The sequence below is a fragment of the Equus przewalskii genome, chromosome 1 (assembly GCF_037783145.1).
Source record: "Equus przewalskii isolate Varuska chromosome 1, EquPr2, whole genome shotgun sequence".
NCBI lineage: Eukaryota > Metazoa > Chordata > Mammalia > Perissodactyla > Equidae > Equus > Equus przewalskii.
The window spans coordinates 115,229,554-115,349,930 of record NC_091831.1 but is presented as its reverse complement, the minus strand read 5'-3'; the positions used below and the strand labels follow the sequence as shown (position 1 = coordinate 115,349,930).

The following is a 120,377-nucleotide window of genomic DNA, read 5'->3' as shown; positions in this document are numbered from 1 at the left end:
TTATATGTTGATGGGCACTTAGGTTGTTTCCAGCTCTTGGCTATCGTGAATAATGCCACAATGAACGTAGAGGTGCATGCATCTTTTCACATTCATGTTTTCATGTTCTTTGGATAAATACCCAGAAGTGGAATAGCTGGAGCATATGGTAGTTCTATTCTCAATTTTTTGAGGAATTTCCATACTGTTTTGCATAGTGTCTGTGTCAGTTTACTTCTACATTCCAATATCACAAAGACAAATACATTAATTTAAAAAAGATATGTTTTGTTCAATCAAGGATACTTGAACTTTCAGATCTTAAAGAAGAGTATGTTCTCATAGTTAATTTCCTTTTTAAACATGATAGTCAACTAATAATTAAACAAAAGGAAGAAGGAAAGAGAAATCTGTAATATTTTTAAAACTTTTGCTTTTGTTAGCCAAACATCACATGAATGTGCTTTTACTGCATTTGCTTAACTTTGAAGACTCACTATTTTGTTCACTCTTGCTCTGCAAGTTTATTTTTATTTTTTAAATGTTTTAAGAGTCTTTTATCTCAATTTGATGTTCACTGGTTTAGATTCCTACACAAGGCAATTTGCACTGCCAGGTGGCAGCGTTCCCTAGCTGTCTGTGAGATTTAAGGAGGGGAAGAAACTGGGATTGATCCATAACCTCAACAGCCTTGACCACGTGGGCCTGAGCCAAGACAAAGTGCACACCATCCCCTGAACCAGAAGGAGAAAATCCCACAAGAGACAGGAGCTAGGGTGAATGTCTCTGAATCTCGTTATCTGCTCACTTCAGCACAGACAGCTCAGGAGATGCACACTGAGCAGAACAGGATGAAGGTTAAAAGGTTCTCTGGAGCAATGAGGAGGTAGCAGGTGATCTGTAAGAACAATCCTGACGTTTTCCCTGCGGGGAAGCTCTGCGGCATTAGCACCTGACCAACTCACTTGAGTAACTTTTGTCTAGAACAATTGCTGCAAGTCGGCAAGATCTGTTCTCTTGCATCAATGTGCCCAGGCTGGGAGGCCAGATTTGGTGCCTCATCAGAAACTTTCGCAGAGGTCGAGGGAAGACAAGTGATGCCACAGCCACTCTCACCTGGCCCCTGCCTTGTCGGAGCTACTTGCTATCCCTTAGGGGTGACAAACACTTTCATTTTCTGATTCTTTCACTGCTTTAAAGGGCTCTGTGTGCTGTGTGATTGCAGTCAGCTTAGACTTTCTGACTTACTAATGTTAGGGCTGCCCATCCTGTCCCCACAGTACCTGCCCCCTTCCTCCCAGTGCTCCCCAGGCTCTCGATGCTGAGAGGCAGCATGTGAAGTTGAGAACATTTCACCACGGCCAAAAGGTGGCCAGTTTTGCCACTAACCAGGAAGTGATTTAAGTTTTCTGTGCCTCAGTTTCCCTATCTGTAAAATTATTTGCATTGTGTCCAAAGGAGCTGCTTGAGAGGAGCTTCTATCCTCAATGCCTCCCCCTAAGACTAGGGCTTGGATTTCCCTGGACGTTACTGGAAGGAGTCTCCTCCCTTTCTGGTTTTGTGTTCTGCAGCTGGTAGTGTGAAGATCCCCCAAACCTCTTGGCAGCCCTTAGTGATATGAACAGCAGGCCTGCTCAGGAAGAGACAGACACCAAGGCTACAATGCAGGCTTCTGTGGAGGCAATGGGCTCACTGCACTCTCGGGTTTTGACTCTACTCAAGAGCCAGAATGAAATGACCAGGTTAGCGTGCCTTGCTCCTGGAAGGAACTTCTTTCTAGGAGGGCCCTAGGTTGGCTCGACCCCCAGCCTCTCCTCTAAGTATTGTCTTACAGAAAAAAAAGCTGTGGCTAGCCCTAGCTTCTCCTGGCTGACAGCAGTACCTGCCCAGAGCTCTCCTCTGCTGATGCCCACAGGGAAAGCACCATGCCAGAATACGTAGCTAAACTGCAGTTGCAAGAGGATGGGCCATGCTGACAGTGGAGGCCTGGCCTGCACTGGCAGCACGTACCCCAAGCTGGCGTTCCCCAAGCTGCCAGAGGCTGGTGTGGTCTGTCATCTGCTTTGCACAGTTCCTCTTGGTACTTAGCTATTTTGGCTTAGAAGGTGACTATCTCTATCTGCACTACTCCCCTCCCCTCCTGGCTGGAAATCATTGCCCATACTTTCCCTGTGTCTTCCACTTTACTCTGAACTTCTATCAGCATTGCTAATGTATTTGCCAGCCGCCTATCCTGCCTGCCACCCCCAACCCTGGAATTGTGGTCAGATCATCTGCTTATAGAGTAGTGTTTTCAGACACAGAGGCAGGGAACTTCTTTTAGATTATCTTTCATGATACTTCACACACTCATTTCTACCAAAAGAGTATGTTCTTTCTTCCCATTGACCAAAGTTAAAGGCTTCAATGTGCAAACTTCAAAGGCTTCAATATGATCTAATATCTCTCCAAGGACCCCAGTGCTTTGTCAATACCAAGGCCACAACAAAGGTTTCTGGCGTAATCATCATTTGGGATTTCCGTGTTCTTGTTGACCTCCCGCATGTGCTCCATGGGGCATAGCCCTCTAAGAATTAGACTACCAGGCAGCAACAACTTTATTTCCATGGTGCACTGTACTCTTGGCCTTGCCCCCCTCATCTGCACAAGTCATTGCTGGCCTAGTAATCAGTGCAATCATCTTTCTCCAGGGAACAGCCAGCCACCTGATTTCCAACGTGGCTGTTAGTTTCCTGGTTTTGGAGGGTATTTTCAAGGCTTTCAAAGATTATAGCCATTTGACTCATGGTACCCTTAGGTGGAGAAAAAAAACTATTGAGCAGGAGTTCTGCAACTTTAGGAGGTTTCCGAGACTGCCTTCAGGTTCAATGATTCACTATGAGTAGAAGGACTCACAGAACTTAGCAAAGCTGTTTCACTCATGGTTATGGTTTATTACAGTAAAGCATGCAGATTAAAACGAGCAATGGGAAAAGGCACACAGGGCAGAGCACAGGGGAGACCAGTATGTCGTTTCCATTGTATATATATACCACATCTTCCTTATCTAATCATCGGTTGATGGGCACTTGGGTTGCTTCCACATCTTGGAGAATTGTCAATAATGCTGCAGTGAACATAGGGGTGCATAAGTCTCTTTGAATTGTTGATTTCAAGTTCCTTGGATAAATACCAGTAGTGGGAGAGCTAGGTCAAATGGTATTTCTATTTTTAATTTTTTGAGAAATCTCCATACTGTTTTTCACAGTGGCTGAACCAGTTTGCATTCCCACCAGCAGTGGATGAGGGTTCCCTTTTCCCTGTGACCTCTCCAGCATTTGTTGTTTTTGGTCTTGGTGATTATACTCATTCTAATGGGCGTAAGATAATATCTAAGTGTAGTTTTGATTTGCATTTCCCTGATGATTAGTGATGTTGAGCATCTTTTCATGTGCCTATTGGCCATCTGTAGATCTTCTTTGGAAAAATGTCTGTTCATGTCCTGTGCCCACTTTTTGATGGGGCTGTTTATTTTTTTGTAGTTTAGTTGTGTGAACTCTGTATATATTATGGAGATTAACCCCTTATCTAGTATCTGATTTGCAAATATTTCTCCCAGTTGGTGGGTCGTTTTTTTCATTTTGATCTTAGTTTCCTTTGCCTTCCAGAAGCTCTTTAGTCTGATGAAGTCCCACTTGTTTATTTTTTCTTTTGCTTCCCTTGTCTGAGTAGACATGGTATTTGAAAAGATCCTTTTAAGTCTGATGTCAAAGAGTGTACTGCCTATACTTTCTTCCAGAAGTTTTGTCATTTCAGGTGTTACCTTCAAGTCTTTGATCCATTTTGAATCTATTTTTGTGCATGGGGAAAGACAATGGTCTACTTTCATTCTTTTGCATGTGGCTTTCCAGTTTTCCCAGCACCATTTATTGAAGAGGCTTTCCTTTCTCATTGTATGCTCTTGGCTCCTTTGTCGAAGATTAGCTGTCCATAGATGTGTGGTTTTATTTCTGGGTTTTCAATTCTGTTCCATTGATCTATGTGTCTGTTCTTGTACCAGTACCATGCTGTTTTGATTACTATAGCTTTGTAATATATTTTGAAGTCAGGGATTGTAATGCCACCAGCTTTGTTCTTGTTTCTCGGGATTGCTTTGGCTATGTGGGGTCTTTTGTTGTCCGATGTGAATTTTAAGACTCTATGTTCTATTTCTGTGAAGAATGTCATTGGGATTCTGATTGGGAATCCATTGAATCTGTAGATTGTTTTAGGTACTGTGGACATTTTAACTATTCTTCCAATCCATGTGCATGGAATATCTTTCCATTTCTTTATGTCATTATCAATTTCTTTCAGTAATGTCTTATAGTTTTCTTTGTATAGGTCTTTTACCTCCTTGGTTAAATTTATTCCTAGATATTTATTCTTTTTGTTGCGATTGTAAATGGGACTGTATTCTTGAGTTCTTGTTCTCTTAGTTCATTATTAGAGTATAGAAATGGTACTGATTTTTGTAAGTTGACTTTGTACCCCGCTACTTTGCTGTAGTTGTTGATTATTTCTAATAGTTTTCTGATGGATTCTTTAGGGTTTTCTATATATAAAATCATGTCATCTGCAAACAGTGAGAGTTTTACTTCTTCAGTGCCTATTTTTATTCCTTTAATTCTTTTTCTTGCCTAATTGCTCTGGCCAAAACCTCTAGTGCTATGTTGAATAGGAGTCATGAGAGTGGACACCCTTGTCTTGTTCCTGTTCTCAGTGGGATGACTTTCAATTTTTCCCCATTGAGTATGATGTTGACAGTGGGTTTGTCATATATGGCCTTTATCATGTTGAGGTACTTTCCTTCTATACCCATTTTATTGAGAGTTTTTATCTTGAATGGATGTTGGATCTTGTCAAATGCTTTCTCTGTGTCTGTGGAGATTATGTCGTTTTTATTCCTCATTTTGTTGATGTGGCATATGTATCACGTTGATTGGTTTGCAGATGTTGAATCATCCCTGTGTCCCTGGTATGAATCCCACTTGATCATGGTGTATGATCTTTTTAATGTTGCTATATTTGGTTTGTCAATATTTTGTTGAGGATTTTTTCATCTATGTTCATCAGTGATATTGGCCTGTAATTTTCCTGCTTTATGTTGTCCTTGTCTGGTTTTGGTATCAGAATGATGTTGGTCCCATAGAATGAGTTAGGAAGTGTTCTGTTTTCTATAATTTTTTGGAAGAGTTTGATAAGGATAGGTGTTAAATCTTCTCTGAATGTTTGGTAGAATTCACCAGAGAAGCCATCTGGTCCTGGATTTTTGTTTTTTGGGAGGTTTTTGATTACTGTTTCAATCTCTTTACTTTGATTGGTCTATTCAGATTCTCTATTTCTTCTTGATTCAGTTTTGGGAGGTTGTATAATTCTAAGAATTTATCCATTTCTTCTAGGTTATCCTATTTGTTGGCATATAGCTTTTCATAGTATTCTCTTATAATCCTGGGCATTTATGTTGCATCCCTTGTAAATTCTTCTCTTTCATTTATAATTTTATTTATTTGAGCCTTCTCTCCTTTTTTCTTAGTGAGTCTGGCTAAGGGTTTGTCAATTTTGTGTATCTTCTTAAAGAACCAGCTCTTAGTATCATTGATCCTTTCAACTGTTTTCTTGCTCTCTGCTTCATTTATTTCTGCTCTAATTTTTATTATTTCCCTCCTTCTGCTGAGTTTAGGCTTTGTTTGTTCTTCTTTTTCCATTTCTGTTAGTTGTAGTTTAAGATTGTTTATTTGAGCTTTTTCTTGTTTGTTAATGTGGGCCTGTATTGCTATAAATTGCTTTCTCAGGATTGCTTTTGCTACATCCCACGAGTTAGTATGGTATGTTTTTGTTCTTGTTTGTGTCCAAATATTTTTTGATTTCTCCCTTTATTACTTTGATGACCCATTGGTTGTTCAGAAGCATGTTGTTTAGTCTCCATATTTTTGTTCCTTTCCCACCTTTTTTCTTGTAGTTGATTACTAGTTTCATAGCATTATGGTCAGAAAAGATGGTAGATATGATTTCAATCTTCTTAAATTTATTGAGGTTTGCCTTGGTTCCCAATGTATGGTTTATCCTTGAGAATTTTCCATGTGCAGTTGAGAAGAATGTATACTCTGCTGTTTTTGGATGGAGTGGTCTCTATATATCTATCAAGTTCACCTGGTCTAGTTTTTCATTTAATTCCACTATCTCCTTGTTGACTTTTTGTCTGGATGATCTACCCGTTGATGTAAGTGTGGTGTTGAGGCCCCTACTATTATTGTGTTGTTGGTAATTTCTCCTTGTAGGTTTGTTAATAGTTGCTTTATGTACTTTGATGCTCCTGTATTGGGTGCATAAGTATTTATAAGTGTTATGTCTTCTTGGTGAAGTGTCCCTTTTATCATTATATACTGCCCCTCTATGTCTCTCTTTACCTGTTTTATATTGAAGTCTACTTTGTCTGATATAAGTATGGCAACACCTGCTTTCTTTTGTTTGCCGTTAGCTTGGAGTATCATCTTCCATCCCTTCACTCTGAGCCTACGTTTGTCTTTAGAGCTGAGATGTGTTTCCTGGAGGCAGCATATTATTGAGTCTTGTTCTTTAATCCATCCTGCCACTCTGTGTCTTTTGATTGGAGAGTTCAGTCCATTCACATTTAGAGTGATTATTGATATATGAGGGCTTAATACTGCCATCTTATCACACGTTTTCCAGTTCTTCTGCATATCTTTTGTTTCTTGTCCTGTGTATTTCGGGCTACCTTTGATTAGGTAGTTTTCCATGTTGGTTTTCTTCATTTTCTCCTTGTTTATCACATATGTCTCTGTTCTAATTATTGTTTGTTGGTTACCATTAGGTTCATATAAAAAGTATCGTAGATGAGATAGCCCATTTTCTGATTGCTTCTTATTTCCTTAAACTATACTGATTCCATCCCTTTCCTCTTCCCCTTCTAAGTTACTTTTGTCATATTCCATCTTGTGTTGTAAGTTTATGGTTAAAATGATGAGATGATTTTTATTTTGGTGTTTTCCTTTTCTTTACCCTTGATGTAAAAGTTAAGTGTTTACCAACCTGATCTGATGGAGAGCTGCCATTTTCTGATTATTGCCGACCTATTCATCTCCTTGCTCAGGGCTTTGTAACCCCTTTCCTATTTTTTTTTCCTTTCAGACATGAGGGTCTTCTTGAGGATTTCTTGTGGGGGAGGGGGGCCTTGTGGTGATGAACTCCCTTAGCTTTTGTTTATCTGGGAAAGTTTTTATTTCTCTGTCATATCTGAAGGAGATTTTCTCTAGATAGAGTATTCTTGGCTGAAAGTTTTTGTCTTTCAGGATTTTGAATATATCATTCCACTCGCTACTAGCCTATAAGGTTTCTGCTGAGAAATCCACTGAAAGCCTGATGGGGTTCCTTTGTAAGTTATTTTCTTCTGCCTTGCTGCCCTTAATATTTTTCTTTGTCATTGACTTTTACCAGCTTTACTACTATATTCCTTGCAGTAGGTCTTTTTACATTGACATAGTTGGGAGTTCTGATAGCCTCTTTCACGTGGACTTCCATCTCCTTACCCAGGTTTGGGACATTCTCCACTATTATTTCTTTGTACAAGCTTTCTGCTCCATTCTCCTTCTCTTCCCCCTCTGGAATACTTATGTTGCATTTCCTAACTGAGTCACATATTCCTCTGAAAGTTTCTTCACTTCTTTTTATTCTCAGTCCTCTCTTCTCCCTCTGAAGCATTTCTATAGTATTGTCTTCTAAATTGCTACTTTGGTCTTCCATATTGCCGGTTTTTTTGTTTAGGGAGTCCAGATTTTTCTTTATCTCATCTATTGTTTTTCATTACCAACAATTCTGATTGGTTCTTCTTTATAGTTTCAATCTCTTTTATGAAGAAGCTCCTGAATTTGTTGGTTTGTCCTTCTGTGTTTTCTTGTAACTCATTGAGTTTTTTTATGATGGCTGTTTTGAATTCTTTGTCATTTAGGTTATGGATTTCTGTGTCTTCAGGGTTGGTTTCTGGGTACTTGTCATTTTCCTTCTGGTCTGGAGATTTACTATACTTTCTCAAACTGCTTGATGGTGTGGATTTTTGCCTCCACATGGTGTTAAGACTAGTTACTGCTGCCTCATGCTTCCACTGGGTGGGGTCAGGCACTGTGTATTCTGGGCCCAGCATGGTCCAGCACTCCCCAGCTCCGGCCACTGGCTACTTTTGTCTCTGTGTGATGCTCTGGCTGATGGCAGATCTCAAGCAGTGGCCAGGGGGAGGGGTACTCTCCTTGCCCTATGCTTCTCCCAGCCTCTGCTTCTCACTCTGTGTGGAGCTCTGGGCGATTGCAGGCCTAGAGTGCCAGGCAGGGGAAGGGGTGCTTTCTTACACCTGCACACCTCCCCCAACTGCTGCCTCTTACTCCATATGGTGCTCTGGGCACTCACGGGACTCCACCAGCTGCCACTTCTCTCTCTGCCTGGTGCTCCAAGAGATCCTGCCTTCCATGTCTAAGTCTTCTCTCGATTTCATGGCTGTAGTCTCCATTCAAGAACACAGTCAAATAGACTGTGGAGTGAGTCTCCCCTCAGAGCCAGACCTATATTCATGACTGTTCATGAATTAGAGCAGAAAGGAGGCAGGAGAGTATGAAATGCCTAAATGAACCAAATGGCGCTCTGTGTTCCCTCTAGGTATTCATCACTTGCTGACCATTGCTCTTTCTGTTTCTCCAACCTAGAATATACCCATGGTATCTACCCTTCAAGACCCAGTTTAAAAATTGCTTCTGCTTGAAGCCATCTTAATGTCACTAGGCAGAAGTGAGATTCCACAGAACTTTGTCTATATAGATCTTTTAGAATATCCCACTTTATATGTGGTATTGTGCTCATGTATCTGCAATATCTTCCAAATCCAAGCCAGAGTGCCTTGAGGACAGGTAATCTGATTCACTTCTGTTTTCTCCCTGGCATTTAGCTGAGGTACCTGCACACGGTAGCTTAGCTACTCAGTGATATTGTGTTATTCACAAGACTCAGCTCTGTTCTCTGCAAGACTAGTTATGCCCAGCTTCATTTCCCAGAATCCAGGCATAGAAATACTAATAGCTTCCAATTCTGGTAATGGTAGACTTGAGCATTTGAACCTATCCTTTCAAAATTTTACTAGGAATAGAAGGGGACTTCCTTTACTTGATAAATTTACAGAAAAGAAAGAAAAGGCTAGAGAAAACATCATACTTAATGGTAAAATACTAAGTCTTTACCTTCTGAAATTAGGAAATAGACAAGAATATCTACTACCACCACTTCCATTTAGTATTTTACCAGGATCCTAGCCAGTATATATATACACACAAAAATATATATACATATATAAAATATATAAAGATTTGAATAGAAAAAATAAAATTCCTATATTTGCAGATGTCATGATTATGCTCATAGAATGTCCAGAAGCACTACAGATAAAATATTAAAATTAATAAGAAAGATTAGCAAAGTTTCAGGAAATAAAACCAATTTTATCTCCAGATGCCAGAAAATGTCTATTTTTCAAAATACTACTTATAATAGCATCAAGAAATATCAAGTATCCAGAGATACAGAGAGTAAAAGATGTATAAAACCTGTATAGGGAGAAATATAAAATCTTATTGAGAGAAATGTAAAGAAGATTCCAATAAATGTAAAGAAATGGATTGAAAAACTCCATATTGCAAAGATGTCATTCTCCCCAATCATCCTATAGATTCAATGCAATCCCAGTGAGAATCCCAACAAGGTTATATTGTTTTTAGATTTTTGTTTTTCATTTGACTAGCTGTTTCTACCATTAACATGGAAATGCAAAGGGCCAGGAATAGCCAAGACACTCTTGAAGAACAACAATGTAGGAGAACTGATCTACCAAATGTCAAAACTTATAAACCTTCTTTTAGCAAGTCCCTGTGGTATTTGCAGAAGGATTGACAAATAGATCAATGAATGAAAATAAAGAGCCTAGAAACAGATCCACACATATGTAGATATTTGATTTATGACAAAGATGACACTGCAGAGGAAAGGGGAGAGGTTGGTCTTTTCAATAAATGGAACTGGGCAATAGGGATTTGGTACAGAGAAATCAAATAAAATTAGATCCTTATCTTATAAAATCTACAAAAAGCAACCAAAGTGGATTATAGACTTATATATAAAAGGCAGAATTAGAAAGCTTTTAGTGGAAATACAAGAGAATCTCTTCCTAACTTTGAGAATGTTTGGCCTTTTAAAAAATAAGCCATAAAAGCATTAGTCATCAAGGAAACAGTTGATAAATTAGACTACATTAAAACCAAGGTTTTCTGTCCCTCAGAAGACATCTTGTAGAGAGTGAAAAGGCAAACACCAGAGTGGGAGAACATCTCTTCAATGGAGAAGCATGTACCCAACAAGGAACGAAAATGCAGAACGCAGAGAGAACTATGAATGGACAGGAGCACTCATCCCCGTAGAGTCAAGCTAGCACAGCGCTTTGGAGAATCCTTTCATGTGATCTAGTGAAGCTGGAGATGTACGTTCCCCAGGTGGTGCAGGCACATATGCTGCTGTACACCCACCAGTGTTAACTGCAGAAGTTTTCTTAATAGCCCCAACCTGGAAACAACCCAAATGTCTATCAAACCATAAAGTGGATGAAGAAATTGAGGTGTACTTTTACAATGGAATACTACGTAGTGATTACACCGATGAACCTTTGAAACATAACTTTGAGCAAAAGTAGAAAACTTCTTATTCTACTTATTCAAAGGTCAAGAACAGGCTCCACTGAACCACATGCATGAGGATGTATGCTTAGGTGGTAAAAACAGAAATTAAAATAAGCGGCAATTAGCACAAAAGTCAGCTTGAGGAGGAAGGGTGTTTCGATGTGAAAATGATACACAAAGGGCTTCTGGAGTGCTGGCAGTGTTCTATTTCTTAACCTGTGTGGTGATAAAGTGGGTTTTTACTTTATAATATCGAACTGTACGTTTGCTTTGTGGGAAAAAGAAAACGAAATAGTGGCGTGCTGTAAGGGTTAGTTCCAGGAGCCCTAGAATTGTCCTGATCTCTTTCGCTGAAGCTCTTGCCCAGCACTGACCCCTGGTCAAGGCATGAAACATTCTGATTAATAGTGTTGCACTGTCACCATGGCTCTGAGGCATTTGAAGGAGGTTTGTGCCAGCTTGTCAGCATTGTTTATTGACAACAATAAGATTGATGATTTGTACCTGGTCCTTGTGGGTGCCTAGAGGGCTATCTTTGTGGCTGGTTGTGTAGCAAAAACACGCTTATGAGACCAACAGAGTGTAATAAACCCTAGTCAAGACTTGATTCTGGGTTCCCTATTTCCAGCATGTTCCACACACAAGCAAGTGGTTCCTGATCTGAGAGAATGTGTTGGTTAACGGAAGAGGAACAATTGTGGCTCACACCTTGCATCCCCAGCTCCTTACTGCGAGGCAGCCTGTTCTTACTTTAACGCTGTTGCTTTATGACAGATATCGGCAAGTTTTTCTGTAAAATTCAGATAGCAAATGTGTCGGGCTTGCAAGCCAAAAGGCAATGCCCTCAATTCTTTGAGCAACTGTTCTTATCAAAGGGCTAATGGTCTTTTTTACATTTTACATTTAAAAATGTAAAAGCTGTTCTTAGGTCTTGGACTCTACCAAACAGGCAGTTTGGTGTAGCTATAGCGTAGCCTCTTCCTGGCACAAACTGTAAATTTGTAAGCATTGTGATGGTTAATTTTATGCATCAACTTGGAGAGTGTTTTGGGATGAGTTTAACATTTAAATCCCTGAAATCTGAGTAAAGCAGATGCCCTCCATAATGTGGGTGGGCCTCACCTTATCAGTTGAAGGCCTGAATAAAACAAAAGAATAGCCACCTTGAGTAAGAGAGAATTCTCCAGCAGACTACTTTCAAATTTCATATGCACCACCAACTCTCCTGGGTCTCCAGCCTACCAGCCCACACTGCAGCCCATACTATTATCATTCCATAATAGCACAAGCCAATTCCTTATAACAAATGTCTTCCATTATATATATACATCCTATTGGTTCTGTTCCTCTGTAGAAGCCTGACTAATAGAGACATTTTTGGTCTGGGGAGTCTTCTTTAGCAATTGAAGCCTATCTAACTGTTATCATTAGTACATCTCATAATTGCAAAAGTAGAACTTCTTACTATATATTAAGTGCTTATTTTGTGACTATTAAATTATATAAATTCTCTCATTTAATTCTCACAACAATCCTTGTCCATTTTAGAGCTGAGTCTTGTGAATAACACAATATCACTGAGTAGCTAAGCTACCGTGTGCAGGTACCTCGGCTAAATGCCAGTGAGAGAATAGAAATGAATCAGAATACCTGTCCTCAAGGCACTCTGGCTTGGATTTGGAAGATATTGCAGATACATGAGCACAATACCACATATAAAGTGGGATATTCTAAAAGATCTATATAGACAAAGTTCTGTGGAAGCTCACTTCTGCCTAGTGACATTAGGATGGCTTCAAGCAGAAGCGATTTTTAAACTGGGTCTTGAAGGGTAGATACCATGGGTATATTCTAGGTTGGAGAAACAGAAAGAGCAATGGCCAGCAAGTGATGAATGCCTAGAGGGAACACAAAGTGTCATTTAGTTCATTTAGGCATTTCATACTCTCCTGCCTCCTTTCTGCTCTAATTCATGAACAGTCATGAATATAGGTCTGGCTCTGAGGGGAGACTCACTCCACAGTCTATTTGACTGTGTTCTTGAATGGAGACTGCAGCCAGGAAATCAAGAGAAGTCTCAGGCATGGAAGGCAGCAATGAAAGAATTAGGAAAGATCATCAAGTGTAAGGAAGTGTCGTCAGAGATCAAGGCCAAGATTATCTACACCCTTGTATTCCCAGTTACTATGTACAGGTTTGAAAGCCGGACAGTGAAGAAGCCTGACAGAAAAACATTGATTCATTTGAAATATGACTTTGGAGGAGAGCTTTATGAATACCCAGGACGGTCAGAAAGACAAACAAGTGTGTCCTAGAGTAAATTAAGCCTGAACTATCGCTGGAGGCAAAAATGATAAAAGTAGGCTGTCCTACTTTGGGCACATCATGAGAAGGCAGGATTCTTTGGAAAAGACAGTAATGCTGGGAAAAGTAGAAAGCAGCAGGGAAAGGAGAAGACCAAGTATGAGCTTGATTGACTCCATAAAGAAAGCCATAGGCACGAGTCTACAGGAGCTGAGGAGCGCTGTTGAGGATAGGACGTTGTAGACATCCCTCACTCATCAGGCCACCAGGAGTTGGAGCTGACTTATCAGCATGTAACAAATTGAAATCCTGAGTGCCAGAAAGAGGTATACAAGTCAGGGTTCCCGAGAGAAACAGAACCAATATATGGAAAGAGAGAGAGAGATTGAGATTTATTGGCTTATGCAATTTTGAAGGCTGAGAAGTCCCACGATCTACTGTCTGCAAGTGGGAGACTCAGGAAAGCTGGTGGGGTAGTTCCGTCCAAGCCCAAAGGCAGCAGAAGACTGACGTCTCTGCTCAGCCGTCAGACAGAGAGGGACAAATTCCCCCTCCCTCTGCCTTTTGTTCTGTCAGGCATTCGACAGATTGATGGCGCTCACCTGCATTGCGGAGGGTGATCAGCTTCACGCACGTTGCCAGTTCAAATGCTAACCCAGTAGAGTTGACACATAAAACTACCATAAGGGATCTGGACGGCCAGGAGAGGAATAAGGAATGTTGGTTCATTTTGTGTGTGTGTATGTGTGTGGACGACCAGTACACATTTAGGACCAAATGACATTTTTGTAATATATTCACAAGTCTGCCTCAAGTATCTAAAGAGTTCATTCAAAAAGGGATACTTTAAGAGTTTATTTTCCCCACAGCTTGTGACAAAATCAGCTTTGTGAGTCTTCACCGAATAACTCCTGCAGAACGCCTCCCATCCCCATGTGTTCACGCGACGTGTTTCTCCTGGCTCTGCTTGTGTCTCTGGCTAGCAAAGCCAAGAGACTGACTCATCTTTCTGTTGGTGACCTGAGATTTCCTACAAAATACACACGGAGGGGGAAGTTTGCAAACAGATTTTGCATTTTGAAGTCTAATTGTGATAGAGCAGCAATTCTCAGATCCGCAGGCCGGCACTCAAATCTGACTTACTATTCTGGTGAAAAGCCCCTGGATGAGGTTTTCCCACCATTCACGGCCCACTTCAGATTCAGCCTCCTCTGAGCACAAAGACGGGGCTACTGATGGAGAAGCGCTTCTTGTACTCCTTCTCCTACTACGTTGATTTCATTGAGAACATTTCAAGCATACAGCTAAGAATACAGAATAATGTGCATGGGGACATAATACCTATGTACTTACTATCTCAGTTTTCTCAAATTTTTAACACAGTACCCAATTTAATTGAGTTTTGTTGAAACAAATCAAGTGTTGCAGAGAAATTGAAGTGCCTTGTCCAGCAGTACCTAAAGCCAGTACCCTCTCTTCTTCCCCAAGGGTAAATACTGTGATGAATTTGAGTGTGTCCCCATGCATGTGGTTGTAAACTTTCACTACATATTCATGCATTTATAAACACTGTAAAGCAGTGTATAATAGGCTTTCAAGCTATAATAAATGGAATATTACTAATAAGGCTGCACTTACTTCTCTTTACCTGCCCTCCTCTCTTTTTTCTTTTCTCTTTTCTTTTTCTCTGCTTTTCTATTGGCTTGATAACATTTTCTGTTTTCCTTTTTTAAAAAAATCTTTTTCTTCTTGATTTTTTTTTTGAGGAAGATTAGCCCTGAGCTAACTGCTGCCAATCCTCCTCTTTTTGTTGAGGAAGACTGGCCCTGAGCTAACATCCTTGCCCATCTTTCTCTGCCTTATATGTGGGATGTCTTCCACAGCATGGCATGCCAAGCTGTGCCATGTCCACACCTGGGATCCGAACCGGCGAACCCCAGGCAGCTGAAGTGGAACGTGTGCACTTAACTGCTGCACCACTGGGCTGGCCCTAAAACAAGTCTCTTTTGATTTTGATTAGGAAACTACAGATAATGTTTGTGTCCTTTTAGTACCTACCCTTAATTTTTAAAAATGAATATTTAACTATACTTTAAAACAAAGAAAGACTATATTTCCATTCTTCCCCCAATTATGGATAAGGGATTTGAAAGGATTTGTGGGTATCAATTAGATACCCATTGAATACCTACCTCTTTTTGCTATTCTTGTTTAGAATTTTAGTTTTATCTTTTACACAAAAATATCAGATTTTTCTTTTTTGGTGAGGAAAATTGGCCCTGAGCTAACGTCTGTGCCAGTCTTCCTTTATTTTGTATGTGGGATGCTGCCACTGCATGGCTTGTTGAGTGGTGTGTACGTCTGTGCCCAGGATCGGAACCTGTGAACCCTGGGCAGCCGAAGTGGAGAATGTGAATCTAACCACTACACCACCAGGTTGGCCCCCCAAATATCAGATTTTTAAAGTAGATGTTTAATCAAATCTGACAATACATTTTACCAATGTATTTCATCATTGTTTCTTCCATTTCACGTTTCCATTTGTGTTTAAATATATCCTTAATAGGCTTTTTAATGAGAGTCTATGCATGTAAACAGTCTTTAAATGTTTAAAATGTCTTCATTTTGCCCTTTTTCCCAGAGGACATTATGGCAAAGAATACAATTTTAGGTGGCTACTTTGAATATATCAGTGTTTTCTTTGGACTTGCTGGTAAGAAGTCAGTCTAAACTTCAGTCTAACTGCTCGGGAAATATTTCTTCCGGGGTTACTTTAATATTGCTTCAATTCAGGCAAGTTTTCAAAGAGACAAAAGTAACTTGTGTCTTCATCTCTGACTTCATATTGAACATTTTTTTATCGCTCGATCTCCTTCTCTCTTCTCCTTTGAATTCCAGAGCAGAGTCTCAAGTCTGCCCTCCACAACAATTATTTTACTTTTGGTTCTATCACTTCTACCCCCCGCTCCTTGTGTTGAGGTGGTAACTTCTCTTCAGGTGTGTGTTACAGGTTACTGGCCTCTAACAAATCACCCCAAAATTTCGTGGCGTGAAACAATGACGATTTTATTATGCTTGTGGATTCTGTGAATCAGGAATTTATACAGAGCACATGGGGAGTAACTTGTCCTGGCTCCAACCAGGTTTGGGGTCTCAGCTAGGAACTTTGCATGGCTGAGGGTGACTTGAATGACTTGGCACCAGAATCTTCCATCACATGTCCTGTCCCTGGCTGGGAGACTCAATGGTCATGCTAAAGGAGAAATGCAAATCAAGCTACTTATATGTGGTCTCTCCATGGGGTGTGGGCTTCCTCACAGCACGGCACCCTCAGGATACTCAGGTTTCTTATGTCCCTCTCTGGGCTCCAAGTGTGAGTGTTTCTAGTAAGCGAAGTGAAGCTGCATGGCTTTTTATGATAAAACTTTGGAAACCGCAGAGTATCAATTCCACGATACTATTGGTCAAGATCTGCGCCATATAATATGATGGTTGCTGGTCACATGTGGCTATGAGCACTTGAAATGTGGCTAGTCTGAATTAACACACACGGTAAGTAAAAAACATATTCTGGATTTCAAAGACTTACTATTCAAAAAAGAATGAAAAATATCTCATGAATAATTTTTATATTTGTTACATGTTGGAATAATATTTTGGATATATTTGGTTAAACAAAATATAACATTAATTTCACCTGTTTCTTTTTACTTTTTTAATGTGGCTACTAGCAAATGTAAAATTACACATGTTATTTGCGTTATGTTTATCCTGGACAGCACTGGATGATTTAAGAGGTGGGAACGCAGACTCTCAAAGGCAAGAGGGTCAAAGAATTTGCGGTCATGTTTTGAAACCATCTTGCTGTGTTTTTCATTGACTGCTTAGCATTCCTCGACTCATTTCTTTTTTCATCTTCTTTTTTCCTTTTTCTGTCTGTTTACTTTATCCTTTTATCTTTTCATCTAAATCTGCTCTCTCCCTAGACATTTCTGTTCCAGTTACATAGAGACTCTCTCTTTTGTACTTTTCTGGGGAATGAAAAAAGAATTTTCTTCTGAGAACCACACCTTTCAGAATGTGCTGTGCCCACACCAGTCTACGCCTCCTTTTTTACGTGCTCACTTGTTCTGAGTTTTGCACTCTGTCTAGAAGTAGGAAGGTGGTAGACAGAACCAAACTGCCTTCTTCCCTCCTCATGGGATAACGATACGGAATAGAGAACTGGCTGCCCATTTTCTGGTTTGTTCTTGGACTCTGACGTGTGGACACACAAAAACAAAGAGGCTCAAAGTGCAGGCCTATCTGTGACCATGTTATCGCTATTGTATGAAAGGCCAATGAACAGGGTATGCCATGAGCTGAAGCTGAGTAATTTTTTCCCTATTTAGTTCATCTGCTTTGCAATTTGCTTCAGCTTCTCTTCTCCCATATTCTGGAATTAGGTTATTAGTCAGTCAGTCAATATACATTTTTGCATTTGCCTATGTTTTAATAAAAAATCAAGAGAGCAGCACTGAGAGTTCTAACCAGATGCCATTTTGTACCAGAATTCAGATTATAGTTTTTAATAGACTTTATTTTTTAGCGCAGTTCTAGGTTCACAGCAAAACTGAGTGGAAAGTACAGAGTTCCCATACAGCCTCTGTCCTTCTCCACCCCCTCATGCACAACCTCCCTCCCTGTCAGCATCCCTCACCAGAGTGGTGCATCTGTTACAATTGATGAACCTGTATTGACATATCATTTTCAAAGTCCATAGATTACATTAGGGTTTATTCTTGGTGGTGTACATTCTGAGTTTTGAAAAATTTGTAATAACATGTATCCACCATTACAATATCATACAAAGAAGTTTCTCTGCTCTAAAAAATCTTCTTTTCTCTATCTATTCATTCTTCCCTCCGCCTTACCACCTGGCGACCACTGATCCTTTTACTGTCTCCATACTTTTGCCTTTTCCAGAGCTTCATCTGGTTGGAATCACACAGTATGTAGCTTTTTCAGTTTGGTTTTTTTCACTTAGTAACATGAATTTATGTTTCCTACATGCCTTTTCATGGTTTGATAGCTTATTTCTTTTTAGTGCTGAATAATATTAGATTGTCTGTACTACAGTTTATTTATCCATTCACAAGTTTTGGCAATCATGAATAAAGCTGCTATAAACATTCGTGTGTAGGTTTTTGTATGGACATAAGTTTTCAACTCTTTTGAGTAAATAGCAAAAGTATTTTAGGTATTTTTTCGGTATATTTTTGGGTAGATACCAAAGAGTGCAATTCTGGATTGTAAGGTGAGTATATTCAATTTTATGAGAAACTGACAAACTGTTTTCCAAAGTGGCTGCACCACTTTGCATTCCCACCAACAGTGCAGAAGAGTTTCTGTTGCTCCACAGCCTTGTCAGCATTTGGTGTTGTCAGTGTTTTGGATTTTGGCCATTCCAATAGGTGTGTAGAGGTATTTCATGGTTGTTTTAATTTGCAATTTCCTAATGACATAGGAGCTAAGCATCTTTTCATGTATTTATTTGCCATCTGTATATCTTCTTTGGTGAAGTGTCTCTTCAGGCCTTTTCCCATTTTTTAAATTAGGTTCTTCATGTTCCTTTGTTGAGTTTTAAATCCCTGTTTGTGGCTTGTCTTCTCTTTCTCTTAACATTGTCCTTCACAGAGCAGAAGGTTTAAATTTTAATGAAATCCAGCTTATCAATTATTTCTTTCATTGATCATGCCTTTGGTGTTTTATCTAAAAAGTCATCCCCATAACCAAGGTCATCTAGATTTTCTCTTACTTTATCTTCTACCAGTTTTATAGTTTTGTGTTTTACATTTAGGTCTGACTGATTTTGAGTTAATTTTTGTGAAGAATGTAAGGTCTGTGTCTAGATTAATCTTTTTGCATGTGGATGTCCAGTTTTGTCAGCACCATTTGTTGAAAAGACTCTTTTCTCCATTGTATTGCCTTTGCTCCTTCATCAAAGATCAGTTGACTGTATTTATGTAGGTCTGTTTCTGGGCACTCTATTCAGTTCCGTTAATCCATGTGTCTGTTCTTTCATCAGTACCACACTGTCTTGACTACTGTTGCTTTATAGTAAGTCTTGAAGTTGAGTAGTGTCAGTCCTCTAACATTGCTCTTCTCCTTCATCACTGAGTTGGCTATTCTGGATCTTTTGCTTCTCAAAATAAACTTTAGAATCAGCTTGTCTATTTCCACAGAATAACTTCCTGTGATTTTGATTTGGATTGTGTTGAATCTATAGATAAAATTGCCAAGAACTGACATCTTAACAATATTGAATCATCCTATCCATGAACATGAAATATCTCTCTATTCATTTAGTTCTTTTTCGATTTCTTTCATCAGAGTTTTGTAATTTTCCTCATATAGATCTTATATGTATTTTGTTAGATTTATACCTAAGTATTTCACTTTTTTGGTGCTAATGTAAATGATACTGTTGTTTTTCCTAATGATTGGCACCTGAGCTAATATCTGTTGCCAATCTTCTTCTTCTTCTTCTTCTTCTTCTTCTTCTTCTTCTTCTCCTCCTCCCTCCCCCTCCCCCTTCCCCTTCTCCTTCTCCTTCTTCTCCTCCTCCTTCTCTCCCTCCTCCCCCTTCCCAAAGCCCCCCAGTAATAGTTGTATATTCTAGTTGTAGGTCCTTCTGGTTGTGCTATGTGGGATGCTGCCTCAGCATGGCTTGATGAGTGTGCATAGGCCCGCACCTGGGGTCCGAACCCATGCACCCCAGGCTGCTGAAGTGCAGCACGTGAACTTAACCACTACACCACCAGGCCAGCCCCTCCAGGAGGTTTTTTTTTGTCATTTCTTTTGAATTTTCTACATAGACAATCATGCCATCAGTTAACAAAGATAATTTTATTTCTTCCTTTCCAATTTGTATACCTTTTATTTCCTTTTCTTGTCTTACTGCAGTAGCTAGGAATTTCGGTATGATGTTGAAAAGGAGTGGTGAGAGGGAACATCCTTGCCTTGTTCTTGATCTTAGAGGGAAAACTTTGAGCTTCTCACCATTAAGTATATTATGTTAGCTGGGGGTTTTTTGAAGGTGACAAATTGAGAAGGGTCCCCTCTATTCCTATTTTGCTGAGAGTTGTTATCATGAGTGAATATTGAATTTTGTCAAATACTTTTTCTGTATCTATTGATATAATCATGTGATTTTTCTTGTTTAGCCTGTTTTTGTGATGAGTTACATTAATAGATTTTTGAATGTTGAATAAGCCTTGCATACTCGGGATAAATCCCACTTGGTTGTGAAGTATAATTCTTTTTGTACCTTGTTGGATTTGATTTGCTAATATTTTGTTGAGAATTCTTGCATCAACATTCGTTAGAGATGTTGTTCTGTAGTTTTATTTTCTTGTAATGTCTTTGTCTGGTTTTGATATTAGGATAATGCTGGCCTCATAGAATGAGTTAGGAAGTAGTCCTTCTGCTTCTATCTTCTGGAAGAGATTGTAGAGAATTGGTATAATTTCTTCCTAAAATGTTTGCTAGAATTCACCAGTGAACCCATCTGAGCTTGGTGCTGTCTGTTTTGGAAGGTTAGTAATTATTGATTCAATTTCTTTAATAGATATGGGCCTATTTAGAATGTTTATTTCTTCTTGTGTGAGTTTTGGCAGATTGAGTATTTCAAAGAATTGGCTCATTTCATCTAGGTTATCAATTTGTGGGCTTAGAGTTATTTATAGTATTTCTTTATTATACTTTTAATGGCTGTGGATCTGTAGTGATGTCTCTTCTTTCACTTCTGATACCAGCAATTTGTGTCTTCTCTCTTTTTTTTTCTTAGTTAGCCTAGCTAGAGTCTTATTGATTTTATTCATCTTTTCAAAGAATCAGCCTTTTGTTGATTTCCTGTTTTCAATTTCATTGATTTTTTCTCTAATTTTTATAATTTCTTTTCTTCTGCTTACTTTGGATTTAATTTGCTCTTTTTTCTCCTAGTTTCCTAAGGTGGAAGCTTGGATTATTGATTTTAGATCTTTCTTCTTTTTTAATATATACAATCAATGCTATAAATTTCCCTCTTTTCATTTTTACTTAGTTTGAAACATTTTAAAATTTCTCTTGAGATTTTTTTGTATGTTTTGTGATTTTCCAACTGTCTTTCTGTTATTGATTTCTAGTTTATTTCCGTTGTGATCTAAAAGCAGACATTGTATGATTTCTACCATTTTAAATTTGTTAAAGTGTATTTTATGGCCCAGAACATTGTCTATCTTGGTGAATGTTCATGTGAGCTTGAGAAGAATGTGTAGTCTGCTGTTGTCAGATGAAGTAGTAAATAGATGTCAATTATATCCAGTTGATTGATGGTGCTAGTGAGTTCAACTATGTCTATTACTGATTTTCTGCCTACTGTATGTGTCCATTTCTGACAAAGGGGTGTTGAAGTCTCCAACTATAATAGTGGATTTATCTATTTCTCCTTGCAATTTTATCAGTTTTTGCCTTATGTATTCTGACTTTCTCTTTTTAGGTGCACACACTTTAAGGATTGTTGTCTTCTTGGAGGATTGACCCTTTTATCATTCTGTAATGATAACTTTATCCTTTATCCATGATAACTTTCCTTGCTCTGATATCTATTCTGTCTAAAATTTTAAAAACATGATATATCTTTCCCTATCCCTTTACTTTTAATCTATATGTGTCTTTATATTTAATGTGGTTTCTTGTAGATGACATATAGTTGGATATTGATTTTTGATACACTATAACAATCTCAGCCTTTTAATTGGTGTATTTAGACTGTTAACATTTAAAGTGATTATTGATATGGTTGGATTAATATCTAATGTATTTACTGTTTTCTATTTTTTGCCTCATTCTTTTTTCCTACTTTTGTTTGCTACTTTTTCCCTTGCTTTTTGTGGTTTTAATTGAGCATTTTATATGATTCCATTTTTTCTTGTTTCTGAGCATAGCAGTTATATTTCTTTTTTTATGTTTTATTTTCTTTCTTTATGTAGATCTCAGTTTCTGATCTATAGGATTTTCCCTCTCTCTGAAGAACTTCTTTTAACATTTCTTGCAGGGCAGATATACTGGCAAAAGATTCCCCCAATTTTTGTCTGACAAAGTCTTTTATTTGTTCTTCACTTTTGAAGGTTAATTTTGCAGCATACAGAATTCTAGGTTGGTGGGTTTTTTCCTCTCAAGGTTTTACATATTTCACTCCACTTTCTTCTTATTTGTATGTTATCTGAGAAATCAGATGTAATTCTTATCTTTGCTTCTCAGTAGGTAAGGTTTAAAAAATTTTTTTTACTTCTGGTTTCTTTCAAGTTTTTTTTTAATCTTTGACTTTATGCAGTTTGAATATGTTGTACCTAGGTGTAGGGTTTTTGGGGCACTTATTCTGCTTAGTGTTCTCTGAGCTTCCTGGATCTGTGGTTTGCTATCTGACAGTAATTTTAGCAGAAATTCTCAGTCATTATTGTTTCAAATATTTCCTCCATTCCTTCCTTTCTTTCTTCTCCTTCAGGTATTCTATTACATGTGTAGGAATTGTAGTTGTCCCATAATTCTGGGATACTCTGTTCTATTTTTCTCAGTCTTTTTCCTCTTTGGTTCTCAGTTTTAGAAGTTTCTATTGACATAGCTCACTACTCAAGCTCAGAGATTCTTTCTCAGTCATGTCCACTCTAATAATAAGCCCATCAGATGCATTCTTCATTTCCATTATAGTGTTTTGATTGCTAGAATTTCTTTTTGATTCTTCCTTACAATGTCCATCTCTCTGCTTACATTATCTGTTTGTTCTCATATGTTGTTGTACAGAGTTCATTGACCTCCCCGCCTTCCAAGGACACTGGGCCTGGGCCCTACATGAAGGAATGTGTCTGGGCTCAGGGCCAAAGATGGCCACTTCAGCCCTGCCTCTAAGGCAAAAGTTACAAAGAATATGTCCTGCATCATGTTCCTTGTCTGGGCTGGCCACCCAGACGGGCACCTGACAGGACATTAAAAACATCCCATCCATGGGAACAAAAAAGATAGAAACACTACATCTGTGGGAACACAAAGAAATAACTCAAAGTATCGAAATGTCTAAAACCCTGCGTCAGAACCCAGAGAAACCTTAGGATAAAAGGGAGTCACAGACATAGAGCAATTGGAAGTCTCGCTGAGGAGAAGATGTTTTGCCTCAGACCTGGACAATCGGCACTCCCACACGCCCTACAAATTATTGGGACTTCCCCGGCTGATTGTGCTGTGGATGTTGTAAGTACGGATTTGTTGTTTGCCTTTATCCTTGCTCCTCTTTCTGTCTCCCTTTATCAATAAACTTTGATTGCTTAAACAATCAATTAGCCTTGGCGGTACCTGTCATTCCTTGCCCTTTGCGGCTGCAGACAACAGTTGTCTACCTTTTCCATTAGAGCCCTTAGTGTATTCATAATTGTTGCTTAAATTCATGATCTGATACTTCCAACATTTCTGCCATATCTGTGTCTGGTTCTGATGTTTGTTCTATGTCTTTGAATTGTGTTTTTGCCTTTTGCAATGCCTTGTCATATTTGTTGAAAGGCAGATATGATGTAGCAGACAAAAAGAACTGTGGTGAATAGGGCTTTAGTAACGTGGTGGTAAGGTGTTGGGGGAGGGAAGCATTCTATAGTCCTATGATTAGGTCTCAGTCTTTTAATGAGCCTGTATCCCTGGGCTGTGAACTTCACAGTGCCTTTCTTTTTTTTTCACCACTTTAGGTGATACAGGATGTCTAAAGAGGGCTGGGTTTGGGTATTTCTCTTCCACCAGGTCAGTTGGGCTCTGATAAAAACCCAATAGATTAGCCTCTGGTAAAAAAGTTTCCCCTAAGGGCAGATCTTGTTAAGAAGAACAGAATACCCTGACCTATTTCAAAATGGTTACTTTTTGGGGCCAGCTGGTGGTGCAGCGGTTAAGTGCACTTCCGCTTCGGTGGCCCGGGGTATGCCGGTTCGGATCCCAGGTGCAGACATGGCACTGCTTGGCACGCCATGCTGTGGTACGCGTCCCACATATAAAGTAGAGGAAGATGGGCATGGATGTGAGCTCAGGGCCAGTCTTCCTCAGCAAAAAGAGGAGGATTGGCAGCAGAGGTTAGCTCAGGGTGAATCTTCCTCAAAAAAAAAAAAAAAAACCCCATTACTTTTCTCTTTTCCTGCTGGCAAGAAATCTCTGATAAGGCTGAGTGAGGCAGGCAATAATGTGGAGGCTTCTAGTGGTGTGGCTGCTCATGGGAGTAACACAGCCAGCACAGGGCATGATCAAGCCCCTAACCCAGGGAGGGAATGAGGCTAGTGGGGACTGTCAGGGATTCTGGACTCATTTTAGGTGGACTAGGGATCAAAGCAGTTTGCATTTTCAGTGAGAAACTGCAGCATTGGGCATAAAATTGAAGCAGGAGCCCAACTGTGTGGATTAGGATGATGTGGCTCTTTAGAGAAAAAGGGTACTGGGTAGGGAGAGAAGTGTAGGGAAAACACCACAGCTAGTTGAAACCCCTTTACTCCCTGGATCACCTCTGCTGCATAGACCCTCTGCAACTGAAGGCTGCTGAGTCACCAGAGATTCACAGAGCCTTGCCTTGGTTGTGTTCTCATAGACCCAACTGACACAGGTGAGTGGACCACTGTAACAATACAGGGCAGAAGATACTTTGCTAGAGGTAAAGGGAGAGGAAGGAGACTTGGGAACAAAGCAGAAGGCTCTGACTCAGTCTGGTGGGGTCATAGAGGGCTTCCTGGAACAGGAAATATTTGTATAGGTGATAACTCTATTAGTCGGTGTCCTCCAGAGAAACAGAACCAATACGATGTATACATATAAAGAGATTTACTGTAAGAAATTGGCTCATGTAATTCTGGAGGTGAGCAAGCCCCAAAATCTGCAGAGTGAGTCAGCAAGCTAGAGACCCAGGAGAGCTGATAGTGTAGTTCTAGTCCAAAGGCTAGTAGACTAGAGACCCAAAAAGAGTCAGTGTTTCAAGTGGAGTCCAAAGGCAGGACAAAAGCCAATGTCCCAGTTCAAAGGCAGTCAGGCAGGAGGAAATCTCCTTTACTTGGGGCAAGGTCAGCCTCTTTGTTCTACTCAAGGCATTCAGCTGATTGGACGAAGCCCACCCACATTAGGGATGGCAATTTACCTTACTCGGTCTACTGATTTAAATGTTAATCTCCTCTAAAAACACTGTCACAGACACATCAGAAGAGTATTTGACCAAATGTATGGGTACCCTGTGGCCCAGTCAAGTTGACACATAAAATTCACCATCATATCCACTGCCCTCTGTGCCAAAGACTGAAGGACTTCCCAAATTGGGACTTGCAGGGCCACAACTGGAGAAGTCCTGGCGTGAGTTGCTCACCCTATGTTGCATGAGTCCAAAAAGGCAAGGAAGAGGAGGAAAGAGAAGAGAAATTGAGGCGTGGAACCCACGTAATGTGTTCAGGAGTCATAGGAGTTCAGGGTTAGGGGAAGTGGCAGCAGATAAGAGGAGGAATGGGAGACAGGGCCATGTGTTGAAGGGCCTTGAATTCCATGCCAGGCAACGTGTCCTTTATCCAGCATTTAATGAAGGGTTTTAAGCAAGGGAGAGACACAATCTGATTTGCATTTTAGAAAGGTCTCCAACCTGCCTCCCTATATTGAGCAGAACACTCCTGGTATTCATTACTCAAATGCCAACCTAAATGGGCTCTGGAAAGGCTAAATAAAAATTGCATCTGTGAGAACTGTCAAATGTAATCCTGCTCTTATCCATAGTGACAGCCAAAATCAAGGAGCGTGGATCCAAGCCAGCCTGGCTGGTATGTGCTTTGGTCCCATGGAGTCAGGGCCTCCACCACTCCTTGAGCTCCCTTTACGGCCAATGACCCTCTCTACCCAGAAACTCAGGAGATTTACAAGGTACGTCAGATCAGGAAACTGCTCCCCCTCACTCCATTGTGCTGGGAATGCAATCCAAACACCTTTAGGGATAAAATCCAACACCAAAGCCCTGTAGCCTCTTGTCTTTCTCTCCAGCCTTTCTCTCTATGTTCTAGCCACAGGAGCCTCCTTTCCCTCTGTCAAACATGCCACACTCCAGCCTTAGGGCCTTTGCAACTGTTCTTCCCTTTGCCTGGAGCATTCTGTCCCTACTCTTGGCAGCACTAGTTCCTTCTAATCCTTTAGATCTCAGTTTCAATGTCACTCCCACAAAGAGGCCCTCCCTTACCGCCTCATCCAAGTAAGTCGCTCTGTTATTCTTTATCGTAACATCCGTTTATTTTCTTTCTGGCTTCTTCGACAATCTGTAATCATTTCACCTATTACTGTGTTTAATTATTTCCTGTCCATCTCTCTTACTAAGTTATAGGCACCAGGAAGGCAGGGATATGGACTATCTAGCTCACCTTCAAGTCTCCAATACTTAGAACATTTCCTGGCACATAATAGGCTTTTGATAAATATTTGCTGATTAAATGAGCAATGCACAAATCATGTCTAGGGTCTAGAACTGATGAGAATTACCTAATTATCATTATTGCTAGAATGTCTATTACTGGGCATACTCAAGTGACAGGGAAGCAGGGGAGGGAGTGATAATTACAATACTTCACAATGTTATTGTTTCAATATAATTTTGCACATATTACCTCATTTAACAAGAAATGAACAACACTTCTGGAGACCCATGTTCTCTCTCTAACTTTGTCACCATTTTAAGTATTGGAATTTTCTCCTGTCTTGTAGTCTAGTGGTTAAGATTTGGCCTGCCACAGCTGGATTTGTTTCCTGGTCAGGGAACCACACCACCTGTCAGTTAGTTGTCATACTGTGGCATCTGTGTGTTGCTGTGATGCTAAAAACTATGCCACCAGTATTTCTAATACCGGCAGGGTCACCCATAGTGGACAGGTTTCAGCTGAGCTTCCAGACTAAGACAGACTAGGAAGAAGGACCTGGCCACCCACTTCCAAAAAAAATTGGCCATGAAAACCCTATGGATAGGAATGGAGCATTGTCTGATATAGCACCAGAAGATGAGAGGATGGCTCAAAAAGATGAGTGGGGCTCCTGTCTACTGTATGCAGTGTTGCTAGAAGTTGGAATCAACTCAAGGGCACTAATAAAAAATTTTCTTCCATAAAATGAGGGCGTTGGACCATTTGATATCAAAAGACCCTTTCATTTCTGATCTTTCACCACAATGTAACAAATGTTCATTATTAATAATACCATTTGCTGTGTGGTAAGCAGGTACTATATACAAGCACCTGTCATACACTGCCTCTATTCTTTAGGCCAGCCTGCTAAGGTGAGCATTATAGTACCCCCTTTTCCTAGCTAGCAAACTGAGCTTTAAAGAAGCTAAGTGACTGCCTAGGTCCAAACAGCTTGAAGGTGACAAAAGTTAGACTTAAACTTAGGTCTGTATTATCTCCAAACCCCAAACACTTTTTACTGCACCACGAGGAGTGCCTACTTCGTGGCCTGGGATTTTTATTTTCTTTCTTCACTGGTATATCTCCAGGGTCTAGAATACTCCCTGGCACAAAGTAGGCACTCAATAAGCATTAGTAGAATGAGTGAATGAAATTAAACTCTTAAGTAGCAGTAACTAGTTTTCTAATGGCACAGTGCTCAGTACATGCTCTGGCACATAGCGCTGCTTCACCAATATTTGATATTTGTATAGAAAAGGAGAGAGAAGTACTTTCATTACAGTAGTCCAGGGGAGATGATGGAGGGCCTGAAGGAGGAAGGAAGGATTTCCTCAGGAAGGATTTCCTAGGCCTGAGGTTCTCAACCAGGAGTGATTTGTCTCCAGGGTACATTTGACAATTTCTGGAGACATTTTTGGATATCACGACTGGGGGGTGCAAATAGCATCTAGCTGATACAGGTCAGGGATGCTGCTAAACATCCTACAATGCATAGGACCGTCCCACACAGCAAAGAATTTTCTGCCTTCAAATGATAACAGTGCCAAGATTGAGAAACCCTGTCCTACCCTGATCAGGAAAGATGAAGGATGGAGAAGTTGGTACAGTGTAGAAGAGTTGCTTCAACTTTCTGCCTCCGAGTGTCAGTAATGGCGAAAAGGACAAGTGGAAAAGAAATATGAAGGTTGATGAATGGGAAGATTTTCCTGTCAAATAGGTTTTGGTTTTTAAAAAAATTTATTAAGGTCATATTGGCTTTTTAACACGCTGTAAATTTCAGGTGTAGGTTTTATATTTCAGTTTCTGTATAGATTGCATTGTGTTCACCATCAAAAGTCTAGCTTTTATCTGTCACCATACACACATACATGTGCCCCTTTACCCCTTTCACCCTTCACCCACCTCATTTTTCTCCGGTAATCACTAAGCTGTTCTCCTTAGCTATGTGTTTGTTTGTTTATATTCCACATATGACTGAAATCATACAGTATTTGTGTTTCTATGTCTGACTTATTTTGCTTAGCACAATTCTCCCAAGGTCCATCCATGTTGTTGCAAATGGGACGATTTTGTCTTTTATATGGCTGAGAAGTATTCCATTGTATATATATACACCACATCTTCTTTATCCATTCATCCACTGATGGGCTCTTGGGTTGCTTCCACGTCTTGGCTATTGTGAATAATGCTATGATGAACATAACAATGCATAAATCTCTTTGAATTATCAATTTCATGTTCTTTGGATAAATATCCAGTAGTGGAATAGCTGGATCATAGGGTATTTCTATTTTTAGTTTTTTGAGAAGTCTCCATACTGTTTTCCATAGTGGCCACACCAGTCTGCATTCCCACCAGCAGTGTATGAGGGTTCCCTTTTCTCCACATCCTCTCTAACACTTGTTATTTCGTGTCTTGTTTACCACAGCCAGTCTGATGGATGTGAGATGATATCTCATTGTAGTTTTGACTTGCGTTTCCCTAACAATTAGTGATGTTGAACATCTTTTCATGTGCCCATGTGCCATCTGTATATCTTCTTCAGAAAAACGTCTGTTCATATCCTCTGCCCATTTTTTTTGATTGGATCATTCCTTTTTTTGTTGCTGAGTTTTATGAATTCTTTATATATTTTGGAAATTAACCCCTTGTCAGATGTATGATTTCCAAATGTTTTCTCCTAGTTGGTGGATTTTCTTTTTGTTTTGTTGATGGTTTCCTTTGCTTTGCAGCAGCTTTTTAATCTGATGTAGTCCCACTTTTTTATTTTTTCTTTTGTTTCCCTTGAGCAGACATGGTATTTGAAGGGTACTGCCAAGATTGATCTCAAAGAGTGTACTGCCTATACTTTCTTCTAAGAGTTTTATGGTTCAGGTCTTACATTCAAGTCTGTAATTCATTTTGAGTTAAATTTTGTGTATGGTATAAGATAATGATTTAATTTCATTCTTTTGCATGTGGCTGTCCAGTTTTCCCAACACTGTTTTTGTTTTTCTTTTTTTAGGAAGATTAACCCTGAGTTAACATCTGCCACCAATCTTTCTCTTTTTGCTCAGGAAGATTGGCCCTGCGCTAACATCCGTGCCCTTCTTCCTCTACTTTATATGTGGGATGCCTACCACAGCATGGCTTGACCAGCAGTGTGTAGATCTGCACCTGGGATCCAAACTGGTGAACCTTGGGCTGCTGAAGTGGAACGTGTGAACTTAACCTCTGTGCCACTGGGCCGGCCCCTCCCAACGCCATTTTTTGAAGAGACTTTTCTTCTCCACTGTATGTTCTTAGCTTCTTTGCCAAAGATTAGCTGTCTGTATATGTGTGGTTTTATTTCTGGACTCTCAATTCTGTTCCATTGATCTGTGTGTCTGTTTTCTGCCAGTACCATGCTGTAGTGATAACTATAACTTTGTAGTACAATTTGAATTCAGGGAGCGTGATACTCCAACTTTGTTCTTTTTCATCAGGATCATTTTGGCTATTTGAGGTCTTTCATTGTTCCATATAAGTTTTAGGATTCTTTGTTCTGCTTCCATGAAGAATCTCATCAGGATTCTGACTGGGATTGCATTGAATCTGTAGTTTGCTTTAGGTAATATGGACATTTTAACTATATTTATTCTTCCAATCCATGAACATGGAATATCTTTCCATTTCTTTATGTCTTTTTGATTTCTTTCAATAATGTCTTCTAGTTTTCAGTGTACAGGTCTTTCACCTGTTTGGTTAAATTTATTCGTAGGTATTTTATTCTTTTTGTTGAGATTGTAAATGAGATCGTATTTTTGACTTCTCCTTCTGCTAGTTTGTTATTAGCGTATAGAAATGCAACTGATTTTTGTATCTTAACTTTGTATCCTGTAACTTTACTGTATTTGTTCATTATTTCTAACAGTTATTTGGTGGATTCTTTGGGGTTTTCTATGTATAGCATCATGTCATCTGCAAATAGTGAGAATTTCACTTTTTCCTTTCCAATTTGGATCCCTTTTATTTCTTTTTCTTGCCTATTTGGTACTAATTCAACCAGTACAGTGTTGAATAAGAGTGGTGAGAGTGAGCACCCTTGTTTTGTTCTTGTTATCAGAGGAATGGCTTTCAGTTCTTCTCCATTGAGTATGATGTTGGCTGTGGGTTTGTCAAATATAAGCTTTATTATGTTGAGGTACTTTCCTTCTATACCCATTTTATTTAGAATTTTTCTCATAAATGGAGTTGGATCCTGTCAAATGCTTTCTCTGCATCTATTGAGATGATCGTGTGATTCTTATTCCTCAACTTGTTAATGTGGTGTATCATGTTGACTGATTTGCAGATGTTGAACCATCCCTGCATCCCTCGAATAAATCCCACTTGATCATGGTGTATGATCCTTTTAATGTATTGTATTCAATTTGCTAATATTTTGTTGAGGATTTTTGCATCTATGTTCATCAGTTATATTGGCCTGTAATTTTGGTATTAGGGTAATGTTGACCTTGTAAAATGAATTAGGAAGCCTCTCATCCTCTTCAATTTTTTGGAATAATTTGAGAATGATAGGAATTAAACCTTCTTTGAATGTTTAGTAGAATTTACCAGAGAAACTGTCTGGTCCTAGAGTTTTGTTTTTTTGGGAGGTTTTTTATTACTGTTTCAATCTCTTTGCTTGTGACTGGTCTATTCAGATTCTCTATTTTTTCTTGACTCAGTTTTGAGAGGTTATATGATTCTAAGAATTTATCCAATTTTTCCAGGTTATCCAGTTTGTTGGCATATAGCTTTTCGTAGTATTCTCTTATAATCCTTTGTATTTCTGTGGTATCCATTGTAATTTCTCCTTCTCCATTTCTGATTTTATTTATTTGAGTCTTCTCTCTCTTTTTTTCTTAGTCTGGCTAAGGGTTTATCTTCACAGTTTTGTTTATCTTCAATTTTGTTTATATTCTCAAAGAACCAGCTCTTAGTTTCATTGATCCTTTCTACTGTTTTGTTTTTGTTTTTTTTTTTTTAGTGTCCATTTTGTTTATTTCTACTCTGATTTTTATTATTTTCTTCTTTCTACTGACTTTGGGGTTTGCTTGTTCTTCTTTTTCTAGTTCTTTTAAGTATAAGGTAAGCTTGTTTATTCGAGATTTTTCTTGTTTCTTGAGGTAGGCCTGTATTGCTATAAAGTTCCCTCTTAGTATTGCTTTTGCTGCATCCCATAAGTTTTGTTATGTTGTGATTTCATTTTCATTTGTCTTTAGGTATTTTTTGATTTCCCCATTGTTCCAACAGTTGTTCAGTAGCCTGTTGCTTAGTCTCCATATATTTGTGACTTTCCCAGCTTTTTTCTTTTAGTTGATTTCTAGTTTCATAGCATTGTGGTCAGAAAAGATGCTTGATATGATTTCAATCTTCTTAAATTTATTGAGGCTTGCCTTGTTTCCCAACATGTGGTCTATCTTTGAGAATGTTCTGTATGCACTTGAGAAGAATGGGTATTCTGCTGATTTGGGATGGAATGTTCTCTATATATCTATTAAATCCATCTAGTCTAGTGTTTTATTTAAGGCCACTGTTTCCTTGTTGACTTTCTGTCTGGATGATCTAACCATTAATGTAAGTGGGGTTGCTAAGGTACCCTAGTATTATTATGTTGCTGTCAGTTTCTCCCTTTAGGTCTGTTAATAGTTGCTTTATATACTTTGGTATTCCTGTGTTAGGTGCTTATATATCAATAAGTGTTATGTCTTCTTGGTGGAATGTCCCTTTTGTCAAAATATAATGGCCATCTTTGTCTCTCACTATCTTTTTTATCTTGAGACTGTTTTGTCTGATATAAGTATGGCAACGCCTGGAGTATCATCTTCCACCCCTTCTCTCTGAGCCTGTGTTTGTCATTAGAGCTGAGATGTGTTTCCTGGAGTCCGCGATATTGGGTCTTGTTTTTAATCCATCCAGCTCTGTGGCTTTTGATTGGAGAATCCAATCTGTTTACATTTGCAGTGATTATTGATAGATGAGGGCTTACTACTGCCATTTTACCTTTTAATTTCTAGTTTTTCTGTATTTCCATTGTTACCTCCCTTGTATTTCTGTCTGCCATTTCTTTCTGGTGGTTTTCAGTAATAGTTTTATTAGTTTTGTCTTTACTTATGATTTGTGCCTCTGCTCTGATTTTTTGTTTTGTGGTGACCATGAGGTTTGTATAAAAGATCTCATAGATGAGAAAGTCCATTTTCTGGTCGTCTCTTATTTCCATTAGCCTATACAGCTTCCATCCTTTTCCTCTTCCCTGTCTATGTATTTGTTGTCTCAAATTATTATTTTTTGTGTTGTGAGTTTGTGACCAAATTGAAGTGGTTATAGTTATTTTTGATGTTTTCTTTCCTTTTCTTCTTTATTTTGTAATTGTTTGCTAACTTACTCTGATATAGAGCTGTAATTTTCTGATTTTGTCTGTCTGTTTATCTCCTTGCTCAAAGCTTTGTAAACCATTCCTTTTTGTTTCAGATAGGAGGGCTCCCTTCATTAATTCTTGTAAAGGAGGTCTAGTGGTGATGAACTCTCTCAGTTTTTGTTTGTCTGGGAAAGCTTTTATTACCTGTTGCCATGAGTGCTGCATTCATAGGTATCACTGTTGCTGTTGGGGGCCCAGGTTCTTGTATGCAGCCCCCACTGTTGGTATAGCTGGTGTCTGGGGTGCTGCCACTGGGGTCTGGGTCTCAGGTTCTGCTGTGGTTCCTGAAGCCTCAGGTCGCAGGTGCACCTGCCATTCCTGTGGGAGGAGTAGGGGCTAAGCTGAAAGTGTTGTTGCTAGCCCTGCAGTCTCTGGTCACTGGCACCTGCTTATGTGCTTTTTGAGATCTCGGGTCCGGGCACCCTGCTCCTGCTGGTGAAATCCACAGTTTGGTTGCTGTCCCCACTGCGGGAGAGACCAGCACAACTTCCAGGGGAGGAGGAGGGGATTGGATCATCAGCACCATGATGTGTCCTCAAGCCTCAGAACGTGTGCACCACTGGGAGGGGCAGAGGCTGCAGCCTCTGGTTGTTGGTGCTGGCATGCATGCTGATAGTCTGCTCTGAAACCTCAGATCAGGGGACCTCACCTCTGCCAAGGAAATTCATCTCTTGGATGTAGTCCCCACTGCTGGAAAGACTGGCGCCAATGCCGGGAGAGGGCAATGGGACCAGGTTGCTGGCTCTGCTGTGTCCTGGAGCCTTAGGACGTGTGTGCTACCCACCACCAATGAGGGGGGCAGGGGCCAAGCCACAAGTGCTGTGTTTGCCCTTGCATCCTGTGGTGACTTGTTTGTGTGCCAGTGTGAGGATCCATGTTTAGGATTGCCACTGCAGACGAGAGAGAGGGGGCTGCTTCCCTAGTTCCAGTGCCTCCCAGAGGTCTAGTCCACCCACCTTCAGATGTATAGATGCATGGATCACTCAGGCATTCTGGTGTGCTGTGCAGGGAGTCCTTTGTTGGTTGCTGGATGTCTGACTGGTTGTAACTTAGAGAGGAGAGACAAAGGGAAAGACTCACTCTGCCAAGATGCTGATGTCACTCTGCAAACAATTTGTATCATGGGGTGTCAGGTGGGGATGTTTAATATCATTTTCAAAGAGACGTGGCTATAGATTCAAAACCCATCAATAGATTTTTACACAGTCAGAAAGTCACTTTGGAGGAGACATTCTTCATTAAGAAGATCCTCACTGGCCCTTCTTAATTATGTAATTGGAACAATGAGGAAGGCGAGGACAGGGGAAGAAGGTGATTGCCTTAGCCTGAGTTCCCCAGAAAGCAGACCCTGTGATAAGGGCTTATCAAGAGAAGGTTTATTTTGAGAAGTGATCTCGGGGATCAGGAGAAGGGGAAGGGGAGAGAGCAAAGAAAAGAAGGAAAAGCTGATCAAGACTGCCTTCTAAAATTTGCCCCACCGTGGGCAACTAGCACTCCGTTCCACTGGGATCTTCTCAGAAGCAGGAGAGAACATGCTTCATAGTTTCCCAACCAGATACCACAGAGGGAGCATTTATCTGTTGGCTCCCATTCCCCATTGGTCAAAGGTGACCCATGGATATTAACTTTCTTCCACTTCCAGGTTACACCTGTGGGAATGAATGTTGGGTGGGTACCCACAGGTGGCTCATGCTGAGGCTTTAGGGAAAGCCAAGGCCAGGTGCTGTCAGGTTATACCTGTGCAAAGCTTATAGCTCTCGCAATCATTGGGGTAAAAAGCAGGCCAAGAGGATGGGAGGCAAAGCATAAGAGATTCTGATACAGTCCAATCCTCACACTGCTTCTGCCATAGCGCCTTCATTGTAGAGGACAACCACCCCTTCAGGATTTAATATGGGAGAATTAGCTATAGTTCCTGCTGCACTAACTGGTCCTGAGGTAGTAATTGATGTACATTATCTTTCTCTCTCATCTCCCCTTCCAGAATTCCCATTCCTTGGTCTAGAAGTTTGGCTGGTTGCTTGGCTGGTGGGATGGCCCACACTTTCATCCCTAAGGAGTCTGAACCCTTAATTTCCTTACCATTCTAGATTGGCAGTTGCCACATTTGCCCTTTTACCAAATGGGTGAAGTGAGTGAAAAAGCACTAAGAGCTCTCAGAATGTCCTGGAGTTTCCATACATACTCCTGTCAGACCCCATTCTATAGCAGTAATCTTAGTTTATAGTGTTAAGAGACACTGATCCTTGCCAATGTGGTAACTCTCTTTCTTACTTGTTGGTCTACTGGCATTAGAAGCCCAAAATGACCAGGTGGTAGTCAGAGCTTCCAGTTCAGTGAAAACTTGCTGTATTCCTGGTAGAAGTCCTCCCTTGCTGGGAATCACAATCTATGATCCAGCAGAATTTAGAGTTATGGAGGCAGGAAGTGCAAATTTTGCAAGAAAGTCACTGGGAGTGATGGTGAGAGAGGTCACTGCTACTTCTGCCTTTTGGTTCCTAAACATGCACATTCTAAATAATGGGGTCCCAGGACCAGGATGGCTCCTGGTTCAGTGCACATATTGCTCTCTGGAGGAAAGAGTCTCAATTCTGAAAGTGTTTCCCCCAATTCAGCACTTACTGTAAGTCTTTAATAGGCATTTCATTGTCTCTTAGGCTGGCATCTTCCAGGTGATACAGCATATGGTAGTCATGTCCACACACTTCCTTGTCATAAAATGTATCCCTTGGTTTGAAACAATTTTGTTCAAGATTGTATGCCAATAAGTCTGATATTCTGTAAGTCCTTGCATGTGGCAGCTGGAAGAGGCCAATTGGGCAGGTAAGTCAAAGCTCTATAAGTACTAGGTGACAATTTCAGTAAGACTGAATCACTGTACTGCAAGGGGTCCATTGTAATGATCCTGCCACCTTGGGGCTTGGTTGATCCTCTTAAGGGATAGTGCCATTTCAAAGGCTCATTATCAGCCTCTGCTCGTCTGACCTGGTGACAGGACAGACATTCAGCGGCAACGGTAGTTAGATTCATGTTGGTGAGGGGTGGCTCATGCAGTGGGGTCATTTATAGCATTCATCCTTGCTTCTGTAGGCTTCTATTCATGGGCCCATTGCCCAAGCACTGTGATGGCTGAGGAGAGAAGCTGGCTGCCATCCACAGGATAAAGTATCTTGTCTCAATGGCAGTCAAATGCCTTCTCTGCACTGCATACTATCTGGTGGGCATTAATGTGAGACAACTTCTGCATACTTTGTGCTTCTCCCAAAAGTCCTGCCTCAGGTCTCTTCCTCAGTCTTTCTGATCTTTGATCTCCCAATCTTGCTCCTTCCAGACCCCCAACCAATCAGCCAAGCGATTTGCCACTACCCAGAAGTTTATGTATGTTGTTACTTCAGTTCACTTGTCCTTCTATGCAAAGTTGACTACCAAGTGCAGTGTATACAGATCTGCTCATTGGGAGGATTTCCATTCACAGATATCCTCCAGCACCACTCCTGAGTGGGGCTGTGGGCAGCAGCATTCCTGTTTTAGGTGGCATCAACATAAGCGAGGCAATTCATCTATGAGCCAGGCCCAATTTTTCTTCCTCCATTAGTTAATTAGTTAACCTCCTCCACTCTCTGCCATAGGCCATGCATATAAGTTGAGGAAAAAGTACTGGTATATCAAAGGTAGGAGACTTGGAGGTTTGGGCTTCCCATTGAGGCTACCTCTGAACCTGCTTGGACTCCATTCTGAGTATATGACTTCCATTATGACATTGTGCAGCTGAAAACACCAGCTCATGATTACTCAACTCCAATCTCATAGTCACTTGCAGCCCATGGCCAGGAACTCAGGTATGCTCAGCAGCGTGCCACAGGACGCTTTTCCAATGACAAGTGTTCACTGCTGCAAATAGTATGGCCTTGATCTAGAACTCTAGGGGTTTCAGCCACAACTCTCCTATAAGGCTTGCCTGAGATCCACAGAGCATCCTTACTCACCACAGATTCTCCTAGCCCTATTGGATCTTCCAGTCTTACGGCCTGAGTGATAGGGAGCTTGGTACAAATTGGCATAAACGCAAACTTGGAGCTGCTAGAGAATCCTCTCTCACTCCCGTCCTGCTCAAAACTGGAAGCCTTCCAGCGAGCCTGATAAATGGGTTTGAGTAATATTTCCAAGGGTTGTGTATGCTGCTTTCAAAATCCAAAAAGCATACCAAACCTCTTTCTTTGCAGTGGGGGATGCAAGGTGCAGCAACCTACTTTAGAGGGGATATCTTGGCAAGTCTCAGACCACTGAATGCTTGGGAACTTCACCAGTGTGACCAGTCTCTGAATTTCCATGGATTTTATCTCGCGTATTTTGGCAGCATGTGTTTTAGTAGGACATCTAGAATATGTGCCACTTCCTGCTTATCAGATCCAGTTAGCATAATGTCATCTACATGGTGGATCTTCATGATGTTTTGTGAATGTCAAGACAATCGAGAGCTCTGTGGACTCTACTGAAACAGAAGGCAGGAGTGTTCTCATAGCCTTAGAGCGAGGCAATGAATGTGCACTCCCGTCCTCACGTCAAGGTGAACTGCTTTTTATTTTCTTTACTGATGGGGTTTGAAAAGAACATATTTGCCAGATCAATAATCACATTCCTAGTGCCTGAGGCTGTGTTTATCTCTTCTGGTAAAGATACCATGTCCGGCACAGCCCCTGCAATTGGGGCTCTCATTTGGCTCAGCTTATAGTAGTCTACCATTATTTACTATTTCCATCTAGTTTTTGCAGAAGCCACATGGATAGACTGAATTAATGGAAGCATGATGAGCACCACCACCCTTGCATTCTCGAAATCTTTGAAGGTGGCACTAGTATTTGCCATTCTACCAGGGAAGTGGTATGGCTTCTAATTTGCTATCTTGGTTGCGGGTGAGGGGCTGTTTCAGGGGCTTCTGCTTGCCCTTCCTACTTTAACGTATATTCCTCCACAAATCATGGAATGAATGAGAGGTTCTGCCAGCTACTTGGCATAATTATATACTTGGCAACCAGGAAAATAACTGGAGGGTGGATCTATAGATACAATGGACCCACTGTGAGAGCTTGGGCCAGGGCCCCAACTAAACTCCTAAATCCCCACTCTAACTGGGAAGGGGGGGACTCATGATGACATTTGGGGTTCCATAGCATCAGTGGTAGCCTAGACATCATATATAGAGTCCAAACACAGAGTTACTCTGGTAAATAGCCATAGCTCCCCTTGGAGAAGGATGAGAAAAACCTCTATCTTGCCTTTGATCATGTGATCCTTGCTACATGGGAATCCTGTCACCTCCATTTACTAGGGTCCCTAGTTCTTTGGCAGTATTTTATGCTGTCAATTCAGGCTAAGAGAAGACAGTGGCCACTGAGCTTGTCAAAGATGCTGATACCTCTGTCATCAGTGGATTTTTATTGCCTTCTGTACCTTTCCAGAGAAGTCACCACAGGTGGTGGAGTTTCTGGTCTCCCACTATTACATTCCCACATTCTCACATTCCTACCTCCTTGACCCTTCCAACCCCTCCTCAGTATGCTGCCCAGGCAGAGAAAGTATCTCAGCTTCATTTATTGAAGGCCGTTGTGTCAAAGTTTTGAGCAGACACCCAGCAGCGTGTTCAACTTGTTCTGCATGAACTTTGCGGGATATTGAAGCTAAGGATATTTCTTTGTTGGTAGATAGCTTCTCTCCAAAGCTTGATTCTGTGATTGTTTTTCTCTGAAGCCTGTAACTTGCATTACTAAGAAGGCAACAAAATGTCCCTAACACCTAGAAATCTATTTCCAACTACGTGATGCAACCTGTAGTAAGAAAGGGCCAAGGAGTTACAGTCTGCAGGTACAGAAAAGGGCTTTTCTTGAGAAGCAAAGGTTTATTTCTTAGAATTGGGAGGCACCACTTTGGAACACCCCTTCTCTGTTCAGTATCAGTGCCAAATCTTCCAGCCAACAGCTGTCTTTACAAGTTTCTATAGATAAAACCATTATTTGAAATCAGTGTGGACCTGCATTTTCCAACATAACTCAGCCAGCATGCCCCAGATACAGCCCGGTGAACTGACAGATAACGAGTTGGACTGGGTGAGGAGACCCTAGACTGAATTTTCAAAGTCAAAAGCACTGCTCAGAGTTCATGACAATAGGCCACTCAACCTTAACTTGCTGGACAATTATTTCCCTGTCTGAGCCTTAGTTTCCTGAACTGTAAACTGAGTCCATTGGAAGAGATTTCCTATACATCTCTCTCAGAAATAATATCCTGTGCCCTTTATTGAACATTCAGCCAAATAAAAACACTTTGTCTGAATGTTTTCCCCAACTTTCTATAGATGTCACACATGTATCTTATATTTTCCTTACAATCGGAAGCTTAAACACCTATGGGAAATCATCAAGCATCATGTCATGGGTCCCAAATAGCAGACATTTCCTGTTAAATTAAGTTGGTGATGGAATTTATTATGTCAACTAAACCGATTTCCATGCAATTGCAGTGAAAGTTTTGTCTGGTGTCATAGCTGTCCTCGTGGACGTATACGTATGAAGGAGTGTACCCAGGAAAAAGGAGAAATAAAATTATGAAAGTTGGCAGCAACACCTCAGAAGCAATGATTTGCAAGAGATTCAATCTAAATCATGATTTCCCAAGTCTATCACAATAAATTTCCAGAAACACGTCCTGCCTTTTTAAGGCAGAATGTGTTGACACGAAGATCACACCTTTACCATACCGTGTTTTATGTGAGTCTTTTTGACCCTTCACCTTAAAGCATCCTCTGTGTATTTGTGTTTCAAATTTGAAACCTGAGTGCAGGAGACATGCTGGTTGTTCACAATTGGCAATAGCAAAGGGATTTGCAGGACTCCAGAGCTAATAATTTTGTTTAATCACTTAATGTATGCAGGAAGAAACAGTCTCAGAGAGGTTGGGTAACTCATCCGGGGTCACAGGTTTTGCCCCGGCAGGGACAAAGCAGGAACTAGAACATGTTCAATATCTTTATGCTTCCCAAGAGCTGCCCACTTCTGGCTGGTAAATATGTAAACTTCCTGGGTAGGGGAGGATAATTTAGGCCACTGTGAAAGACAAATTCTTCCCCAAAGAGGCTGGGCAACCTCTCTGAGAAAGAGGAAATACAGCATGCAAGTGGAGGGCTTAATCCTGGGTGGTTCATAGTTCTGAATTTCCTCATTTGAACCCTTTGTCCTTTTTAACAATGACCAGGTTCGGAGAAGGGCAGCACTTGTAGACCCCCGCTCCCCACAGTGCACTAGCAAGTCAATCATTTTGCAACACTGGCAGCTATACTTCGAGCTCTGTGGTTCATCCCATTGGTGACCCATCAAGGAGTGGGATGCATGCAAGATGCTCTGTAGAACCCAACGGAGGAATTACTCTTTCATGGAAATAAGCAAAAATCTTTGATTGAGTCTTTCGATGAACTTCTTGATGGGAGTAATCACCTTCTCAAAATAGACACAGGATGGGAAGAGGGGAAACTTGCCTGGTACCAGTTCGGTTGTGCTGAAGGCATGTTCACTGAGCTTGGATCATGTACTGGACACTGGGAGGACCTGGGAATGGACTTTATGGATTTCCTGTTCCAGCAGGAACCTCACTATCTAGTTAAGATAAAGAGAGATATGCGAGCCTTGAGCAGTGCCTATCCCAGCTCCTTCCAGGGCTGAGGATGCCCTAACGCCAACACTAACACTAACACTAACACTAACTAACACTACTAACAGGAGTGACTGTTCTAAGTGGCAGTTTTGACCCAATTACAGAACGGGCCATATCAGGCTGCTTTCACCTCACGTTATTAAATTTTCAGAGCATATCACTGAGATTCACAGAGACGGACATGAAATGTTTATGGCTGTCCAGCATCCAACTCACCTTCTATTGAAAATAACAACGAGCTTTTACTTCTGTGCCACTGGATACTGTCTTGGGTGTTATTTAATTAGTTCTTGCCCTTCCCTAGTTGAGACATAATGCACGTTAGACTATTTATACACATTCTCCTTGAATGTGAATTATAATGAGAGAAACATGGCTGAAAAAGTTGGGGTCCCGTATCTGTGCTACCAGACATCTGCATGGTTCACGCTGGTTTTCCGGCCTTGCTTTCTCTCCTATAAGAAACACCACAGCCTTCCAATGAATTCTTTTTTCATTTAAGCTAGCCAGATTCAGATTTTGTGATTGCATGCAAAGAGCCCTAACATATCTATTAAGATCCCTTTGTACTGAATCTATGCTTACCAAGCAATCTTCTATTTATATGCACGTCTTTGATCGTTCTATCTCCATTCATCTGGCACACAATAAATGCTCAGTAATTTTTGTTGAATAAACAGTAAGTATGGAGAAGTGACTCTGTGTCAAGACATGTGATGCAGTCAGGACCAAAACTGTGAGAGTGGAGGAAAGAGGACAGGAGGCTGTAAGTGAGAGACAAATCAGAGGAGATGCTAAAGAGGAAGTGTTTGAGCTGAGTTTTGATGGGTAGATACGGTTTAGAGTAGAGTGGACAGGGAGGTTAAGGCATGGGGATAAGAATGAAGATGGCACACATGTAGAGAGGGGGATCCTAGCATGGTTGGAGGAATAGTGTCGCCTCCTTGAACCAATCATCTCAATTTCATAAAGATTTATTACATACCTACTGTATGCTTATGTGTGCTTATGGAGGCACTGTGGATTCAGAGACCAATAAGATCCCGTCAAATTGAGGTGGGATGGAGGAATTACCTGGAGGACATCAATCATGGTAGCTCAATGCAGAACACCCTGAGTGTTCCAAGAGGGGTGCAAGCCATCATTCTGGGGTTCCAAAAGGTTTTAGAGCTTGAGTATGTCCAACTCACGATAAAGTGCCAAGCTTTCCAGCAAGGTTAAGAAAAGTAAGTCATAAATTTCAACAGTGGGCCTGTGTTCAGAGAACAAAGATTGAATCTTTGAGGTTGCTCATGTCAGGATGGGGAATCAACAGAGATACCATGTTGGGTTCCTCACACAGTGGTGGAAAATCCAGTGAGGTTTCAGGACAGGCCTCCCATAGGGGAAGGTGTGACAAGGTCAAGCAGAACAGAGCCAGGGAAAGCACAGGATACATGTGAGGAGCCAAGAGTTGCCATTTGGCTGGAATGGGGACAGGCACACCCAGAAATCAAAAGGCACCTACTGTGAGCGCCATGACTGCCAGGCTGAGGGGTCTGCATTTACAAGGCCAGCAGTGGGGAGCTATGGATATTCTTTGAACAGGTCAGTGGCTTGATCAGACCATATGTCATTTTTAAAAAGGAACAAATGTAACTTGTTACTATGCACCAAAGCATGAAGGAGCCTGCAGATTGCCCAACTTAGGTCATTTGTCTTATCAGCAATTTCCTGGTCACATTTGTCATTAAGATTTGGGGATGGATTTAATTACTTGTTATTTTTCTATCCACGGTACCTAATTTTTCTGAAGTCACAAACCAAAATCAGTAGTAGTAGTGGAAAAATCTTTGCATGGCGGGCCTGGTTTTAGGAAATCGTGTGTTGGATTTGGATCATTGCTGTACCCAAATGGACTGCAAACAGAGGTGACTCAATGCAGATGTGGGCAGCCCAGGTTCCTTGAGGCCAGCTGGATCTTTCCCTCTTCGTTGTTCCAGGGTCTGATGTCTGAGTACACCAACACCATAGGAGAAGCAGCGCTCCCAGAAAGGTCACGGACTATGAAACACACATTTTCATGACAGGCTTCTATGCTGAGAACACAATTAGAGACCTGGAGACTCTCAGGGGATTGAATAAACAAAGAAACCATGGCTTGGCAAGAAAACTTCTCCTTTTTTCTTTTTTTTTGTGGCAAGGTATTTTAAAGAAAATTTTATAGAAAAACTAGCAACACTTATTTTCCCTTCTACTCTATACCTATCAATCCTTGTCCATATGCAGTTATTTTCTTTGTTTCTATGGCAATACATATGATTCCTTTTGCAGTTTTTAAACATGGCATATCATCTTGTTTCTCTTTCAGATATCATACTAATTTTATTTCAGTGGCTGAAGAATGCACTCCCTAAGTGATTGTACCATACTTTTCAGAATCCTTCTCTTAACACTGGGAAATTTTTTCTATCATAGATAAAGCTGCCACAAACATCACTGTGGGCAGCTTTTGGGAAATGTCTCTCTTAGCTTCCTGCTCTGCCTTTTTATAATTCAGTCTTAAAATTCTTAGTTCTGTTCAGAATTTCACAGCTGATACTGAAATTTCCAGCATCTGGCGTGTTTCTTTCTCGACACATCTGGAAAGGAGGGCCTGATTTGTGATAGGACAGACTTCTTGGCCAAAAATCCTGGCCAGCCATTATCAGCTGCCCATTATCAGAAATTCCCAGCTTGCTAGCTCTGTGATCTACTTCCAGGTGTCGTAAGTCTCATCTTAACAGGAGAGAATTGCTTCCCTGATGACGGTGATGTTCTCTGATGGGGTGGTTTACTGGGGAAGAGTAAATTGATGTCCAGGCATCTCATGAAGTTTGATTTTCAAGGGCAAATACAGAGGGAGGCGGGGACCCATTATGGAAAGAACTTGAGACACTGAAGGAAGTCAGAATAGAAAATGGAAAAAATGAGAATAAATCGAACAATATACCCTGGACTGCCACAAATTAACAACAGTGGGACAGACTGGGAGCATGGTGGCCAGCTAATGGGGACATTGTGGGTTTACCTTCTTAGCTCAGAAGGATTCCTAGTCTGTAAGAATGTGCACCCTCAAAAATTCATACAGTAAGAGAGGCCATTAATGTACAACGTGACCCCCTCCACTCAGCATCCTCACCCCTGCCCCCAATCTGGACACAGGGTAGCTTGTGACACTAGCTGACAATGAGCTCTCTCCCAGGGAATTGGAAAATCTCCATCTTCCCAGGAAATTATAAAGTTTCCCTTCAGGCAAACAGCTGCCAGGCACCACATCCACAGCACAGGAAACTCAAACCAGCTTGCCTGGTCTGGTCCACCTGCAGAGGGGGCTGACACGCTCCCAAACGGGCAGGTGCTCTGTCCAAGCTTATTTCGTGGCAGGTGGCTGCTTTTATCTTTTTTTTTAAAGATTGGCACCTGAGCTAACAACTGTTGCCAATCTTGTATTTTTTAATTTTTTTTAAAGATTGGCACCTGAGCTAACAACTTTTGCCAATCTATTTTTTTTTCTTTCTGCTTTTTCTCCCCCCAATTCCCCCAGTACATAGTTGTATATTTTAGTTGTGGGTCCTTCTAGTTGTGGCATATGGGATGCCGCCTCAACATGGCTTGATGAGTGGTGCCATTTCCGCACCCAGGATCCGAACCAGTGAAACCCTGGGCTGCCGCAGCGGAACGCATGAACTTAACCACTTGGCCACAGGGCCAGCCTCTGCTTTTATCTTTTCTGCCTACTCCAGACATAAGCATTTGTGTTGTAAATTTCTTTGGGGGTCCACAGTTCAGCTACATCTCCTCAATAACAACAAGAATTGTAAAACACAGTTTAGGAAAGTGTTAACTTAAGCATCTGTCTATTAAATTACAGATAGGTTCCAGGCACCGCTGAATGGTGAGTCTTACTAACTACCAGTTAATAATCCCTTCTTATCAGTGCACTATTTCTCACCTTGGGGTAGGCTTAGACATCATCTATGGCACTTATAAAATATAACATCCTGAAGACAGGATTCTCCTTCAAAGTTGCAAGGCTACCTGCTGAAATGACTTGCTAGTGTCTGACTTTGGGATGGTAAATGCCACCTGGATGGGCTTCTTCTTCATTAGTTAGAGATCCCCTCCTCAGTCTGCTTCCCTGCACCCTTTCCATTAGGCTGCAGTAATTGTTAGAAATACTCTATTTGCTGCTGCAGGGCCAGAGTTTCCCTATCTCATTTCCACTGCTATATGGGTTACTCTTTCTTCTACATGGCACGGAATTTTTTCCATTTTCAAAAGTATGGAGGAAGTGCACACGGCAGGGCCAACGGGAAGGAAGCCAGGCTTAGAGCACACAGGAGTTGTGATCATCAGGCTATTTGGATTGATGCTCTGGGTTAAAAGCTGGTTCCTGGTAGATATAAATGCACATGGCAAAAATGCTTGCAGGGACTTGAAAATAGCTACTTCTTAAGGAATCTGAACACTGGTTTGGCAGTGCTATTGACACTGTCTATCTGCACTTTCCATGAAGTCACGTTTTACCAAACAAAGATAAACTTTGGTCCAGTCACAGAATTACCATACATTCTGAAGCAGTGTCATCCAAGTTAATGAGGTTTTACTGTAAAGCCAAGTGCAAAAGCAGGGACGGGGGGGGGGGGGAATTAATCATGTGATTCTCCTCAGAGATAAAGGATGAGAAGGCTATGAGTTGTTAATGGGAATCTGGGGGTAGGAAGGCTGACAGCGTTGGTCACACACAGCTGCATTCAAAGTATAAATACAGGATGTCAGATGGAAAGAAACTTAAAGATCATCTTGCTCAGATCCTCCATTTTGCAGGTGAGAAAGTAGAATCAGGGAGGTGAAATGATTTGTCCAAAGTCACACAGAAAAGCTATTAAGAGCCAAAAACAGATGTTACTTAAATAAGATACTTGGGTTTAAACTGGCTTTTAAAAAACACCTGTGTGAAGACTGGTGTTGGTGGCTTCAACGTGATGTGGCCATTTCCCTGCCCCCACCCTGACCATCTACAAACTCCACAGAAATGATAGAAAAGATTTTTTAAGAAGTAGTCATCCTTGTAAAAAATAATGAATACTCTCAGTCTGAAATCTAGGATGGCTCCCTGAAAGGTGAACGCAGTCAGGAAGCCAGTGAGGAAAGCCTAGGAGAGCAGAGGGAAGAGATGGCTGGGGACAGCGGGGGCGAGTGCCGGCACCGAGAGGTGGGAACAGCACTGAGCCTGCCCTTTGCCAGCAGGTGGGAGAGCTGGGGTGGGAGGGAGACAGGGTAACTGATGGCCTGATTGGCTGGGTGGCTGCAGGGAGAGCAGCCAGGGTGACCCCAGACAAACTTTCTCCCCTTTCCTGAAGCAGCAGGAAGCATGTTTTCCTCCAATGGGAAGAATGAGTGTAGGCCCTTGGACTGCAAAGGACAGGAAGAGTCCTAAGAGGACCAGGAGCCCCTGGGAGGACAGGGGACACTCATGGCCAGATAACCAGCTGCCCTAGGAGCCCAGCCAGCTGGCCCAGCCCCACTGAGCCCAGTGCCTACTGCAGGAATTGCTCCTTCATCTTCTCCTAAGTCAGCAGCAGATCCACTAACTGAGAGTCCCAGCTAATAAGACGGGTGCACAACTGGGAGTCAGCCAACATTTGAGGAGAGCCAACCCCATGGAACAGAGACAATACATTCAAACAAAGGAAGAATTTAATGGTAAGGTGACACACCCCACCAAACTGTGACTTTGGATGTAATGGAACTGGTGTTGGTTCACTTCTTCTGCCGTAGGCTGTCATTCTTCCTTTGTGGGGGTGGGGAGCAGTGACGTGAGAGAGGGCAAGACTGAGTAGGAAAAAGGCTGGCAGGGAAGCTGGGAGCTGGAGAATCCCCATGCCTTGGTATTATTCTCATTCTGAGCTGATAAAATGGGCACTAACTAGCAAGGCGACTTCTGGGATAGTTCCTGCTGCCCCGGGAGTCTCAGAAGCCACATGACTCAAAATAGTCTCCTTTGATATTCAAACCAAAGTGGACAACCACTATCAGGTGTGCCAAACTTTGGCTGAGACTTAGATAGACTCGGACTTTGCAGGTGTGCCCTTGTGCTTCTCAGCTGGGCCAGCTGGGCCGGGTTCACTCTGGGCCTTTCGTTTATCGGGCCCTTATGCAATGCTACCTTACGAGAAGGCTTTACTGTATATGTGCAATGGCTTCATAGCCTCCTCTCACTCACAGAGCACGTATAGTTATGATACAAGAAAGAAATTTATAACAAAGATCTTGGAAATAAAAACATAAATGCTAAAATAAAATTTCCAATAAATGAGTTGAATAGCAGGATGAAGAGAATTGAAGAGAGAATTAACGAACTGTAGGATTGAACTGAGGATTTCTTTCAGATCACAGATAAAGGAAAAAAGAGAGAGTTAAAGGAAATATTCAGAGACAGGAAGGATAATCCAGAGATTAAAAAATCCATCTAATGACAGTTTTAGAAGGAGAGAATGGACAGAATGGAGATGGAATAAATACAAGATCTGAGGGGAAAAAAGATAAGACTTTTCTACAACTATAGAAAGACATTAATCCTCAGATTGAAAAGGCTTACCATTTACCAAGTAGGGTGAATTAAAAAACAAACATACAAACAAACCCTGGACAAATTGTAGTGGAATTTCAAAACTTCAACGATACAGGAAGAAAATTTTTAAAAATTTCAGAAAATAAAGACAGAATATTTATGTATGAAGGAGAATCAAATTTACCTCCTCAATACTGGATGAAAGAAGACAGCAGAGGAAAATCTTTAAGGTGCTGAGGGAGTGGGAAAAACTTTTGGTGCTGGAATGTTATATCCAGTGGATTATTATTCTACAGGGAGTATGAAATACAGGCATTTTTATAAGGATTCAAATAAATTTATCACCTATAGAAAGAATAGCTACGAGGTATACTCCAGCAGGAATAAAGAAGATATTAGTAGGAAAAAGAGAATCAAGCATGAATGGAGAATGTATTCACATGTTAATTGTGCAATTAAAAATAACTTTTAAAAGGTAGCTTAAAAAAGAGTTTTAATTATACTGGAAATCTCAGATATAGTGGAAAAGGAAACAACCATACATTCAATGTTCAAAGTCTAGACAATATTTTTACACCATACATAATCAGCTTACAACATTTTGAAAACAATTTTGAGGCTTTCAGTTCACAAAGAACTCAGCCAAAGATAGTATATTGACCATAGGAGGTTATCACCTCTCTTTTATGAAATCCACTAAAACTTTGGTAAGGGAATAAAAGAAAACATGAACTCCGAAGAACAGAGTGAGCATGAGAGGGGAAATCAGCTGAAAAAGAAAAAAACACATTTTTGAAACAGAAAAGAAGTGCGGGATTGGCGAATGATCTAGCCCAGGGAAGAAACCGCTCTCTTGAGATTTGTACGGAGGCAAGAGCTGCTCTACCCAACAAAACCTGGAGAGGCCAGCGCCCAGGGGCACCAAAAGAAGATGGAGAGAGAGGATCAGGAGAGGGCTGAAAATAGAGAGATGGGAGAGCCTCAGAATGGAGACCTGATGATTCTTTCACCCTCTCTCCCGCTCCCCAGCACAGGACACAGGCAGCCAAGTCTCTCCCCAGGCAGGAAATAAGGAATTGTTCGCCAGAGAAATTGAATCAGGCGAGACTTGAGACTCCTGAGACATCAGGTAAAGCGAAGAGGTGGAGGGCAGGAAGGAATTTCACATGGGTTCACTGAAAGGCTGCACACTGACCATCCCTCCGCCTCCCTCCCACTCTGCTTGATCTGAATTTCTACACAAGGACAGATGTAGAAATTCATCTCCATGCATGCAGTCAGGACAGGCTTAGATTCCTAGATGCTCAAAGGCGAGTCTCCTTCTACCCATGACACAGGGTAGGGCCTGCTACTACACACACTTGTAACCTGTGGGAGGTTTCTCTACCTCTATTCACAGGTGGAACAGTTCCCTCTGGGCTCCTGGCTCCACGCAGACAGCTCAAGTACAGACTCCGGCTGGGCTTGAGGCTGTAGCTGAAACCACACCCTTGAGGGAATTGGTACTTTAAGGCAGGGGTCAGCAGACGTTTTCTGTAAGGGGCTCAGGAGTAAATATTTTAGGTTTTGTGAACCAAGAAGCAAAATCAAGGGTAGTATGTAGGTGCTTATATAACCATTTAAATTGTAACCATTTAAAAATGTAAAAATTCTTGCGTCACAAACTACGAAAACAGGCAGAGGGCTGCATCTGACCCAGGGGCCATGGTGTGCCATCCCTCTTCTAAGGCTCATGAAAGCTCAACTCCCTGCTGGCAATCAGTCCTCTTTGTTTCTAGCACGTGGTATTCCTCTTCTTTCCTGATTTTGAGGTTGCCTTTATATTTAAAAAATAATGTTTTGTTATAGCTTATCCAACATTTAATATTTTCAGAACAAGAGGCAGATCTTTCCATATCAGTTTATTTTGCCATCCTGACAAAAGTCCACATAGCACTCTCATAAGGAGAGTAAGATAATGAAATTAAAAAAATCTTGGTGAATATGTAAGCATGAGATGGAGCTAAACAGAAAGTTCTAGTCACTCCTCAGTAAACTACCTACCCCCTTACTCCGTCTATCCTGTGGGCACATATGACTTATTAGCATCCACTAATGAGCAGTAACTGGAAGGAGAGAGAAGAGATGAAATTCAGGTGGAAAGGCCCGAAAATAATCTGGTCTACTGCATAAGTTTGATATGTGGATCAAAGCAAGGAATAGACGGAAAAGTGCCTTGACAACAGAAAGCCCTTGATAGGGTGGAATAGTTTCAGCAGGATAAGTCAGTTTTGTTACTGGAAAGGACTTCTGGTAAAAATACTCGTTACATTTTTTGCTTAACAGGTTTAAACAAAGAGATAGTCTATATCCCAACCTGGTTATATTAGCAGGTAAACTAAAAGGAGATCCTAAAGAAATGTCAGATATCACAGGAAATATTTAGTCTTGGTAAATAAATGCTGCTAGATGTGACTGCAAGTCAAATAGTTTAAGTATTATACAAGCTAACCAGGAACTCTTAAAGCATTTTGTGAAGTGTAATATATTATATAAATTTATGTATTACTATTAATGCAAGCACTTTATTTGAAAATTAAGTAATAATTTTACTAATATATATTACTAATATATGTACATATATACATGTATACATATGTGTACATTTATGTATATACCTGTATGTATATACATATGTATATGTATATACATAAATATATTAGTAACGATATACGTATACATACACATATTTATGTACGTATGTGTATATGTATATGTGTATATATGTGGTTGCCAGGGGTTTGGGGAGGAGGGTTGAATAGATAAAGCACAGAGAAATTTTCTGCATGATACTGTATTGGCAGATGATGTGACGCTACTTGTATTTGTTTCCTGTGACTACTGTAACAAATTACCACTTGGTAGCTTAAAACAACTGGAATTTATTCTGTCAGTGTCTGTAGGCCAGAAATGCAAAATCAGTACTGCTAGGCTGAAATCGAGGTATTGGCAGTGTCACGCTCCCTCCAGAGGTTCCAGGGCAGAATCCACTGCTTGCCTCTTCCAGCTCCTGGTGGCTGCCAGCATTCCTCGACTTGCAGCCATGTCATTCCAATGTCTGCTCCTGGTCACATCACCTTCTCTCTCTGTCTTTAGTGTCTTCCTCGAACTCCCTCTTCATTCTTTTAAAAATTGGCACCTGAGCTAACATCTGTAGATGATCTTTTTTTTCTTCTCCCCAAAGCCCCTTAGTACCTAGTTGTATATTCTAGCTGTAGGTCCTTCTGGCTCTGCTATGTGGGACGCCACCTCACCATGGCTTGATGAGCAGTGCTAGGTCCACGCCTGGGATCTGACTGGCAAAACCCTGGGCCGTGGAAGCAGAGTGTGTAAACTTAACCACTCAGCCCCAGATCTGGCCCCTCTCCCTCTTATAAGGACACTTGTGATTGCATTCAGGGCCCAATGGGAAAATTCAGGGTAATCTGTCATCTGAAGATCCATAATCACATCTTTTTCCATATAAGGTAATATTTGCAAGTTCCAGGGATTAGCACCTGTATATCTTCTGGGGGCATTATTTAGCCTTCCACACCATGCCTTTGTCAAAACCCATAACTTTATGGTATGAAGAGTAAACTTTAATGTACGAAAACTTTTTTTTTTGGAGGAAGACTAGCCCTGAGCTAACATCTGCTGCTAACCCTCCTCTTTTTGCTGAGGAAGGCTGGCCCTGAGCTAACATTCGTGCCCATCTTCCTCTACTTTATATGTGGGACGCCTGCCACAGCATGGCTTGACAAGCTGTGCCATGTCCGCACTCGGGATTTGAACTGGTGAGCCCCAGGCCACTGAGAAGTGGAACGTGCGCACTTAACCACTGTGCCACCAGGCCAGCCCCTAATGTATGAAAATTTTTAAAAATCATTTCGGAAGTCAGGGGATCTTAGGATGGAATGCAGAATATGATAGAAGAGTCTAACTTTATTACAAATATGTAAAATAACCTCACTGAGGGGCATGGAAGAAAAGGGTATTAACCTAAGGAACTTTGGAAATGAATGGAGAGGGATGACTAAAGGCAAAGGGGACTGAACATAAGCACTGTTCTCTACCTGGTAAAGTTGTTTCCCATGATTATGGATTAACGATCTGAAACCACTATACATATAGGATGGAATTGAACATCTAAGTGAATGGATGGCAGGTAGTGGAGGTCACAATTCTCACTGCTGAAGTGGGAGGCTACAGAAAAGCAAGGGGAGATTGCTTGTGTGAACCATGGGTAATGATAAAAGTTGGAGGCACCAGTGTGAACTCATGGTTAGCTTAACATAGATACAAACAGTTACATATAGAAATATTTACAGATTCGTGTATATACACTGGTTATTATACACACATATATTGCCTTGCTCAGTCAGTAACAAGCACATCCAGCACCCAGATCTTGGTTTCTAACACCATTCTCCAACAAAAGGAATCAGGGCTCCTTGGAGAAATGGTTGATTCTAGGGCTGGGGCAAGGAATGTACAAGCATCTTGTAGTGCCAGAAAGTAAGGAAGTGCTAAAAAAAAATACAACAATGAGAGTATGTCAAAGGAACACAGGGGCCAACTGAAAGAGCTGCCTGCGGCCAAAACAATTTGAGCGACGAACTAAACAATGTACCATTGGATTATAACACAAGGTATAAATAAACATCCATGAGTCCATAATGATATAAATAAATGATTGAGTAAATAAGTAAATGAAAGAGAATAGAGATATTTATTTGTCTATTATTTAAAAGGATTCAAAATAATTTATGTAGATACTCCTCCTGCAAGGAGATGGAGCACAATTATTCACCTTTTAAGTGTGGGCTCCACGTGTGACTTCCTTCCAAAGAGTATAGAGTGGGAACAGGGGAAGAAGTAGAGTAACTTTACGATGGAGAAACCGACAAACACGACTTCAGCCAGGTGACTGAGGATAACACAGCAGTGATAAGCTGTGTCAACAGTATGTACCCTTGGTATCATGTGATGAGAATGACACTTTACTTTTGTGGCATTTTTCCCAAAACCCAGAACCCCAGTCTAATTATAAGGAACATACCAGCTAACCCCAATTGAGGGACAGTTTAGAAAATACCTGACCAGTACTCCTCAAACTGTCAAGGTCATTACAAACAAGGGACATCTGAGAAATTGCCACAACCAAGAGGAGCCTGAGGAGACATGACAACTAAATGTAATCTGGTGTCCTGGATGGGATTCTAGAACAGATAAAGGAAATTAGGTAAAAATGATGAGATGGTGGAAATCTGGGTAATGTATGGACTACTTTAGTTAATAATAATGTGTCAGTATCAGTTCATTAGTTGTGATAAATGAACCATATGAATGTAAGATGTTAATGGTAGGGGAAATTGAGTGTAGGGTCTATGGAAACTCTCTGTATTATCGTTCCAAACTTTCTGTGAATCAAACTTCTTTAAAAACAGTTTATTAAAAAATACAGGGCTCAAGGGGTGGGTGTTAGTCCATAGGGCCCCTGTGGTGCCAAGGAGCAGCCCTAGCCCTGGTCTCAGCAAGGAAGCCCTGCCTGCCAACTATAGTCCACACAAGCGCCTGAACACACCCCAGGCTGGAACAAGTACTCACAATACCCCCACAGCCTTCAGCAGACGGAGTGGGGCCAGAAACTCTGCTCCTGCTTCCCCCTAGAGGTAACAGGTGGAAGCTGCATCCTAAGAATACCACAAATGCCCTGACAAAAGGTTAGCTCATCAAGCACCATGAGAAACAGCAGCAACAATTCAGACCAGAAGAAAAATGACGACTCTCCAGAAATCAACCCTGAAGACACAGAAATGTACAACCTAAATGACAGAGAATTCAAAATAGCTGTCATAAGGAAACTCAATGACTTACAAGAAAATACAGAAAGACAATTCAAGGAGTTCAGCAATAAAATTGTTCTCTTCACCAAAGAGATTGAAACTATATTAAAAAAACAAGCAGAAATTCTGCATATGAAAAACCCAATTAATGAAATAAAAATAATCTAGAATCATTAAGAAATAGAAATGATCTTATGGAGGAAAGAATTAGTCTTCTTGAGGATAAAAATGTAGAAATTCTATAGATGGAGGAGGAGACAGAACTAAGATTTTTTTTTTAAAAAAAGGAATTTTTCAAGAAATATCTGACTCAATTAGGAAAAGCAACATAAGGATTATAGGTATTCCAGAGGGAGAAAGGAGCAGAGAGCTTGCTCAAAGAAATAACTGTTGAGAAATCCCAAACCTGGGGATGGTTTCAGATTTACAGATAAATGAAGCTATTCAAATGCTTAACTTTATCAATGCTAGAAGACCTTCTCCAAGGCATGCAATAGTAAAAACGGCAAAAGTTTGTGATAGCAAAACAATATTAGGAGCAGCAAGGCAGAAGAAAATAACCTACAAAGGAAACCTTATCAGGATTTCAGCAGATTTCTCAGCAGAAAACCCTACAGGCTAGAAGAGAATGGAATGATATATTTAAAATACTGAAAGACAAAAACTTTCAGCCAAGAATAATCTATCCAGCGAAACTTTCCTTCAGATATGATGGAGAAATAAAAGCTTTCCCAGATAAACAAAAGCTGAGGGAGTTCATTGCCACTAGACCTCCTCTACAAGAAATAATTAAAGATGCCCTCACACCAGCAACAAAAAGACAAAGGTTTTCATCCAGACAAAAAGTCAACAAGGAAATAGTAGATTTGAAGAAACACTTGATCAGGTAGACTTAATAGATATATATAGAACATTCCATCCAAAAGCAGCAGAATATAGATTCTTCTCAAGTGCACATGGATCATTCTCAAAGATAGACCATATGTTGGGAAACAAGTAAAGTCTCAATAAATTTAAGAAGATTGAAATCATTCCAACCATCTTTTCTGACCACAATGCTATGAAGCTAGAAATCAACCACAAGAAAAAACTGGGAAAGTCAGAAATATGTGGAGACTAAACAACACACTATTGAACAACCATTGCATCATTGAAGAAACTAAGGGGGAAATTAAAAAATACCTGGAGACAAACAAAAATGAAAATACAACATACCAACTCTTATGGGATACAGCAAAAGTGGTCATAAGAGGGAAATTCATAGCAATAGAGGCTGCCTCAACAAGCAAGAAAAATCTCAAATAAATAATCTAAAAGTGCACCTAACAGAGCTAGAAAAAGAAGAATAAACAAAGCCCAAAGTCAGCAGAAGGAGGTAAATAATAAAAATCAGAGCAGAAATAAATGAAATAGAGAATAAAAAAATAGTAGAAAGGATTAATGAAACTAAGGGCTGGTTCTTTGAGAAGATAAACAAAATTGACAAGCCCTTAGCCAGACTCACCAAGACAAAAAAGAGAGAAGGCTCAAATAAATAAAATTAGAAATGAAAGAGGAGAAATTATAACAGATACCACTGAGATACAAAGGCTTATAAGAGAATACTATGAAAAACTATATGCCCACAAATTCGATAACCTAGGAGAAATGGATGAATTCCTAGACTCATACAACCTCCAAAAACTGAATCAAGAAGAAATGGAGAATCTGAACAGACCAATCACAAGTACAGAGATGAAACAGTTATCAAAAACCTTCTAAAAAACAAAAGTCCAGGGCCATATGGCCTCTCTGGAGAATTCCACGAAACATTCAAAAGAGATTTAGTACCTATCCTTCTCAAACTATTCCAAAGAATTGAAGAAGATGGAACACTTCCTTATACATTCTATGAGGCCAAAATTACCCTGATACCAAAACCAGACAAGAACATCACAAGGAAGGAAAACTACAGATCAATATCACTGATGAACTTAGATTCAAAAATCCTCAACAAAATATTGGCAAACTGAATACAGAAATACATTAAAAGGATCATATACCACAATCAAGTGGGATTGATTCCAGGGACACAGGGCTGGTCCAACATCCACAAATCAATCAACATCGTACACCACATTAACGAGTTGAGGAATAAGAAACACACAATCATCTCAACAGATGCAGAGAAAGTATTTGACAAGCTCCAACATCCATTTATGATAAAAACTCTCAATAAAATAGGTATACAAGGAAAGTACCTCAAACATAAGAAAGGCCATATATGACAAACCCTCAGCTAACATCATACTTAATGGTGAAAAACTGAGCACCATCCCCCTGAGAACAGGAACAAGACAAGGGAGCCCACTCTCACCACTCCTATTCAACACAGTACTTGAGGTGTTGCCCAGAGCAATTAGTCAAGAAAAAGAAATAAAAGGAAGCCAATTTGGAAAGGAAGAAGTGAAACTTACACTATTTGCAGATGACATGATTCTATATAGAAAACCCTGAAGAATCCATCAGAACACTATTAGAAATAATCAACAACTACAGCAAAGTTTCAGGGTACAAAATCAATTTTAAAAAATCAATGGCATTCCTATACACTAACAATGAACTAGCAGAAAGAGAAATGAAGAATACGATCGCATTTATAATCACAAAAAAAAGAATAAAATACCTAGGAATAAACTTAACCAAAGAGATGAAAGACCTGTACACTGAAAACTATAAGACATTATTGAAAGAAATTGAAGAGGACATACAGAAATGGAAAGATATTCCATGTTCATGGGTTGGAAGAATACAATAGTTAAAATGTCCATACTACCCAAAGCACTCTACAGATTCATGGCAATCCCAATCAGAATCCCAATGACATTCTTCACAGAAATAGAACAAAGAATCCTAAAATTTATATGGAACAACAAAAGACCCAAAATAGCCAAAGCAGTCCTGAGGAAAAATAACAAAGCTGGAGGCATCACAATCCCTGACTTCAAAACATACTACAAAGCTATAGTAATCAAAACAGCATGGTACTGGCACCAAAACAGACAAACAGATCAATGGATCAGAATTGAAAGGCCAGAAATAAAACCACACATCTATGGACAGTTAATCTTTGACAAAAGAGCCAAGAACATACAATGGAAAAGGAAAGTCTCTTCAATAAATGGTGCTCGGAAAACTGGACAGCCACATACAAAAGAATGAAAGTAGACCATTATCTTGCACCATAGACAAAAATTAACTCAAAATGGATTAAAGGCTGGCATGTAAGACCTGAAACTATAAAATTCCTAGAAGAAAACATAGGCAGTACACTCTTTGACATTGATATTAACAACATCTCTTTGAATACCACGTCTACTCGGGCAAGGGAAACAAAAGAAAAAGTTAACAAATGGGACTACATCAGACTAAAGAGCTTCTGCAAAGCAAAGGAAACCATGAACAAAATGGGAAGACAACATACCAACCGGGAGGAAATATTCACAAATCATTTATCAGACAAGGGGTGATCACCAAAATATATAAAGAACTCATACAACTCAAGAAAAACCCCCAAATAACCCAATCAAAAAATGGGCAGAGGAAATGAACAGATATTTTTCCAAGGAAGATATACAGATGGCAAACAGACACATGAAAAGATGCTCAACATCACTAATTATTCGGGAGATGTAAATAAAAACTACAATGAGATATCACCTTACACAGCTCAGAGTGGCTGTAATTACCAAGACAAAAACCAATAAATGTTGGAGAGGATGTGGAGAAAAGGGAACCCTCATCCACTGCTGGTGGGGATGCAAACTGGTGCAGCCACTATGGAGATCAGTATGGAGATTTCTCAGAAAATTAAAAATAGAAATACTATATGATCCAGCTATCCCACTACTGGGTATCTATCCAAAGAACCTCAAATCAATGATCCAAAGAGATTTATGCACTCCTATGTTCATTGCAGCACAATTCACAATAGCCTGGATGTGGAAACAACCCAAGTGCCCTTCTACAGATGAATGGATAAAGAAGATGTGGTATATATATACAATGGAATACTACTCAGCCATAAAAAAGGATAAAATTGTCCCATTTGCAACAACATGGATGGACCCAGAGGGTGTGATATTAAGTGAAATAAACCAGAGACAGAAAGACAATTACTGCATGATTTCACTCATATGTGGAAGATAACAAATACATGGATAAAGAGAACAGATTAGTGGTTACCAGAGCGTAAGGGGGTTGGGAGTTGGGCAAAAGGGACAAAGGGGCACATACGTATGGTGATGGATAAAAATTAGACTACTAGGGGTGAACACGATGAAGTGTATTCAGGAATTGATAAACAATAATGTACACTAGAAATTAAACAATGTTATAAATCATTATAATCCCAATAAAATTACTTAAAAAATAGAACTCAAAATAAAGCCTGTTTTATTTGTGCATTTCACGTATCCTCATTCCTGTAGATAATACAAATATAAGTAAATAAATAAACACAAAAGAAAAAAAACAAAAAGCCAAGCTGTGAGCTTCCTGTGGCATCTTCTCTTACCAATATCCTGGGTGTTTGGAGCCTGGGTTGGTCCTTCTCATCTGAGGATAAGCTGGCTGGTACGTGAGCACCACGCAACTAACCTTCTGTGGGCCAGCTGCATTACAGGGCTAGGAGTGAACAACTTTAGAAACAGGCATTTGGAGTCTCGATTGGCAGTCACTTAAGTACTTGGATTCACCAGAGACTTCTAAAGTGGAATAATACATTCACCATGTTGAATGAAATAGTGTCGATAATAATACTGAAATGGTACCCTACCTTTGTATTGTGCTATACGGTTTTAATATTTAATTTCCTCATTTTATGTTCCTAATCACCCTCTGATGCAGGCAGAGGTTGGCTGTCATTGCGTTGGCCCCTTAACCATCCCTTTTAACCAACTATGGTTGCCACACACAGACAAAAAGGCAAAGAGGCAAAGCTACCCCAGACAACACTGCCTCTTCTGGAAATCACCCCAACCAGTCCTTTAACCGGCTGCTGTTGCTCTGGGCTCCCAGCTCCAAACTCTAGTTTTAGAATCTGTCTTCGGCTCCCTCAATTTTAACAGACTAACATACTCGCTTGTTTGTGATATTGGACCAGGTTTTACAGTGGCTCTGACCTTTGTTTATTCCCTAATTTTAGCAATTTAGTTAGGGGTCCCCATCTGCCCCACAGTAGGGCTGGGTATTTTATTGAGCAGTGATTCTCAAACCATCTGATGTAAAAGACTGGCTGTTGTTCTTTGGTTTTTAATTTCCACTTGCTCAATGCTTTCATACATTAAAATAAAAATAAATTACTGGACAAAAGTAAAGAAGACACATGAAAATATAAGTCTAATTTATTTAGCATCATTAAATTCAACAGCCATAAACTTACTCTGTCAAATAGCTATTGAAGTTTCTAGATGCTTTCTCCAATTTATGTATTTACACTGTTGTGGGTGGGTAGCTGTGCGTGAGCACCATATTTTGGAGCCGGAGGACCATATTTTGAGCAGCAATGTGTTGGAGGGTGCGGTGACCCGCCTGAGGAACGGTGGCTTTGAGCCGCTGAGGAAGGACTCAAAGCCAGGTCTTCTCACTCCACGTCCAGAAAGGCTTCTGCTCCCTCTGCAGCTTGCTGCTGCAGCCACCTAAAAACTGTGTCTCCCCCTTCAGCCATGGCCAGAAGGTGGTCCCTGGGGCGGGCAGCAGTCCTCCAGACACAGTAGTCAAGGAGCTCTTGGACTTGAAGTTCTTGGGGAAAGGGAGGATGAGGTCATTGCCCCTGCTGCTCTTGGAATGGGCTCTGAACAAGCGCGGTACAGAATCCATCTTTGACCAAACAAGGAAAAAATGAATGGGAGAGGGCTTCCACATGTGGTGAAAGGCATATGTGGGTGGGTGAAGGCAGACCCCGAGAGGGGACTCATGCCCTTAAAAATCCCAGGCAAAGCTGACAAAGCCAGCATTTCTCCAAGGAAGACAACACATCATGAGGCAAAAAAAAAAAAAAAAAACACACACGCAACAAAACAACAACAACAACAAAAACCCCACAAACCCTCCTTTCTTTGGAACAAAGGGAAAGTGGGTAGGCTGGTGGTGAGAATGTCCCTGAACCCAGTTTGACATGGAGAGAAACAGTGGAATTTTGGGCGAATGAGGACACGTGGTATGTGCCATAAGCAGCCTATGTTGAGGCAGGACTCACAGTGGGCAGCCCTGCAGGAGCTGATCTCTGCGAAGGGAAGGAGGTGAGCGAAAGCTAAAACCACCTCCTGCTCTCTCAGCATCTTAACTCATACAACTGTGTGAACCGGGAAGGGATCTGCTAACCTCCAACAAGGCTATGGACTCCATCCCCAAAGTGCCAGTGAACAACGTTTCTCAAAGTGTTAATTCTCACCTGTTCACAATCAGGAAGCATCACCTTGAAACATCCCTTCCCAGTAAAAGTCTTCAAATATTCAAAGACACATTTCACTCAGAAGTGAGTAACAACCAAAGAACCTGCACAGAAACTGTACTTGGATAAGAAAGAGAGGAATAGAGAAGAAGAAACAAATAGGAAATGAAGAACACTCACCAGAAAAATATTGCCCCCAAATTGTGCCAAGTATATGTCATGGTTCCAAAAAACATAATGAAGCAACCACTTGTACATAACTAAAGCTCAACGTTTAGATCTGAGAACATGAGGGAAATGTTGCCTGACAACAGAAGAAGATGAAACCACAGCTGGTAGAACGCAGGAATGGCATGTGTGAGAAAACAAGGCCATTACAGGACTGAGGCCAAACTGGAGGCAAATGAAGGAGAATAAACTGCTAACCGGACAGAAGGGACTCAGAAGCAGGGCTGAAGGAAGCGAAAAGAAAAGAATGGAAAAGGACAAAGTTGAAAAGTATTAGAGAAAAAACAAATGAAAAAGAAGGCGACAAGGGAAATCCAATGTACACAATTCACATCGGTGTTACTGAAGAAGAGAATAGAATAACAGTATAGAAAAAATATTTCAAGATCTAAATTATGAAAACTTTCCAGAAATAAAAGAAGTTTTGAACTTATAGACTGAGAGTATACATTGAATTTCCGGACCAATTTATAGAATTATTAGCAACAAATACAGCCTACTAAAATTGATGGAGTGAACAAGTGCAGAAAAAGAAAGAATCCTTTGAGCAGCCAGGCAAAAAGAACAAATAATTGATGAAGAGAAAAAATACCCAGCTGCTCTGACTTCTTCAAGAAAATAACCATTCTAATAGATAGTAAAGCAATGCCAATGAGACACTCCAACGGAGAAAACAGGTCTGGGAGTTCCTAGGCAATGCTTTAAGTTACTGCTAAAGTCTAAAAGCAAGAGGGAAATATTTTAATACGTAAAAATACAGGGTGTGTGGTTTCCATGAAGCATTCTTAAGGAAACTACTAGAAAAAGAAGTTCAGCTAAACAAGAGGTGAATAGAGTCACTATCACCAAAAAAGACTGGCAAAAGTAATCAGTTTGTTTAACTGTAGGATTAAGACTAAAATAAAGAGAGGGATTCTGGTTATAGAAAAAAATGCAAATGTAATAAATCCTGATGATACATATATTTCTAATAAGATTTGGGAATAGGAGACAGGGTAAATGATATAATTTAAAGCTGATAAATCAAGTGATGGAGATATATTCAGAAACATAAAGGTAAGCGACATAAGAACCTACTATTTGGTAGAGACAGAGAGTGCATAGGGAGGATTGTAATCACAGTAATGTGGTGATAGTTAATGACTGCTGTCCAAAGAAACAGAGGATTAAGTGCATTACATACATTTATATTTATAAAGGTAGTCAGTAAAAGAACCCACAATTTAAAAAAATTATTGAAATCTCTTCTCCCCAAAGGCAAAGAAAATACAGGCATGTAGTAAAAGAAAATGTAAGAATGGGAAGCATAACAAAAAATATGACAACTGAATTAAAACTAAAACTTAAGTCTTGTCAATCTGAGTAGCATACACTCACTGGTTAAAGGTTGGATTGCCATGCAAAATCCAAACACTGACTCTCCAGGAGACGCTCAGAAACACTCCTAAAACAACATGACTTTGAAAGTTGGAAATTAAAGACTGGACAAAGGTATTGTGGGAAAATGGAAACAAAAAGAAAGCGGAGGCTGCGATCTTAATTACCAACCAGGTCGAATAATACCACACCAGGCAACCCACAGTGAAGGTGTAAAACTGGATGTGTGTGCACCAAATAACACGGGCTCGACATTCATGACCCAAAAACTATGGGAATTGAAAGGGGAAATAGACAAAAACATGCTATTACTAAGAAAGCTGACTTCAGTCCCAGTGAGAGCAAGGGAGCAAAAAGAAACAGTTCTAGAAGATCTAAAGAAGATATTTAAAAGGTAAATAAATTGATATGTGTTGAACTCTGTGTTCGGCAAACAGAAATTCAAAAAATCTGACCATAAATCAGGGCATGAAGGAAATGCCAAATTGTCTAGAAAATTGAAATCATGCAGATAACTCTTTCTGTTCTGGTGGGAGCATATATTGGTATAACCTCAACAGAGGGTAAATTTTTAATATTGATAAATTAAAATTGCATATATCCTCTGATTCATCAGTTCTGCTTTTAAGGATTTATCCTATAGAAGTTTACTCTCAAATGTGTAAAATAATGTGTACAAGTATATTAATTGAATCAATGTTTATGATAGCAAAAATTTGGAAATTATCTACATATCCATTCATGGAGATTCATTAAATAAATTATGGTAATCTGTACAATGGAATATTATGCAACCATAAAAAGAATCAAGCAACTACATGCGAATCTACATATATCTCAAAATAGAAAGTTTAAAAAAGAATGTCAGTCTTATAAATACTGATATGGAGTTACCTTCAAAAAAATTATGGAGAAAAAATTAATTTGTAAAATAATGTGTATAGAATGTTGCCATTGTATAAAAATATAAAAAATGAGGCTAACCTACTTGTATTTTCTTAGTCTATCTCTGGGGGGACACGTAAGAAACTGGCAGGTAGTTGTCTCTAGATAGGGTAACTGGTTGGTATCTTTTGAATAGTGTAAAATTTTGTATTGTTGTATGTATTACTTATTCAAAACAATAAACTAAGCAATTTATTTAATGATAAACACAGTGACATTCCCATGACTCCTGGATGGCCTTGTCTCCTCGGTGTTTCCATGTCATTCTTCCTCACTGAGCACCCTGAGTTGTAAGGACTTTCTTGAAATCTGCCTTTCTCAGTGGATAGTGAGAATTTTGGGACCATGTGTCACTCATCTCAGTATAGTGTAAAGATTCAAAACAGGTTCTGGAGCCAGACTTCCTAGACTCAAGTTCCTGCTCCAGCTCTTCCTAGCTATGTGACCTTAGGGAAGTAGCTGACTCTCTCAGCACCTCAATTTCCCCTCTGTAAAATGGGAATAATAGCATTACCTGCCCTATGAGATTTTTGTAAGGATTAAATAAGACAAGTCTCAGGACAGATTCCTGGTATGTAATAAATTTTAAATAATTGTTAGCTCTTGATGACATCTCTGCCTTCAGGTGCAGCTAATAGGGGTCCTGGCAGATTGTGGCACTCGGCATTTTCACAGAATAAATAGATGCATACCTCCCTGGGATCCAGTGCTAACAAAGCTGTCTTTCTCCTGTGTAACTGGTAGATAATTCTGGATGATTCAAGTTGTCCAGTAACCCCACATCCCTGACACGATAAAGGAGATGGTTATTTCAGTAAAAACCTGGAGGCATGCCTATTTGTGTCAACCCTAAAAATATTTTTGTTTATCTCAGGGATCCAGATAACTTTAGGGAAATAATGGGATCTCAGATTGAGGCTTAGTTACCAGTCTTTCAGATGGAGAGCCCAGCCTTTATCTGATCACAAAATAGCACCTGAAGCACCAGCAATCCAGGCACAGCGTAAATGGATTTTTCTTAATATCTGTCTCCATGAAGTTTCTCTCCATTGAACTCTCCTTGGTCAGGCAATATTATTTAGGTATGCCAAGTTGAGATCCAATTTCTTTTTGAAGGTCAGTCTAGTTGAGAAAATGTTAGATCAGCATTAGAAAATTTCTATTCTCTGAACAACCTTGGTGCAGTCATTTTATTCCCAGCGCTGTGGCGTTGTTCTCTCGTCTGTTAAGTCATGATAGGAAAACAAACATATAAACCAAACCCATGCTCCCTGGCACCATGAGGGTATCGTGAGGTTAATGTCAAGCTTGGGCTGGGCACTGCCTAGATAAACGCCATGGAAATACAGAGATGATTCTACAAACGTGCGCTGAGCACGTACCATGTGCCAGGCCTTGCACTGGGGTCTGGAGACTTAGAAATGGATGAGATCATGCTAAGTAACGTTTGCAAGAACACCCAAGTCATTTGACAAATATTTACTGAGTCCCTACTGTGTTTCAAGCACTGTTTCAGTGCTTGGGATATATCAGTTATCACAATCTACAAAAACTCATCCTTCTGCTTTCCAAGTCACTTGGATCCTGTTGGATACTTGGGTACTACTGAGAAGAAATAGAAGGAAGGAATTTACTTCTCTTGGGAGCTCATGTCTCAACTTTCATCTTCTAACACAAGCACTAACATTTATGGATTATATAAACATCATTGTGTAATTATGGTCTCAAAAAGGAATCGTGGTTTTTCTGTAACAAAGGGTATGGCCGTTATCCCATTTGGATGCCGCGAATCAACAGGCAAGTAGGATGGACTGTGTCTCCCAAACTTATTGAGGCCTGAAACTTATTGATTTCCCCACTCGCCCTTGTTCCAGGACAGCACATCTTACTCCTCTCCCACTTCACACGAGGAAATTAAAGAACTCAAACTGTGGACAAAACTCCTTTCCCCTTCCCACTATCTTCTTCCACTTCTCCCCACTATCTTATTCTTCTTGTCCCTTCTTCATGGCAGCTCATCCCTGAAGCCTAATTCAATGGGAGGTGAAAGCTAGCAACTAGGATGTTGTTTTGAGACTCTCCTCCATGCATCCCAGAATCCCTGAATATCAGAGTGACAAAGATCTCTAGGGATGCTGTGATGCAAACTCGTCACTCAGCAGGTGAGGAAACAGAGGCCTAGAGAGTGCAGTGCCTTGCCCAAGTGATACAGCCAGAGAGGAGATAGCTGGGACTGGAACCCAAGCTGCCTGCCTCCTTGGTCCATGCATCAACCTGCAGTTCACGCGTTGTCCAACATGGCCTTGAATCCTGCAACAGGAAGTGCTTGTTGCCTGGTGAGTTCAGCTCCAGTGTGGCTGACACTCTGAGCTAGATCTCAATCTGGTTTCCTGTCTGGGATTTCCAGGGCATGAGAATTTCCAAGAGTGGAAGGACAAAGGCTCATTGCCAGTCAGGACCCTGGATTGCCAACATCAGACCTTGACTCTGGTCTATGTGGGCAGGAAAGGAATTTATTGGAAGGACTTCAGGATCTGACTTAATCAGTGGGAAGGCCAGAGAATTAGGTTTGGAAAACACACTGCAGGAAATTGGGAGTGCAGTGGGGCTGGAATCACAGCCAAGGTCTTGCCACAGGAAGGGTCTTTTTAGGGCTCTGCTGTTCCCACTATGAGACCCAGGCCATTGCATCCCAGTTGCCACTGCTACTAGTGGCGGAACAATTTCTGAACTGTCACCAGATTCTTTTGCACCATCAATGGCTTTGGATTCATGGCATCAGGGAAGAACATCAGGTTGGCCAAACTTGGGCCATATGACCACACCCTATCTGCCAGGGTTTGGGAGAAGGGGAATATTGAAGTTTCACAGTGGCAACTTGCTCCAAAATAAGAAGAGAATTCAGAATCTAGGCAGCCAAAAAAATAACAAATATCCTCTGTGCCTGCCAAACATACCACCCCAGCAGCCTCTGCTTGGAAAAGGCCACTTACAAAGCAGAAGAGTGGAACCCAGAGGTTCATACTCGACTCAGGGTATGTCCAGCCCGGGGCCCAGCCTTCTGGAGGTGGTCATGGGTGCTCCTAGACTCATCTTGGTCTGCAGAGGCCCCTAGTCTCTGGTCTGACTCAGGGAAGCTCCCAAGCAGCATGGGGGTGCTCTGAGTGCCACTCCTTGGCAGCCTTTCAGGAAATTTGGGCAGTTGCCCATTGTGAACATTGGGCTAGGATTCACAAGACCTCAGTTCTAGTTTCAGATCTGTTCCTAATTCACAGCATGGCTTAGAAATTGACAGCTTCTTCTGGGCCTCATTTTCCTGATTGGCAATCTGCTGACACCAATCTCTATCCAAGTAACTCACAGCCAAGTAATTAGGGTTTGGGAGCAGCTCTATACATCACCTCATCCCACATTTGTGTCTCATAAGCCTGTTACTGTACCTGAAATTCCTGCCACTGGTGAAATTTCTCTGGGAACAGATATGATATTCAAAAGGCTATCTTTGGGAGGTAAAGTAGAGGGTAGCGACTACTGTTCTCCCACAGTTTAAAAACCAGTGTCTGAAATGATCTCTGAGAGTCATTTCTGCTTAATATATACCCTTTCAAATCCCTAGATATGATATAAGACAAGTGAGGTTTAACAGGATGGGATCCAGAAAGCCCCAGGCTCAGGCTGAGGCCTGTTGAGTGCTATACTGGCAGGTGACAGGGGTGAAATACAGAGGAACTAGAAAGAGGCAGAATTCTTGGACTGCTCAGGGGAGAATCAGAGAGTGAGCTGCTGAGCAGCAGTCATGGGGCACCCATACCAGTGGAACGATTTTTTTTACTATGCTGGTTGCCATTTGTCAAGCCAGGAAAGCAGCATCTCCTCTCCGGATCTAAAGGAGATCACAGCTCAGCCTTTCAGCCTAGAGGAGGGAACAGTTTTCCTGTGCCTCAATTCCTTGTTCATTGGTACAATCAAACTTCTATCTGGATGCCCAAGATGTAAGTCCTCCCTCTCTCTCCCTCCCTCCTCCCCGCCTATCTCCCCTCTCTCTCTTTCTTTTCTTCTCCTGCCATCTTAAGTGCCAACAATATTTGCTGAGTGACTATTATGAGACTCACTTTTTGCATTTATTCAGTCTTCCAAACAACCCTATGAAGGTTCCTATTCTACTTCTAGAGATGATGAAACTGGAGCTCAGAAGAGGTTAAGAAGTTGTCTCAAGTCTACCTACATATATAGTCAGTAGGAGCTGGAGAAAAAAATCTTTGTCTAATGATACTATATCCTGTACCTGTTTCTAACACTTCAATTTATCTAAAATGCGCCCAAAGGAGATCTAATTAAGATGGACCAAAAGTATTAATGTGTGAACACTCACAGCCGACCCCCAGCTCTATCACTAAAAAGAATTCTGATTTTGACCACAATTTTCCCCTTCCCCCCTCTAGAGAGAGGAGAGTAAGTATGTAAATCTACGTAATAAAGAAGAGTAGAGAGGGGGAAGGGAGGGAGAAAAACAGAAAGATGTGTGCCATGTATTTAGAGTGCATTTGGGGGATATTGGAGAGAAAGAGGCTCTGAAATAGCTGAGGTAAGAAGGAACTATAGAAGACAGAGAGAGGAAGATGTTAGTCCCTGAGAAACTCAAATAAAGGATATGACTAACGATAAATTTCTTCTGGCTGCTGGACTATATTTAACTGGACACTTTATTGAGACTGGATCACATGAATCCTCATAGATTTATTAGGGCTTCATAATCAAGCTCAGATTCTGTATGTTGGAAATCAACCATATTTCTCCACCCAAATGTTAAATTTAAGTAGAATCCAACAGTTCAAGTGTTAAAGAAATAAAAACAGGTCAAGTAATCTGTCCATGTTCACGTGGGCAGTTTATATCATTTAACAGATGTCTGCAATCAGATCTTCAGATTCCAAATTCAGGGCTGTTTCCCTTCTACCTTATTTCCACATCTTTACCAATGATACTATGAAGTGAAATGTGTCGATCTGTGGGGGACACCATACGAAAAGTGGAGGCTGGATGGTTTCTGGGTGCTGAGTTCACTCCTGTCTTTGTGGTCTGGTGCCCAGTCCCCATCTGGTCCTCTGTCTCCTTCTGTTTCCCAGACTAAAAAAAAAAATTTTAAATCTTTACTTATCCTAGGAGTACAATTCCATGAACTTGCATTATTTTTTTCCAACCTTTATGCTTTGGGTTCATAGATAAATGGTGAATATATTTGGTATCCTTCTAGCACAGTGAATGATGCAGAGAAATGATCTTCACTCTGGCTCAGGTGGGCAAGATGGGGTGGGTACACAAGTCCATTTTGTGTGCAGAAACATAAAGGGAGTCACAGAATTCCAGCCTCTTCCCAGACAGCCCGGTGAGGGAGAGCTGGCTGAGGTGTTATCATAGCTGTGCCTTCCTGGGGAGGGGTAAGGAGCCAAACAGAAAGCCAGAGGAATACTTCCCAAGGCTTGAATGGGGGGCTTCCAGGATGAGAAAGGGCATCCAACTGAATCCCCTGGAACTATAAACACCACTAGCCAAATTCTGACTAGAATAGAGTCAGATTTTAGGGTCAGAGATCTACACTCTGCATGTTCATTTTATGCTGTTTTAAATTTTAAATGTTGGTTTCCAAAGTAGTTTTTCAAAAAAGAAATTAAATAAACCTCTAGCCTGCCTCAACTGAACTAAAGGAGAAAAAGTCAATTTTTGCCCATTCTTAGCTTTAGGAAGCTCTGTTTTTCCCTCCTAGAACCTGGTCTCTGTGGTGGTATTTCATGAAGAAATAAGAGAAAGAACAGGAAAGGAAACTTAGAGCAAGTGAAAAGGCAGATAGTGCACAGTTTCCTTGGTAAGTGGTTCACACAGGTCGACCCCTCTCATTTTGGGGAGAAATCCTCTGACCTCAAAGGGCAGACTCCGAGAGTCTCTGGAGCTCTGGCTGTGGCCAGACTCCTCGACCGACACCCTTTATTCTTTGGGCTTACACCTCTCTTTGTCACACACAATATTAGGACAAAAGATAGAGGCAGTACTGTTTAGGAATCTCAAATCCCTGGGGAAGGTAGAATGAAACGAACAAACCTGACTCCCACCTTACCCTGTCGAATCCTTTTGCCCTCTCCATAGAAGAGGTTTGAACTCGCCTCACGATAAGGTACTAAAGGTAAATGAATTTAGAAACTCGGGCAGAGAGGAGCTCTGGGAAAACCAAGTTGTCAACACTTATCACCCTGATCAGGCAGTGTTTAAAGTATCCATTTATGAGCGGGTTCACTTTTAGAGAGTTGTTGCCAGCCACATCCAGGCAGCGCACGGCGGCAGGCTGAGACCAGGACCTGCGTTCCCAGGGGCCGGCGCTGAGACCACAGGTAGCAAACGCCAGAGCCGGCATCTTGGCTGTGCTCCGGGAAAAGCCAGCGACCACGGCCCAGGGAGAGAGTTCTGTCCTCACAGAGGTACGCTCCTTGGCAATTCTGTTTCGCGACTCGGTGGGGGGCTTTGCTTTCCTTTTGAAGTGGGATCCCAAGGGTCTGAAAAATGACTCTTTTTGCGCTCTTCTTGACGAGGGGACCCAAAATGCTGTTAATATGAGCTTCCTCGCAGCCGCGGAGACAGGGTCTGCATAGATGGTTACACCAGAGGCAGCCCCACTGCAGCGCACAGGCTGACTTACGAAAGGCCTCCAGTTCTGATCCACGTATCCAATTTTACTTTTGGAAACCTACCTCAGTTGCGTTGGGCTCGAGGTGTGTGTAAATATGCGTGCGTGTGTGTGTGTGTATTTGTGCGTTTTGGGGGATGGGGTGGTCATGTGACCTTCAGTCTCCAACCTGGGTACCACTTAAGCCAAGACTAGCCAAGAGGGAAAATCAGTGAGCGAAGTGACCACTTTGCCCTGGCCTTGCAAAGGACTGCGGAGTGGGAGGCCCGGGAAGGGTGAGCAGAGTGCACCCGGGGAAGAGGAGAGGCGAGAACCGTTCGCTTCTGCTCGGCCACTGGGGGCCGCAGTCACCTTCAGCATAGGGGAGTGGGAAGACGCGAGCCCCGCTGGCGCCTCTGGCCGCCAGTCTCCTTCCAGCGCGCAGCCTCCGCTCGCTCTCCCCGAGCGGGGCAGCCGCAACCCAGAACCGAGCCGACGTCGCCTTCTCATAGCTCTGGCGGCGCTCCCACTCCTGCTCTTCTCCGCTGCAGCCTCCAGCCGGACACCCCCTTGGCGCGTCCGCCGCGCGCCTCGCCGGGCCCGCCCACTCTGTCCCCCAGGGTGCGCGCGGTCACTGCCCGTGCGGTCTGCCTACCTGCGCGCTGCGGCCGGGCGATGATGGAGAAGCCGAGCCCGGCTCTCTGCCGCCGGCTTCCCTGCCCGCGCTGCTCACTGCCCCCAAGCCCGTGACGTGGAGGCGCCGGCCGAGACACAAAGACCGAGGCTGGGGCCGCCCGGGGGCTGAGGCCGCGTCCTGGGGCCGCTGCGAGCCCAAGCGCCATGCGAGTCTGTACTGGCTGCCCGCTGCCGGGGAGGAGCCCGAGCGCCCGCCTCAGCCGCCGAGCGCCAGCCCCCGCGCCTGCTGCAGCCCATTGGGCGCCCCGCAGGTGAGGACAGACCCCGACCCGGGGCGGCAGAAGCTGCAGCCGCCCCAGACCCGGGGTGCAGCCCAGGGCGCGGAAGCCGAGCTGCCCGGGACTGGGGTCGGCTGGGCTCTGCAGCCTTCGCGAGGCGCGGCATTGGAGGCAGTGCGGACCACGGCGGGAAAAGAAGCAGGAGACGGTGGGCCCTCCGCCGGAGGAACCTCGGAGGTAACTTCGGTGGGCCCGGGGCGGGTGGGGGCTGCGAGCGCACGTGTGCGTGTGTCCCAGTGAGAGGTGTGTTCGCCGTGTGCCCGCGGCTCGGTGCACACGCGAGCGCGGTGTGAAGTCCAAGGCTGCGGGCGCGCCTCCCCGCCTCCCCGCCTCCTCTCGGCTTCCGAGCGCTGCAGGCCGCCAGGGCGCGGAGGGGCTTGCCGCTGCGCTCTGGGCTGTGATGGAAAAGGTGTGTGTGAGGTGCTGGGCTTGACCAAAGCTGGTGGAGAGGTCAGGGATTCGGGAAGAGAAACAACGGGAAAAGACGATGCAGTTTGGGAGACAAGTTTTCGTGGCTGAAAATTCGCTTCTCTGAAACGGTATTTTGAGGGTTAAATATGTGTGCAAAAGCTGACACATCAGAGGCGCAAAGGAACACAGAAAGCTGGACAAACCCTATATGGGCCGACCAGTGCAGCCAGTTCTTAAATTGAGATTTCCAGTCATGTTGGCGTGCAATGGGATCTTCGTTCTTCCTGAGGAGATGAGGAGTTCAGCTTCAGCTGCCAGAAAACACAGAAGCCAGGTCTGGGGTGCGGAGCATGTGCACTTACATGCTATGTAACTCATGCATATGCAGCATCCCCTACCTGCTCCACCGTCCCTCCTAAAGCCAGTATTCCAAGTATTCCTCAGGGCTACCAAATCCAGTCCGAGTACTCATTTGTCTGCTCTCTGGGAGTGCCGGGAGCTTCCGGCGGCGTTTGAGTAGCTCCGCTGTAGTACCGCTCAATCAGCATTGTTTTGCTCGGAGATTGTAGCTGTGTTAAACTGTTGTCTACACGTTTGGTGAAGACCTATGGAGAGGGGAAAAATTCAGAGTCTATGTTACAAACAATAGAGGTCTATCTTAAAGGCTTCAAATCCATTTCTCGTGAATGGGGTGGTTTAATGAGGGAGATGGCCGCGTCCATGCTACCGCCCACATGGCTGTGACTGGGAGCTTCATTGCTGGGCTCTGCTGTGATTTTATGCGTGACATGAAGTTACCAGGAGGAGTCTGGCAGTAGCTTATGGGGCCAGTTATGCACCCCTTCCTCCAACAAACGAGCTGCCACCACCACCCCTCTGGGATGGAGAGGGTCAGTGCATCCTTCCCATTTCTGTGACCACCACCATCAGTGGGGCCTGCCCTGCAGGTGGAAGCCAACAGACGGCTGTGGCTGCAGGGTGGCTTTTGGAATGAGCTCTGGGCTACCAGCTCATTGACAACCTGGCAGCAGTATTTTGAGCACGTTCAAATAAGAGAAAGGAGTTAGAGAGAGTAGGGTGCCTGGTGCTCTCGGGAGAGTTGCACAACCCACTTTGATGGGCTTTCTTTTTGTATATCAGAGGAAGATGAACCAGGGGAGGGAGGGGAGTCTGCAGAAAGAGCGAATTTAGTGATTTCCTCAGGTTACTGGAGCCTAGAGGGAAAACCTTAAATGTCTGGCTGGTAAAGTCTGATTTTTATTGTGTGTATCCGAGAGATTTGTATGGCTCTGGGACTACGTGAAAATAATTGTCAGTTGTTGGGGAAAGAATCGATCGGACAGTTTCTTTGCATTTCTGATGCGTTTGGTGAGAGAGTGTTGTATAGCACTTAACACTTGGAAGACAGACAAAGATTTCTTTGTTGGTGGTGTGTTCTTTTTGAATTTTACATATATAATGTCTTTTTTTACTGACCAATAGTAGAGGCAAAATTGTTGTGACTTCCCAGCTTCTAAAAGGCTTTGTGTTTATTACCTCTCTGATACTTCCTCTGAAACATCCATGCTTCTGTAAGGTTGAGATGTCTGTCCTGTCTCTATCCACAGCACATGGAACTGGTTTGGGGGTTTTCTCACTTACGCTTCCCAAAATAAGCCCTTTCTCGAATCTTGACAAATGTAAAGCAGAAACGAGTGCTGCAGCTATGGCTTTGTCCCTGCCAGGCGGGGAGTTGATGCCCAGCAGAAGGAAGGGGAAGGCCCTGCTCTCTGCTCCAGCCAAGTGGTGACGTGTATTCTCAAACTAGCTGGGAAAAGGGTCTAGACTCCTCTGTGAATATGTTGCTGAAGCCCACTGATTAGCTTTTCCCACTGACATTTGGATCTTAGTTTTTGGAGCTTACCTGCAGGCTCGGTGTCAATTGAAAAAATAAAAAGAAAGAAAAGAGGGCAATGGAGTTTAGAGACAGGCAGAGAGGGTTGGTGGCCAGGCTCAGGTGTGTTTCTAATTCATTATGTGACCTTGGTAAGTTACTGAACTTTTCTGGATGTTTATTTTCGAATATATAAAATGAGAGAGCATCAGACCAGATCATAATTTTTTTCCTTCCTCTCTGTCTCTTTAAATTAAATCTCATATGAAAGTTAAGTATATGAAACAGATTAAATAGTGAGGAGGTTTCTTTTTTTTTAAAGGCTTTTTTTTTTAGGTGAGGAAGATTGGCCCCGAGCCAACATCTGTTACCAATCTTCCTCTTTTTTGTTTTCTTTCCCCAAAGCCCCAGTACATAGCTGTACATCCTAGTTGTAAGTCATACTACTTCTTCCATGTGGGACACCGCCACAGCATGGCCTGAGGAGTGGTGCTAGGTCCATGCCCAGGATCCGAACTGGTGAAGCCTGGGCTGCCGAAGCAGAGCACATGAACTTAATCGCTCTGCCGTGGGGCTGGCCCTTCAGTATGATTTCCGAAGTACCTTTTTGGAACCCCTAACAGCTCCCCAGAACACAGTTTGAGAATCACTGGAAGGCTTCTCTCTAGAATATGACATATTCTCTCTTTGAGTGTTTGAAATGAAACATGTGATTACCTAGTTTTGTGTTGTGAATGTGTCATGTACCTTTCACTTGCATCTGCTCCTTCTTGAAGGCTAGCTAAATCCCTGCAACCTGAGCACCAGGAGGACCGTTACCTTCTAGCCCTGAATCTTCTGAGCTAGTACAGTGCCTGGCACGTAAGTCTGTGCTTAGGAACTGCTTGCCGAATGAATGAGGAATGATGGGGGAGGAAAGGTATTGTGACTGAGCAAAGTCTGATGGATGGATCCACTATGGTGTAGTCTTAGCAGGGCAGGGACTTGGATTTATTTGTTGCTATATCTGCAGTGCCTAGAGCACGTCCTGGTACAGGCAGATTTTGGCTCATTGTAAGAAAACCTTTAAACTAGTTAAAGTTGTTGACTAAGAACTGATTGCTCCAAGAGGTAATAAGCAATATATGTGTGGTGGTTATTAATTCTGTTTGTAAAGATTCTGATTCTCTCTCCTTCTGAGCATGTGTAGAATTGCATTTCCTTGCTCACTTGAAATTAGGTGTGGCCAGGTGCCTTGCTTGGCTAGAGAAATGTGCATGGGAGCTTCAAGAGTTAGCAGGTGCCTCACCAGGTTTTTCCTTTTCCTCTGCTCCAGTGACAGTGAAAGTTCCAGAAGGTGGCTGCTCCCTCAGCCTGGGTCCTGGATTGAAGATGCAGTGAAGCAGAGCCCCTAGTTGACTCACACTGACATGTGTTGTGGATAGGAAAATAAACTAGTGGTGTTTTAAGCCACTGGAATCTGGGGACTGTTTGTTGCTACAGCATAACCCAGCCTCTCCTGACAGATATAATATGTAAAGAGCTGAGGATCATGCTGGCTTTGGATCAGAGCACATCAGGATAGCAGTGTTAACCAGGAAGGCCAGCGGTTGCTGAGACAGGGCTTCATGGGGACCAGGACTTGAGTGTGGCACAGTGAGGCATGTGGTGGTCGTTTTTTGCTGGTTGAAGAGCTCCTTTGGTAATATACCCAGGTCAGTTTTTTAGAGAAGGACCCATGATAACCAAAAGCCTTGTGTCTATGCCATAAAATGCTGGTTTAATAGTTTAATGGGAAAAAAAGTTAAGATGATAAATGTGTTCACTGATCAGGGAGAAATGACCGTTAGAAGGCACATAACAAAAAGAAGTTGTTCGGAATTACAGCTAGAGGAGTTAGTGGAATGAGCTGAATGGCCAGTGTCGTATGGCTATGACATGCTGACGTATCCCTGTTTATCCAAGTTAGAGAACCACCTGCTGAATGGGCTACATGCATATGCACGTACCTCATTTAATGCCATTCTTAGCGCGTGATTTGTTGAATATGATTACTATATGATTTTTATGGTGCTCTGAGCGATTCTATGCCCTCAGCCAATGAGAGCTTTCATGACATCCTTTTCTGCTGGCTTAGCCTTCAAGAATAGCATATTGCAAAAGCTCTCAGCCAATGAGCCCTCTGCTGTCATCTCTGCCTTGAGTGTCTTTGTCAGTGTACCTTCCATTGGCTGTGCCCTTTCTTCTTGCCATTCCCTTTGTGTTCTGGTGAGCAGTTTTGACCTCCAATGGTTGATATGCAGTGATGACCACATTTCAGCCTCTCTGATAACACTTAGATTTTGGGAAAGAAAAGTTTTATGAAGGATACTAAACACACAAGTTTTATGGTTACTTGAGGAGACTTGAATAAACAGCTGAGAAAACAAAAAAGGTCAACAGACCAATAAGGATTGATGGGAGTCCTGTGAGCACAAAGGGCTTTAGAACATCACGGAAGCCTAGGGGATTGACAAGGATTGTGAGAAGGCCAACCAAGAGAAACAAGGAATGGGAGCCTGTCTACAGAATTGAAGTTGAAGAAAATGGGTCATTTGTCAATGTGGGTGAAAGATGTGGAGTAGGCAGTGAGTGGGTGTGTGTAGTGAGTGGATGGGAGTGGGGGTGGGTAGTGAGTGAGTGGGGGTGGGGGTAGATAGTTAGTGGGTGTGGGTGGAGGTGGGTAAGAGTGGGAGTAGGGTAGATAGTGAGTTGGAGTGGGGGAAGTAAGTATGAGTGGAGTCGTGATGGGTTGGAATGGGGGTGAGGTGGATAGTGAGTGGGGTGGGGAGGGAGTGGGTAGTGAGTGGGTGTGAGTGGGGGTAGTTAATAAATGGCTATGGGGTAGGGGTGGGTAGTGAGTGCATGTGGGTAGTTGGCTGTGGGCTCTTCCTCTTTGGCCCCATTGCCATCAGAGCACTGACTGCAGGTGGTTTGCTGATCTGCCTCTCCCACTGAACTGTGAGCCCCTGGAAGAATGGTATGGTGTCATTCATCTTTTTGTCCTGGTGGTTATCACAGTGTCTGGCACAGGTTGGGCAGTCAGTGAAGGAGGGAATGAACAATGCACTGGCTGATTCAGAAGGCACTCTGCAGGGACCGGGGAGGCCTGACTCTGTAGCTGCCGCATGAAGGAAAAAAATTTAATGATTCAATTCCTCATAACCTTGGTCTGTGTCAACAGTATGGCGTGGCCACTGAAAATATCCTTGGTGAAAGATGGCATCCAGAATGAGTGAAGAGACTTCTGTTCTTTACGTACTTCCATATTAGGAGCCTTAACTCTAGATGCATCATGCTTCGTGAGCCAATTGGAAATTATTTAAAGAAGAACCATGAATCATTGGCACCAAGGTGTATCTAGTCCAGAATTACTAAGTAACTGTCAGTACATCAACCATACCAAAGCCTCTTGGGGATCTCTATAAATGCAGATTCCCAGGCCTTGCCCCAGATCTGCAGAGTCAGAATCGCTGGGCGTGAGGCCTGAGCCCTGGTTTGTCACCCACATCTACAAGTGCTGTTGTGAGTTGCCTGAAGAAGGGGAAGAGCTCAGGTTTGAGCTGACATTCCAAGTTAGATAGCAGGTCTTGCAACCATGTCCCCATCAATAGGAAGGACGCAGGGAGCTGCAGCTGGGTCCTGGAGTGAGTGGTTGGAGGAACTAGGATCTAAGAGCTATCCTTAAACCCTGGATGAGCTGCCCTTTGCAAAGGGCTTCAACTTCTCTGTGTCCTGAGGGCAGGGCTAGGACTAGCTGGTGGAAGCACACTGTCTTGGGAATGTGGAAGAGGCTGCCTTGGGAGACTGTGATTGTTTCTGTCTCAGGACCATCATGCGCTGCAGGTATGGGTCAGCATTGCTGTGAGCTTCGAGATTGGGGAAAGGGACATGACAGTGTGGCTTCACCTATTTCCAGGATTTTAGGATGTATTTGAGGCTTATAGTACAGGAGAGTCTTTATTAACATCACCAGTTATCATTCTCCTTGGCTGCCAGTCAGTAGAGGGTTCTAACTTCTAGGTTGGGCAAACTAGATCTTATTTATCAACTAGAGCAGAGAATCTGTCTTCTGAGAAGGACTGCAGACCTTCCAAGTATATCTACCTTAAATATGAGAAAGTGGAGAGGATGGGCTTTCCTTCCTTCTCTGTGTGCGTTAGTGGTCAGAGCTTCAGACCCTCTGGTAAAGGCCCCTCTATAGGTGGAATAATGGCCCCCAAAGGTCTGCTTGTCCTAATCCCCAGAACCTTACATGGTAGAAGAAACTTTGCAGATGTGATTAAGAATCTTGAGATGGGGGATTGTGCTGGATTCTCTGGGTGGGCCCAGTGGAATCACCAGAGTCTATAAATGGGGAAGAAGAGGTGGAAGAGTTAGAGAGGGAGATGTGACCCCTGGAGTAGAGGTTGGAATGATGTAATTGCTGTCTTTAAAGATGGAAGAAGGGTTCTGAGTAAGGGAAAGCGGGCAGCCTCCAGTAGCTTGAAAATGCAAGGAAACAATCCTGCCCTAGAGCGCCCCGGAAGGAATGCAGCCCTGCTGACCACTTGATTTTAAACCCATTTTGGACTTCTGACCTCTAGAACTCTAAGATGCTGCATCTGTGTTGTTTAAACTGCTCTGTTTGGTACAGCAGCCATAAGAAACTAATCCAGCACAACCTCTGAGATGACCAGTAGTTGACACCTAAGGGTGGGAGGGCAAGAGAACTCTGCAGAACCAGAAGCATAACTTTGTCTGACTTCTTCTGAGGCAGTGGGCGGTCTGGAGAATCTGATGAGATCCTCACACTGGTCAGTGTTTCTTAAATCCTAAAACTCTATTCTCCCTAAACTGAACTTATGCAGCCCAAAGATTCCGTGGACCCCAGTTTGGGAAACACACAGTAGAAGTTCAACATTGTCCCCAAAGCACGTGTGGACACTGAAACCACATAGCCATACATAGTTATAAGGTGGCCACACACAGCATCTACAATACGCATTTAGATTTATCACTGAAATGAAAGCAAACTGTTAAAACAATTTAAGACACAAGATAGAAAAATGGCATACCTCTGAGAATATATGCAAGGAGAATCAGAAAAACTTTCCTAAATGAAAAATGAGCCAGAGGATTCTTATGCTGTTAAGCAACATTTTGACTTCCCTTGCCAAAAAAATGGTATCTATCTGTACCTCTCCATTCTGGCTGCCATCACCTGGTCCAGGGCCTCACCTCTTCCTGGTAGGTCAAAGGTCAGGAGGGAGGCTGACCTAGGGAAGATTTTAGGTGGAAAGAGGGTTAGGTTAAGGGAGCTCCTACTTCTTATTTCACTCTAAAATGAAACATGAGCAATGCCTGAGCATTAGGAAGCTATTTTTGGGGACATTTTGGAGCAAAATATTATATCATAGATAATAGACTAATAAACAATAGTTCTTTGCATACCATATTTTATAAAGTGCCTTCCTGGCCAACTAAACATGCTAGTCATGCTTCTACCTCAGGGCCTTTGCACTTGCTGTTGCCTGTGCCTGGGAAGCTTGCCTTCCTCTTCAGGGAAGGAAGGTAGGCACATGGTTTGCTCTATTACCTATTTGAGGACTTCATTCAAATGAAATCTTTCCCCTGAGGACTTCTCTGGCCGTCTCATTTAAAATTGCAGCCCCCACCCGCCTCCCCTTCTCCTCTGTTTTGCTCCATAGCGCATTCCACCATCTAATATACAGTACATTCTACTTGTTTATTTTGTTTATTACCTGTCTCCCCAGCTAGAATATAAGCTCATGAGGGCAGGGTTTTTTTTTTGTCTTCTTTATATCCTGCTGTATTTCCACTAGCTAAAACTGCCTGACACGTGCCAGTTACAAAAATGAAAAATACTTTTTGAGTGAGTAAATGAATGTCTCATTTGACCCTGTTAGGAATCCCAGGAGGAGGAATTGATCTCTTGCTTTTCTAAGATGAGAAAACCAAAGATCAGAGATGATAATTTACTTCCTCAAGTTTTCATTGCTGGGATTTGCCTATAAATCCTTTCCTTTTTATTTTTTATTAGAAAAATGAAATATTCAGAACATTTAAGCAAAACAAACCTGAAAGAAAATGAAGAAATTAACACCAGGGACAATTATTCTTAACATTTTGGTATGTAGAGGATGTATGTATATAGACAATTTTATATCATGTTACAATATACCATTTAGTAACATGCTTTTCCACTTAAGAATACATCATTAAAAATTAAACATGTCAGTAAAAATATTTCTGCAACATGATTTATTCATGGCTGTGTGGTACTTCATCATATTGGTGTACTACAATTTTATATAACCAATTGTTGGATACAAAAATTATTGCTGATTTTTTCTTATTGTAAGCAACGTTGAAGAGTATGTATTTGTAGCACTTTTTAAAATTGATGTCATAATAGTTTATAACATTCTGAAATTTCAGTTGTACATTATTATTTGTCAGTCATTGTATATATGTGCCCCTTTACCCCTTATGCCCACTCCCAACCCCCTTTTCCTCTAATAACCACTAGTCTGGTCTCTTTGTTCATGTGTTCGTTTATCTTCCACATATGAGTGAAATCATATGGTGTTTGTCTTTCTCTGTATGGCTTATCTCACTTAACATAATACCCTCAAGTTCCATCCAGGTTGTTGCAAATGGGACCATTTTGTCTTTTTTATGGCTGAGTAGTATTCCATTGTGTATATACATACCACATCTTCTTTATACATTCATCAGTCGATGGGCACTTGGGTTGCTTCCACGTCTTGGCTACTATGAATGATGCTGCAATTCTCCATAGTGGCTGTACCAGTTTGCATTCCCACCAGCAGTGTATGAAGGCTTTCTCTACATCCTCTCCAACATTTGTTGTTTTTTGTCTTGGTGATTATAGCCATTCTAACTGATGTAAGGCGATATCTCATTGTAGTTTTGATTTGCATTTCCCTGATGATTAGTGATGTTAAAAATCTTTTCATGTGCCTTTTGGCCCCCTGTATATCTTCTTTGGAAAAATGTTTGTTCGTATCCTCTGTCCATTTTTTGATTGGGTTGTTTGGGGTTTTTCTGAGTTGTGTGAGTTCTTTGTATATTTTGGAGATCAGCTTCTTGTCGGATATATGATTTGCAAATATTTTCTCCCAGTTGGTGGGTTGTCTTTTTGTTTTGTTCCTGGTTTCCTTTGCCTTGCAGAAGCTCTTAGTCTGATGAAGTCCCATTTGTTTCTTTTTTCTTTTATTTCCCTTGCTCAAGTAGACATGGTATTTGAAAAGATCGTTCTAAGACCAATGTCACAGGGTGTACTTCCTATATTTTCTTCCAGGAGTTTTATGGTTTTACATCTTACCTTCAAGTCTTTAATCCATTTTGAGTTAATTTTCGTGTATGGCAAAGGATGATAGTCTACTTTCATTCTTTTGCATGTGGCTGTCCGTTTTCCCAACGCCATTTATTGAAAAGGCTTTCCTTTCTTCATAGGATGTTCTTAGCTCCTTTGTTGAAGATTAGCTGTCCATAGATGTGTGGTTTTATTTCTGGGCTTTCAATTCTGTTCCATTGATCTGTGCACCTGTTTTTGTACCAGTACCATGCTGTGTTGATTACTGTAGTTTTGTAGTATGTTCTGAAGTCAGGGATTTTGATGCCTCCTGTGTTGTTCTTTTTTCTGAGGATTACTTTAGCAATTCGGGGTCTTTTGTTGCCCCATATGAATTTTAGGATTCTTTGTTCTAATTCTGTAAAGAATGTCATTGGGATTCTGATTGGGATAGCGTTGAATCTGTAGATTGCTTTAGGTAGAACAGACATTTTAACTATGTTTCTTCTTCCAATCCATGTACATGGAATGTCTTTCCATCTCCTTATGTCGTCATCCAATTCTCTCAGAAAGGCCTTGTAATTTTCATTGTATAGGTCTTTCACTTCCTTAGTTAAATTCACCCCAAGATATTTTATTCTTTTTGTTGCGATTGTGAATGGTATTGTGTTCTTGAGTTCTTTTTCTGTTAGCTCGTTATTAGAATATAGAAATGCTACTGATTTATGCAAATTGATTTTATACCCTGCAACTTTGCTGTAGTTGTTGATTACTTCTAAGAGTTTTCCAATGGATTCTTTGGGGTTTTCTATATATAAGATCATGTCGTCTGCAAACAGCAAGAGTTTCACTTCTTCCCTCCCTATTTGGATTCCTTTTATTCCTTTTTCTTGCCTGATTGCTCTTGCCAGGACCTCCAGTACTATGTTAAATAAGACTGGTGATAGAGGGCATCCTTGTCTCATTCTTGTTTTCAGGGGGATGGTGCTCCGTTTTAGCCCATTGAGTATGATGTGGGCTGTGGGTTTGTCATATATGGCCTTTATTATGTTGAGGTAGTTCCCTTCTATGCCCATTTTGTTCAGAGTTTTTATCATAAACGGCTGCTGGATCTTGTCAAATGCTTTCTCTGCATCTATTGAGATGATCATGTGGTTTTTAGTCCTCAGTTTGTTGATGTGGTGTATCACGTTGATTGATTTGTGGATGTTGAACCATCCCTGTGTCCCTGGTATGAATCCCACTTAATCATGATGTATGATCCTTTTGATGAATTGCTGAATTCTGGTGGCCAAAATTTTGTTTAGAATTTTTGCATCTATGTTCATCAGCGTTATTGGCCTGGAGTTCTCTTTTTTCATGGAGTCCTTGTCAGGCTTTGGTATCAGCGTGATGTTGGCCTCATAGAATGTGTTAGGAAGTGTTCCATCCTCCCTAATGTTTTGGAATAGCTTGAAAAGGATAGGTATTAAGTCCTCTCTGAAAGTTTGGTAGAATTCCCCAGGAAAGCCATCAGGACCTGGGGTTTTATTCTTTGGGATATTTTTGATTGCTGTTTCAATCTGTTTCCTTGTGATTGGTCTGTTCAAATTGTCTGCTTCTTCTTGAGTGAGCTTTGGGAGATTGTAGGAGTCCAATAATTTATCCATTTCCTCTGGGTTATCCATTTTGTTGGCATATAATTTTTCGTAGTAGTCTGTTATAATCCGTTGTACTTCTGCAGAGTCTGTTGTTATTTCTCCTCTTTCATTTCTGATTTTGTTTATTTGAGCTTTTTCCCATTTTTTCTTTGTAAGTCTGGCTAGGGGTTTGTCAATTTTATTTATCTTCTCAAAGAACCAGCTCTTTGTTTCATTGATCCTTTCTGCCGCCTTTTTTGTTTCAATAGCATTTATTTCTGCTCTGATTTTTGTTATTTCTCTCCTGCTGACTTTGGGTTTTGTTTGTTCTTCTTTCTCTAATTCAGTTAGGTGTAGTTTAAGATTGCTTATTTGGGATTTTTCTTGTTTGTTAAGATGTGTCTGTATTGTGATGAATTTTCCTCTTAATACAGCTTTTGCTGTATCCCATATGAGTTGGTATGGCATGTTATTTTCATTTGTCTGCAGGTATTTTTTTATTTCTTCTTTAATTTCTTCAATGATCCATTGCTTGTTCAGTAGTGTGTTGTTTAGTCTCCACATCTTTGTGCCTTTCTCAGCTTTTTTCTTGTAATTAATTTCTAGCCTTATAGCATTATGATAGAAGAAAATGCTTGTTATTATTTCAATTTTTTAAAATTTGTAGAGGCTTGCCTTGTTTCCCAACATATGGTCTATCCTTGAGAATGTGCTGTGCACACTTGAGAAGAATGTGTATTCTGCTGTTTTTGGATGAAGTGTTCTGTATATATCTATTAAGTCCAATTGTTTTAGTTTTTTGTTTAGCTCCACTATTTCCCTGTTGATTTTCTGTCTAGATGATCTGTCCATTGATGTGAGTGGGGTGTTGAGGTCCCCTACTATTATTGTGTTGCTTTTAACATCTTCCTTTAGGTCTGTTAATAGTTGCTTTATGAACTTTGGTGCTCCTATGTTGGGTGCATAGATATTTATAAGCGTTATTTCTTCTTGATGAAATGTCCCTTTGATCATTATACATTGGCCCTCTGTGTCTCTCTTTACCTGCCTTATTTTGAAATCGTTTTGTCTGATATAAGTATTGCAACACCTGCTTTCCTTTGCTTGCTATTAGCTTGAAGTATTGTCTTCCATCCCTTCACTCTGAGACTGTGTTTGTCCTTGGGGCTGAGATGTGTTTCCTGGAGGCAACAAATTGTTGGATCTTGTTCTTTAATCCATTTAGCCACTCTGTGTCTTTTTATTGGAGAGTTCAATCCATTTACATTGAGGGTGATTATTGATGTATGTGGGCTTAATGCTGTCATTCTGTCGCTCGTTATCTGGTTTTCCTATGTTACCTTTGTTTCTCGTCCTGTGTGTTTTAGCCTACCCATTGACTTCTGCAATTTCTTATGCTAGGTTTCTTAGATTTCTCCTTATTTTGTTTTGTGGCTCTGTTCTGTTTTTTAGTTTAGTGGCTACCCTGAAGTTTGTATTTAGAATCTCGTGTATAATATAGTCTATTCTCTGGTGGTCTCTTACTTACTTGGCCTAGACTGATTTAGTCCCTTTGCTCTTCCCCTCCTAAATTATTATTTTCATCTCTTATTCCAACTCGTGTTATGAGTTTCTAGTTAGAGTGATAAAATGGTCTTTGATTTGGTGGTTTCCTTACCTTTATCCTAATGCTATAGTTGAATATTTGCTATCCTATTCTTGTTCTATCTATCTGTCTCCCTACTCTGTGGTTTGTGACCCCTTTCTCCCTTTTTTTCTTTTTTCAGGTATGAGGGCCTTCTTAAGGATTTCTTGTAGTAGAGGACTTTTTGTTACAAATTCCCTTAACTTTTGTTTGTCTGGAAAAGATTTAATTTCTCCTTCATATTTGAAGGATAATTTTGCTGGATAGAGTATTCTTAGCTGAAGATTTTTATCTTTTAAAGTTTTGAATATGTCACTCCATTCTCTCCTAGCTTATAGGGCTTCTGCAGAGAAATCCGCTGAAAGTCTGATAGGAGTTCCTTTGTAGGTTATTTTCTTCTGTCTTGCTGCCCTGAGTATTCTTTTTTTGTCTTTCATTTTTGCCATTTTTACTACTATATGCCTTGCAGTAGGTCTTTTTACATGGAAAAATCTAGGAGATCTGAAAGCTTCCTCCACACACATTTCTCCCTCAATCCCTAGATTTGGGAAGTTCTCTTCTATAATTTCATTGAGCACACTTTCTGCTCCATTTTCCTTTTCCACGCCCTCCGGTATTCCGATAATTCTTAAATTCGATCTCCTCATTGAATCTGCTATTTCTCTGATATTTTCCTCATTCTTTTTAATCCTTAGTTCTCTTTTTTCCTCTGTCTGGAGCCATTCAGCCTGTCTATCTTCGTTTATACTAATTTCCTCCTCTATGGTGTCTACCCGGGCATTCAGGGAATCTGTATTTTGTTTTATCTGGTCCATTGTATTTTTCATCTCTAGTATTTCTGTGTGATTCTTCTTTATAGTTTCAATCTCTCTTGTGAAGTAACTCCAGAACTCGTTGACTTGTTTCTCTACCTTTCCCTCTACCTCATTGAGTTTTTTGATGATAGCTACTCTGAACTCATTTTCACTTAGTTTACCTATTTCCAAGTCCTCAGGACTTAATTCTGTGTTTTTATTGTTTTCTTTCTGGTCTGGAGCTTTTATAAATTGCTGAATGGTAGAGGAGTGGTTTTTTCACATGATGGTAGTATTCGGTTGCAGTTACAGCCTGTCGCCACTAGATGGGGGTCGAGAGCCACACGTTCTGAGCCCTCCACATTCAGCCAAGATGGTGGTACCTAGCGCGGGTTGGGGGAGAAGGTGCACTGTCTCTTGTGTGCCGATCTGGATTCCGATCAGCTCTCATTCTCTGGTCTCCCGAGGGCCTGGCTTGATGGGGTCCCCACACATGGAAGCTTTCTCATGTCAGCGGGTTTCCACTGCACCAGTGGAGGGAGTCCTGGACGATCCCCCGGTCGCATGGCCCCTCCCCCGCTCCTTCCCTCACTCGCAGCAGCGATCCCAGTCTCTAGGGGAGGAAGCGAAGTTCTCTCTTACCCGTTCCAGCTTCTCTGAGGCCAGCTGCAGCCTCTCTGTCCTCTGTTGTCTTGCTCTGTAGGTCTCTGACGTTCTCAGCATTAGGGGTTATTGGTTGAAATTCAGTTTTTCCGTTTCTTTGGTTGTATTTTGGAGGGGAGAGAGTCCCGGGTCAGCTCACCCCACCATTCTGCTCCGCCTCTCTCTAACAGCCGTTTATTAATCACATATGCTCCCAGCCCAGAGGAGGAGAATGCAGCACACTACACATACATTCTGTTGCACTCAGGAACACAGTGAACAAACAGGGTCTGTGAGAGGCAAGCTTTGTAGTAACAAGATAGTGAGGTGACCCCTGGTTCCCATGGAAAGCTGTGATTGGTTTGTTTGAATAATTCTCTGGGCTGGCAGGGTACCAGAACCTGATGCTCAGGGATAAGTAGGAACCGTGGCTGGTCCTCTTGATCATGAAGGTTATTTGGAAAAGAGATCTTACCTTTGGGAGCAGAGAGGGGAAAGGAACTTGTGGTTAGGTCATTCAAGGCCCCCCACATTTCACCAGATGCGAAGGCAGTACATAATATTGGGCCTTAATTTTCAGCCTTTCACCACATTTTTCCTTCCCCTCTATCTCACCAAAGGAAATCACTATCCCAAACCTGATGTATGTGATTTCCATGTATGTTTTTGTACTTTCCTTTTTATATATACATCCCTAAACAATCTGGTTTTTTTCCAATTACATCAATGATATGATACATCTATTTCCAACTTTCTTTTTCCATGTTTTTTTATGTTTTTGAAGTTTATGTTTAAATTTATTGTAAATAATTCCTTCAGATTAGCTGCTGTGTAATATTAACTATATGAATGAACCCAAGTTTATCTCTTTCACTACTTGTGTCTTTTACTACTAAAAAGTGTCTTAAAACACAGTTTGCCTCCTTGTGAACTCATGTAAATGTTTATCTGTGGTGTACAACTAGAGGTGGGTCGGGAGGGCAACAGCATTTGTTTATCTTGAGCTTTATCCATACTGCCAAATTACTTACTGTTTGTCAGGCATTAATACATATAAGTCAATCATATGAGGTAAATACTATTATCACCTCCATTTTACAGCTGAGGAAATGACACAGAGAGAGACATAACTTCGTTAAGTCACACAGCTAGTAAGTGGAAGAGCTTCAATTTAAACTGGGACATTTGGCTTCAGAGTCTGTGATCTTCAGCTATTATGCCATTCAGCCTGTAATGAATACCAACTATATTCTGATTTGGTTTTGACTGATATATCTTATTCCATCCGAATACTTTCAACTTTTGTGTGACAATACGTCTAGGTATATCTCTTATAGGTAGCATTTGACTGCAATTTTTTTTTAATTTTTAAAAATCCAATTTGAGAATCACAGTCTTTTAACTGGTAAGGTTAGCCTGTTTACGTTTACTATGATTTGATGTATTTGGAAATGGTTCTGTCATCTTTGTGATTTTTGCTTGCCCTCCTTTGTCTTTGCTTCCTTTCTCTGCTTTCCTACCTTTTATTAATTGGTTGAATTTTCTTTATTCCCTGTTTTCTCTACATTGGTTTAGAAGTCCTACATTAAGTTCTAGATTTTTTTCCTGTTCTATTATTGGTTATCCATAAATTTTTCTAACATACCTTTTTCAGTTAACATATAAATTTGCTCAACATCCCTTTTCTCCTCCAGAGAATACAAAGTAATGCTTAGGAAGTTTTAGCCCTTATCGCTCCCCCTTCCATTTACCTCTAAAATTAGTCCTTAATATGGTTTTATACAGTTGATACATGTTCAGAATCAACTATATGTTTACCAGCTTTTTTTCTTCTGGGTTCGCTTTCCTTCTCTCAGAAAGAGTTTCTTCAGTAGTTTTTATAGTGAGGAATGTGATTGACAAACTCTTTGTCTTCACCTGAATTTTTTTTTTTTTTTTTTTTTTGCTGAAGAAGGTTAGCCCTGAGCTAACATCTGTGCCAATCTTCTGCCACTTTATGTGTGGGTCACCACTACAGCATGGCTGATGAGTGGTGTATGTCTGTTCCTGGTATCCAAACCCGTGAACCTGGGCTGCTCAAGTGCACCAGACTTAGTCACTACACCACAGGGCAGACCCTGAAAATTTTTTTTGACTTTATTTCTGAACAATAGTTTACCTGGTAATAGAATTGCAAACTATAGGTTATTTTTCATTAGCACTTAATGGATTTTACTCCTATGGCTTCTAGTCTCTATTTTTATTCTTGAAAAAATCTGTTTTTAGTTTTATTCTTTTCTGGGTAATTCATTACCCCTCCCTCCAGAATTTTTTTCCCCTGGGGGAAGATTTGCCATGAGCTAACATCTATTGCCAATCTTCCTCTTTTTTTGCTTGAGGAAGATTTGCCCTGAGCTAACATCTGTGCCAGTCTTTCTCTATTTTTTGTATGTGGGTTGCCACCACAGCATGGCTGCCAATGAGGGGTGTAGGTCCATTTCCAGGAATTGAACCTGGGCCGCCAAAGTGGAGCATGCTGAACTTAACCACTAGGCCATGGGGCTGGTCCCCTCCCCCCAATTTTAAAGCTTTCTCTTTGATTCTGATCTTCTTCAGTTTCAATATGATATGCTTTGGTGTGTGTGGGTGAATTCATTTTTTTAAATATATATATATATATTTTTTTTTTTTTTTTTTGAGGAAGATTAGCCCTGAGCTAACTACTGCCAATCCTCCTCTTTTGCTGAGGAAGACTGACCCTGAGCTAACATCCATGCCCATCTTCCTCTACTTTATATGTGGGACGCTTGCCACAGCATGGCTATTGCCAAGTGGTGCCATGTCGGCATCTGGGATCCGAACTGGCGAACCCTGGGCCCCCAAGAAGCAGAACATGTGAACTTAACCGCTGCACCACCAGGCCGGCCACGATGTCTTATGTGGGGTTTATGTTGCTCTTTGAATTTAGGATTCATATTTTTAATTCTAGAGCATTCCTAAACATTATCACTTTGGTTATTGACTTTCTACCATTGTCTTTTATCTTTCCTGGAACTCTTATTAGACATTTGTTAAAACTTCTTCTGTGCTCTATGTCTTTTAACTTCAATTTCATATTTTTCAAATGTTTCTATCTCTCTGTGCTGCATCCTTCTAAATTCCCTTAGAGTTATCTTCCAGTTCATTAGTTTTCTCTTCACTTATTTCTAATATGTTATTTGATCTGTCCATTGTAATTTTTATTTCATGGTTATTTTTGATTTCTAGGAATACTATTTGGTTCTTTTCCAGATCTGTATATCGTTTTTTTCACAGTGTCTTCTTTTATTTGGATTTCCTAATTTTTAAAATATTTTTACTTATTTTAAATATACCTACAACTTTTTTTAAGATTGCTGTTCCGTTTTGTGAAGTTTTAATCCTCCTGATTATTTTGTGTCTACTGACTCTTACTGTTGAGTATTTCCTGCTGTGTGTTGTAATTTTTAAAAATATAATTCAACTTTCTTGTGGCTTATTTTCTCTGTGGCGTAGCCTTGATTTTCCAGAGCAGTTTTGTACTTGTTTTTGCTTGTATTCAGGGATATCACCAGCATGGAGCCTATTTTCACATTAATTTCTTAGCTCAAGAGTCCTAAACCCTGTGGCAACTTAACTTTGAATCCTAAAGTATAAGACATTAGCCTTGTTTTACATTCCTGTGGGGTAATTTTTTACTTTATGTAACCTGGAGCCTAGGCAGAGGCTGACAAGTTTTCTTGTTTCCCGTTCTCATGAGCAGATTTTTTCTCTACTTCATACTTTCACTTTGAGTTAGAAAACAGTTCCATCAATGGTCCCTGCTTTATGCAGACATCAATGTTCCCACTTGTCTTCTCATGGAGGGCCTTTTCTAGTCTAACTTAGCAGGAACCTCTCCCTCTCTCCTCCCCTAGAACAGCCACATTATCAGCTCTCCTTCCTACTTCTGTGACTTTCGGTCTTTTCTGTTTCTAGTACCTGTTCTCTTGCAAGCTTAGCTACACATGCTAAGGGGGAAAATATTATTTTATCCAGAATTTCAAGGAGTTTATAATGGGAGACTTTTCCACATTTTCTAAGCTTGCATTCTTGCCAGGTCTGGAAATTGTTTCATAATGTCTTGACTTCTTAATCAAGGACTTAGACCAGAGTTGAGCTTTGTGGGGATACATGTTAGCAAACAGAAGTGTAGCCCCATTCTCAACTCCATGCTGCCCTCTTTAGCAGTTTTTGCAGAATAAAGCTGCTTCTAGGAGAGAAAGGGGTCTCCTTTCAGTTTGAAATTTTATTAAAGGTTACACAAGGGACTGTAGAAATTCTTGACCATAAGTTTTAGATTCCTAAATTAATACCTTCCTTTTATAGTTTCTTTGAAGCCATAGTTTCACTGGATCCAAATAGCAAGCATCATCCAGGAAAAAAACAAAATCCAAAACAATGAGCAAGCAACACCCGGGCAGGAATTACACAAATCCTGTAGCCAGATTCTCTCACAGAGCACTTTTCAGGAGCGTGAAGTGAGAACACTGTGGCCGTACTCTATCTAGGTATATTATTTCGGTTTCTGAAAGATCAGTATATTATGGCATATGGGAAAGCTTTAATAAAAAATCACTTTATAGTTGAGTTTTACTAATCCAGTTCAAGGCTTATATCATTTGTTCTCATCATCAGATTTTAGGGTTGTTGGCAGAGGGAAGATGAAACCTTTAAGTGAGTTGGTGGAAATGAAACTCAGAGAGCTTTTCTTCTGCCCAAAGATTCACGCAGCAATCCTGCCAGTTACATCCCTAAATTGTATCTGTCTTTCTTCTGCTCCATTTTGATCAAGATCAGATGTCAGCACTTTGAGCAGTTAAAAATGCAAAAGGCTATGAAAAGGTGGACATTTATTTTAGATTGGACAACAGTATTTGTCATGCCCAGAGTGTGACATAAGAAATGCACAGGTGCCATGAATAATGGGAAAAAAATCAAGCATCTGGTTCCTGCCCTTCCCAAAGCCATAGCCTGTTGTCTAGTAGAAATGGCCCTGGATCTGCAGTTAGAAGAGCCTGGAGTTCTCCTGGCTGTGCAGATGCAGGAGGTGTTGAAGGAGAAGAGAATGTGGATCCCAGTCTTCGCATTCTGTAGGCTGAGTGCTCATCCTCACCCGCAGGCCTGACACACTCCAACACCTGCTCTGTCTGTGCTCCCAGCTCCCACTGCCTGCAGAGTCAAGTCCAGACGCCCAGCCCAGTTTCGGCACCCTGCCTTCTCTAAATCCCCTCTGCTCGTCCAGCTCTACCTCCCTCTCTCCATCCTGAGCAAACAGACAGACTCCACCCTGCCCCGCTGTGCCTTCTTGCCTCCTGCCCTCTGCCTAGAATCTCTCTGTTGTCCCCATTCCCCAGACCATCAAACACCCCTCTCCTCGTCAGTCTTGAGGCCATGACACATGGCACCTGCTCTGTGTAGTCAGCTTTTCCCTTTCCCTGTGGCTGGAATTCATCTCCGTCTTATAGGCTCCCCACTCTTTGTTTGTGTTTCTCTGGCACTTACCAGTCAGGACTGGGCATTTTGCACAGACACTTGTGAAAACAGGCTAGGTGTCAGGAACCCTGGGTCCTGGGACAGTTCTCCCACTAACTCTCCATATGCCTTTGAAGAGTTATGGCACTGGGCCCAATTTTCCCACTGGTAAAAACGAGGGCTTAGCCTGGCTGCTCACTGTGGTCCCATCTGGCCTGACTCTAACAGTTGTTTTCTTCTCCAAGATGGTGGGCTCTGTGACAGTAGCCCTCTTATCTTTTTCAGCTGTGCTTAGCACAGTGTCGTGTACGTCATGGTGCTCAGGTGTGTGAAGGCTGAATGCCTGCGGGATCTTCAAGGAGACACGAGGCAGATGCACCGAGTGGGTGCCATGTAGGTGATGAGGAGGGCCAGGCTGGGCTTACAGTGATGTGTGGGAAGATGGCTAAGAGGACACCTCCATTTATCCTGAGTGGACAATTCCAAACTCTGGCCTTCAGAACTTCCTCATGGAATCAGTTTATGAACTTTCCTCTTGTTTAAAAAAGAGATGAATAATGAACTCTGTAGACAACTTCTTCTTTGTGGTTTAATGAGGGTCCGTGGAAGCATGCGATTGAGGACAGAGTTTTCTACAGTAGGAAACTAAGTCTTTGACATTGAAAATGTAAAAATAGAGAGGCCAAAATGTTGCTTTAGGCAGGCATGTCTTGCTCTTTGCATACAATGGAGTCGTTTTTCAAAAAATGCTCATGTAGTCCTCTTTCATAACCTACAAGAGGCGCCGTGAGGCATCAACCAACTGAGACTCCTAGAACCTCCACTGCTACAGCTATCCGGTGACTGACAGCTGTCGTTTGTTGAATGGCTGTCATTTGGGAGACACTTCATTAAGTGCTTCACATGTGCTTGCTGATTAAAACCACTGTTACAGATAAGGAAACTGAGCTTGGGGGCTGTAGATAACCTACTAGCTATAGTCACGTAGCTGGTGATGGGCAGGGCTGGAATGTGAGCGCAGGTTTGTGTGCCCACATGGCTCATCCTCTCAACCATTAGGTTTCACCACTTCTCACAAAACCCAGCCCTCTATTTTCTAGATGGGTCTTCTCAATCCCTCATTCTGAAGGCCCATGATTCAGAAATACCTGGGTGACTTTAAAAAACCCTGATGTTCTGGACCCCTCCCAGGAATTCTGGTTTAATTGGTCTGAGGTTGAGGGACCAGACCTCAGTTTGTTTTAAACCATTCCGGGCAAATCTTTCCTGTGTGGGAAATGCTATAACCAAGGTACAGGCAGAGGGCTGCTCCCACTGAGGAGGGAACAACTAATTTAAACTAGGGGGACCAGTGAGAGACTGGGGGGAAGGGGGGCTGTCTGAGAAGGGCCTGGAAGAGAAGCAGGATTCCTGGACAGTGGTCGGTGAGGAGCTTCAGGCCTTCCGTGGGAAATGCAGAGTGGTCTGTAGGAGATGCGCGGAGGGGAGGCCTGGACCTTGGAGGTTGAGCTGGGTGGTCAGTTGGGCCGGATGGGGTCCTGCTGGGGTCTGATTTCCAGATGTTCAGCTGCTCCCGGTTCCTTCTGCCGGTTTCCCTGCCTGTGGGGGGGTGTGGCCATCCTTCAGAACATAGTTCCCAAGGCTGGGGGTGGTGGGTGTCATGTACTCGTGTACCTCTCAGTGCCTTGTAGAGCTTTGCCTGCCCAGCAAAAGTGCTGTGCAGCCTTGCCTGGTGCTTGCCATCTCCAGGCATTTACTGTGATTCATGAGAAGCTTGTTGCCAGCAGGTGATGTGCTAGAGGGCTGGCCTCCCAAACTCCAGAGAGGGTGCATGTGTTGGCGTCTCGGCCTTTCCCAAAATATGCATCGGATTGTGCTGGGAGCTTAAGAATATTCAAACCCCGAGGGCACAGCTAAGAGAGACCAAAGAGAAAAAGGGTGCGGATAAGACTGTGTGTGCATATGTATGTGAGTGTGGGAGTGGGAGCGTGTATACATGTGTGAATTGTGGGAATGTGAATGTGTGGCTGAGAGTTGTGTGTGTGTGTGCATGTGTGTAATGTGTGTGCGTGAATGTGTGTGCCTGTATGTGTGTGTGTCTGTGTGTGAATGTCTGTATGCCCCTGTGTCTGTGTCTGTAATGCTTGTGAGTTTATGAATGTGTGCGCGTGACTGTATGTGTGAGTGTGTCTGTCTGTGTGTACACACCCATACATGCTCCTTGGCAGTCTCCCTCAGCTCCCAGAGCTTTCAGGCTGATGTTTCTCACTTGCTCTTTTGTCACTGACTAAAGAGCCTGGGCTTCAGATTTAACCAGATTTGGCTTCGGATCACGCATCTTGCTCAGTGTAATTTCTGTAGCCTCATTTCCTTCATTTCTCCTGAACAGATTGCAGAGTGGTGGTGCCTCCCTCTCCAGGCTGTTGTAGACATTTCCTGGAAAGTACAGGTGCAGAGAGGGTGGTCAGGCTGTAGTGGGCCCCCTTGCTTGTCCCCACCCCCCAATTCACTTCTATCACTTGGCGCTGGAGGCTTTTCCTCCTCCTGGCATGAGATTAGCCTGGTGCTCCTTTAACAGCATCATTAGCCTTGGTTATGGTCCACTTGGGCCCCTAACCCAGAGGCAGCTCCGGTCACCTCTCTGGATTAGACAGTTCCTTCCTCTCTCAGTTCCTCAGTTTCTTCATTTGTAAGGTTGGAGTGCTCTTCCCACACCACGGAGTTGTTGTGTGGTCCCGGGAGGTAGCGGCCAGGGGCCGCGCGCTGCAGGCTGGATCCTATTCCACTGTACAGAGCCTAGAAATCAACTTTTCCATTGAGCCTCCCTTTTGTCCTTATTCCTCTCTGGTTCCCACTGGCGTATTGTAGGAATCTGTATGGAGTTTCTCTATGACGATTAATTGTCGTATGCACACATGCCCCGCACATATCCGTGCATCTGTTTGCCTGGGGGGCACGTGCCTACCCCATTCATAAGCTCCCAAATTTCAGTTTTAATAAAAATGACTCAGGTTTAGCACATCACTTGTGTTTCTTTTATTTGCTTTAGGAGACACTGGGCCTTGGTTTTCCAAGTACCTTTTTTGACCTGGGATTAATAATTCTTTAGCCATGCAAAGTAGCATAGAAATCAAGAAAGCCTCATGAGGAAGCAGTCTTGGGTTTTCCTGGGAGGCACAGAGGGCACAGCATGGGGGGGCGCCTGGAAGTCCTGGCTCTCGTTCTCATTGCTCCCAGTTGCTTCCTTAAGCTCTCCAAGCCTGTTTCCTCATCTGTCAGAGAGTAACGATAAAAGTGAAAGAGGGGCCGGCCCCGTGGCCGAGGGGTTAAGTTCATGCGCTCCACTTCTGTGGCCCCGGGGTTTCACCGGTTCGGATCCTGGGCGCGGACATGGCAGTGCTCATCAGGCTCCGCTGAGGCGGCATCCCACATGCCACAACTAGAAGGACCCACAACTAAAATATGCAACTATGTACTGGGAAGCTTTGGGGAGAAAAAGAAAAAATAAAATCTTTAAAGTGAAAGAGGCTTCATAAGGTGTTACAAGAATTCAAGAAGAGAGTATCTATGAAGGTGCTCTGTGTCACCAAAACTGTAAAATATCATGTGCATGAGTTGCATTGCTCTTCCCTCAACTGCATTCATTTGTCCTCCGCTCTGATTTCTACGCCCATTTATTTACTTGGAGCTCAAGCATGAAAGGTTGTCTGTACCTTTAACAAATCAGAACATCTTGACACAAGATGCTTTTATCAGATGAATTTGATGGCTGGGGCAGGGCAGGGAGTGCTGTGTGGGGAGAGGTGCTTTTCCCAGTGACTTGTTCTAAGCAGGAACAAAACCTCTCAGGGCCTCATTGCGTTTTTCCATACAAGAAATCCAAACCATCGGTCTCTGCATGTCTCTGCAGACAGGGAGAGAGCACGCTAAAGTGTATAGAAGGAGCACTGCCCTCAGGATGGAGAGAGAGCCCATTGCTGAGAGCAGCTGAAATTTAACCCAAAGAAAAGACATTGTTCCCCTAGAAAATGGGCTGGAACTGTGTGGACTGAGTCAACTTTAAAATCAATAAGTCAACCATAAAAATGCCTTTTCTGAGCAGGGTGTGACTGGGGAAGCTAACGCTTTGTGTAGTTTGATGTTTCCTTGTAAATCTCAGAACCTGGGTCCATGCTGATCGCTGAGTTTTACTTTCTCTTATGAAATTTTGTTGAACTTTTCGTTTGGTGTTTTTAGATTTTCCATTCAAGATTCTTTAATGTAGCTTTTTCTTTCCATTTCAAAGTAAGATTTATTATTGTTTGGTGATTACAAAATAGCACGTGCTCATTGTCGGCATTTTAGAAAAAGATGGGAAATTATAAAGAAAAAAATAAAAATTACCTTTTTATAAAAAATAAGAACAGTGATTTAATGGGAAAGGGCATGACAGAACTTTCTGGAAAATGGGAATATTCTAGATCTTTAAAGGAGTTTGGTTACTACACAGACATACACATTTGTTAAAACTTCAGCAAACGCACACTTAAGATTTGCGCACTTCATTATATGTAAATCTTATGTTAAAAGAAAAACTGTAAACAATTATAGAGCTTGGGTGAATGATATGCGTGATGAAATATTTAAGGGGAAGTGTACAGATGTTTGCAATTTACTTTGAAGTGCATTTAAAAAATGAGATGCTTGATGAAGGATAGGTGGATACATATGTGATAAAGCAAATATAGAAAAATGTTGATGGTAGAATCCAGATGGTGCGTATATGAGTGTTCACTATAAAATTCTTTCAACTTTGCAATATGCTTGAAAATTTGCCTGATAAAATATTAAGGGACAAAGATTACTAATTCAGGAAAAAAAATCCATATTTACAATCCAAACATAACCACCATTAACGTTTTAGTGTGTACTTTTTTCTTTCATTTTCATTTCCAAGAACATATAATTTTATGTAATTAAGATCTTACTCCATATACAGATCTATTTTCATATTTTTCACTCAATATTGTATCATAGTTTTCTTTTGTCAGAAAAGTCTTCACTATGTAATTTTAAAGATGAAACTTACATATAGTAAAATGCACAGATTTTAGCACACAATTCCATGAGTTTTGACAAATGCATACAGTCATGCAACTAGCACCCCAATCAAGATGTGATACAGTTCCATCATCCCAGAAAATTTCTCTGTGCCCCTTTGTAGCCAACCCCTCACCTCACATCCAGCCCCTGGCAACCATGGATGTTTCCTGAATGTCATTAAAATGGAATTGTATAGTATGTAGCCTTTTGACTCTGGTTTCTTTCACTCAAGCACAACACCTCTGAGACTCTTGCATGTTGTTGTATGTACTAGTAGTTTCTTCCTTTTTTATTGATGAGTAGTATTCCATTATAAGGATGTACATTAATGTGATTTTAATGTTTGTAGAAAGTCATTATATATCATAACGTGTTTTATTTATGCATTCCCCTATTATTAGGATATTTAAGATGTTTTATTTTTTTTCACTATTATCGGTACCATCATAGTGAACATCTTTATGTATAAATCATCATCACTGATCATTTCTTTAAGGTAGATTCCTGGGAAGGGAATTACAAAGTCATATGTTATAAATCTTTTTTAAAGCTCTTAATGCATTTTTTATCATTAGAAAGTCTTTTCTTGTGTTTCTCTATGTGGTTCATAACAAGTTTGACTTAAAACTCCTCTGGTGTTTATAATCCTCTTTCTTCCCTTTTTTTCCCAATATTGTCCCTGTAGAACTGACTCAAAGTTTCAGTGTAGTCAGCGAGCCTTTGAAATTCTAAATCATGGAGGCCAGTCAGGAAACTTCCCTTTTCTTGGTGAAGATCTTAGAGGAACTGGACAGCAAGCAAAATACCGTTTCCTACCAGGACCTGTGCAAATCACTGTGTGCCCGCTTTGATTTGTCCCAGCTTGCCAAACTGAGAAGCGTGCTCTTCTATACGGCTTGTCTTGATCCCAGTTTTCCAGCCACATTATTCAAGGACAAGATGAAATGCACCATGAATAACCAGCAATCAAAGAAAATCATGGTGGCAGCAGATATTGTGACAATATTCAACCTGATTCAAATGAATGGGGGCGCCGCCAAGGAGAAGCTGCCCATGGGCCAGCAGAAGGTGCGCAGGAAGGAGGTGTCCTTTGAATCGTGCAGGTCCGACACAGAGATCTGCACCGCGGCCCAGTGTGAGGCCCTGAACTGTGAGCTGAGCGAGAGGCCCTTCAGCCGGGGCTACCCCACCAGACAGTCGTCCAAGTGCCAGAAGATGGACTGCAAGGACTGCCCACAGTTTGTACCTGCCTCCGAACCCAACTTCTTGTTAGGTGTCAGCAAAGAGCTGAAAAATCGGGCTGCGTCCCTGGACAGGCTGCAGGCCCTGGCCCCGTACTCGGTGGCCAGCCCTCAGCCCTGTGAGATGCAGCGAACCTACTTCCCCACGAACATTGAGAATGAGTCCATCTCCGATCAGGACTCCCTGCCCATCAGCCAGGGCATCAAGGAGACTTTCATTTCTAATGAGGAGCCATTTGTGGTCCAGTCCTGTGTCCAGAAGAGGAACATCTTCAAAGAGGATTTTCACAATCTGATGACTGTGGCCCCCAGTTTGGTTGGCCCCGCTAACAAGGCAGATGGTGAACATGGGGAACCACAGAGTCGAAAGGAACCCCACAAGACAGCTTTCTTTAATCACAGCTTTGAAATGCCCTACAACAGCCACTACCTGAATCCTGCGTATTCCCCTGTTCCTGACAAAAGGCGGGCAAAACATGAAAGCTTAGATGACCTTCAAGCCTCTACATATTTTGGACCCACTCCAGTGATGGGGACCCAGGAAGCCAGGCGCTATCCAGGGAGGCCGGGCAAGCAGACCCCCTGGCCAGCCAAAAGCTGGAGCCTAAACACCGAAGAAGTCCCTGACTTTGAACGGTCCTTTTTCAATAGAAATCCCTCTGAGGAGAAACTACACTATCCAAATTCCAGCAGCCAGACCCCCAATTTCCCAGCCCCAGACAGGCGCCCGGCTTACCTCACGCCAAAGGATCAACAGCTGATTCTCCCTGTTGGCTATACAGCAAAACCAAACGGGCTCAAATCTAAAGAGCTTTCATCCCCCGTTGACCTGGAGAAGCATGAACCAGTCAAAAAGTTTAAAGACAAGAGCATTAGCTGCACCAGCGGGCAGCTCAGCTCAGATACCAGTAGTGTGGGCACCCAGACTGAGCAGCATGTGCTGGAGCCCAAGAAATGCAAAGACTTGTGCACCTTGGGGCAGGGCAAGTACAGTGATAGGCATGCCATGAAGCAATCAGATGATGACTCAGAAATTGTCAGCGATGACATCAGTGACATTTTCCGTTTTCTTGATGACATGAGTATCAGTGGCTCGACGGGAGTGATGCAGTCATCTTGCTACAACAGCACAGGGTCTTTGTCTCAGCTGCACAAGTCAGACTGTGACAGTTCACCGGAGCATAACCTAACCAAAATTGCCAACGGGCTCACCAGCAGCAAAGGAGAAAAGGGCAACCGGCCTGAAAACAGCCACCACTCTGAAGAGGAGTTGAAGACCAGTGTGTGCAAACTGGTGCTCAGGATTGGTGAAATTGAACGGAAGCTGGAATCACTGTCAGGTGTTCGTGAGGAAATCTCCCAGGTCCTGGGAAAATTAAATAAATTGGATCAGAAAATACAGCAGCCCGAGAAGGTGAGTGTGCAGATAGATCTGAATTCCTTGACGAGCGAGGCTCCGTCCGATGAGAGTGCCTCTTCCCGTATGTTCCATACGCAGAATGGCTCCCATGGACCCAAACTGGAGAATACTGCCGACTGGTGCTGTTCTGATGCCAGTGGAAGCAACAGCGAAAGCCTTCATGTAAAGGCCTTAAAAAAAAGCCTCTTCACCAGGCCATCCTCTAGGTCCCTGACAGAGGAGAACAGTGCCACAGAGTCCAAAATCGCCAGCATCTCCAACTCGCCCAGGGACTGGCGCACCATCACTTACACCAACCGCATGGGCCTCAATGAGGAAGAGATAAAAGACAGAGGCCATGGAGAGAATAAGGACTGGCATCGAAACTCGAAAGAGGTAACTGACGTTTAAGCTCACATAATTGGGCACAAGCTTTATCATGGCCCTGGTGTATTTCCAAGCCTTGAATGTTACATTAAACAAGATAGAGGCCTTCCTTCCATGTGCTAGTTATCCTTCCAGATCTGGCAGGCCTTTCCTCTCCAAATGGAGAGGGCAGCATAAGCAGGTTGTTTGTTACACCAAGTTGTCAGTCAGCTGGAGCAGCACACACCGCCATGTTGCCAACAGGAGAGAGTACAGTTCAGATATTGGACAGGTGGTGGGAGACCTGATTTTCATGGAATGGGGAATGTATCAGAGCAGGTGAGCACCACCATGGATATCTTCCTGTCCTTTCTGAAACAACAGGATGCAGGCAAAGAAAATGAGGGAAATGACTTAAAAGCGGGCTAACTCATATGTCCCTTTCATGTACTTCGTTGCACAAGTCGTGTTCTATTTTAAAAGTTGGACTTTTTTCATTGTAAGATCAATAGATGATTAGTAAGAAAAGAAGATAGATCAGGAAATTATTCATTGGTCCACCACCCAAGCATAGCAACTCTTAATATAGTGTCTTCTTATAGCAACTCTTAATATAGTGTCTTCCTTTGCTTTTTAGATTTCTTTCCCTATGCAATTGTATGTTCTGTTCTTTTTGCGTGAGCTTGAGTGTTTCTGCATCATGATAGCCGACATCTCCCAGTCAGGTCTGGAGTGAGTGCACAAACGTACACTCACATTAGTTCTTTTTCTCATCCTCTGCAGCAAGGATGATTTGTTTCAGTGGAACTTGTGGCAGCTCTTCTTCATGGGTTACATGAACTCTTTCTGGTTAAAGTGGTGTAATTTCAGTTTGTTGCTTGTTTCAGTTCCCTTCCCTGATTCTAAAGGTCAGTGGACAGACCGTGGGGCCTCCTGAGATCTTAGAGGATCCAGCCATCAGAGAGAAAGAGCGAAGATGCTGTAGGCTGCAGACACTCAAAGCCAGAGCAGGAGGCTGGGTTCCTCAGATCGTGCCAAGAAATCAAAACTTGGAAAACTGGGCTCTAAGGAAGTTTTCAGGGTCAAAGTGGGGGTAAAGAGTAAATAAAAGAAGTGATTTTTTTCTGATCCCAAAGAAACCTCCTGTATCTGTGCTGGCCACTGCTCTGATCTTCTGTAGCCACTGACAGCATATGGTGGTGGGGAGAAACTGGAATGTAAAGCATCCCACTGCTCTGACAAGATGCCCAGCTGTTGGCCCTCTCCTCTGGGTCCACTGTCATTCTCTGCCAGGGTCTGCCAGCTTTCTGGAGGCCTGGGTCCTAGATAGCATTGAGAAGTGGGCATTTAGAGGACTTGAATGGTTAGACACCTCTATAGAAATATCAAGTTAAACTGAACTGGCCGTGCTTCCAATCTGTAAAATGTCAAAGCCTCATGCAATCACAGAAGTAGCCGAAAGCTTGAGAAAGATCTGCTTGAAATGCATAGTACAAAGTTGCTAATATTTGGGATGAGCTGTCTTCTTCATTTTGTCACCCTCTGTGACCTCATTTCTCCCTCCTGGTTTGTGGCTCTCATCCCCTCTGGGCTGGCACTTCCCATGGTGGTGACCAGCCCTGGCCCACCTTCTGAGCTTCAGTCCCATATCTCTAATTGTTCAAGGCCAATTCCCTTGGATGTCTACCCATGTGTCAAAATCTGCAGGTACCTACTAGACTTTTCTGTCCCTTCAAAGCCAGTGTTCCCTCTCACTGTCTCCGTTCTGGGGTCACCTTTCTAGCAATTCCCCAAACTAAAGAGGTCTCGCTGATCTTTGACTTCCCTCGTTGGCTCTCTCATATCCAGGTTAGCCACTAGACCCTGTGAATTTATCTTGAGTGATGTTTCTTGCATCTCTGCCTCCATTTCCATTTAAATCCATCCTCCCTCCCCTCAGTCCAGGCGCTTACCACATCCCACCTGGGCTTTTTGTGCACATTCATAACTGGTCTCCTTTACTTATCTTCCTCACCGTCTATCTTTTCTCATAGACTGCTGCTATGTTCACCTTCCTAAACTGTACTTGGTGAATGTGCGGTGGCTCCTATTCCCAACTCTTCTTTAGCTCCTCTTTGCTCAGTGAAAAATTTCAACCTTCTTAGCCAAGCCTTTAAGTCTTGGAATTTCACGTACTTCTCCCCAATAAGAAGGCTCTAATTCACCCAGACTGGTCCCTCTCTACCTTGACGAGTCTACCTGGTTTTCCTCAAAAATGCCATGCTGATTCCTTCGGTCACGCATTCAGTTAATACTAATTGAGCATCCATTATCGCCAGCCCCCATTCCACTGTCAAACCTTTCTTCACACGATTCCTCCATCAAGAATGTCTTGTCCACCTACTCTGTGCTGATCTAGATCCTGTGTTCCCCCCTCAATTCGTAAACTTCTGAAAGCTTTCCCAAGGATTATTGCTGATTTCTGATTTACAGCCATTCATCCTCTTTGTTCAGACATAGTAGATACAAACTTTTATTTTAAAAATGCATATTTGTATATACTGACTGCCAAGTTAGAATGCAGTGGAAGCAGCAGGGAGGCAGGCATGAGCTGCAGTGAAATTTTCCGTCTTACAGGTGAGAACAGGTTCAAATCCTGGCTCTACCACTTACTGCCTTTGCAACATTGGGTCAATCTCTTAACCTCTCTAATCCGAGTTCCAGATCCATAGTGGGGAGAATAGTAGTTACAACCGTGGAATGTTCTTGAAAAGATGAAATGAGATGATCCATGTGGCAATGAGCATAGCGGTGGACACACAGTCAGCCCTCAAGTATTGATAATTATGACTGCAGTAGCTGCCGTTGTCATTATTGTCATTGCCATCTGCCCACTCCACCTGCTCAGTGTGGGCCCTGCATGCAGTGGGAGTTCTATGAGTGTTGAGTAGCCATGACGAGCAGAATAAATAAAATCAGTGAAGCCTCTTAGAAGATACTTGGCTTTGATGAGTTAAAAAGTAAGAGGCAACCTCATTTCCTTGTTTGGGTTTGGCGAAGTTTATCCTGCTTCCCCTGTATCTGTGTCAGCAGTCTGGATGGTTTGGAAGCCCTAAATATCATGCTGTGTTTGTGTAAGAGGTTTGCTGAGAGATGGACGTGTGCTTCTGGTCTGGTCCATGTGTAGGATACACACACACTCACATCTCTCTTGCTTATCACACGCTCCTACGTAAACTCTCCCTCTTGTGACACCCCACCTCCTTCTCCTTCCCTTACTCATCAACACTCACCTCTGCTCACATTCCTGTTTTTCTTTTTCTTCTTTCTGTTGCTCACATGCACAGCTCTTTGTGCTATTTCATATGCACAACTTCATGTCATGGTATCTGTCCTTCTACTTGGTGGTAGATTTTGCTGGAGTGGGGGCTTAAAAATGTACATCACAGTCCCCTGCCCTCAAGGAGCTCACGGTCCAGGAGAGGAGACAGGCGGGCGAACAGGTGGTTACAGGTCAGTGGAACAGTGCTGGCCGAGGGGTCTGCACGCAGTCTTAAGTAGTCACATAGAGGGGCAGCTGTGCACCCTGGGGTAGGTTATTGAGTCTTTCTGGGCTCTATTTCCTTACAGCACAATGAGGGTTCATAATATTAGTGATGATGTGAGGATTAGAGAAAATAATCTCTTCCTGGCACAGAAATGGTAGCTCATATTCGTGCTATTATCATCATAGGCTTTTCTTGGAGAATTTCCCCCGGTACTGATTTACTTTCTATTTGTTTGTAAACAACTGCATTTGGTACCTGGCTGTCTACAGAGCTTAGTGATGTAAAGCTCGTGGCTGCCCAGTTGCACTGTGAAATCCGATGGCATCTGTGCTGCTTTTCTGGACTTCTCTGTGCCCCTCTGCAGGCAGACAGGCAGTACGACATCCCCTCGCAGCACCGGCTGCCCAAGCAGCCCAAAGACGGCTTCCTGGTGGAGCAGGTGTTCAGCCCTCACCCTTATCCCACCTCCCTCAAGGCCCACATGAAGAACAACCCCCTGTACACAGACATGCGGCTGACCGAGCTGGCCGAGGTGAAGCGGGGCCAACCTTCTTGGACCATCGAGGAGTATGCACGGAACGTGGGTGACAAGGGCAAGCTGACAGCCCTGGACCTGCAGGTGAGCCTCTTGCTGACTGGGGCAGGGGGAACCCAGCCTCGCCCTGGCAGAAGCAGGAGTGGATCGCAGATGGCTCAGACCAGCCCACTCCCTCACCCCCAGCTCCCTGGGTCCCCACCATGGAATTCTGAATTTTAGTAAATTGTAGAGCAGAGATTTTTAACAAGGGGATTGCTACTTTGCTAATTTGTAAACATTTGGCAGTGGGAATGCTTGATTGACTGATTTCCTTTGGCCATCCTATTTGTTAACAATGCATTTAAGACTCTGTACCAAGCGCAGATTCTCATATTTGCTCACAAGACCTGAGCCAAACTGTTTAATGAAATACAAGCTGATTTCTCCTTCCATGTGTAGCACGTGGGATGAGCATATTTGTGGGAGCCAAGCTATGGATTATGTTTCCATACGGAGCAGTCCCAGGTAAGAGCCATCCCCAGAAGCTCTGTGAGTGCCGTTGTGGCTGGAGGGCATGTTTCTGTTCACCCACAGGCAGGACTGGGTTCTGGTCACACTTTTATTTTGATGGGCACCTTCACCCGGTTCCATTCACACCATGTCTATCTGTCTCCACATCACTGCAGCAGCACAGGAAAGACCCTGTCTCCACCTGTAGGCTTAGGTTTGTAGGCAGTGAGGTCGTAGTCCCAACAGTCCCAGTCATGAACAGGTCCCAGAATGACCATGCCACTTAAAGGGCAGTTGGAGAGATGCCAGTGGGGGTTGGTATGGCAATGCCCCCCAGAAATGGCCTCCCTCTAAAGCAGAGAGGGCTATGGGGAGGTGCAGCATGTTGGAGAAAAGAGAACTTTGGCTTCCAGCAGTGCTGGGTTCTAATCCAGGGCTGGCTCGTTTGCTGTGTGACCTGGAACATTACTTCACCTGCTTGAGCTTCGGCTCCCTCACCTGTTAAATGCGCATAATAATATCTAAGTTGTGGAGTCATTGTGAGAAATGAAAATAATGTATTTAAAGTACTTGGCATTAAGTAGGCACTGAAAAGGCAGTCAGGGCTGGTGAAGTGACACTGAAATCAATCAGTTCTCACGGTGCTTTTCACAGCAGGCTCTCAGGGCAAGACGCGGTGGCCTGTGAGGCAGGAGTTGCTATGGCCGTCTCCAGTTTAAAAATGAGGAAACTGTGGTCCTGAGAAGCTCGGTAACTAGCCCCAGGCCAAACAGGTCTAAATTCATCCTGGACTACCTGGCAACAAGTCTTGTGTTCTTTCTCTTCTGTTACCTCTCCACCATTTCATTTTTCTGTCGATGAGTGTAATGGAGCTTCATGTCACAAACGTGATGGCAGTGACGTTTGTTTATATTGGACTCTAAATGACAGCAATTATTGGAAGGGGCAGCTCTAGCCAGATCCTGAGAGCGAGGTTTGTGGTGGCAGCAGGACTGTCCCTGAGATATTCCTTGCCCCTTTTATCCCCTGCATGTTATGTCCCTGTGTGTGCTGCATGCCGCCTGTCCCTTCAGGCCACTTCCTCTTCTGTCATTGTCCTGCTGTCAAGCAGGCTAGACGAAGATTTGATTCTTCTGCAAGTGGGTCCCTGTGCAGCTGTGCCATGGGTGTCACAGGATGATCTATGGGTATTAGGATACCATGAGCAGCAGATGAGCCAGGAAGGACCTGAAAGTGTGAACTGCTCAACTAGTGGGATAATCAATATTTAACCAGTATCATCAGATGAACTTGAAAGGGTCAGATAAATTGAATGAGTCATAGATTGAGAAACATCTTTTTGAAGTTTGAGAGGAGGGAGCTGGGAGATTTTGTCCCTATAGATACATGCAGTTTTAATGTGCCAATGTTTATAAGCATAAAGACAAAATTATAAAAAATAAAAGCAGATCCTTGAGTTAGCTTTATGTGACATCACTTAAAAATACAAAGGATAGTTTATCCAGTTGCACAAAATATGAAGGAGCAGAGAGTTCAATAACCTTGTGAGGGTAATTGCAGCAAAGTGGCCTGGGCATCCAGAGCTCGATAAAGGCAGAGGCACTACCTTGTTAGTTTTCATCATTTTGCAGAAACTTAGGTACTGTCTTAGGGTACCTTCAGCATCTGGGCAATCTTCTTGGGGTCCCTTGCTGTCAAGATGTAGATTTGCCATCACTGGTGGCCACTTGAGGGTATAGGCAGAGGTGCAAGCCCTATTTTCATTTCCAGTGTTGGGCAGGCCTAATTGACAGTTGAGTACACTTGCCTGTGTCCCTTGAAACCTTGCTATTTCCTCTCTGCTACTTGGTATCATTAGAGCTTACAGTTATTGAAAAAACTAATTAAAAATAGTTTATTTCACAGGCTGAATCCCAGCCCATAAAGTGTATATAATTATGAAAGGAAGCCAGTTTCCTTCTGTCTGAGCTGGAGGGAACACAACAAAAGCTGACGTGTCATTTACACACTGTTTACCTCCTGGGCCAGACTTGGGAAGATTGGGAAGAATAGGTGGTTGTTTCAACCTCCACGGCCAGAGCCTGTCTTCAAGGTGCCAGGGTGGGGAGGGCTGGTACTTCAGCCTTCTGCCTGAACCCAACCCACCCCTGCAGACCAGTCTCCCAAGAAAATATGCCCATCTTGGATCCATCTCTCCCTTCTAGAGTGCCCATTAAATTGCTGAGGGACTTTCATACCTAGAGGAGCAGACTGATCCCAAGTGCCCATGGAGGGCAGAGTTTTGAGGGAGAGGGAGTTACAGCTCATGCATAAGGACACATAAGGGCTGGGCAGTAGCAGAACTGCCCTGGGCAGCTTAAGGAGACTGTGGCTTCTGGGACTCAGCTGAGGATGCTGTAGTAGGAGTTTCTTGCAAAGTTTGTAGGGTTGAACAGAGTACCCTGCATTTCCAAAGAATTTTCCATTATTGAGAGTGTCCTGTTTCTCTTGATGGGCATCCTACATGGCCAGCACTGCCTTCTGCCCCTCAAGATAACATGAAAAATTTGACAATAGCCTTTAAGCATTGTGCTTCAGAGAGGAAGGGGACCTGGGAGAATTTCCCTGGTTTCTAAGTCCCATGCTCTTTTCATTATGCAATGTTGTATAGAATATACTAGAACAGGAATTGGCAAACTCTTTCTGTAAAGGGCCAGATAGTAACTACTTTAGGCCTTGCAGGCCTTACAGCCTCTGTCACAACTGCTCAGCTCTGTTGTTGTTGAGGAAAAGCAGCCATAGACAATTTGTAAATGACTGAGTGTGGCTGTGTTCCGATAAAATGTTATTTTGGGACACTGAGATTTGAATTTCATATAATTTTCACATATTACGAACTATTGTTCTTCTTTGATTTTCTTTCAACCATTTAAAAATGTAGAAACCATTCTTAGGCTGTACAAAGACGTGTATTGGGCTGGAATTGGCCCATAGGCCGCATTCTGCAGACCCCTGTTCTAGAAGACTATTAGCAACAGGAGAGCAATAAAGCAGCCAGAGGAGTTCATGGCCCTTGGGTAGTCAGCGAGCGCCCCAGCAGAAGCAGACAGCACACTCAGAGGGGTAATGGGAGAGTATTACATTGGTGCAGGCAACATCTAGAGCCTGGAACAGGGAGAGGCTGCTGCACCCTTGGATCTTAAGGCCAAGGGAAAGGAGCTGTTTCTGAAACCCACTAAGACCCCCCCGGAATGGGAGCGGGTGCTTGACAGAAACTGAGCCTCTGCCCAACTGCAGCCCAGCAGGGAGGAACCGGGAGAGTAAGCACCCCATCCCACTGACTGAACCCACCTGGGAGCCCCCTGCTGCGTTTACATGGGCCAGTCTCCCGGGGCAACAGAACAAGGTGGATAAAAGCAGAGAACAGGTCTGCAAGGACAGGTGCAGGATGACCAGCATGGGTTAGAATCATCAATATTCCACCAATAACGTGGTACAACTGAGTTTTGTTAAGTTTGTGGAGGGTTTGTTTTGTAATCCTGTGTGTGTGTGTGTATGTGTGATTTTTAATGTGCCCATGTTTATGAGCCTTAAACAATCTGAGAAAATCTTCAAAATGGATATTTTGTTTGTGTTTCAAAGATTTAGGTGACCTCACTTGGAATGGCAATGTGTTGTTGCTTTTATGTGACACTTACATTATTAAATGCTTGCCGTAAAATGAGAACACTGCCTTTCTTTATGGAAATGACTGTAACTATTAACGGGGAATGGGACTTATGAGCAATACAGGTTAAATATGGTATTTCTCCTGCAGACAATTGATTAATCTCAGGGAGACTGGGAGACAAATGTCAGTGGGGACTCTCCCACTGGGGATGCTGCACCTGGCATGGGGATGGTCTGTCACCGGTCTGTAGGCCTTGACTTTGAGCAGTGGCCTGACTTGCTCAGACAAATGTTTGAAATTGAAATATTTTATGTTTTGTTTGAACTGCTTATCCGAGAGTTGCGTTTGATTTTTCAGTAGAAGCTTTTCCAAGGAACTGAGAACTGAATCAGAGCGATACAATAGTCTTGCTTCAAACAGCTCTGTTCTTCAGGACTGTTAGTGGAGAATATTTTTCAGACTTCCTCTGGCGGGGGCAGCCTATTCTTGGTTGTATATCCTTAAAGTTTAAAGTCCTGTTTGTCTCCACCCTATTTTGCTTGCTCGTGAATAGAGGAGCCATGGGGTTCCCTGTGTCAAAAACATCATGACATTTGCAGTAAGGGAGGGGCAGGTGCAGTCTGTGATGGATGGGAGCCTGAGTCACTGGCAGCCTGTCTCAGGCGGGGCTGGTGGGCCGTGGTGGATGCCTCGGTCACCTCTAACTGCCAGCTGCACACAATTCTTAGGTGCTGCAGGAGCGACGATTGTCAGAATGTCTTGGACCTTGTTGCAAGTGTTCACCATATTTCTGACATCTTCTCTTCACTTTTAGACACAAGAATCTTTAAACCCAAACAACTTAGAATATTGGATGGAAGATATTTATACTCCAGGCTACGACTCATTACTAAAACGTAAAGAAGCCGAGTTCAGACGAGCCAAGATCTGCAAGATAGCCGCTGTGATTGCTGCTGCCGCGTGCACAGTCATCCTTGTCATCGTTGTGCCCATTTGCACAATGAAATCATGAGCCTCTGGATGCAACGTTGTGTACAGCTTATGACTAGTAATGTCTCCCTCCGTAGTTTAAAATTATGCCGCAATGTGGCAACAGTTTGCTGAAATAGAGATGAAATCATGGAGGCTTTTCTGCAAATGCTGAAGATGGTGTTCAGAAAGTCTGCATTCTAGGGAGAAATCTACCTACCTATTAGCTTTGACTTAATTACATTCGGATACATTTTTACAAGTGCAATATCTTTTCTTACCAAAAGAATTGTAATGGACTACCAGTAGATACTAATTGAACTCCAAGAGAAAAACAAACAAAAAACTCCAGGAAGATTGATTGGATTCCTTCCATTTTGATGAGGTTTCATGCAAGGAATATGTTATACAGAAGATATTTAATACGTGCCTCTTTTGGAGGAAGCTAAGGGAGGTGGCAAAATGAGAAGGACGAAAGGAGAGATTCTATCTTCCTTAATGTTCCTAGACCATTGCAGGTGAAGGGACAGGGTGTCTGTCCATAAAGGAGCTTACTCCTCTGGCTCTTGTCAAGGGCTACCGACTTTCCGTTCTTGCCCTTCTGTCATCGTTCTGATCTTCACTGCAGATCTTCATGGGCGCATTCTGCACCTTCTTCCTTGTGCCCAGGGTAGGAAGGAGCTGAACTCCCAAAGCAGACATGGTGTAAAGTGCGCTCTCTCTGCTGAATAGGCCAAGGTCTTCGGGCCAGGAGACTTTCCTGTCCCCACCCCAAGACGGGAGAGCTGCTTGCTAATAATGTAAGGTCAATGTTTGAAAATCGCAGCCGCCCCGAAGGATCTCCCATTCTTGCTTTGGTGTGTGGCTTCCCTCCTTGAGCTTCTGTCTCCTGGTGGTACCAGATGCTCTGCTTCTCTCAGATGAGTTGAAGAATTTGGAACTTGTCCTTGTGCCTTGAAGAGCAGAGACAATGGGTAAACTTTGACACTCTAAATGTAGACCATGGTTTCTGTGCATCACTAATATCAGCCATTTCCAATGGCTTTAAAAAGATTTTGAAAGTGTGTCAATAATACGATACAGGCACTGAGGTGTTCTCAGCTACTCCAACATCTACTCCAGAGTTTTGAATACTTGTCAGCAGTGCAAAAAATATTATCTATTTAACCGTTTATCTATCTATATGTCTGTCTAAATACCTGATTTTGGTCTCTTGTCTTCTCTGTTAAATAACCTGAGAGTGAGATTTCTCCAGTGTACAGGAAGCCGTTGTAATTTCATTAGAATTTGATCTCAGTTTCCACCTGTTGAATGGTGCTTTGACACAATTGGACAGAGTCATTTTCAGCATTTGATTCTAATGCCTTGTTACAAGTTAGAGAAAAATGATTGACAGAAACTAGCTACCTTAATTAATTCTTCTGAGAACAAGGTGGGATATAAATAGATCTTGGTAGTAAAAATAATCACTCTGGATGATATAATAAATTCCTGAAAGAGAGGTTTAGGAAACTCCTCAGATTTTAAAGCAATAGGAGTCCAGCATCCATCCTAAAAACTTCCAAATAGTGCTTAGCTTGCTGTGTATAACTCTATTGTTCATCATAAGGGGTAGTCAGAACATTTCATGCTGTGAACAAATAAAGGATGGATGCTTCCATCTGTAGTGAGCCTTTATTTCTGGAGGTCTTCATGTTATCTGTTTCTATTCTCATGTTCATGTATGGATTTTTGACTAGGTGACTGAAACTTAAGCCTTAGTATGGAAAACTGAGGATTTATAATTGAAAATTATACATATATATATATATTACTGTCCATTGTCAGAATTTTAGTCTTTTGGTGCTCTGTTTTCACTTGGGCACGTTCAATAAGGTTGTTTCTTTCACCCCAAAGGGAATACTAGATTACCTTACTCTTGCCATGCCAACTCTCCTCCCAACCAGTATGGCTCTGTAACACAACCTAGTCCTACTATTCTCCCCTTTATCACAGATTAAGCTACGAGAGCATCAGAGATAGGTAGTTCCCAATCTTTTGCTCCATGATTTGCAGAGAAGTGGAGATGCTATTACCCAGGATAAGAAAAATCTTGTCAAATCCCAACCGGGCTCCTCCATTTGCCAGGGAGGATGATGGGGGATGTACCAAACCACTATTGCCACTGCCCTTGGATGAATCTATTCCTAATGGGCCTTGTTTGGTCCATGTGCCTAGCTACCTAAGGAGAGTGTGACTATAAGCCCCATCCCACACGTGGAAGGAAGGGACTCTGTAGAATTTTCTTCTACCTTGCATATCTCTGGAGGTAGTCAGAGAAATTTAGTCTTGCTCTAAGTCCAGTATAGCTTTAAAATTCCACTCAACATCATTGCCACGTAATGGAAACATCCAGACCTGGTAATACTCCTGGGAACCAGACAGTGATGGCTCAAAGGCAAGTGGTTTCCTCTGGAAAGGGGTCATCCTCAGCCTGATAGTTTCCAGTCTGCTGTCAAGTTATGGACCTGTGCCACAGCTTGAAGCTGATGGATGCTTGGGGTCTTGGGATCTAGAGAAGGTGAAGTTCACAGTTGGGTCCTTTCTTTCCATTGACTACAAGCTTATTAAAGCCTTCTTTCCCTGGACCCCATCCTCACGCTGGCTCCTCCATCCCTCTGTTTGCAGAATGGGGCAAGACCAGAGTCTGACTTGGAAGGAGACATCTACTCATCCCTCTAAAATTTACCTCTCATCTCCTGCTGCTATGAGCTCCCTGCAGGTGACATAGGGACTGGCCTATCTTCTGTACTGGGTGCCATCTCATACCACACTCTCTGGCATTTTCACATAGAGTATAATTTCCTGTGCCTGAGCCTAAAATCACTACACTATCAAAATTCACTTCATTTCTCTTGCATTTAAAAAATGAATACTCAGATGTTGTTATTTAAGGGATTATTTTGAAATCAGATATCCTTAGCCAATGATTAAATGCAGAATCATTTCATCCTCTTTTCTAGTCTGAATTTGCTTTGAACACAGCCTTGCAGAAAAGCAAAATAATTTCCCAGCTCACAGTTTTCAGATATTTTACACCAGTACTCCCTTCTTTAAACTGCAAATACAGTAAAGCAAATCATACTTATATCACCCATTAATAGCTGATCATAAATTGTTAGTATTTTAGGGCATGCAGCTATGTGATTGATATCTGCAAGGCTAGTTTAATAGATGTGCTAAAATTCACTGTTCTGACTGTGCCATAAGTTCTTTTCTTTTTTTTTAAGATTTTCACCTGAGCTAACAACTGTTGCCAATCTTTTTTTTTTTTTTTGCTTTTTCTCCCCAAATTCCCCCAGTACATAGTTGTATATATTTTAGTTGTGGGTCCATCTAGTTGTGGCATGTGGGACGCTGCCTCAACATGGCCTGATGAGCAGTGCCATGTCTGTGCCCAGGATCCGAACCAGTGAAACCCTGGGCCACCGAAGCGGAGCGTGCCAACTCAACCACTCAGCCATGGGGCCGGCCTCTGTGCCATAAGTTCTGATACTTTTATTGGAATCAAGGCGGTGCTGTTTTTGTTTACAGTTTATCAATATAAGAGCAACGGCATCTCTCTCTTTTTTCTTTTTAACAAAAAAAGCTCTGCCAACAGTAAATGATTCTGTTAAGTGGTCTAAAAATTTGTGAATGTTGAAATTCAACATAATTCATATTATAACCAACTTGCAAGAATATTGTGGTCAATTGTGTGAATACCAAATCAGCATATACTGTATATTGTATTACAGAAATTTGTATTTAAGGCAAAGATATTAGTAATTATTGGTATAATTGGGGAAAAGGGTATTAGTTATTTAATGAAGTAACAATGAGAAATGCAACAAACTTCCTTATTTATGCCTTATGAATAAAAGGGTTTGAAATGTAAAGTGAAGTTGTATGTGCGACACTCTAAAGGAACGGGGATCCGTGAAGGCAGGGACTTGTCTTTCCTATGTTTGTCTGTCCAGCTCTCAGCACACTCTTGGTGCTTGATCAATGTTATATAATACCAATAACTAAGCACATTTTTAGATCTTTTTTCAAATGGCTTGTGTGAACTTTGGTTAACGCACAATGGTTGGTTTGAAGCTATCATGTAAAATCTGCCTCTCGAAATATAATTAAAAATAAACAGAAAAATCGTAAGCTATCTTGCAATGAGATTTTATTCTATGCATAAATTGTAAGTGTTCAGTTTTATGCACAAATACTAAGTGTCCGGCTTGATGATTTTTCACAAATTGAACACATCCAAGTAATCAGCTCCCAGATCAAAACCAGAAGCCTACCTCATGCCCCCTTCTAGTTAAAACCTTGCAAAGAAAAATGATTATCCTAACTTGTAAGGGCGCATATTAGTTTTGTCTGTTTTTAGCTCTATGTAAATACATTCCTGCAATATATACTCTTTTTTGTCTATCTACTATCACTCAATGTGATGTGAAAAAAACATCTGTGTTGTTGGGTGTGGTTGTAGTTTTCTCATCCTCTTTGCACTGATGTGAATATAGCACAATTTATTTATCCATTCTGCCATTGATAGACATTTGGGTAGCTTCTGGTTTGGGGCTATGAACATTCTTGTATGTGTCTTTTGGTAAATATATGTGTGCATTTCTGTTACGGGTATACCTGGGAGTAAAACTGCTGAATCATGGGATATGCTTATGCTCTGCTTTAGTAGATGCAGCCAAAAAGTTTTCTAACATAGTTCTACTGATTTGCACTCCCATCAGCAGTATATATGGGCGTTCCTGTTGCTGTACATCCTGCTCAACAGTTGGCTTCATCTGTCTCTCATTTTAGCCATTATGCTGGGTGTGTAGTGGTAGCTCATTGTGCATTTAATTTGCATTTTCCTGATGACTAATGAGACTTACTACATTTTTGTATGTTTATTGGTCATTTGAATATCTTATTTTGTGAAGTGCCTGTTCACATTTTTGCCAGTTTTCTATTAGGTTGTTTGTCTTTTTCTTATTAATTTGTAGAAATTCTCTATATCTTTTGGATATGAGTTATTACTCAGATATACATTACAATACTATTTTCCATTCTGTGAGCTGCATTTTTTACTCTCTTAATGGTGTCTTTTTGATCAATGGAAGTTCTTTATTTTAATATAGAAATGTATCATTTTATTCATTATGATTGGCAATTTGAGTCCTGTTTAAGAAATCTTTGCAGAGCAAGCCCTGAGGGCCTAGTGGTTAAAGTTTGGCGTGCTCCACTTTGGTGGCCTGGGTTCAGTTCCCGGGTGCAGAATCACACCACTCATCTGTCAGTAGCCATGCTGTGGTGGTGGCTCAGAAAGAAGAACTTACAACTACAATATACACCTATGTACTGGGGCTTTGGGGAGAAAAAAAAAGAGGAAGATTGGCAATAGATGTTAGCTCAGGGATAATCTTTCCCAGAAAAAAAAACTCTAGCAAAAAAATTAAAAAAGAAATCTTTACAGACTCAAAGGTCATGAAAATGCTCTATGTTTTCTTCTAGAAGCTTTATTGTTTTACTTTTCAAGGTTAGATCTGTACTCCTTCTGGAATTGATAGTTATACCTGAAGTGAGGTAGGGAGTTAAGATATGTTCTTTTCCCATTTGGATATCCATTGATCAGCACCGTTTATTAGAAAGATCATCTTTCCCTTTTTGACATAAGTCTGTTGAATATATATATGGTTTTCTGGACTTTTCTGCTCCGTTTGTCTATTCATCTATTTTTGTGTAAGTATAACATCAACATAACTTTTTTCATCTCAGAGACATTAAGGCCTTCCTCACTATGAAGTAAATGAATAATAGCTGACTTGGGCAGAAGCCTTAGCACATTTCTCGCTTGTGAAATTATATTGTGCAGGATGTTGAAGAGAGAATTCACCCAGCTTCTTTTATCTCATTTTGCCATTCACAAATGTCATGGAGCTCCCTGCTTGAGTCATTAAAGAAAAGTGATTAAACATGAGTCATAGCACCTTGCAAAAAGCAATTAATATCTTGACACCTAAACACAGAAAGACTTGGAGAATGTCAGGGTAACTATGCAACAGTGGGTGTAAGAATGCTTTTTAGTTTTACAATAAAATATCAATTCAGATCCACAAATCCAACATTTGCATATAGATTGACTAGACTTGGACTGAATTTTGCCTAAGTGCTCTGAAAAAGTGAATTTGGAAAATAATATGTAAGTAATCTTGTAGAGAAAAATGTTTATCCTCCCTATTAGGACAAATCAATATGCAATATACTATTGTAAGGCATTTTAATCTGTCATTAATTTAGATTCCTCACCCCAAGTGCTAGCAAAAGTCAGTGCTTGGTTAACTTACTTTACATTATTGAATGTACATTTTAAAAAACCACATGCCATTTCCTAGTGCTCTAGAATTCAGGCCTTGCATAGCGTCCGCTGGCTTTCTCCATGATGAGCCTGAATTATTGAGATTTTGCTGTACCTGGATTTGGTTTATATCTTTTCCTTTCTTTCTTTCTTTCTTCTTTTTTTTTTTAGATTGGTGCCTGAGGTAACAACTGTTGCCAATCTTTTTCTTCTTCTTCTTCCTAGCCCCCTAGTACATAGTTGTATATTCTAGTTGTGAGTGCCTCTGGTTGTGCTCTGTGGGATGCCACCTCAATATGGCCTGACAAATGGTGCCATGTCTGCACCCAGGATCTGAACCTGAGAAACCCCAGGCCACTGAAGCAGAGTGCATGAACCCAAACACTCAGCCACAGAGCCTGCCCCTGGTTTATATCTTGATTAATCTTTGTGATGGAAAGAAGAAGGTATACATGACTTCACACAGAAGTGATACTATGTTATGTGAAAAATATTCTGGTATCTGAAAATAGGAAGACAACATTCGAGTTTCTGACTGGAACCAGGTACTGCACTTCAACAGGTACTTCAGTGCAACTCATGCAAACACCATCTCTTTGCTGTCTAAAATTGACTTCAACTTGTAGCAGTTTTTGAAAATTCTTGAAAGATTCATTAAATCCTAGACATAAAATTATTCTTATAAATCAGCAGTGCAAGTGTGATTAATTGCAAATTCAGTTTCCTTTCATTTGTCAAGGAAAGTATAAGAACTTAGTAAATTATGCCTGATAAGTTACTGAGTAGTCACCCTGCTAATAGAAGAAATGTACATGGTATTTTTATGCTGGTTACTCAGTCATGTTCTACATTTTAATGATTCTTGTATAATTTCATAAGTCCCAATGAGGGAACTTTTCCTAGCTCATTTTTTCTGGGACCAATGCTGTTTGATCTAGATGTCTCAGCCAGTCTAAATTAGCATTTTGTTAATTATTAAAGTTCATTTTTACCATTAGCAATGCATATATGACCTATATGCTTCTTTCTGATCCAACATTTTTCCTACCCTTTGGTTTATTCATTCATTTATTTAGTCAACTGATATTTATTAAGCAACTTGAAGGTGCAAGGCAGTGGCTTGCAGCTGAAATATTGTTCATGCTGTGTCCCCAGAGCCAACAATATTTTGTACATTTTTAAATAAATATTTTTTGAATGAATGAGTGAACAAATGAATGAAGAATGTCTTGGATCTGATGTCTTGGAATGTCCATTTTAATGAGCGTGTCCATAAGAATCAAGTAAGCAAATGAATAAATTTCAAACAGAAATAAGTGCAATGAAGGAAATCAACTTAGAGAGGAGCAGAGCCACAGCTTGAGTTAGGGTAGCCAGGGAAGGCTTTCTGGAGGATGTGGTATGTGGACAACTGAGGAAGAGCATTTCTGGCAGCGGGAACTTGCAGTGTAAAAGTCCCGAGGTGGGAATGAAGACCAGGAAGAAGGCCAGTGTGGCTTGAACTTAGTGAACTAGACTAGGGAACGTGGTATGAAGAGAGAGCAGTGCAATAGGCAGGGGCTAGATTATGTAGGGCCTGGCAGGCCACAGTAAGGAGGTTAGGCTTTATTTTCAATATAATGGAAGGTTGTGAGCAGGGAGATGACATAACTCATAATCTGATTTCTATTTTTAAGAGATCACGCTGGTTGCAATGTGGAGAATGGAATAAAGGGAAGCAAGGGTGGAACACAGAGACCAATCAGGAGAAAGCTGCAGTAGTCCAGGGGAGAAGGGGGCAGTGGCTGGACCAGGATGAGGCAGTAGAAGTGGAAAGGACTGCACTCGTATTTGTAGGTGCAGCCAATTGAACTTGCTGATGAGGGCAGGGTGAAAATGAGACAAGCTGATTTGGGATGACTTCTCAGTTTTTGGCTTGAGGAAAAGGGTAAGTGATAGTGCTGTTTAATTTCTTGGAAAAGACTTTGGAAGGAACAATTTTGGGATGGAGAAGGTACCTAAGGCTCTGTTTTGGACACATTACATGTGAGTTTTCTTTACGTGTGAGTTTTCTTTCATCTGGCCCCTACAGGATGAAGTTTGACATACAAGACTCAGTGGTTTGGCTCCTGCCTACTTCTCCCACCACCTTCTATACTAAAATATTTTATGCACTAGACACCCCACACAGAGTGCTGTCTCAAACCACTGCCTCTTCTTTGCCCAGATAATTCATCTTTAGGACTCTACTCAGTATCATTTCTCCAGGAAGTCCTCTGTATCAGTCAAGTTAGGCCATGATATGCCACACTAAGAAGCAATCCCCAAGTCTCAGTTGCTTATAGCAACAAAGGTTTGTTTATTTCCCATGTTGAAATCCATCATGGGTCAGTGCAGCTGGATTTCATGTCTTCATTACTGACCCAGGCTCAATGAGAAGCTCCACATCTGGGGCATGCTGGTCTCCTGACAGGGAAAAGAGAGATGGCAGAAGTACATAATGGCTCTTACAGCTTCTGCTCCAAAATTACACACAATCCCATGTTTACATCTCATTACCAAGTCAAGTCACAAGGACTGGCCTGATAGCACTGGAATGGTAAAAAGACTTCTTGCTCAAGGAAGGTCTAAGGAGACTGGTAGGGAAAGGCAGCAGTTACTTGTGAAAAATAATAACTAACATAGTGCAGGTTAGCATAGGAGCATGTTAGATATACAAATTCTCAGGCCCCACCCCAGATCTACTGAATCAGAAAATCTTGTAGGTGGGAAGAAGGATGGAGGCTCAGTAATCTGTGATTTAACCAGCCCTCCCAGTGATTCTAATGTATGCTCAAGTTTGAGAATCATTGATGTCATGCACCTTCTCTGACCCTTTTCTTCCACTGACTAGGTCAAGAACTATTCCCCAGTGCACCCACACTTCCACCACAGTTGTTATTGCATTGTTTGGAAGATTAAGCCTTTTCATTATCAACACTGGCCTATGGTATGCATGCAATAAATACTGGTAGAACTGTAAAACTAAAGTATCATTTAACCCCAGGAACAATGTACCATTTGCCATCCTAGCCCAGCTCTGGGGATCCAGTCTGTAATGCTCTTGGGACCTGTGTTTTGTGCAGGACCAAGGAGTATCTGGATTCCAAGAAGTCACTATCCTCTGTCTGTATTCTCACACCCCTGCCATTGCTCCCCCTGCTGGGCTGAGTCCAGTTCTTGCAATACACTCAGAGAGAGAATGGTCTTGGTAATTTTGTGAATAGGCATGTGCTCCTATAATTTAGCTTTGGCCAGTTTCCCTCTCCTGACTCCTGGCCTTTGATCTTTCGCCTTGCGTTGACCTTGCTCCTTAGCAAGCCTAGCTCACTGCTGTATTCTGATTTGAACGCTACTTTGAAACCAAGGTAGCAGTGCCATCCACTTGCCCACCCATATTCCAGCCCCCTACGTGGCCAGCAGCACTCTGTGATCTCTGCTGGTCTGGTACTGCTAACCATCCCACACAACTGCTCCTTCACGTCCTAAAGTTAACCAAGTTCCACTCCTGGCCTCTCCTGAGCAAATCTGTAATTCTTAGAGCCCTTGGAAGCCCCAATTTGTATTTGGATGATCAAGGAAATACGTGGAGAAGAATCCTTACCTGCTTGTCATTGTCTAGGTCAGGGTCGAGCCCTGTCCACTCCTCGCTTGCACATTGCCTGCGGTGGGTGCTTGGCAAGTACAGAATGTACAGCTGTGACAATCGTACTAGTCATCCCTCTTGTTGACCACTTAGCATGTGCCAGGCAATCTGCTACTTAATCTTCACAACACTTTACGAAGTAGAAATGGGTTTTGTCCTCATTTTGCAGTTGAGAAAATGGAGAGGTGTGCCTGGCTAGGGTCTTGAATCTTGGATTCAAAGGCTGCTTTAAAATAGTGAATCAACAGAAAAAAATTGAGATACAGTAAGGTCAAGGAGTAAGATCAGGAGATGATTGCTACTGAAAAGATCATTCCCAAGCCGGGGGGGGGAGGGCCACACTACGGGGGGCCACACAGGGAAGCACCCGGGTCTGGCAGGGGGCAGAGGGAGAGGGAGAGAGAGAGGCAACTGTAGGCAAAGGGCCCTTATTGTAGTTTCCAAGGGAAGGAACAGATGAGGCAGGGTGGGTAGGCAGTTTTAGGATTGACTGGCTAGTTTGAATAATTTCATAGGGGCTGTCCCTAGTTAGGGGTAGGTGGATAGCAACCAGATTGTAAAAGTCTGATAAAGGAGGATGTTGGTGTGTGGGCTCTGGGATGGTTGGTTTGCATTTAAAAAATAAGCACTTTAGGGTGAGTTGTTTGCTATCTTTAGGAATCAGCCAGCCCTGGGAGGGACAGTCCCTTCAGGGTCAGCAAGGCCCCAGATATCAAAGCATCTGAATGCAGGATATATAAGACATGGTTGATACAAAGCCAGGCAGTCAGATTCCAGAGCTAGTCTGCCCTATGGGCTGGGAGTGGGTATGAAGCTCTCTGGGATAGGGTATTAGGATTGGACCACATTAACCTGCACTCTTCTCTGCCAGACCTTTCCAAGGGGACCATTTATTTCCTCCCCACAGCAGCCTGATGAGTAGGGATTATTATTGCAGGCCAAAGAAACCAAGGATATGAGTCTTTCCCCAGAATGTCTGGCCTATGAGCAACACAGGTGGGACTTGAAAGCAAATTTGGGTGAAGTGCAGCTGCTCTGATTCCAAATCCCAAGCAGTGTTTGGTGTGGAGTTTGAATTATGGGAAGACCTACTAGGCTGGGAGCCCAGACAGAACCACTCACGTGGATAATACCAGGAGTCTAGGCCAATCATCTGGATTGCGCACATCCTGGGTCAGTGATGACCACATGACAGAAAACTGAGACCAGATGGTTCAAATGAAGATGTGGAAGGAATGTGGGTCTCTGGAATCAGTCAGACATGGGCTCGATTCCTGAATCTGATGTTTTCTGTTTAAGCTTGAGCATGTTTTAGCCCCTCTGGGTTTCTGGAAATGGAAACAATAACCCCAATCCCACAAGGTTTTGAGAGAATTAAATGCAAATCCACAAAGCACCTGGCTCATAATAATTACTCAACAGCGTTAGTTGCCTCTCTCTAATTCGAGGGGCTAGCACAGGCAGATGGGAGGTCATTGGCTCAGTTGGTAAGCCCTGAAAGGGTAGAGATATGAAAGGCAAGGGCCAGGTTGGAAGCCGCTAGTCAGAACCACCAAATAGCCACAATCCCAAAGGTTGGCAGGCCAGTGAGTGACTGGCCTGATGGTTTATTGTGAATGTCTTGAGGTTAGAAACCCTGGAGTAGGAGCTCAGAACCCACAGAGAAAGCAGGGGACAGAGTCTGCTGGAAGAGAGGTGGACAGTTGCTAGAGGAACTCTAAATAGGCTTTCATGGATCTAGCATCAAGGGTCAGCAGTCTCACAGAGAGAGAGAAGGGCTCTGACATCAGGAGGCAGAAACGAATGCAAGGAATTGGGCCGCAAAGGCTAAGATCTGATCTGGGGTGTGCTTACCAAGGGCAGAGTGGGATGGTCAGTTTGCTGAACCATCACTCAGCCCTGGTTGATGTCCATTCGTTCATCTGTTCATCCAACCAATGCCTACTAAGCACCTACAAGTGTTAATTCTGGTGATCAGAGAACAATAAGAAAAACAGTTTCTATTCCCAAGGAGTTTAGAGTCAGCCACAGGAGACAGGCAAGTAAATTAATTGTAGCACCATGAGATGTGGACACTGGCTGTTGGGAGAGCAAAGAAGAGAATGAGTAACCAGGGAAAGCGTCAGAGAAGAGAGGACATTGATATCCACTTCTCAAATGATGAATAAAAGTTTATCAAAAAGAGAAAAATAAGAAAGCTATTCCAAGCATAGAGGACAGTGTGGGCCAATACATAGAGACGTGTAAAAGGAAGGCATATTTTAGAAGTTCAGAGTTCCATCCTGCTGGAGTGCAGAGTTTTGAGAGTGGGAATAATGGAATGCCATTGTTCCCATTTTGCCACTGAAGAAACTGAGACTGGTGGGTTGAATGACTTGCCCAGTTGACAGTTAAGCCAATGTTTTTTGCCTCCAGGCCCCACGTGATCCTATTCTGGCACACTTTATTCTATGGAGGGTGCTTCAGCACTTTATCCGTAGTCAGTATTTTATACTGCTTGAGCAACAGGCAGACAATTTTTTTGAACGAAATAAAGAGTCAAGATATAGTTGCAATTATATGTAAAATCTAGGTATATAAAGGAGGCAATTTATACCTCTAAGGAAAGGACCAATTATTTAGTACACTGAGTCAACACAATTGGCTAACCATTTGTGAAAAGCTAGACAGTTGCCTCACATCTTTCACTAAAATAATTCTACATGGGCTAAAGAACTTACTGTTAAAAAATATGAAGTCATTATGTATGTAATGTAAAAAATATGTGTAAAAATAAAGGCTTTTTCTAAGCATGACACCTTGCTTAGATCAAGTTTGATAAATATGACTTCATGATATAAATGAGTCAACATCTGCTTCCAGCCATGACAGAGAAACTGGCACCAGGCTTGCCCTCTCACAGTACAAATCTAGAAAACTAGACCGAGTATGATAAATAATTGTTTTCAGACATTATACCATAGGCAGCACAGGACTGTGATATCTGAAGAAGAGCAACAAACAAGGCCAGCACTATGGTCATCCCAGATTTCTGTCTAGAGCTGCTTTCTGGACTGTGATGCAGGGAGGGGGGACCTCAGCAGAGCAAAGCAGCCTCTGCTTCAGCCCCTCACCTGTCCTCAAACAACTCCAGTGGTCCCAATAACCATACTGAAACTGCTCCTCTCAAGGTTCATAGTGACTTCCATCTTTCCAAATCTAGCAGTACCTTCTCTATTTTTATTTAACTCAACCATGCAGGAGCATTCAATACTCCCTCCTTAAAACACTTTCTGCTCTTGGCTTTGGTGACACACTATCCTGGTTTTTCTCCTTCTCACTTGGCTCTTCTTTTCTATCTCCTTCTCTGTGTCCCTTCCAAACTCCTTCTGTTCTTCCTACTCTCTCTAATTTCCCATGCTCCAGCTTAATCCTGGGCCCTCCTCTTTTCATCGACACAGTTTCCTTAGGTAGTCCCATACAGTCCCTCAGCTTAAAATACCATCTATATAGTGACAAACCCCACATATATATCTTCACAGCCGATTTCTTTTATGACCTCCAGCACATATATCCAAATACCTACTTGACATCTTCATGGGAT

General features: G+C 42.0%; 2 protein-coding genes across 11 annotated transcripts; one reads left to right on the top strand and one right to left on the bottom strand.

The window, feature by feature from the left end:
- The first annotated feature begins 23,004 nt into the window (after nt 1–23,004).
- On the top strand, nt 23,005–110,933 carry MINAR1 (membrane integral NOTCH2 associated receptor 1). Of its 10 annotated transcripts, XR_011526170.1 has the most exons (6): nt 23,005–23,294; nt 95,265–97,234; nt 97,319–97,615; nt 101,477–101,731; nt 102,089–102,154; nt 106,603–110,933. XR_011526170.1 is itself a non-coding variant. In XM_070572968.1 (5 exons), exons 2-5 carry the CDS (start codon nt 95,315–95,317, stop codon nt 106,798–106,800), a joined length of 2,670 nt encoding a protein of 889 aa, XP_070429069.1. In that variant the 5' UTR covers nt 69,743–69,861; nt 95,265–95,314; the 3' UTR covers nt 106,801–110,933. The 10 variants fall into 10 exon arrangements, 4 of the variants coding, with proteins under 4 accessions (XP_070429057.1, XP_070429051.1, XP_070429066.1 ...); XR_011526166.1 differs by having other exon boundaries at nt 23,183–23,294; nt 95,265–97,615; XR_011526169.1 differs by lacking the exons at nt 23,005–23,294; nt 106,603–110,933 and adding exons at nt 69,104–69,657; nt 102,797–104,018 and having other exon boundaries at nt 95,265–97,615.
- On the bottom strand, nt 66,918–84,067 carry LOC139083940 (uncharacterized). The gene is made up of 4 exons (XM_070623956.1): nt 83,987–84,067; nt 70,546–70,700; nt 69,366–70,123; nt 66,918–67,182 (listed from the first exon to the last, which is right to left on the bottom strand). Exons 1-4 carry the CDS (start codon nt 84,065–84,067, stop codon nt 67,040–67,042), a joined length of 1,137 nt encoding a protein of 378 aa, XP_070480057.1. The 3' UTR covers nt 66,918–67,039.
- Nucleotides 110,934–120,377: the final 9,444 nt, after the last annotated feature.

Bases quoted from the DNA above. Each gene is read 5' to 3' on its own strand.
- LOC139083940 (XM_070623956.1), bottom strand. From the start codon at position 84,067: ATGCTGAGAACGTCAGAGACCTACAGAGCAAGACAACAGAGGACAGAG. The intron at 70,124-70,545 runs GTAGCCCTGAGG...CCTCTCCACCAG, and splicing joins GAGTACTCGGACTGGATTTG to CTTTGGTCAAGCCCAGCACC. The intron at 67,183-69,365 runs GTAGGCAGACCG...TTTTTTTTTTAG, and splicing joins CGCCCGGCCGCAGCGCGCAG to TCTGGGAAACAGAAGGAGAC.
- MINAR1 (XM_070572956.1), top strand. From the start codon at position 95,315: ATGGAGGCCAGTCAGGAAACTTCCCTTTTCTTGGTGAAGATCTTAGAG. The intron at 97,616-101,476 runs GTAACTGACGTT...GCCCCTCTGCAG, and splicing joins GGCATCGAAACTCGAAAGAG to GCAGACAGGCAGTACGACAT. The intron at 101,732-106,602 runs GTGAGCCTCTTG...CTTCACTTTTAG, and splicing joins TGACAGCCCTGGACCTGCAG to ACACAAGAATCTTTAAACCC.